Genomic DNA, 125,404 nt, shown 5'->3' with positions numbered 1-125,404 from the left:
AAAAGGAACCTATTAATTTGGCTTATTCTTCATGTAAAGTATTCTGTTACTTGACATTTTTACCCAATTTGATGATGAATCTTTCTAAATTTAGTAGAAAAAACACCTACTTCATTTTTCTGGAGAATCTTAACAAAAACCAATAAGTGAAGGTGGAAAATTATGCGGCTTAGCATGTTTAATTTGAAGAGCACATATAGAAAACATATCCATATTTAATATATATTATTATATACATTGCGACCAACAATATATTGCGAAATAAAAATTATTATAAAAATTTCAATGAAGAAAAGCTTATAAGCAAAATATTATGTATTTATAATTCTGTAAATATTTACAATACTGCCAACTGCTAAGGTATTGAATTTAAGTTTTTCGAACCAGCTAATGCCTGACTTGCGTTGCAATGCTTATTTTTGTTTTCATAAATAATTGATAACTCTGGCGCGCCACCTATTATTGTTGATTGAAAACAGAACGTTTTTGTAAGAAAACGTCACGTATGTTTCAACAACTTGTGTACAATAATAATAGTCTAAATTGAATCAAATAAATAGTATTTGAATGAACCTTGAAAAACTACACGAACCTTGTATACAGACCGTGATATAGACTAGCAACACTGGATTGTTATCGCCATGGTGACATTGGGCTGTAGAAGATGACGCGCTGCAACGCCATCATATTCAAGTCTCGCTTTGGGCCACAAGGAACTAGACACCACAAGTCACCTTGTCGGTGAGGACCAGCCCGGGTAAAGGGGGCAACCCCGAGGGCCGTACCCAGACAGGCCTAGGCCAATCAGGAGGAACCAACTCTCTCTCGCTGTGCCAAGTTTTATGGTGATCATTCAAATAATATCAAAGCCTATTAATCTCTACCAAATACACCAATATCCATTCTCTATAAAAGATTTCCGTTCAAGTTTTTGACTTATTATTAGGTATATTTACTTATCGTACATCGTAAATCTTACTCGTGCAAGGCTGTTTGTCACACCATTATGTCTAACGACTGGAGGTGTATCAATAAATTGCAGGTATAAACATTTGGAAATAATTAGAATAGATCATGAAATACGATAGTGTATTAATATTTAAATAGTGGTGGCAAGGGGGGTTCTCTCCCCCTACCGCATACAATTCCACTCCACTCTCACTCTCCACTTCCATTACAAGTTAATACATCTTGAAAAAATAATTAAAACAAATCCCATAGAGGTAAACTCAAAATAAGTACATTATAATATTCATTTTGGATTGCAACTGCTCCGGCGCTGCGACGGTTGCATCGAACAAAGACCCGTCGATTGCTCAAGTGCGAATTATTAAACTGTACGGACATATAATTCTCAATGAAAGCTCTTTGAAACGCTTAATGGTATACGGAAGAGTAGAAGGTCAATGTTCTCGTAGCCGAGCATACACAAGATGGACACACCATTAAGTCATCTACAAAGTGTCCCCTCACTGAGTATACACGTGCCACGAATAGAAAGAGATGGAGTAGATTCGCAAAGCTGCAACCAACCAACCAGATCAATGACCTCTACCATTCCGCCAGGAGTGTAGGTACGATTCAGCAGGTCTCTGAGCATATTCTATGTGGTTGCAGTTCGAATTCGGATTTGAACCACCGAATTTGTGTTCATAATTTATCTGCAGACTTTAAGAGAAGAGGAATGACAATATGAATTGAATTACTGGGTATGTACCACGAATTTATCAGATATTGCTAACAGCAATACTTAGAATTGGTGCGTTCCGGTCTGAAGGGTGTACTGGCTCACAGACTCAAGGGAGATATCTTAGTATCCAAGATTGGTGACGCATTGGCGATGTAAGGAGTAATTAATATTTCTTACATCGCCAATATCCATGGGCGGTGCTGACCTCTGTGAATCAGGTGGCCCATTTGCTTGTCCGCCTATAACATAAAAAATTAAACAATTTTATAGACATCATTTGACTTTTATTTGACATTACAAGCAATAATGATTTGATGGCTGTACCAGGATTTGTTCGTACTAGGACTGTTATAATATTTTGTTATTCGGAAGCTTTAACTGTACAGAGTGCAATATAATCATCACCCGTCACGTAGCCGGGCTCATTACGTGGGCAACCGATACGGCAGCTTTTATTGCTAACTTGTTCATACAATACTTCCTTTTGACCTTAAATCAATGCGTTTTTGTTTCATTCAAATGTAAGTAAACTGTGGTAGGTGCGGTTAAAAAAGGCCTGTCGGTTAAGAAGGCCTAAATAACAAAAATGATTTTTAAAATTATCTTATTCGTTCGATCTTACTTATGTTTGAGAGGGAACGTAAAATACTTGCAATACGCATTATCTTGCAATTAAAAACATTTTATCGATCCTTTTAATTTAGACAAACTAGCTTGTTAAATAATTAGTATAATCACTAATTACTATGTTTTTATAATAATTAGTTTTTTTTGTTCAGATATCGAAACTATCTGACAATGTTTTAATTAACGCTAAAATATTTTACACGATATCTAGGCATTTAAAAAGGCGGCCTCGCAAATAAAAATGATTATTTATTAAAAGATTAAGATTAAGGATAGACTGGGTACAAAACAAGACCAATAAAATAAAAACAAGTGTAGTCATTACTCATTTGACTGAAATTAATATCTGTTCTAATCAAAATAAGTTTCCGGGATTCCCCTTATAAGTCATATGTTTTTCACATATAAATCACATAAACTACATAACACATTCCTAGGGCTGTAACCATAGACAATTTAGTACTTTTTAATGATTTGACATATTCTTATAAGATTATTTCTTATACTTTAGCTTAGCAAATATTTAAACAAAAAAAAAATCATATACAAGGCACATATAATAAATAACAACCGAGCTTCAAGATCAAATATACAAGGCTTTCTAACTCGCTGTGATGATTTAATGAATTTACAATTGACAGTCCCACTCGTTCATCATGAGTCAACAGTCGTAGGAAGAAGACAGGTGTACCATCACGTACGTGGAAATATGCGCCCACGACGAGCATGAGGTTAAGGTTGAAACAGTATTATCAAGTAGAAACCTAATATTGTTTTAAAGACGTAGGCAGAATTATATTTACAGTTATAATGCAATAACATTATATTTAAGACTAGATTGTCGGTATTTTTTACACGACTCTACCTATAAAAAACGTTGTAAAAACCATTAAATTCAAATTACCCATACAATATATTTAATTTCCACCCAAGTGAGTAAAGAGAAATTTAATAGTAAACTCAGTATCGATAATAAATAATCAGCCAAATTATTTTTTTATTATTTAAAAGTCGAGATGGTCTAGTGGTTAGGACGCGTGAATCTTAACTGATAGTCGTGGGTTCAAACCCGGGCAAGCACCAATGAATTTTTCATGTGCTTAATTTGTATTTATAATTCATCTTGCTTGACGGCGAAGGAAAAACATCTTGAGGAAACCTGTATGTGTCTAATTTCACTGAAATTCTGGCACATGTGTATTCCACCAACCTGCATTGGAACAGTGTGGTGGAATAAGCTTCAAAACTTGTGCTCAAAAAGAGGAGAAGAGGTCTTACCCCAACAGTGGGACATTCACAGGTTGTTACTTACTTATTTTGAAAAGCACATTTGAGAAGTCGCATAGGCAGCGAGTAGGTATAAGAAATACCACATTTCGTTCTGTTGATATCTTAATTGATAAATGCCGAATTTAGGTCAGCCGGTGTTTAAAATATTTGAATAATCATAGAAGTTTAAGTAAATTGAACTTATCCCCTGTTTCAGCAACAGGATATAAGTAGTTTGCTTGAATTACTTGCCTTTGGTACGCCATTCTAACTAGAAATCCTTGAAACACGACAAAAATAATGTATGTTTAAATTCGGTTCTCATAATAAACACTCTTAAACAAAGGAAGTGATTGACGTTTTCTTAAAAACATTACCATTTTTGACCTCAAGGTACTGTTGGGGCGTTCTTGGCAATACAATTGTAATACCTTCGCACTTAGTGTAATGCTATCTTATTCTAACGATCACATACATTTTTCTATTCTAAAATGAATCTTAAACCGGGTGAATAAGGGTGTAAAAAAGGTAAAATATGACGTAACGCAATAGAGGGAGTAGAAAAATGACATTGTTTCGTGAGAAACTAATGATTCATTAATAGTTGTGGATGCGGCGAAGGAAAATGTTATTCCAACCTTCAAGCTAAACATGAAGACACTGATAAATGCGTAATAAGATGAGAATCGTCAGATAGTGAGCATTTAAATGAATAACGAAAAACAAATATAATGTAATATAAACAGCGTCTAGAATATTCTATGAAAAATAAATAAGAATATAAAATAAAAATAATATAATAATCAAAGCGGATTTTTTTTTAAATATAGATGCTTGTTAAAAGATATAATACAAATAGTGGCAGGCTCGATCATAATCAAAGATTTAATTAGCAAACACGTCAAATGTCATGTTACAGTAACTTATGCAATTAAGCTTTTTTTTATCATATGGTAACTAAGAGAAGAATCCGTAGCCGCAAAAAAAGAGTATGATCCGCGTCCAAACGCGACGCCTCAACTTTATTCCTTCACAATCCAATTTACTATATGCATATTTAAGTTATTTCAAAAAATAAATAAAGTCCTTTAATTTTTTTTTACTTTGCAAATTGACAACATTGAATAATGTTCAAGAAAATGAGCAAATTTTATGCGACTTAATGTTTCATACAAAAAAAAAGAATATTTGTGTAAACAGTTACATCATGTTTTCCAAAGGTCACAATATCCGATGCATAACCTCCATTACGTTACGCATTTTTCTAGTATTTGTTTTTTTAATATACCTACTTACCTACCTATGAGATGTGAGATATGAGAATAAATGTAAAAGACTAACCTAAGTTTTATAATCTGTGAAATTAATTTGTATATATAAACATTTTTTAAAAAAGCCGAGATGGCCCAATGGTAAGAACGCGTGAATCTTAACCGATGATCGTGGATTCAAAACCGGGCAAGCACCACTGAATTTTCATGTGCTTAATTTGTGATTATAATTCATCTCGTGCTATACGGTGAAGGGAAACATCGTGATGAAACCTGCATGTGTTTAATTTCACTGAAATTCTGCCACATGTGTATTCCACCAACCCGCATTGGAGCAGCGTGGTGGAATAAGCTCCATACCTTCTCGTCAAAAATGGAGAGGAGGCCTTAGCCCATCAGTGGGACATTCACAGGCTATTACATTACATTTTTTACATAAACATTTGAAAGTAAGTTTATTATTTTATATTCAAATGTAGTAAATGAAGTCCAAATAGAAAAGTGTAGACAATAAAGAGACAAAAGTTGTATGAACAACTGCTTAATATTCCAGCCAGTGAGTCAACTCACGACCAGCGCGTGCGTTTCGTTTGCTTTAAAAATACAACCTTATGGTATGAATTGTTTAAGCTAAAATACGTCTTATTATAATCTAGTAAATACCCGTATGGTAGAAACGAATAATAAATTTATCATAATACTGTTTTGCTAGCTGTTACGTAGTAATGCTTTCAATACCACTTGGAGTTGGGCCCTAGTTTCAGTTACACAAAATTTAAATACGTTTCAAGTGAAATCTACTGACTCAAATTGATGTAACACTAACCGATATTCTTGTTATATACTTTAATATAAGCATTAAAATTTCCATGTTATTTACATTGAAAACAGTTGGATTTGTTCTATATGTGTAAATAAAAAATATATTGAATAACAATATTCAATAAAAAAAAGCTAATACTCTAATATTGCACAATCCAAATATTTGCATACAGGCCACAAAAACCCGTTCGGAAAACATTGACATGTGCATTCCCGCGCTTTAATATTACCAATCACAGGCCAGTATCGCGCTGAGAGTTCACGTAAGCGCGCGCGTTCTTTTTTTCAAGTTTAGTGATCAAATGTGAAAACGACTATATTACTTGTTTTTAAGTTTTGAAAGGGATATTTATATTTCATCTTCATTTTATTGTGTTTTGTGTTTTAGTGTGTAGATATCTTGTTTCGTGCGGAAGGTCTGTGTTTCTTTGTGAGGTAATAAAGGAAAATACTCATAATTTTGCGAAATTTGATTTAAATATACGATTTACCGAAAAAGTGTACCTATATAAATAAAAAAAGTTATGATCTTTTTTTTTAATAATTAATGAAGGCTTAATCATGTGCCACATAAGAATAAAAAATATTATTTTTAATTAATGTTATTATTTATGAAATTATATAGAACAATAGGCATATAAGAATAAATAAAAGACTTTAAATTCTTATTTTATATGTTGTTTGGCAAAAATATCTGATATAGTCGTAAATTTATTACGCCTTTTATCATAAAATAAAAAAATTAGTTTGATAATAATATATATTTGATACGAAGCTAACAAAGGCTAAATTTAGTTAACATTTTACACTTACTACAACAATTATATTCAAGTACTTAACCATTACGTTAATGTTAGAAGTTATGCAACTTAATAATCGAATCCAGTACACAATGCTATAACAATTTATAATTAATTAATCATTCACGCAAACATAATATACAGAAGTAACGGCGAGTGACATTCTATTATAAATTACTTATTTGTTTGTGAATACTAATATCGTACAATATATATAAATATTATAAATGCAAAATATTATGTAATGGACGAGTGATCCAGTCTGAGTTTACAGGGAAACTAAGTGATAAGCATTAAATTTTATTTAAAATGGTAGGCAGACTGGAAAGTGCTACCTGATGATAAGTGGTCCCCACCGTGCACAGAAATTGGCATTTAATATTAATATGTAAAATCAGTAAATACTAGTAAATGATCTATATGATAATCTCATGTGTCTTTGGTTAGTTATATTATATATTACTAGTTTCCCGCGGCTTACCCTATACATCGTTAATGTTATAAGGGCATCCGAAACAGACCCTACTCACGTAAAGTCCTCTGGATTATCTTAGTATCATAGATACTAAATAATCTCATAGACAATTATAAACGATATATACTCAACACTAAGTTAACAATCTTGGGGCCAATTCTTCTAACAGATTGTCACTTTATCACAATCGAATCGAAGCGTGATCGTTGCCATTTTTCCGTTTTCCTATTCTTTAATTTAATTGTCGAGTATTAATATAAAAGCTAACAATTATGTTTGATTTTGACATAACGGTATATGCTGACTGCCTCGTTGATCTAGTGGCTTGATGTAAGGCCACAGACCCGGAGGTCCTGGGTTCAATTCCCAGCTCGGGCCAATAAAAAGTTATTGGGTTTTGTCAGAAAATCCTCAGCCCGGAGTCTGGAAGATGGAAGTGTGTGCACTCCCGTGCCTCGGAAAGCACGTAAAGCCGTTGGTCCTGCGTCTGAACTCTTTCTGGTCGTGTCGGATAGCCGTCCCATTGGATTATGAGAGTTAGGGCATAGAGAGTGTACCTGTGTTTGCGAACACACTTGTGCATATAATATCTCCTGCGTAGTTGGCTCTCTTGAGATTGGCCGCCGTGGCCGAAATCGGTGTGGAGGACATTATTAACGGTATATGTTAACACATTATCGGTTCCGTTCCGATTCGAATAAATACAGATGATTCAAAGTTCGGAATTGAATCGGGAACGTATCGTAATCGTTATATATTAGTAGAACTCGGCCCCTGATTTGTAACTTATTTTATCACACTACGTGTTGGTGAATACATTATTTGAGATAGAATATATCCAACGCGTGCAAGTTTCCTCACGACTTACCCCTGCCATTACCGAATTATAAACACAAATGCACTTGACAGCTTAGTGGTGTCTGTATTTAAAAGTCAATCATTTTATTAAAGATTTTACTTTTAATTTCTAGTTGCTGTTAGTGGTTCAAGTAAACTCTTTCAACTATGTGCTATCTTTCATATGTGTATAAAATATATACATATATATTTATATAAATATGATATATCGTGTATATATTTTTAATGTCATATTCATAGTACATAACAAGTAATAACTTGATAGTTTGCCCTCATAATTGAGTTTGTTGTCTCTCAAAGCTCCTTCGAGTCTTCTGCATCCTACATCACTTTGGCGAAATAATGGTTTACTAAACAACTAAGTGAAAATTTAGTAGAAATGGAACTAACGAAAATATTTCTTATATCATACAGATTGAATACACTAAAAAAGCCTTCATATGATATAGTTCTACTTCGACATAAGATAAATCAGAAAAAAAAATGTTTAGCTGGTATCAAGGTTAGGCCGAGAGTTAATATATAATACAAATAAATCAGTTTTACACTGACTTAAGACAAATCTTCGTCGCAAATAACGTTTCGTAATTGACAAATAATTGATTGTTTATATATTATAAATATGTATCATAGGTGACATTGAGCAGAAAAATGTACTAATAACTGTAGTATAACTGAACGGTCAACACAGCGCTCATAAAAAAACGTCGGTAATCGTCGTTACGTCATAATTTTCATCTATTGGTTATCCGTCCCGTCTTTCCACGTATAGAATAAAGGTCTACGGGTGTAAGGGTAAAACGCTTATATCTTAAATCCTATAATTATCGGTAAACGCGGCGCACGCCAGTAAAGTTCCAAGTCAGCAAGACTTTTCCGACATCTTCAACAATCATCATCATATATCAGCCAATTCACACAAAACCGTAATGAATTATACACCTAATTCTTCCTCATTATTCACTCCATCCATTGGTGAAAACTGTATTAAGATAGAAGTTTTTGCATGTGTCTAATTTCATTGAAATTCTGCCACATGTGTATTCCACCAACCCGCATTGGAGCAGCTTGGTGGAATAAGCTCCAAACCTTTTCCTCAAAAGGGAGAGGAGGCCTTAGCCCAGCAGTGGGACATTAACAGGCTGTCACCGTACTGTTCTGTACTGTTTAAAATAATAAAAGTACTTATTACATTCGGATGAAAACGTGTAAAACATAATATTTACTATCATGACTTTAATCGGTTCTACATATTTAAGATCTCGTGTGAGATGAAGGCGATCGTGACTCGGATGCTGTAGTCCCGTAATGCAATAAAACTCATGTTATGTCATCTTTACAATATTACAATGAAACCATAACGGAATGTTGTGCTCGCAGACATAGTTTTAAAATTATTAAATCAAATTGTATTTATAGGCGTCTTGAAAATACCAAAAAGAGCAGGTCTTGCTTTTCGTGAAATTATTTATAAAATTGTTATAGGTGAATAAGGAAATATATATATGTATAGTGTCCATACATCATAGGTTTCACGGAAAAATAAAGTAAAAAAAACATTGTTACGTAATTTAAAGCATAGTTTTATTAGAGTACATAACCAAGTAATAGTTTGCTAAAATTAAAATACTCGCAAGCTGTGCATGGATACAATTCTGCACAAGTGTAAGCACAAACACTTGCGTACCTACTCTCTATTCCTAACAAAATAATATCATATATGCTGGCAGCATTTTCATTTCATTTTCATTTCATTTATTGACTATTATGTTCCTAATTAACTTTAGAAAAACTTAACTTTAACGTTAAAAGTGAATATTTAGTACGCGCTTTTTTATTGTCGTGTGTGTGATTGCTTAATATATTTCATTTAATTTCTTTGATTATACGAAATTTTAATTGACTGCTACTCAGCTATTAAATTATCGTTAAACTATTTATTAAATGCTCGAGATGGCCAAGTGGTTAGAACGTGTGAATTTTAACCGATGATCATGGATTCAAACCGGGAAAGCACCACTGAATTTTTATGTGCTAATTTGTGTTTATAATTCATCTCGTGCTTGACGATTTTTTTTTTTTTTTTTTATATCGCCGGGAGGGCAAATGACTCTACTCCACCTGATGGTAAGTGGTAGTAGAGTCCAAACGCGACGACGGCCAGTACAGACGGGAAAAACGTTCTGCACTAGCCGCCTTCGCCTTGCCGGCCCGCAAGATGCCTCTTCACGCCTCGTTTGAAGGAACCCGGGTTGTAAGAGGAGGGGAATACGTGAGCTGGTAAGGAATTCCATTTTTTGGAAGTGCGACAAAGAAAGGAGTTGCCAAATTTCTTTGTTCGCGATGGAATTGATGTCACAGTTAGGCGGTGACATCGAGAACCAGCCCGCGTGGACTTAAGAAGGAAGGGGGAAGCAGGAATTAGAGAGAATAATTCCTCAGAGCACTCGCCGTGATACAGTCGATAGAAAGCGCTCAGTGCTGCTATCTCACGACGCAATTGTAAAGGTTCAAGGGTGTTTGTGACCTTTACGTCGCCAATAATGCGTACGGCACGTCGCTGCAACCGGTCCAAGGCCTCAAGTAGGTACTTAGCGGAGCCATCCCAAAGGTGCGAGCAATATTCCACGCAAGACCGTACCTGTGTTTTGTACAGCAGGCACAGTTGTTGTGGCGTGAAAAAGCGCCGCACCTTGTTCAGAACTCCGAGTTTCCGTGAAGCTGTTTTTATAACAGCCTCGATGTAATCCCTTGGACTAAGGTCGCAGCGAACGTCAATCCCCAGCATGGCGATTTTGCTTTGCATCACCAGCGGAGTACCACAGAGGGAGGGAAGAGGGGAAAATGTTGACTTTTTCGCCGTGAGAGCGCATACCTGTGTTTTCTTGGCATTAAACTCAACAAGATTATCAGAGCCCCATTTGGCGATGAGATCTAACGTCCTATCGAGTTCAATGACAAGATTCTCCCGCCTCTCCTCAGTTTCCGCCCGCCCAGCCACTGCGCGTCCGTGGTATCCACCATGCACTGTACTATCATCTGCATAGCAATGTATGTTCCCAAGGGAGAGCATATCATTGATATGCAAAAGAAAGAGTGTGGGAGATAGCACAGATCCCTGGGGGACCCCAGCATTCACTACATAGAATTGTGAAGCGCAACCATCTACTAAAACACGAAGGCTACGCTTGTGTAGGAAGCTGGCAATCCAGGTGCATAGCTGAGCAGGCAGACCATATGCCGGTAGCTTGGAGAGAAGACTTCTGTGCCAGACCCTGTCGAAAGCCTTGGAGATATCGAGGCTGACAGCCAACGATTCTCCATGCTTGTCGATAGCTTCACCCCAGAGGTGTGTTACGTACGCTAGAAGATCACCTGTGGACCGTTTTGGTCGAAAACCGTACTGACGATCATTAATTAGACAGTGATCTTCTAGGTAATGGATCAGTTGGTTGTTTAAAATCCGTTCCATCACCTTACAAAGTACTGAGGTGATAGCTATTGGCCGATAATTTGCCGGGTCAGACCGATCCCCTTTTTTGGGAACCGCTTGCACATTAGCTCTTCTCCAAGCCTCCGGCACACTTCCCGAAGAGAGAGAAAGTTGGAACAGGCGCGTTAACACAGGAGACAGCTCCGCTGCGCACTTCTTCAGCACTATGGCTGGTATTCCATCGGGACCGCTAGCTTTCCGTACATCAAGTGATTGCAGCTCCGCACGCACATCACGTTGCCTGATTTTAATGTCAGGCATCGTATGGCCACATGCAGGTATTGTAGGTGGCAGTGCACTACAATCATCGATGACGGAATTGTCGGCAAAGAGTTTAGCCAGGAGATCAGCTTGCTCTTGCGGACTGTGAGCTAGCGATCCGTCCGGATTTCTGAGCGGTGGCAGCGAAGGTTGGCAGAAATTGTTTTGCACAGACTTGGTCAGACGCCAGAAGCTACGGGAGCCCCTAGGATGCGAAACAAGGTCATGACCAATCTGTACAATGCGCTGTGCATCCGCTCTCGTGTATGCCTTTCTACAGGACTTGGAATTTTTATTATAGTTTGCTTTCAGTGAGTCAATGTTAGATGCCCCGCTAATGCAGCCGTTGATCCACTTGCGATATGCCGCCTGCTTAGCTGATACAGCATCGGCACATTCACGAGTGAACCAACGGTTACGCGTACTCCTACTGACGAGATCTGAGCTAGGAATGTAGTATTCCATTCCCAGCATGATCTCGCCAGCAACAGCAGCGGCACTAGCTGTCGGGTCATTCCCACTGAAGCAACGTTCCTTCCAAGGGACCGACGCATAGTAATCGCGCATACCGTCCCAATCCGCCGACTTATAGTGCCAAACGCGACGTTTGCATACCGCTAGTGGCGGCAGCTTGGCCTGTGGCACTCTGGTAGAAATAAGGCTGTGATCCGAAGAGCCAAGAGGAGCCTGAACCACAACCTGATATTCCACCGGATGAGAAGTCAGCAGAAGGTCCAGTAGAGAAGGTGCTTGCCCATCAATGTCTGGGATCCTGGTGGGCTGATCAACCAGTTGGGTCAAGTCATGTGTGAGAGCAAAAGCATGAGCAGTCCTTCCAGCATGGTCAGTTTTGAGGGATTTCAACCAGGATTCGTGGTGAGCATTAAAGTCCCCCAAAAACACCAATTCCGCGTTAGGAAATTGCTCTTGCGCAGCATCTGCCACCCGACTAAGATGGTCAAATAGTCGGCTTGTCTCCAAGTCACCATTGTGGGATCTGTAGAGGCACACGTAGACTCGGCTCTGACGAACCAGGTCCACACGTACCACCAACATGGAGAAGGAGGGGTCCTCCAAGCAGCGCAGTCGGTGACAGCAAACATCCGTCCTGACGAACAAGCATACTCCGGCTTTCGCTTTGAAGGATTCTTCAAGCGTGTAGCCGGGATAATTAAGGTAGCTGGTATCGGCAGGACGGAGTATTTGTGTCTCCGTGAGAAACAAGATGAAAGAAAACATCGTGTAGAAACGAGCATGTGTCTAATTTTACTGAAATTCTGCCACATGTGTATTACACCAAACCGCATTGGAGCAGCGTGGAATAAGCTCCAAAACTTTCTCCTAAAAAAATGAGAGGAGGCCTTAGCCCAGCAGTGGGACATTCGTAGACTGTTAATACTACTTATCATGATTTGTTTGTTTTCTATGCAAGTATTGATAAATAGTACTGGCTAATAGAACGAACCTAAACGAGTTTCGGAAAACGCAATAAAAAAATAATTGTTGTCCCCAGACCCCAAGGTCAATAAAATTAATCGATTTCCTTCCAATAAACTAACATTACATTTCAATGACGTTATTTTGAATCAAACAAGACGTTAAATTAAATAAGTATTATAAAATATCAAAATTGTTTACTGCTATACAAAAAATATCAAAGTTATCAAAAAATATTATGTTTAAGCAACACTTACATTTGTTAATGGCGCTGTGATTTTATTATGTAAGTACATACGTCTGAGAACCGAAGCTTTGTCTCGTATCTAACTTGACCTGAGAATATTTGACGTGATTGAGTAAAACTTAAATGAGGGTAATGCGCCTAAGAAAAGGAGGTCGAGTGAGCTATGTGAGATTTTTTAAGCTGTTAGTAACGAACACGGCTTAGAATAGATTTGCGAGTAAAGCAATTAAGAAAGCAAGTTGTTGCTTTATTAGGATGACATATATTATTATTTTAAAACAGTATCTTTGTTTTAGATTAGATGTCGTACACAAATTGTAACATGTAGTACATAGAACAGCATTTTATTTTGCTTGTGCTTCGATTATTTCGACTGGCTGACCGAATGGACTCAATTTATTAATTTAAATTAAAAAAAAATGTATTTTTATTAATCTCACTAAGATCATTAACCATCTTATATAAATAATATTAAAAAAAATATAGTAATTCAAGTGGCAACAATATCATATCGTGACTTTAATAGTTCCATTGTTGTTGTCTGATGGTTTGATGATTCATGGTATTGATAATTATTTTTTATTATGACTCGACGTAATTGTTGAATTTAAAACGATTGCTTATGGCGTACAATATGTCCACATGGATTGGTACTGTTTTTATTGTTAGTAAATAAAAAAAAATCGTTCGAAAGACTGTAGACAAATGCAAAGCGATTGTCAATTTCGTTTATAATTCGATTTATCACGTATAAATCGAAACGTAATAATGATAACGATACACAATAACGAGTGACGTTTTGTATTGAATAATTTAGGGGAAGACCTGTGTCAAGCAGACCTTTAAAGTATATATGGATGGAAAATACCAATACAAGACGAAACTACGCAAAGCTCGAAGGCACTAGTATCGTATGAACGATTAGTTAATCCTCACACTACTAACGCATATCAAACTATGGAATATATTTTGGGGTCATGTGAGTTGTACCTAATTACAATGGGTCAATGACCTTACTAAAACTTAAATTAAACAATTTTAAGTGTTAACATTGTTAGGTAAAATGCTACCATGTACTGGATACTGTTGTATCCAGCTCTGCTATCAGTAAAAAATAAAAATGCTGTAAAAGATGTATTCCAGGCCTCCTAGATGTATATTTAGATTAATTTAATATATCGCCAGTGCGCTGCAAATTTTGAAGTGATGGTTTTATATTTAATGTACCACGTTAAGGAAAACCTTCAGTATAATTTTAAAGAAACTCACTTTTTGTGACGTATCCAAATAAAAAAAATACATTAAAGGTTGTTAATACTCTTAACAGTGTAATTTTCAGCAAGTGAGAATTGTAAATCTAAGCGAACAAAGTCGTAGATACAGTTAGGATATGTATTCATTTAATTCTTATAATATCTATAAAATAAATGAAATGAAAGCAGGTGTAACTATATTCATTGCAGAAGTATGTGGCTTAATGTCCTAGTTGACATTGAACGTACAAGGCTTTCGAAGAAAACTACAGTTGAACTAAATGTTGTGTATTGTAATGCCACTTGAACAACGACTTCATCAGTTCCACATTCTTAAATTCGTCGACATCATATTCGATCTAAGAATAAAACATTATAAATCTTTATACATTTTATTAAGGTCAGGTCGATTAAGAAATCGTCAGGTTGAGAAATATAAGTATTTAATTCAGATTAAATTTCAAATGAAACTAATTTAAACTTCGTCAGCACATTTCAACGTTCAAAGACGTCTAGAAGTGTAGAACCTTTGCTCAGAGCCATAGAAAATATAATTAATAGCGGTTGGAAATACTAACGGACTTTATATGCGTCTAGAAACACTACAAAGATGCCTAGCAAACAAAGAAAACACATTTTAAATTTAATTACAGAATAATAAATATTTTATTAAAGATAAATTGTTAAAAAGTAATTTGTCACTTTTACTACTTAATCATATTTTATAAATGTTCCGGTGCAATGGTTATTTGTTTATTATAATATAACCGCAGGGGTCTGTAGTAACTGTAACTGCAATCATTTAAATGAAATTATAATATTTTATAGTTTATGGCTACTAGCGTCTTGTAGTTTTTGGCTTATACTACAAGATTTGATAAAATGTAAGCACTTAATAAAAAATATATCTTCGAGCCAAATGATAATGTTGGACTTATTATTTATTAAATTAAATCAAAGTATATCATGCTTGAGTTATTACAATACCTTAGTTACTATTCATTTGCATAGTATTATTTTGAGAGCATGCTAGTATTTAAAATACCCACTTGTTATTATAAAGTTCATTTTGTTAGAAATATCTTATACAAACAATCAAATTTCGATTGTGTCAAATTCTCAGCTAATATTTCCACGAATATAACCCCGTACAGTATGATTTGAAAAATAATGTCGAGCGAATCCCGTCAATGTTGGTCAAATTCGTTCTATTTTGTTTAGAAGAGCCGAGATGGCTCAGTGGTAAGAACGCGTGAATCATATATAATATATACATTATAATATCTTATTAAATATATATGAGGGTTGCATTGGAGCAGGGTGGGTTGCCTTAGCCCAGCAGTGAGACATTCACAGGCTGTTACTGATTTACTAGTTAAGTTTAGAAGAAGGATTGATAATCATTTCTATAGTTATCTAGTTTAGCCAGTGCAGGCAGTACATTTAACCCCGACGCATATTATGTACATAACATTTGTCAAAGTCAAAATGCGATGCTGCTACTATAATGATATATACATCATCCGACTAAATAATAACTACGTATCATCTGGGGAAACCAGAGCTCGATTCGTAAGAAAAATTGACTTCAAAAACTTGTCTTATAAAAAAAAAACAAAAGAAATCAAAGGTAGGTAAAAAAGCCGGATAGCCGGTTTTCTTCTAAATCGGTACGTGTATGTGTTGTTTCTATAAATATTCATTCACAATCGACGGCAATGTGGCCACAAAACAGTTTTGTAATGCAAATTGAGCTGAGTCAATCGATCACAATGTTTAGAAGTAACTGTTCGCTGTTCTAATAAAATCTGTGCTTAGCTTGAGGCCGATCAGCGATTAAAATTCTACCCATATCTTATTTTATTATATGCCTATTATTTTGCTGTAACCTACTCCAAATTCAAATATTCTTATAGACAAAAAAAAAATAAACTGTAGCTCTCGCTATTACATAGATATTCACATCTATAGTTTAAAAAAAAGCCAAAATGGCTCAGTGGTAAGAACGCGTGAATCTTAACCGATGATTGTGGGTTCAAACCCGGGCAAGCACCACTGAATTTTCACGTGCTTAATTTGTGATTATAATTCATCTCGTGCTTGACGGTGTAGGAAAACATTGTGAGGAAACCTGCATGTGTCTAATTTTCCTGAAATTCTGCCACATGTGTATTCCACTAACCCGCTTTGGAGCAGCGTGGTGGAATAAGCTCCAAAACCTTCTCCTTAAAAACTGTTACTGTATTACTTTATTTATATAATATTTATTAATTCTATAGTTATAGAATTTTAAGATAGTAATCTAGTTTCAAAAATAGTTCCTGGATTTAAAAGTGATATTGTGTGCGTTATTTGAGTTCGCCTGTTTTGCCCATTAATTTTAAGAGAGCAAGAGACAGCTTTTTGTTTTTTTTTTTTTTTTTATATATTCGCCGGGAGGGCAAATGACTCTACTCCACCTGATGGTAAGTGGTAGTAGAGTCCAAACGCGACGACGGCCAGTACAGACGGGAAAAACGTTCTGCACTAGCCGCCTTCGCCTTGCCGGCCCGCAAGATGCCTCTTCACGCCTCGTTTGTATATCGAAATCACTTATTTCTTGCTGTCGTAAAACAATTTATCTACTACTATTTACTACAGTACTTATTCAAATTAGAAAAAGATTCAAATAAAATGTTGTTGTTGTTAAATAAATACTCCTAAGCTATCTCTTACCTCTACCAAATTTATTTTTCTGTAAGATCACTTTGCATTAAAATACTAATGTCCAATATTTTATTTTTGTAATGACATAAATACACTTTTTTAGAAACGATCCCCTCAGAATATGGTTTTGAAACAATTCAATCAAGATTTATAAAATTTATGATCAGAATTATAGAAGCCAATATTCCAAAACTACATTTCAGTTACAAATGTAGACATTCATTTATTCTCTTCGATCTTATCCACTTGAATGGTCACATCAGTTGTTACACAGCCTTCACTTTAAACATTGGGCAAGCCCATATTTTCTTTTGCTCTGCCGACCTTGAGTTCACCGATGTTAAGTTTCTATATGCGTTCCTTGCCTACTGTGTTTGATATAACAATTCCAGTTTTTTTTTTAATTCCTTTTTTTGTTTATAGTTCCAAGAAAATATAACCAATATTTTGTCTATGGCTTTTATGGAATCAGCTCTTTTTTATGATCCTTATTTTTAGCCAGATTTAGTGAAATACTTTAAGCTTAAACTGAAGTCGTAAAGTAATATTTTTTTTTTGCATCCGCATCTATATTTAGGCTTAAAGACTAAGTACCTATACCTTCCAAAGTATTCCATTATCAGTATGTACGAGTACGCGCAAAAAAAATTTACGTGTAGTTTTTATGAGTTCGTTGACATAGAGTAACACTTATCAGAGGCGACTGCTTCATGTGGGTTGAATTTAGTAACTGCATATGGAAATAACGTTATTATTATAAGGACATATAATGCGGTGAAATGAATGTCATAGCTTTTTTTATATATGTAATATGTAGCCAGACGGGGAAATGGAAACCTGATGGTATGTGGTCACCATCGCCGATAGACATTGGCGATGTAAGAAATATTAAACATTCCTTATATCGCGCACGCGCCTTCGACCTTGGGAACTAACATGTTATGTCCCTGGTGCCAGTAGTTGCACTGACTTATCACTTTTTCAACCAGAACGCAACGAAACTAAGTGTCGTTGATTAGTGATTGATAGTGATTGAATACCTGATGATTGGGTGGTACCTACCCAGACGGGCTTGCACAAAGTCTTACCACCTATTATTACCACTTATTATATTAGAAGAGGTTTCCAAGGATAGCGTTGTCGTCACATAACCAACATTAGCAAAAATACGTTTTCAAATTAAAGCATCTTAAGATTAAACAATCAAACTGACTCTTCAGCATATAATATAATAAATAATATAATTATATATGAGACCTTTGTATTGACGCCCGGTCATCAATTCGTTGCAAACTGTTTTCTGGCTAGAAGAGCGGTTGTTAAATGACTTGCACAACACATAACGTCTTCTATTTCTGTTCTTAAGAAAAAAATAATGATGTTCTTAAGAATAGTAAAAAAAAAAACAAATTCATGGATATCAGGAAGCCGGTACTTTCGCGTAATTAGTTGACACATGGATCAAGATGGAGAAATTGCTACAAATACCAATAACTTGATGAAAAAATTATTGTATCGACATTACAGATAGAACCAGGTACCTAGTGAGCTTACTATGTAGATACCTAATAATTTATTGAAAAACATAATTCATCATACAAGTGTAACATACGGAAGGATAGAATATTGCGTTAAGTAACTTTGATTGAATGTTGCGTTTAGTTGAGACGTTGTTACGTATGAGCACGATATACATATAATACTTTTACTGGATATTAAAGATATTTAAGAAAAAAAAAACATCATTAACAGACCATAACAGCAGTTACACTACACACTTATATACATTATATTACATAAATGTAATGAATAAATTAAAATATAACAAACGAATTAATTGAATCAATTAAATACTACAGATAAAACATTTAATTGACCACCAAACAGGTTTATTTATTTAGGATTTTAAACAGTTAAATGCATTTATACATCAGCAGCCAATGCAATTGTAATTGCCAATTAGGCAAGGGCATAATACCTTAGTGCCACAAATACGCCATTCGTCATACTACGAGTACATTACAAGTGTAAATAGTGATAATATTGACGCTAAACTTGAGGATCTTTATGCATCATTTTATGACCACATTCGTCTTGCATTAATATACCTATAAGAGAATACAACATTTTTGTCATTTTACATGATAAATTAAATGTAAATTTGCAAGCGTTTCGGTATGCATACTATATTCCAATATAGAGGATGAAAAATAAACAAACTTTAGATTCACATATTCCAAGGGATTTGCTGAAAGCTCTGCTAGATTATGCGGTACAAACAGTTCTTGAATAAAAGGCACATCTTTATTTATAATACTAATAACTAATAACAACTTTGCCGGCATTAAAAATGTATTTTTAATCTATAATAATTAATACCATTAATTATTTTATACCACTAATTACGTTATGTCAGTCTATTATTATTTATGTATATAGATACACAAATAAAATTGAGTTGAAGTGTCTGTCTGTGAATTAAAAGAATTTTTAAGTTAATATGGCGGGCTATTTGCGAGGTACCAAAAACAAATAATTTTTGTATTTAAGATAACCGCTGCCTACTACCACCGCAAAATTTAAATATTTTAAATGTATAATTCAAACAGGCAAGGCATACATGAGAGCGGATGCACAGCGCATTGTACAGATTGGTCATGATCTTGTTTCGCATCCTAGGGGCTCCCGTAGCTTCTGGCGTCTGACCAAGTCTGTGCAAAACAATTTCTGCCAACCTTCGCTGCCACCGCTCAGAAATCCGGACGGATCGCTAGCTCACAGTCCGCAAGAGCAAGCTGATCTCCTGGCTAAACTCTTTGCCGATAATTCCGTCATCGATAATTGTAGTGCGTTGCCACCTACAATACCTTCATGTGGCCATACGATGCCTGACATCAAAATCAGGCAACGTGATGTGCGTGCGGAGCTGCAATCACTTGATGTACGAAAAGCTAGCGGTCCCGATGGAATACCAGCCATAGTGCTGAAGAAGTGCGCAGCGGAGCTGTGTCCTGTGTTAACGCGCCTGTTCCAACTTTCTCTCTCTTCGGGATGTGTGCCGGAGTCTTGGAGAAGAGCTAATGTGCAAGCGGTTCCCAAAAAAGGGGATCGGTCTGACCCGGCAAATTATCGGCCAATAGCTATCACCTCAGTACTTTGTAAGGTGATGGAACGGATTTTAAACAACCAACTGATCCATTACCTAGAAGATCACTGTCTAATTATTGATCGTCAGTACGGGTTACGACCAAAACGGTCCACAGGTGATCTTCTAGCGTACCTAACACACCTCTGGGGTGAAGCTATCGACAAGCATGGAGAATCGTTGGATGTCAGCCTCGATATCTCCAAGGCTTTCGACAGGGTCTGGCACAGAAGTCTTCTCTCCAAGCTGCCGGCATATGGTCTGCCTGCTCAGCTATGCACCTGGATTGCCAGCTTCCTACACAAGCGTAGCCTTCGTGTTTTAGTAGATGGTTGCGCTTCACAATTCTATGTAGTGAATGCTGGGGTCTCCCAGGGATCTGTGCTATCTCCCACACTTTCTTTTGCATATCAATGATATGCTCTCTCTTGGGAACATACATTGCTATGCAGACGATAGTACAGTGCATGGTGGATACCACGGACGCGCAGTGGCTGGGCGAGCGGAAATTGAGGAGAGGCGGAAGGATCTTGTCATTGAACTCGATAGGACGTTAGAGCTCATCGCCAAATGGGGCTCTGACAATCTTGTTAAGTTTAATGCCCAGAAAACACAGGTATGCGCTCTCACAGCGAAAAAGTCAGCATTTTCCCCTCTTCCCTCCCTCTGTGGTACTCCGCTGGTGATACAAAGCAAAATCGCCATGCTGGGGATTGACGTTCGCTGCGACTTTAGTCCAAGGGATTACATCGAGGCTGTTATAAAAACAGCTTCACGGAAACTCGGAGTTCTGAACAAGGTGCGGCGTTTTTTCACGCCACAACAACTGTGCCTGCTGTACAAAACACAGGTACGGTCTTGCGTTGAATATTGCTCGCACCTTTGGGATGGCTCCGCTAAGTACCTACTGGATGCCTTGAACCGGTTGCAGCGACGTGCCGTACGCATTATTGGCGACGTAAAGGTCACAAACACCCTTGAACCTTTACAATTGCGTCGTGAGATAGCAGCACTGAGCGCTTTCTATCGACTGTATCACGGCGAGTGCTCTGAGGAATTATTCTCTCTAATTCCTGCTTCCCCCTTCCTTCTTAAGTCCACGCGAGCTGGTTCTCGATGTCACCGCCTAACTGTGACATCAATTCCATCGCGCACAAAGAAATTTGGCAACTCCTTTCTTTGTCGCACTTCCAAAAAATGGAATTCCTTACCAGCTCACGTGTTCCCCTCCTCTTACAACCCGGGTTCCTTCAAACGAGGCGTGAAGAGGCATCTTGCGGGCCGGCAAGGCGAAGGCGGCTAGTGCAGAACGTTTTTCCCGTCTGTACTGGCCGTCGTCGCGTTTGGACTCTACTACCACTTACCATCAGGTGGAGTAGAGTCATTTGCCCTCCCGGCAAATATAATATAAAAAGTTTACTAGTTATTTAATAAAATTAGTATGTATATTTACTTTCAGCAATGTCGTCCAGGCAAAGAAGTTCTTTTAAGAAAATGCTGATTTGTTTAATTTAAACTAAGGTTAAACATATTCAGATTAATTTGAAATCATTAACGCGCGAAATGATCACGAGATGTTAACAGCATATTTTGAAGTCTGTTTTTAATAAAGCTGTTCGTAAAAACTTTTCTTTTTAAAACTGGAAAAAAAAAACATTCCGTAAGAATGATAATAGTGAATCGATTATTTAATTCTAATCACGGCTAGAGTTCCTCAGACATTACAATGAATCCAAATCACGTCAGCCATTCGTATCACGTCGTCTCCTACCATATTATTGAAGAAAGGAAGTAGTCTAACTGTAAAATTGATGTTTTTGTAAAATGGACCCAGTTGTTTTCATATTTAGGCTGATTATTGAGGTTAGTAGAAAGTGGTCGACAGACGGTGTGACAGTTCACAACTCACAGTTATATCACAGGATATTGTATTCACAAGTGTTAATAGATTAATACTCCTGGGACCGTCCAAACAAATTCTATTACATAAAGGCATCAAATTTGTAACTTATACGGCAAATTTTTCTACACTTGTTTGTATGTTAGTCTAGTTATTTTCTACAAGATATCCTTGAAATAATCGCTATGGATGAGTAAGAACGTGATCGTGAACGAATTTGCATTATTTTATGAGTAACTACTACCTACTACCAACCTTCTAGTACAGTACGATCATACACTGCTTACATTTCATTTTAAGGTTAAATTATTCATAACCAAGATTAATAAAATATGAATGATTATTTTAAAGAAATAATTTATATACGTTTTGAAATTTTTTTTAATGGTCGATGAGTGAATATTTCAAGGTCGAATTAATAGGACTATTCTGTAAGAACAAACTCGAAACTCACCGCAGAAAACTTTCGTGAAATATCAGAAATTGATATGCGACATTAACCATAGTAATGATAACATTTCAAGAATACACGCATCAAAATAATGTCCTCCAGATCGATTTCGGCCACGGCGGCCAATCTCAAGAGAGATTAGCCAACTACGCAGAAGATATTATAGTGCACAAGTGTGTGCGCAAACACAGGTGCACTCTGTATTCCCTAACTCTCATAATCCGATGGGACGGCAATCCGAATATCACTGCTGGTCAAATTTAATCGTTTCTTATATTTGTATGTCAAGGATGGTTAATCTCTCTTGAAAATAGCTGATATGTTTTTTTAGGATTTCATTTGTGCGTAATGTTTTTCTATGCCAAGAAACTTTACAACGTTCTCTCGTCTGGATATACACGCGTATTAATTTTTTTTAAAAGACAAAATTGTTCAGGACTTTTATCACAAGTGCGAGATTGGCTGGTTCTATCTAGAAATACTTTACTATTTTTGTTACTGTAGAATAATAACAAATACAGCTTTTACAACTTCATTCAAGTAAAAAAAAATATCGATTTACTACAAAAAAATGGGCTTTATTTAATCGTCATATTTTAATTCAATAATATTTTTTTAACATATGTAGCTACATTTTAGCTAAGTATACCGTGATTCCGAATATATGTGCCTAAATGATTTAGCCCTCCAGTATATAAAAACGGGCAGTAATGGGTTAAATATGTTAAGCTCAAATTTGGAAAAACAACAAATATTTTATTGATAATAAGAATTAAAAAAAAATGGCGCATTCTCTTGTTGAGCATCGTCTTTTGTAATTATTATGAAATACTATCTTGTTTCGAGAATGAAATTAGTTTTTATTCTTTTTAAGTAAATTGTATTTTAATGTATTTTCCGAGTTTACAAAGCGGGTTTAGAATAATTAGGAACTATCATTAGTTCAGTGTTTTAGTGCGCGCTTTCTCGTTACAAGTAATCGAGTAAAAAAGAAAGTGTATACATTAACTTGTATTTTCTGTCCCTTTTCACTTTTAGAAAAAAAATAGTTTACAACAGGCGTACTTTTTAATGTATATATAATTATATGATAAAAAAATAAAGGCAATTGACAAATCAATCATATTATTGTTGCATGGACTTTAATATAAATACTAATATCATGTTTTGTCATATAATTATTAGCTGTATTATTATGTCATGTGTTTACCTTAAATAATTATATGTTCACCTGGTTTTGCTATTCTCAATCGCTATTCTTACAATATTACATCGATTTTCTTACAATTTTATTTATATAATTCAAGTTATATATATAAAAAGTTTAAGTATATCAATAAACATTATGCTATTGTGTACATATTCGTGTTTTTGCTAGTATTTTGCGCTATAAGAACTGAGAAGAAGGTTTGAAGCTTTTTCCACCACGCTGCAACAATGCAGGTTGGTGAATACACAAGTAGAATTTCAATGAAATTATATACATGCAGGTTTTTCTTTACCGCTGAGCACAGGAGGAATTATAAACACAAATTAAGCATAAGAAAAACATTGGGCTTGCCTGCCGTTTCAACCTGAACTCATCGGTTTAGATTTACGCGTTCTAACCACTGCTCCATCTAATTTTTCTAAATAAATTTAAATGATTACTCAAACATTAATATCAGTGCTTTACTTCATATTTATTTATTAGTTTTCACGTCTGCAGGACGTTTTTTATGGTACTTGTGTCTGTGAACGAAGGAGACAACTGACCATCTGATTACGATACGTTCCCGATCCAATTCCAATCAAACTTTGATTATTCTATATTTATTCGAATCGGAAACGAACCGATTTTATATTAACATATACCGTTATGTCCAAACCATAATGAATTGTTAACTTTTATGCAACGGAATAATACGGATAACATGGATAAACGGAAACGATTCCTGCTTCAATTCGATTGCGATAAAGTGACAATTTGTTAGTAGAATTTTCCCCATGCCTACTGCAATTATCCTAGATTTAATTAGAAAGGCGTTAAAGTTATAGAATTAGACTTATCGTTGCAAAGCTAATTTATATATCAATGCATATATTTTATTCATACGATTTCAATACTTGTTGCAAAAGATCAGATATAAAGTTTTTGTTTACTTATTATATAGTATATTTATCCTTGAAATAACAGTAATTGCAATTAAGCGATGGTCTTCAACAGTTCGTTTTCACACATAAATTTTAAATAAACAAAAGTTTTATGTTAATTAATTGTAAACAAGAACAAAAATTTTTCAATTGAGACGTTTTACTACGTAATTTTTTATTAATTACGATAAAGCGTTTTATGTTTCCCATACATTGAAAACGGGTTCACATAGTTAGTTATTCAGCGTCAAAGACCTTAAGATTCCCAGCTAGTCAATGTTACGACAAAACCCGGAAAAAACGATAGAATTCATTATTATTAAACAAATAATACTACGATGTTATTATATTCTCAGCGGTTATTAAGTATCACACTATATACGATGTGTAATATTTGTTTTTACACTTACTATGGTTCACTGAATAAATTTATTTAAATAATTACTCAATTATCAAGCATTCTTATCATTCCCCGCTTTCGTGAATTGTATCTACTTTGTTATTATTATTGTTTTAATCTCAATTTAGATGTTTAATTATTTATGTATTTTCCTATAAATAAAACACTGCCTCGTGGGTTTACTAGCTAGATAAAAATCCCCAGAAACCAAGGTCCTGGTATCAAACTCTAGGTCAGGCCGGTAAAAAGTTGCTGAGTTTTCTGTCGAAGAATCTCAGTAGCAGCCTGGAGTCTGGAAGTTGGCTGTGTATAAACTCCTGTGCCTCGGGAACCACGTAAAGCCATAGGGCCTGCGTCTGAATTCTTTTCGTTCGTGTCGGATTACAGTCCCATTGGATTATGAGGATGCACTTCTGTTAATCTAATCTAATCTCTCTTGAGATTGGTCACCGTGGCCGAAATCGGTCAGAAGGACATTAAGCATCTATCAATAATAAATAAATTAAATAAAGAAAAAAAACACAATACACTTAAAAGATGTAAACAGGTATTCTACTACTATTACTAAATATTCAAAAACGCTTCCGGAAAATTTAAAATATTCAAATATTAAATTTTTGAACAACATTTGATTACAAGACAATTGTTTTATTTTACAGGATAATGAAGAATCATACGTGGAAAACGAAAATAGAAACTGCCTTTTCGATAATGATTGAATAGATGTCAGTTTCAAATTCGTACAATCTTTATATGCTTATAAAGATTACCTCAAGAATTATTGCTGCAGAACAAGCATCAATCAAATTTCGAAAAAGCCAATGAAAACATCAATCGAACGTCTTACCAGTCCAAACATTTTGAACATATCATGCAGTTGAACAATCTTGTAACTTTCGTTTGAAGAATAATGTGTTAAAATTCAGAATAAGATTTGGCGTTGCCGTCCATGTTAAATCGATTTTAGGTTCTGGTATATTTGTTATATATGAAGGTGGATAATATAAACACAATGTCAGTCAGTAATGACCTGAGCGACACAGACTCGTCTCCAAAATTACGGATGAAGCCAGCTATCAGCAGGATATTCTGCTGCAGCGTGACAGCAGCCTCGGGCTTTGTTGCCGCTTATGCCCTGGTAAGTGAAACCAATAAATATATTTGCTTATTATTACTACTTCTATATTATATCTAATATTTTATTCTCCAACCTTCAAGGAGTTATCCTTGGGGAAAAGTCAGTAGTCATCAAGTTTCGACGTATATGAAAATATGTACAAACGTACATACAGGAAAAATATAGGAAATTATAACATCTTTAGACTTCGAGACGTGGGGATGTTTTTCGGTGCTTCGGAAAGCACGTGAAAAACCGTAGGTCATGCACCTGATCACTTACCGTTCTTGTTGCCGTCCTATCGGGCTATGAGAGTTAGAGAATAAAAGTGCGCGACAGTTAGCTCATATAATTTTGTACATAATTGGCTACTCTTGAATATAAAGTTTATTGTCTGTCATTTTGAATACGAAGTAATATTAATAACATCTCAAAAGTTCATACTATAAATAAAATAGTTTCAATGTCTTAAGTTAAATAAGGCAAATGAAACGTGTTAGGGTTTCGCATTTATCATATTTCTTTGAGCAGGTATTAAGACGTTTAATTTACCTTTGTAGTATTTGTAAATGGTAACCCTATTAACCAGAGTATTGAAATTGCATAAATTGAGCTGCCAATGTTTTTGAACGTTGATTCGAGGGAATCTAGGCTACCTCAGTAATTGTACAACATTGTTTCATATCAAATAGAAGGGGCTACCAGTTCTAAGGCCAAGTTATCTCACGAGATGTCGAAATGGCGAGCGCGGATAGCGGAATGCGTAATAAGCTTCGCCGACTTCCAGATAACAGATTATATATTGTGATTACTAACCGGATCGTAATATTATTAATTTATGCTATGGAAGAGATTATGTTGTCATTTTGAATGCAATATTGTGTAATATAACGGGCGGCGCGAAGTAATTCGGTTGGAACTATTTCAACTCATGTCTATTTGTATAATTAATGCATTAAATTGCCTAATTATATGCCAATAAATTTATTTTTACATGACTATATTGAAGAATATTTTTATTTATAACTAGAACTAACATAAAGCATGCAATGCAATGCCTCTTCAAATGTTGTTGGTAAAAATTATGTCTTTATGTACGTTGATGGTCCTTGATTACCATCAAGTGTCCAACACAATTGTAGAAGTTTTAATTCAATCGGATATATGGTAGATGGAGGCACAAGGAACAAAAAAAAAACATATAGATTTTAATGTATTGAAAATGACTTAGATTATTTAATGAGAACATTATTTATAATTGAAATCCCTAGTTCTAAATTGGCTTATAATTCTCTCTTTGGCTTATATGTTTAAACGGTTTTATTAAGCTTGCCCTGTTTGTTAGTTTTTTTTGATTCGAAACCAAAATAAAAAGTAGATTTTTTTTATAATGATTTTTTTTTCATTTTTATTTTAAAACAAATCTCTGTTAAGTAAACAATACAATTTTTATAACGTTCTCTTGGCCGATTGCGGCCGCGGCGGCTATTCTCAAGGGAGACCAGCCTGCAACTGCGCAGGACATATAATAGTGCACAATTGTGTGCACAAACGAAGCTGTTTATCTATTTACTCATTCTCATAAATCCGATGGAACGGCAAATTAGATACGACCGGAAAGAGTTCGGGCGCAAGAACATCGGCATGCATTCCGAGGCAAGGTAGTAAAAAACTGCCAACATACTAAGACCTGGTTTTAAAAAAAAATCATGACAGAAAAACTTAATTACGGTTCACCTGGAGTTCGAATTCGTGACCGCTGTACAATTACACGGCTGCACAATCTAGCCACTAGACAAACAAGGCATACACGGCACAATATATAAATAAATAAGCAAAGACAACAGAGTTCATTTTCCAACTTTCTCTCCTCTGTTTGTCAACCGATTTTCTTTATAATTTTCTGTTTGGTAATTATATCACTAATACATAATTAGTGTTATCAATTTTTTTTCTAAGCCTGCAAATTTGTTTAATATGATCGAGTTTTATGGCGAACGAACAAACTATGTATTAATATTTAATTAACTAAAGCAGTAATATTTATATTTCCAGGTTGCATACGCGATAGCTTTAATCTACGAGATAGTATGGGTGGTGGAGTCGCAGAGCGGATTGCCGATACCATCCGTTTTATTGATGATCTGCTATTGCATCATTATTACAGCCACTGTCACCTTGGTCCATGGCCTTATATCGGTAAGAATATTTTAAAACTAATAAATATGTATGTTTTTTCATAATTAATCAGGCTATACTTACGTTTACTATCATTATAATAATTATAACATTAATAAATCACTTTTAATGACACCAATTTGATACAAAGAAGTTCTTATAGAATAGCACTGCAGGCACGAAATCAAAAAGCAAACACAACGTATTGTTTTTTTTTTTCGGAAACTAAAATGAATAGCAAGACCAAAGAAGCCGAAGGCTGATTTAAAAAATAACGCTAATAAATTCTGCGCTAATATTTTGAAACTTGGTGCTCTTAATTATTTCAGAAAAAAAGTTTTGGAAGTAATTTCAAATGGCAAACTAAAGAATTGCTTTTTTTAACAAATCGATTGTCAAAAAACCGGTACTTTTTTGTCAGTATTTAGATTTTAATAACGTTCAAAAAAACTTGTAATGTTTGGTCTTAAGCGACTGGTAAGTATAATTATTAAACTATTAACAATTAATTTTAAATAATTGCGTAAATTAGACGATTAATTGAGTTACATTATAATACCTATTTCTAATGTAATTTAAATATTTATTTATTATTGAGCATATTTAATTATGCGACAATTTTTAAATCAATTCCTTACGAACGCCAGTTTTTTTTAAATATAATTAGAAGCAGAGGTATATGTACCGCTGTTCCAACACGAGTTGGTGAGCACACATTTAGAAGATTTTTATTCAACATATATCCAGTTTTCTTCCTTCACCGCCGAACAAGATTTAATCCTTACTAAAATTATAAATGCAGAAGTGAGTAAGTTTGTGTGTTACCCTTTCACGTCTTAACTAATCAACCCACATCATCCGCGTGTGATAGTAGTTTTAGTTACTCTATATCCTTTAGGTACTCCATATCCTTTAGGTACTCCATATCCTTTAGGTACTCTATATCCTTTTCTGTGTCCATGGCAACGCGTATGAGAAATTTAATAATCATCGGTTGAGTAGTTAAGGTGTGAAAGCGTTACAAACAAACAAACTGTCGCATTTATACTATTAGTAAGGATTTCGTGCCCAGCGGTAAGATTAACATCGTAAGTAGGTTTACTGCTTGTCTTGGATATCTGTCGCATGTGTGACCAACCCGAATTAGAGCAACGTGGTGGAATAAACTCTGAAACTTCTCCTCAAAAAAACAAGCGGAGGTCTTAAATCAGCATTGTTGCATCTACATACTGTAAATAAATATACAATAAAAATGAATTTTAAGGCTTACGGATAAGTTCACAAAAATATGGTTGATCTCCTCCTACGCTGATAGGAAACTCTATTTAAGTTGTGTGTAAGTTGTATGGTTTTTTTTTTCAGAAAAACAACACGTACCTACTCGCGTGGCTGATCTCAGTCATACTGGTGCTGATACCGGAATGTGCTCTGGTCTTCTATATGTCTATCAGTCATTGGGTAATTTATTTATTTATTTGGGAAACATACAGCATAATATAATAAATAAACATTTGGTAACAAAATAAGTCTAACTGGAGTGAACCTAACAATAACAAGTTATTTAACGATTAATTAAAATATATAAAGTCGAGTATTTAAAATGTAATTTAAAAAGCAGAACAAATATAAAGGAATATTAAAGACAAATACAGTTTTTTAAGGCTTAAATAAATTTTCCTTAAATATATCTATATTAGAGTAGCGTTTATTATAATTATCACAGTCTCGTAGCAAAATTTTTAGCATAGTTTATTTAACCTTCAGTATTCATTGCCATTCAATTGTCCTTTTCATATTTGGGGTTTGCGGTCGGAGAAAATATATGGCAGACTTTTGCGGCCAATCAACGGCCAAATGTTATAGTTATGATCAATGTTGCATATCACATTCTGACTTATGATGAGCGTTTTCTGCGGTGATTTTCGAATTTGTTCTTACAGATTAGCCCTACTGCTCAGTTTGTATAGGTGCTTTAAAAGTGATTTTATTTTCAATAATAAAAGCTTATACCCGCGCCTTCGTTCCATCGATTGGGTGGTAATTTTGTTATCTTTTACTAATTCAAATAAATAAAACAAGTGAAACTATAGCGACACGTTTGCTGATAATTTATCTTTAGACAGTTTCACGACCAAATTGTACGGGTTTAAAAATTATTTAAAGCATTTTTTTACTAAATACTAAAGAATATAGTTTTATTTTTGTTTTTTGAATTACAAGTGCGTAACAAATTCTCTGGTATGTCTACTTACTGTCTGAACGTGTTGTGAAATATTGTAGTCTTTATTTTTGTATAATAATGTATGAATTTTACTGACCGCATAGAAAGTGAAATTTCAAGTGCTGTGTAATAATAATAAAATATTATTATAACAACATACATAATGGCTACATAATACAGATTCTTAACATTCGAAACAAATATTAAATCGGCGATATTTACTTATAATCGTTATTTTATTCTTTTACCAACTATAAAGTGATAGTTTAATGGTTTCGTATGGTATTAAGGAAGTCTTATAAATTGGAAATGTTGTTAAAATTTGTATAAATTATAATAAGTATATTCTTTTTAATTTAATAGACAATAAAACCTGTTTTTATATGAAGTTGGAATGGCAAATGACCACTTGGCAGTAAGTGGTTATCAAGAATTGGCGGTAGGGCTTTGTGCACGACCGTTTTGTTAGGTACCTTCCACTAAGTGAGTTATTGTAACGACAGGCAATCCGAGGCTCGAAACAGAATCCTATCGGATCGAATTATAAGAAATATTAAATACAGCTTACACCATCAAAATACATATCATACGAAATAATATGTTCTCTGTGCTCTTTATTACACTGGCTCACTGACAGAATATGCATAGTAGTAGTATTATGTAGAACAAACGATAAATGATTACCCATTTATACAGACAGATATTTATACAGACGAGTAAGTCAGACCAGTAATCATACTATGTGTGTCGCTGATTGTTGTTGTCGGGCAGGGGCTGCAGGGCGTGTACGGCGGCGCCGAACTGGCGTGTTACGTGGCGCGCCTGCCCGCCGTCGTGTGCGGCGTTGTGCTCGTGCAGTCCGCCTATGCGCTGCGAGAGGCGAGGTACCACCACCTCACTCTAACTTCACACATAAACACTTATTGCACATTTACACGAAATTATAAATTATATGATAGTTCTAAAGTCCTAATTATATATAATTCATTTACATTATTTTTTTCGTTAAAACAAAATGTATCTGCTATAATTTTCAATACTATATAATAAGTGTTAAAAGAAACTTATTAGCATTCGTTATTTTTCATGCACAATTTTACGCTATATAATTTATGTACGTAATATAAAAAATCAAAAATAGTATCTAACTAATGAATTTCTTGTCGTTCATCTCGTAAAAATAAAATTTAACTAATTACGAACCGATGCTAGTAAAGATTGATTTTTTGTTGTAAACTGATTGTAAGAGCCAACTCGCAAAAGATTAGTTTAATTTTTTTATTAAAAAAAGGAATAATGGCAATAAATACAACCACCATTTGACATTTGAAAACATTGTAATATCAGCTTACATACTCACATTTTTTTTTAAATTAAATTATATCTGCGTAATAACTTTACAATATAATATTGTCTTAATTAATTTGTCTAATGCTGTATTAAATGTATTCATTGAACTTTCCAGAAAAAGTGAATATGGCAACACAGTACCGGTGAGCGGCAGTGAGTTCGACGCCAGCCACTTCGTGCCAGACACACCCGGTGCTTTTACCAATGATGGGTTCTTGGCTGATAACGGTAACATTGCTAATTTGAATATTATACTTAGCCTTCTTTAGATCGTTTTTGTAGTGTATCTCGCTCTCTATTTTAATGGATAAACACCATTAATAAGTATATTACGAAGGCCCAATATAGTTAATAGACGAAAATGTAATAAAATACTTGCACCAATATTTTTCCAAGCTACTTATCGTTTCATTCGGGCTTATTTAATTATTGATTGTACTTCGAATAATAAATTACGAAAGGAACGAAATATTGTCCAAAACGCACGGAGTAAATAAATAGTCTATTAATTTAAAAAATTTAGTATCAGGACATTGCTTAGGTTATTGACACAAAATATAGGTAAAAAAGCAGTGCGTAGAGATTTTTGTTGTCATGGTGTGATTTTTCTTTTTACAGGTAAATCAGGCTCGATGCCAGATCTTCGTCGTCACTTAGCATCCCGACAATCGATGAACATGGGCTACCCGCCGATGATGCTGCCCCAGCCCCCGCCAGCGTATTGGCAACACCTCGCAGACCGGCAATACGCCGCTAGCCTACGAGGATACCCGAAATCCTTCCCCCCGCCACAAACCTACGGCACTTGGGTCGGCCCTAGAACCGGACCCTTCGATAATCCCTACAAGAGAAGACATTCGGTCGTAGGCGCCTTTAATACCGATGAATACCCCGCCAAGGGGTACGAGTTCGAAGACAGAATGGACTGCAAGAGTGAAATGGCCTATCCCTACAGACAATATATGTACGACCCTCGAATGTTTCCTCCAGATTATGACCCCAGGTTCTTCCAGGACTTCAAAAGGGAGGATCCGTATGGAATGCGACACGATCCTTACCATTTCAGTGGCTCCAGGGAGCGGGTGTACTACGGCATGAGAAATAGCCACAATTCGGTTGGGAATGAATCCGATGACTTGACGAAGTATAAAGATGTCGCGCTGTAGAAAAATCATTAGACTAAATTTTTGTTAATTAAATCGAAGGAAATAATTTGTAAACTAGGGATTTTACGATCGTTCGCATTCGTATATGTGAATAATTCGTATACTACACAAAGTCTAATATTGACATTGTATATGTAGCTATAAGAATTAGCTGCACGTTACTTGAACTGCTCGCTAAATTCGGTTTCGTCTGTTATCTAATACCTACATCTTCGATATCGAAATGCTTGCATTTGCTTCATAAGTATGACATTTGTAAAATTCCTGATTTATATTTCAAAATGGCAACAGAGAATGACCTTACACTCAACTATGTAGCGTTACGCGGAAGTACACGCTCTGATGCGACCGTGGCGCCGTCTATAGTGAATAGAATTTGGAAATCTTAATTTACATCGAACTTTCTAGAACATTCCATCGATTTAATGTTAGCTTATTTGGTGCTTATTACATACGATAATTTTGTAATTAAGATATTCATTTAGTGCTATATTTTGATAGTTAATTTGGATGTAAAATTACGTTTTATATTATGTATTCGAATTCCTACCTATCTAGGATATAAGTTCTCACTACGAATAAGTATTAATAGTGTTAGTTTGTTACCCAATAACCAAAGGATTATAATTGCTCTAATAAAATATAAAGGAAAATTTCAGTCACTATTTTGTATAAGAAATAACGAAGTAAAAAAATTTCAACTGATCACTTTGTTTTATTTTTGATTTTTTTTAAAAAATATATCAGAAAAAAAAACAAAAAAGCCATCTATTTTCTTTGTCAATCGTACGTAATAAACAGTAACTATTGTTTCTGACTACACATGAAACCACAATTAGCGTCACTATTTTATTCTAATTATTTCAAAGATGATATGATAACGTCCAGCCTTTAAACTGATAATTAATGTCCAATGCTATTATTTTTATTTTTCATTTTCATTGTATTTTTGAATTATCTAAGCTTGAATTCGTTTAGGATAGGTAAGACTGAGACTGATTGTATGTGTGTGTGCCGCACACACTTGTACACTTGACAATTCCTAGTCCGTACACAGTTGGCAAGTCTCCTTTGAGAAACAAATCAACATCATATTTTTTAATAAATGAATTGCTACTGGAATACTTTTTGTTTTAACTTTTTAATCGCCTTCAAAATGTAACATATATTTCTATGTATAAAAGTTACAAATAAACCACCACTATAATTTGTGGTAGGACTATGTGCAAGTCTACCTTTTAAAGTATCACCCACTCGTCAGATATTCTACCACTAAAAATCAGTACTTAGTATTATTGTGTTCCGACTTGAACGACTTATAGAAGGACCCATGGACCCACAGAAGGTTGACCCATAGAACTACAGGCACAAGGGCATAAAATCTTAGTACCCAAGGTTTCTGGCCATTGACGATGTAAGGAATGGTTAATATTTCTTACGGTGCCAATGTCTATGTATCTACCTACCTACCTTCTACCCTGAGGCCTATTTGCCTCGCCTAACTATATTATTAAAAAAAAAGTTTCAAGTAGATTATAATTTAAATAAATTCACTAAAATATACTTTTTAGTAGAGAAAGTTAAGAAAATAAATAAATTCTGAAAATTTAGTGTAAATTTGAATAATTAATAAATCTGATTTTAAAAAATGTATTAGTTATAACTTGCTTTGAATTGAAAGTATTTTGTTGCCATATAAAAAAACACACGCACCATACGAAATAATTACAGTTTATTGTTATAAAATAATATTCGCACACGGTAAAATAAAATAAAATTAAACGTCTATTATAAATAAAAAAAAAATAAACTTGATATTTCAGTAAATAAACTTTAAGTAACTATTAATTCGACAAAATATATCCTGTGTCAAATGAAGTGTAAGCAAATCTACATCATATCACAAATGTTTTAAAGTTTCATTTTGCTTAGTATAAGCGATTTAGCTTGGTCCGACTATCGGCATTCTTAAAACTTGTCGTTGTCAGTGAGAAATTTAGAACTGAAGTCGTCGACATTTGTTAAAAGATTAAAACTTTTTTAAACTATCGAAGTAACTTTTTTTGCGGTGTAAAAAGTTTTAATAACATTAACATCATGGTAGAACCTAAATAAACTGTTAAAAATTAAGTTTATGTAAAGTTTTTTGTGATGTTTCAACTTGTATAACTGTTTATTGTTTTGTGTAGGTGGCTATCTATGTGGATCGGTTTGTCCCATTGTGAAAGTGTATTTTCGCATAAAATTTAGATCCCATTGTTCAAATCATTCCGGGTAACTGCTGAGAAAATGCCAAGTTTGTGTCTTGCGTAAAATATAAGAAGTAAATTGTTTGAGTGTAGTGTATTGATGGTGTGATATATGAGTTTTCAACTTTGTAAAAACATGTAAGTTGTAAATATTTTTGTTTTTTTTTTTTTTATAACATGACCACAAAGTTTGTATTTTAGATCCTAATACTATGTTTTAGTTGTTAACAGTTACTTCATAAAATACAAGTTATCTTCAAAAGGTAGATAGTGGTATAAGCTGCATTATCTATTAAATTATTCTGAGCATTCCATACATTTTTTTATACATTGTTTTCATTAATCTAAAATTAGCTTACACAATTTATTATTATTAATAAGATGATAAAATGTATTTATTTATTAAATTAATATATTGAAATAAAATATTTGTGACCGATTAATCAAGATTTATAATATAAACATTATAAACTATTTTTTCGATCACAGCACTTAGTCAAATTATTATTTAAATAGTGATTACCAATATGAATATTTAAGCAATAATAAAAACAAAACTTAAACAAGTATAATTAAGGAACACAGCTTAAAAAGGGGAAAATAGATAAATATATGGGCCACCTGATGGTAAGTGGTCACCAATACCTACACACATTGGCTTACAATAAGAAATGTTAACCAATGCTTACATTGCCAATGCACCATCCACCTTGGGAACTAAGATGTTAGGTCCCTTGTGTCTGTAATTACACTGGCTCACTCACCCTTCAAACCGGAACACAACAATACCAAGTACTGCTGTTTTGCGGTAGAAAATCTGATGAGTGGGTGGTACCTACCCGGACGAGCTTGCTCAAAGTCCTACCACCAGTATTTTGCTTGATAAACTCGAAATGAAACAACATATAATATTAAGTTTACATTAATAATATGTTACATTCTGTTAATATTAATAAAACTATTATCATAATTCTTAAATATAAGAGTTATTAGCTAATTATGCTTAACTTTTTCAATTTTAATTTCTTTATTTTCAGCTCCGGTGTAAATACAAAATGAATATACAATCGCAAGATAATATCAGAATTATATCTTCAGGTAAATATATTCTTTAATAATTTAATAAATAAATAAGCATGTAGATATGAAAATTAAGCGTTTGAACCAATAAATAACAACTATTAACAGAAAAACATTGTTTGGTAATATATTTATATGTGTACATATAATTGAATGCTATATAATTGTTCAATTTATAAAAAAGCTTTAGAATTACAGCTCTTAAACAAAAATTACATATTCCGTTGCTCTTTAAACTTTTCTTTTTAAATATAGGTTCTTAATAATCTACCAATTTTTTGGTAGATTATTAAGAAATTTGTTAGTAGTTGGAGATTATAATTTATGTCACAATTATTTAAAAAAAAAATCCCCAAACTGATAAAGCCAAGATGGTGTATTAGATAGAAAGTATCGATCGTAACACTTGGGGTGATCTTTGATGAAAATGTGATCAAGCAACTTGCACTAGTACAGTGTCGTAAAAGCTCTCAAACTGTTTTCTTAAGGAGACGAAGTTTTTGAACAGCAGTGGGACATGTAGGTTTCTTTCCTTTGTTTACACTTAAAAAAGAAATTTACTAACCAGCAATAAATTACTTTTTTTAAGTTCTATACCAAATGAGTATATCAAAGTCAATATTGTGTACTGACTGCAAAAGCTTTTTAATAACAAAATATAACTCACAATTATTAATGGTAATAGTCATAAATTATTTATTAATTAACATAATTTACACTACTCACTAATGAAAAGCCGAGATGGCCCTGTGGTAAGAACGCGTGAATCTTAATCGATGATCGTGGGTTCAAACCCGGGCAAGCACCACTGAATTTTCATGTGCTTAATTTGTGATTATAATTCATCTCGTGCTTTACGGTGAAGGAAAACATCGTGAGGAAACCTGCATGTGTCTAATTTCACTGAAATTCTGCCACATGTGAATTCTACCAACCCGCATTGGAGCAGCGTGGTGGAATAAGCTCCAAACCTTCTCCTCAAAAAAAGAGGAGAGGAGGCCTTTAGCCCAGCAGTGGGACATTCACAGGCTGTTACGGTTACACTACTCACTATAAAGACACTAGCACATTTTTTATATAGAGATTTTTTCTTACAATTAATCAGGAAAAATCACACCTTTATGGATTTGTATTTTTTTTATAGTACAGGTAATCAAAAAAAAGAGCTGAAAAACTGTGTACCATAACATGTATTATACACTTGACATGTGTTCTAAAGCCTTTAAAGTATATACTATAAAAACCTACATCGTACCTATAATGAAACCTTTCAACTTTGTTACGATAGACTAAAACCTGATATTGTGCACAGCATCTTCACTACATCATCATGTTATTTTAATTATCATATAAGTATACATATGTAATGGGATGTACCCTGATCAAAGTCAAATGGCTGGAACAATTTCCCACCAATAAAACTGGCTCCGAGTATATTATTATTTAAGTCATTTGGTAACTATAGAAACTTTTATGTGTATCATAGAAATCCTTTGCTTATGTATTAATCTCTGTGAATAACACATACAATTATTTTTTGAAAATAATTCATTGCAACAAACAAATGCTATAAAATTACTTAATATCTACATTCTTGTCCAATAAAAGTTATAAGTATACTAAAAGACACTTACAGTTTTTTTTATTTATATATAATTGAAATATAATTATATAAATAAAAATCAATATAAAAGTATCCTTGATTCAATTTAAAAACCATTTGGCATTTATAACAGATTTTATTAGTCTGTGGGGTTACACAGACTAAATAAATTGCTCTAAGGTCAATTGACTAATATCAAAACACAAATTTTCACATTTATAATAGATGAGATGAGAATATTTTATCAGGTAAAATGAAATGTGATCTACAAAGGTACATTCTTCCATATATTATTAACATATCTATGATCTAAATAAATTACATATTTGTAGAGTTTGAATTGTTGCCATAAGCAAAAAATATGAATATCTGTTTAAAATTTTATATTATATATTCTATACTAGCTGTGCATTGCGGTTTTGCTCGCTTTTGTATTATACTCTAAAAGGGAGAGGAGGCCTTAGCCCACCAGTGGGACATTCACAGGGTGTTACTTACTACGTATAGGTTATAGTTATTTTTACCTACCTAAACACTTACGATTAGTTCGGTTTTAATCAAAATTATCATTTAATGTATTTACGCAGCAGATAACGGTTGTCAATAAAGATGGAAAAAAATAAATAAACATAAAACAAAAAAATATTTTATATTTCCTAGTATATTACCTTTCAGTCCTTGCAACTATTTATATATTTTTTTTTTTTATAGAATAGGAAGGTGGACGAGCATATGGGCCACCTGATGGTAAGTGGTCACCAAACGCTCTTAGACATTGGCATTGTAAGAAATGTCAACCATCGCTTATAGTCAATGCGCCACCAACCTTGGGAACTAAGATTTTATGTCTCTTGTGCCTGTAATTACACTGGCTCACTCACCCTTCAAACCGGAACACAACAATATCAAGTATTGCTGTTTTGCGGTAGAATATCTGATGAGTGGGTGGTACCTACCCAGACGAGCTTGCACAAAGCGATACCACCAGTAAGAACGTTGATTTGTGTTAGTAATTCATTTCGTGTTCGTCGATTAAGGAAAACATCGTGAAAAAACTGTATGTGTTAGATGAAATTCTGCTACGTTTTTCTATCAGTCGTGATTGGAGATGCGTACGTTTTTTGCTGCATCTTATTAGTACTGTGACTCGAGGAACTATTCGCGATTTCTTTAAACCGAACTTTCCTAAATATATTATATAATCAAAAACGATTAACTAAAAGAAGAGAGAAATACTATAGTTTTAGTAAACAAATTAAAAATAATACTGTATATCAAATCTGTTTTTTTTTTTTTAATTTTGATATTGTTTCCGTAGTGTAGCGGTTATCACGTGTGCTCCACACCAGGCCCCCGGTTTGACCCCGGGCGGAAAGAGTTAATTAATTTTTTACTTTAAAAACCTGGCGGATATTTTACAAAACCTCGTTAGATTTCAATTATCTCATAAACGTTTCTGCTTACAAGTAAAATATATTTTTCATTTTGGTTTCTTAAGTTATTCATGAAAACATAAGATGAAGCAATTTGCTACAAGGTAAAATTACATTCTAACGGCGAATGATGCTTTGTCTTGTAAATTTTTCATTATTTAGGCGAGTTCGTCAAAATTACTTCAAGGAATAACGTCGGTATTAAGTTTATTTCATAATTAGAAATGGTTAAATTGTAATGTTTTTACGCTCTATCAAGCGAGACATAATTGTTTATTTTTTAAGTTATTGTTATAACTGTATGCAATTAATATTCTTAAAAAAATTTTTTTTGAATGCTACGAACTGTGAAATATATACTTATATTTACTTCTGCATACATCGAAAGTCAATACTTTTTTAGAGGCAATTACCAATGTCGTTCTTAAAATGTTTATCGCCTATTGTAAGCTACCTTGTATGTTACACATATATGAAGTTTTCATACGATAGTACGGTGGAATTTCAATTTAAGTAAGTATCCCGAACAAATCTCTGGGGTGACTGAGACTGTTGAATAGTTCAGCCTTCGTCGTGCTTGGTGGATCGATTTTACGCATGCGCAAATTACCTAGCCCGTACAAAGGCTAGGTAGCTGCCCGAGCAGCGACTGTCAAAATAATATTATATTTTAGCGATTTTCACACGCGAAACATTCCATTTTTAAATATTGTTGCTAAAGAACAAATTCTACATTCGATTTTTGACTGTTCTATATATAAATTTAAAATTTCGGGACTTGTTGATGTATTTCTTTCAACAATGAGTGTTTGGTTTTAAATAAAAATATGTGTCTTTTTGTGGTCAAGACTTAATTAAATTAGTGTTCCACTTTCGAAAATGTAGTGCGATTGTATTTGGTATGTATTACCTTACTTGTTAAGTTGTTCCATACGATTACTTGTTGCGCCTTTGTGCTTAGTTACGTAATGTGACATTTTAAAATGGATTAACGATTATTTTGATTTTAAAATGGTCCACTTAAACAGTAACTTGTCAGAAAAAAAAATTAATATAGTTCTATTTAATTAAAAAAAAAAACATTATGACATAGCTTAGCACAAATTTATATAATGTATAAAAGTATATATCAAAATTATTTTAAAATTTTGTTGTTTGTGATTTATAATTAGATACAAAATTTATATTTTGATTAATGGATTTAATTTTAGTATTACATTTCGATTTATTTCTAAAAATTAAAAATTATTTAGATAAAGAAGCGATAAAAATAATGATTAGTATTATTGCCATTCAATTAATTAATCAACGTACTTGTATGTCACCGTTGTCAATATGAATAATTTCTGTACATGATTACATTATTGTAAACATATCTATTGCACAGATAAAAATATTAATGTTCACCGACGTTTATTTACGTGTCTGTATTTTTATTATACTGTTATAATTTTCTAAAAATTAAAAAAATATTACCTTTAATTTTTATTTTCATTATTTATAACACGGAATTCAAATTTAGAAGCACTTCGCTTCTGACGTTGAAATTTTTTTTTTTAAAAAGGCTCTTTAGTTTTTGTATTATTTTCTTATTAAATAATTATAATCCTTAAATTACAATTTATCATTGGCATTTTTTTTAAATTATTTATTCAAATCTTTATCACACCTGTTCACATGTTTCTCTGGTAAATCAATATTTATTTTACAACAAGTTTCATTAATATCATGAAATTGCACAACAAGATCGCCGAAACAATTAAAATAAATAAACAATTAAAAAAAAAATTAAAAAAAATCGAAAAGTTACATTGTTCCATATTCGTTGCAACCGTTTTAAATAATCCAATTTCAAATAGAAATAGTATCCAATTTCATAGCAGCTCCATTTCCGACACATGACCTTGTTTCTTTCGGGGCGGAAACCGCCCCAGGAAGACACGTGCAGTTTCCGCACCGCTGTTAATTTCCTATTAATGTGTATTGATTACTTGTTCATCTATAATTAATGTTAATGCAATTTCAACGCATTTTAATTTATAGTAATATTACTTTCCGTTCCGACTTACGGGTAAAGTTCATACAAACGTAGCCCTTAAATTTCCCCCTTAAAGTTGAAATTTACAAAAATCCTTTCTCTGTGGTTATATACGTTATAAAAAAAACCTATGTTACAAATTTCCATTTTCTAGGCTCAGTAGTTTAGGCGGTGCGTTGATAGTCAGTCTGGACAAATAATTTTATAAGTATGGAAAGCAGATGAGCTTATGGGCTGTCTGGTGAATAGGTTGTCGCCACTAACTGAAATATAAATCATAATTATAGTGTCAATGCGCTGCCACTCACAAACCTATAATAATTATATATATTCCTGCTCTTACAAACTTTCATCCTTCAGCTATTTAACGCCAAAAAAAAGTTTTGCTGCTTTGCGGTAGTTCTGATGACGTACCTTCTGTTTATGAAATTCTACGGTCCTTAGATTTTCATTCACCATTGTTAGAATTATCGTAAATTAAATATTTTATTAGCTGCTTGCGAATCATTTGAATGTCTTGATAATGTTTTACAGTCTAAAAAGTAGTTGAAGATGGGGCTCATTTATTAGGATAATATATAGTGCACGTGCACGATAATATATATATACGGCTAGTGTCCGAGAAGAATGGCCGCCGTGGCCGGAATAGGTCAGGAGGACATCATAAGGCCGACGGTCGAAAAATGTAATCACGACCAGACAGATGTTTGCAATGATAAATGTCCTCAAGCGAAATGACCCAGTTTATACAAAGCGTGCATATTAGTTAACTTCGGGCAAGCACCAAAGAGATTTGTGCTCAGCGATGAAGGTAAAAATTATGTCGATTTAAATGGGATGCCTTTTTCCGGCTGTGGAAATCAAAAATATACTATCTTCAATTTAATAATAATAATACCCTGGGACATTTTTCACACACGGCCATCTGATCCCAAATTAAGCTTGTACAGAGCTTTTACTATGGAAACCAGACAACTGATATACTGCATATACTATTTTTCTTTTGTAAATATATACTTAAATAGATAATTGCACCCAGACTCAAGACAAACAGACATGTTCATGCACACAAATATCTGTCCTGGGTGGGAATCGAACCCACAACATTCGGCGTGAAAGGCAAGCGTCCACCAACCACGCCATCCGGCTCGTCAATTTGTAAGATAATGATTCGTTAGGTTTGTTTACACAATACATTTTGTAGTGTTATATTTTATATCAGTAGTAAACGACCATTAGGGTATGGTAGCGACCACGGCTCACCTCTGAATAACACTATTCCTATGTATTAAATTAAAATGTATGTGCAAGTTGTTAGCATAGATAATATACTAATATTATAGATGCGAAAGTCATTCTGTGTGTCTGTCTGCTTACACTTTCACGGTTAAGCTACTGAGCCGATTTTGATGACAATTGATATGAATCAAGCTTAAACCCCAAAGAAAGACGCGGGCCACTTTTTTATACCGAACGCTTGCCCCCCATAACACGGGGTTGAAGTCGCGGACGAGAACTCGTTAGATGATAAATATTGATATTAAGAATTTCGGACAAGTAAATTTTCTTGTTTCGTACGTTTCAAAACCCCGTTTTTCTTTAGCAGTTGATGTTGTTTTTAATTTATTTTTTTATTTTCACATCGTTGTATTTCATCACGCGGCGTGCAGTGCGGAATTTGATTTTACACTACATCATAATCACGGCTTAAAGTAATCGAATAGCCGTGTGTCAATTTATTTATTTATTTATTTAGTGTACAGGAAACAAACAGTGAAATAATTACAATAAAATAAAAAATATAAAACAATTCATAAACCAAAACAGTTTCCATTTATAAATTAATCATAAGTAATTACAAAACAAGACATTTTTTATATTTAATAGGTGCATGAAATTATATAATTCATTTATATAATTTAATTTAATATAAATTTAATTTTTAAATCAAGAAAACATAATTTAATAATAAATAATCAATTTATAATTAATTAATTAAAAATGCATGAGTAAATTAAGGCTCTTGAGAGTATAATATTTCTTTTACTTGCAGTTTGAATTTTTTAAGGGAGAGATGAAATATATCACATTCAATAAATGTTTTATTGTACTGTTTAGATGATCTATTAATAAATGCAAGCAATATCATATCGTAGTATTGTCGAATATTTGTTTATACATATGTACAGACGATTTTAATGACATTATTTATGTATTTGTGATTACTTTGTTGTTCTATCTCACAAGCATTAAATTTACAGTATGTTTATTAGTGGAAGTTTTTGTAGTCGACTAATTTAATAGGATAATGACTAGCTTATAGTGCGTTAGTTTTGTAGGTTGACTAATAGTAGCTTAGTGATTAACTTATACTGCTTAAGATCGGAGAGAAAAGCCGATATGGCCTAGTGGTTAGAACGCGTGAATCTTAACCGACGATCGTGGGTTCAAACCCGGGCAAGCACCACTGAATTTTCATGTGCTTAATTTGTGATTATAATTCGTCTCGTGCTTGACGGTGAAGGAAAACATCGTGAGGAAATATGCATGTGTCTAATTTCATTGAAATTATGCCACATGTGTATTCTACCAACCCGCATTGGAGCAGCGTGGTGGAATAAGCTCCAAAACCTTCTCCTCAAAAGGGAGAGGAGGCCTTAGCCCAGCAGTGTTACATTAACAGGCTGTTACTGTACAGTGCTTAAGATCCCGAGTTATTGAGTTGAAATCCCGGATCGGGCCAATGAAACGTGTATAGATTTTTCTGGCAATAATTTCTCAATAGCAGTCCGGATTGTGGAGCCGACAATGATTACAACTTTGTTATTGAAAGCACGTAGCTTAGCGTAGGTTGCTGCCCAATCAGATTATGAAAGAGAAATAAGGTAGGTAGATACGATAGTACTCAAGTATTTACGCAAATACATACTATTTGCGTAAATACTTGAGTACTATTGTATCTCCAAGTACACGACAAATACAAGACTCAATCAAAACAATAGATTCACTAAAGGCACGAATAAAACTGTAGAGAATTGTGAGTTTAAAGAGTTGGCTGAACTCCTCACTCACGCTGAGATGGTGGTATACAGATGTGGCAGAATTTCAGTCAATTCTCGATGTTTGCTTTACCATCAAGCACAAGTGAATTATAAATAACACAAGTTAAGCATATGAAAATTAAGGGTTTGAACCCACGATGATCGGTTAAGATTACGCGATCTAAACAGTGAACCATCTCGGCTCATTGGCGCAATATGGTGAAATTATATCCAAACATTGTCCTCAAAAGGAAGCCTTAGCCCAACAGTGGGATGCTTACATACTTTTGACTTAAATATGATCCTGTGTAGGATGTTTAGACATCTCATACGTTTCACAAAATCATTTACTATCTACGAACTGTCACAAATTGTACTAATTGGGTTGAACTGGTCGACATATATAGTTAGTCATTAATGACTTTTATAATCTCGCGTAGTTGAGATTATTTCTCCATCACGCTCAAACGATTTCGATCGTAACGTTACACCACGGATCGTGTTGCATGATATTCCCATACGTTCCCATAAGAAAACTAGAATTATCGCGGCAACAATCGACCTGAAAATACTTCATTGTTGGTTTTTTATCGCATTCAATGTTTGTTATCTTTCGACCGTCGAACGCGTTGAGAACATAGAACGATCTATTTGCTTGCTAGACTTTATCGAAACGTGTTGTACATTTGTTAACTGGATTATATATGTAAAGGAAGTAGTTTGTCAAGTGATGAAGATGTTTGATGGGTGGTTATCCCATTATTTTGAATTTTTTGATATACGTGAATATTCAGAGTTGGTTTATATTTATTAGTAAACATATTGTAAATGAGTTGAAATAAAATACCACATTCCATCGATGCTTACTAAAAAAAAATCGTTAAAAATTAAATCGTTCGTATTTCAAAAACACACAATTTGTATTAATTTTCCATTGGGAAGTTATAATTTTTTGAAAATCTAAATTTTATCTCATCACCTTTCCATGATGCAAATTCAATCTTGTTTCTTTGAGGTCGTGACTCTTTTGTTTTATATAACTAAGAAGCGACAAGTGAATATAGACATGTAACACAAATTTGTTACTTTTACTGTTTTCTTATGCAATTTAAGCAAATATAATGAATTATGTTCACTCACTTATCATATTGTCGTATTCAGAGAATTGATACAAATACGGTAGCAAGCTACGTCAAGTGAATTGTCCCCATTCACAGTACAGTAACAGCCTGTGAATGTCCCACTGCTGGGCTAAGGCCTGCTCTCCCTTTTTGAGGAGAAGGTTTTGGAGCTTATTCCACCACACTGCTCCAATGTGGGTTGGTGGAATACACATGTGGCTGAATTTCAGTGAAATTAGACACATGCAGGTTGATTTCCTCACTGTTTTCTTTCACCGTCAACCACGAGATGAATTATAATCACAAATTAAGCACATGAAAAATCAGTGCTGCTTGCCCGGGTTCGAACCCACGATCATCGCTTAAGATTCACGCGCTCTTACCTGGACCATCTCGGCTTTTTTTTTGTTCCCATTCGCCATAAGATATTTTTCAGATGTTTGTTCGTGTAATCGTCCTTCGTCTAACTTATGCTACGAATCAAGTATAACATTATTTATAAGCTTTTATCTCTCTATATTTTATATTACAATAATTACATATAAAATTTTATTTTAATTTTTTTTTGTAGGACAATATACTTTATATTGCCATTTTCTTGATATTTAATTGGACTAATTCTAATGGAAAATATTCTGTCTAATGTGCTTATAATTTGGATTAAGTCGATTTATTTTTTATTGTACTTTATTTAATGTTCATATTTATTGAACTGTATGTTGCATTTTAATCTTAATAAAATATATTTTTTTAAACAATATATAAAGCGTACTTTTAAATATGACGTTCAAAAAGTTAATTACCCCATAAAAAGAACAAAAGGTCTTCAAGCAAAGCATCTTTCATCTATGTTTACATTATATTAAAGCTTTTTGAGAAAGACAAACGTTATCAAGTGTCCAATCTAGAAGGTCTCTCAATGTTTACAACCTTTGTGCGGATGTTATCCCTCACGAGGGTTCAAACGAACTGGTTTTAATTCGTTCAACAAATAAAACCTTGACAGCGAGAAGTAGGTCACTGGTTCAACATCATTCGTATTATGTATTGTTACATCTTTTCCGAATAATTAGTAAGCGTACTGCGGGTGTATTTAATTTAATTTTTTAATAGAAACTTGCGCTTGTTATCTTTATTTAAATACTAATATTTTAATTACGAAAGTGACTTTGTCTGTACGTCTGTCTGCTGCGCTTTGAAGGCTAAATCACTGAATTTCTTCAAATTTGGTAGGAAGCAAGCTTTGACACGGAGAACACGTTGTGTTTACCCCCAATGTACGTACCTATTCTCAAAAATGATGAAAATTGGGTCAAAACATTTTGTTAAAACGCCGTTTCAATAAAATTAAACAAAATTATTATCAGTCTTTAGTAGACGGACGAGCATATGGGCCACCATGGTAAGTGGTCACCAACGCCCATAGACATTAATTGTAAGAAATGTTAACACAAAATTGTAAGAAATGTTAACCATCGCTTAAATCACCAATGCGCCACAAACCTCGGGAACTAAGGTGTTATGTCCCTCGTGCTTATAATTACACTGGCTCACTCAACCTTCAAACCGGAACACAACAATACCAGTGCTGTTTTGAGGTAGAATATCTGATGAGTGGGAATATCTGATACCTATTCAGACGAATTTGCACAAAGCCCTACCACCAGTTAAAATATTCAGCGCCATGTTTTCTTAAAGGCATTACATGCCAAAACTATATTCAATAAGTCGTTTAGTTGTCACTTATTCGTGTATAATATAAATGTACGTTATGTAAATGCGTACAATCCAAGTTCATAATCGTTATCGTTTCAAGTTTAATAAACTTACGTAACGTAAAATACGATTCAAAAGTGCTTGTAAGAGTCCACTTTAATGTATACTAATATTAGATTATATCATACGAGAGCCGGTTGGCGTGGTTGGTAGATACTTGCCTTTCACGCCGAAGGTTGTGGTTTCGATTCCTACCCAGGACAGACATTTCTGTGCATGAACATGTCTGTTTGTCCTAAGTCTGGGTGTAATTATCTATATAAGTATGTATTTATAAAAGAAAAGTAGTATATGCAGTATATCAGTTGTCTGGTTTCCATAGCACAAGCTTTGTACAAGCTTAATTTGGGATCAGATGGGCGTGTGTGAAAAATGTCCTAGGATATTATTTATATATATATATATATATATATATATATATATATATATATATGCGAAAATAACTATGTCTGTCTGTTACGCTTTCACGTCTAAACCATCTCAAAGATTTTAATAAATTTTGGCATGAGGAATGCTTGATCCCCGAGGATGGACGTAAGTTACTTTTTTATACCTAACACATTTCATACTAACATGCTGACGAAATCTCTTTGTAAAGATTCTCCCGTGATTGGATTGTAATAGTAGCTCTTCGCCACATGCGATTTTGACCTCGGCGGAGAGCTGTATCACAAGATGCACAAGTATATTAGTGTTCAGAAACCTAGCCTTTTAATCGTTAGCACACCTTTCCCTATTTCTTTTGCCTTTAATTTGGAGTAATGTATTTAATGATGAGGATTTATGGATTATAGATTAGGTAAAGATTACAAGGTCGTGATTGACGTACAAGTTTCGAACCTGCGCTGTAAAAGGTACGGATTAGTATTTAGTTCTCTGTGGTATTATACTAAAGTTTCTGAAAATCAGCCATGATTGGAAATATTAAGTGTGAAATAAACGTTGCACGAGTTGTGAATTGAAGCAATTTGTATTTCTTATTATATTCAGACAACCGTTACGGTATTGTTCGTGGCTTTTTAGTATTCATCACAGTAGCGGCTACATTTCGTTATGTACAGTTTAAATTGAGTTAAAATTGTAATAGTTTGAAAATATTGTTTTTTTATATATGTATATTATTCTATAAATAAGTTAAAAATGCTTTAATAACCGTATTTTTTAATTATAATAAATTACCCTAACAATAAACACCAAAAATAACGTATAAATGACGTACATAGTATTTACTCTCATCGTATTTCATACCAATTAGAAAACAATATCCGGTATAAAATATTTTACATCATATAATTTCATGTTAATTATAAACTTTGAGGAACGAGAACGAAGAGATAAAAGAGTTGGGTGATTAGAATTCGCAAACTCTCTGTAATTAAACCTCTCGAAGATCGGGTTCCTTATTCGAGCATCAGATTAAAACTGTTCTACTGTATATAAAAAAATCTTAAAGTTACAGCTGCTCAAACAAAAACCATTATATGTAGAATGTTGCCGCTATAATAAAAATGTACGAGGTTATTTAGTTGCAATAAAACCTTTTTTGTAAAGATTTTATTTTGATAATTCGACAGTTACTAACCTAAACAAAAATTTTATGGTTGTTATTTAACGAAATTCCATGATATGAAATTGTAATAAGTGTCTTAGTCTTAAAAAAATAATACTAACAAATCGCTTTTATAGCAAACAAAATACATAAGTTGACATAAAATGAAAACATAAGTTTGTAAGCATGTTTTTAAACATAAGTTTTTATGTCTCCTCATGAAACCGATTAATATTTAGATACCCGTCCCGGCTTCGCAAGGGTAGAATAAGCGTCCACATAATACGTTTAAACCGTAATACCGTAATATTCTAAATCTTTGATTTACGCTACGACCCCCAGTAATACTCTCAGTGGGCATGACTTTTCCCGACATCTTTAACGATTATCGTCATATTTCAGCCAATTTGCTGAAAACCATAATGAATACACCTAAACCCTTGCCATGAAACACTTCGTTCATTCGTTCATTCACTGGTGGTAGGGCTTTGTGCAAGCGCGTCTGGGTAGGTACCACCAACTCATCAGATATTCTACCGCAAAACAGCAGTACTTGTTATTGTTGTGTTCCGGTTTGAAGGGTGAGTGAGCCAGTGTAATTACAGGCACAAGGAACATAAAATCTTAGTTCCCACGGTTAGTGGCGCATTGGCTATGTAAGTGATGGTTGTCATTTCTTACAATACCAATGTCTAAGGGCGTTTGGTGACCACTTACCGTCAGGTGGCCCATATGCTCGTCCGCCTTCAGACTAGACAGTTCGGTAGACGGCGAGTGGACGTATTATATTTTGTAGTGATAGTGTTCGTATTGTCACCGGCGCTAAAACTGTGCAATTTAACTTCAATCGGTTAAGTGGAATAAGCTCCAAACCTTCTCCTCAAAAAGGGAGAGGAGGTCTTAGCTCAGCAGTGAGACATATACAGGCTGTTACTGTACTGTTACTGGTTAAGTGGAACTGGTTTAAAATACAGTTGCAAGATTTGACCCTTAACCGATATCAAGGAATGAGGTGTCAACATATTTGTCTCTATTTCTATATTTTTTATGTATGTTCGGCTGTAAATTTTATGTTTTCGAACCGATCTAGATAATTATTTTATTTTTATTATTTTATAGATGTAAGGTTAAAAAAATCCCGTCCTTAGGGCTTAAATATGCTTCATACCAGACTTCATCAAATTCATTTCAGCTTTTTAGCCGTGAAAGCCTAACAGACAGAGTTACTATCGCATTTATAATATTAATATGGATATCAGTAAGACGTATACACATAGGGCTTGTAAAAATGTGTACACTGTACCCTACCACCGCCATTAAACACTCGCTTCACGTATGACCACATAACCGGATCATCCTCAGGAAATAGAGTCTACAACGAACGTTACTAAAATACTAACTCGTGGATTATAGTAAAATAATTAATTTCCTAGAAAACCTTTTAGGATTATATAAATCTAATAATTAATATTGTAGCTAAACTCGGCTCATTTGTGACCCACATTAGTTAATTTATTTCTAAGAATTAAAAACTTGGGTAATAAATATTTATAGCTTTTTCCAATCACAGGAAGAGTAAAGACAAATAAGAACTAGAACATTGAATTCAAGTGATATCATATATATTCATTATGGGTTCAAGAAAATATGGTGTTCTGAATATCGGCGAAGTTGCTATCGGAACTTTGTAAGTGTTTTACATAGTGTTTATTATAAATAGAAATATATGAATCAACAACTTTTTGTAGCGTATAATAAAGTAGAATTATTAGCAAATGGAGTATGTAAATCTAAGGATTGTTTATCTTTACTCCTTCGATTGGAATAGAGTATACATTCAATTATTACCTTCGTGGTCTCTCACCTGGCTCTCACAGCACGGACGGCTGGAGCGGCTAATGAGAGTGCAGCAGCGAGAAAGCGGGAGAAATATGACCCCTTGTGTAAATTTTTTTTATTTGTGTCACTAGCGTTCTAGGCGTTGGGATGTTGGGGGTCGGATGCCCTTACTTTAATCAGGGAGATTGGCTGTCGCCTTAGAGAGAGGGGATTTGACAATCGCTCCGGGTCCTACTTGGCACAGAGGTTGTCCATTGCCGTACAGCGTGGAAATGCGGCCTGCATTATGGCTAGCTTTGAGTCGGATGGGAATCGGGGGGGACTATTTTAAATTTGATTAAAAAAAATGTCATAGTTATCTTTTGTAATAATAATGATTATTAATTTAATGCCATTCAAGCGTTAATTGCTATGTTCTTATATATTTAGCTGGTGTCGTTGTAACTTAGAAAAAAGGGCAACCAGTTGTTGTTCAATAGTCACTTATTATTTGGACAATTAACGCATTCATATCATGTGAGGCATTTATTTTTAAATTATAGACAGACGCTTCAATTTTTTTCATTTATATAGATTTATTTCTTCTTTATCAAACTGAAATTAAAACTATGTATAGTATAATATATGTATATGGAAATTAAATATAATTACTAACAAACGGAAATATTTGCTTCATCTGGAAATAGGTCGACTAATTGTCGGTTTTTAGTAACATCAAAGAAATCAAGCTCGGTAAATGTTTGTATTCTATCCACACTTAATTTGCTTAGTAGTATTGCTGTTGCGACATTTTCGTATGTTGGCAATATTTGAGAATACTTCTTTCCAATAATAATGATTGCATCATGTAACGGGGTTGCTTCTATTATCACAAGACAGTACAATAACAATACTTTCTTACTTTTATACGTCAATGAAACTTTAATATCTATAAACATGACGCGAATAAAACTTATTATGAATTGTTATCGATAGTAACATTAAAAAAAAACTGAAACAGTTTTAAAACTTTGTTCTATAACTTATCAATCAATTCAGGCACCAAGTTTGTGTATACTTTTATATATTAATATTTTGTGTTACATAGAATAAAGCTTTAACCGACCCGCATTGGAGCAGCGTGGTGGAATAAACTCCTAACCTTCTCAAAAAGGGAGAGGCCTTAGTCCAGCAGTGTGACATTCACAGGCTGTTACTGAGTTTACTACTAGAATAAAGCGGAGTTTTCGATTTCTAATATAATTATGATTGTTTATCTATAAAATTTCCATTTTTAATTGTTTTGGAATACATCATGCGTGAAAAGGAAAGGCTAAGGCCTACTCTCCTTTTTTGAGGAGAGGGGTTGGAGCTTATTCCACCACGCTCCTCCATCTTGCTCCGTCCTTGCATCAACGTTGCGACTCCTTCGAATCTAAACATTTTAAAAAGTTACAGCCTGTGAATATCCCACTGCTGGTATAAAGGCCTCCTCTCCATTTTTTTTGAAGAGAAGGTTTGGAGCTTATTCCACCCTGCTGCTCCAGTGCGGGTACGTGGAATACACATGTGGCAGAGTTTAAGTGAAATTAGATACACGCAGGTTTCCTCACAATGTTTTCTTTCAATGTCAAGTACGAGGTAAATTATAAACACAAATTAAGCACATGAAAATTCAATGGTGCTTGCCCGAGTTTGAATCCACGATTATCGGTTAAGATTCACGCGTTCTAACAACTGGGCCATCTCGGGTTTCCATGTTATTGTAATATCATTGAATTCACAGAAAACTGAACAGAAAAGAACTGATGATTTTCATACAACTGTACTGGTTTTAATCATAGCTAAGAACGCTCTCGATCAAGTCACCTTAAAAACTAAAATACGATAAAATCGGTTCATCCACTCAGTACAATGCCATAGACAGACACACAGATACACATGTAAAACTTATAACTTATGTTTTCATAGGGTTAACAAAGATAACTGGGTCATATTTGACCTCCATTTGCTATTAATCCCGATAGAAACACCAGTATGGGAAAGTCAATATCCGTTTCATGGGCTTTTCCGGACGATAGCGACGGATAACTTCCAACATTAAACGCGATATGAAATACAGATTGATTTATGGAGCGAACTGATTTCCGATTTTTTCCCTATCATATAAATTACCCTTCGTGAACCTTAAAGAATGTGTGTACATGTAAGAGCGAGCTTTCATTCGATTTATTGTTATCCTCTAGCCTCCAGCTTACAACTTTATTACATAAATTGTATTATTATAGTAAATAAATGTTAATAAAAAATCATTATTAATTACCATCTATTATATACATCATTTTGTATATACGCTGTTGACGTTTTGATTGATTTCGAAGGAGTTCCTTCCTCTAGATTTAATTGTAGGTTTAAAATCAGACCATGCTCATCATGAAAATGCAATGTCTTCGAAATTTAAATCTACATTTAAATTAAATAATATTTGTAAGTTCGTTAACTTACAGATTCGATTTCCGTTAGCGTTTTATATTCAGAATTTTCACTTGTAATATTTTCAATGTAAATAAATTATAAGTTTTCAGAGCGATGATAATCATTTCTAACCCGATTTAATGCATGGTGTATTTATTTGTCATGTTATGTGTTGTTACAGACGAAGGCGGCGGCAGTTCTGACTCCAGGTCGGACAGCAGCGAGGACGAGGTGACGGAACACGTAACCCCAACTCCAACGATGGCCGCCGCCAGGGCACAGGTACCAATACAAGTAAAGATCAATTTATATACATTTTTATTATATAAGATTGTTATTATATTATTACGCATTAGATGTTAGAGATCGATATTTATTGCTCAGGTCAAGTAAATATACAACTAATAAGCGTATTTCGAATTTATCATTATAACTGGTTCATTAGTGTCAGAAAATCTGATCCATTTGTTGTTTAGAGGATCGGAATTGCGATTTAACAGAGAAATGCTGCTAGCATTCTCGCAAGCATTCCACGCGGTTAAGCGGAAATTATTAAGGTTGATCTGTTGATTTAGTTGAACCTTGTATCATATTATATTAGAAAATATAATATTTCAAATTTCTCGAAAATAACCCAAAATTTATGATAAAATAAGGGAAATTATTATATTCAATCTTAGAGATTTACTTTAGAATAATATCCAAGTTCATATTATACTTATACCAAAACAATGCTTAAATATATAAGCTGTATTATGTATTCCTAACTGATATGATAAAACATTTTAGAAGTAGGTCAGATGTAATTAAATAAAATGTGCCAATATTTTACCATATTTAAATATAAATCAATTAATTTTATGACATAAACAATTTACATCGATCATATATAATAAATTATATATTGTACACGGACTAATTTATTGACTTTATTTACTCTAAGATATCAGTAGAGGAAAAATAGTGCGTATGGTGCTCTGGTCTGGCAGGAACTAGAGCCAAGACGGCAAGATTGTTTTTCTCACTTTTTGTGATAATGCTGTTGCCCTACTGACCTTTATAGCGTCACCGGACGTAAGGGCGAGTGCTAGACCTCGCCTGCGAATGACGTACATCCTGAGGGTGCATACTATGAGATCGCACCTCGGCTCAGGGTGTAGTTCTTTTCATACTACTATGAATTTACGTCACGTCCGTTTGCGTGACGCCACTAGCCGGGATTCCCGTTTCCGCCGGCGGAAATGTTGAATGCGTGAACTATGTAAGGTTTCCCTTCGAAAGGAAGCGTTCGCGATGTTTATATTAACGTTATTCTCTTGCAGGACCTGTACAGGTGAATACTGTACACCTTTTATATTTCTTGAAAAATATGTTACGAATTGGAAATTTAATCAATTTAATGTTGTTTTTAAACAATAAATTTAATATAATATTTACAAAATATTTAATACTAGGTACGAAAACGCCGACGTCGTCATACACTCTCAAGCTATTTAAATATTTGTATGTATCAGGTGCCCACGATAAGCGTGACGCCGCACAGTCCAGGCGTGCTCGACGACAGCCTCCAACAACTGCGACGGTTGCATGCTGCGGTGCAACGCATGCGAGCGGCGCCGTTGCCACTTCTGGTACACAACACAAACTATTAACAAAAATAATTACTGCGTTTCTTGCCGGTTCTTCCCCGTAGAATTTAAATTCTAAATCGGTGGTTACATTAATATAATCTTGTAAAATCACGTTTTAAAAATGCTTGTTGAAGACTGCTTGAATGAAAATACTTTAATCAATTACAATAGAGATTCCTAACACATATTAATAAAGTAAATAATGATTCTCTTAATATTAGTTCTTCTTTTTGTTTTTTAAATTTATATTAGATAGATAATTGTTCATCTATAATAATATTATAAATGCTAAAGTAACTTTGTTCGTCTGTTACGCTTTCGCGGCTAAACCACTGAACCGAATTTGATGAAATTTGGTACGCTGCAAGCTGGAACCCAAGAACAGATATAGGTTACTAACACCAGTCCCCTTTTAAAGGCAGGCTAAGCCGCGGGCGGAAACTAGTTTTTTTTTTTACAAAAATAAATAGTACTATCAATATATTTAGTGTATGTAAAAACACTGCTGAACAAATGCAACACACATTATTAAATGATGGTTTTCTTCTACACAGATAACGTTATTGAGAGTAAATATTAAACAAGTAAGAATGTCTATAACTGCTCGCTGAAAGTGATACCGCGATATTTATTGATGTTAAAACTATTTATATTCTCATAGTAAAGATTAAGTAAGCTCCTTAAAAAGGCCATAGCCTAGCAGTGGGATATTCACAGGCTGTTACTATACTTAAAAAATTAAATAAAAAAACATGATCACATTACCAATGTTTGAAACGGATTGTTCAAAGCGATAATAATGTATTTTACTCCAGAAACTAGTTCCTAATGTATATTTTTCTCTTTCCAGGCAACAGGTACCAGTCGCTTAAGCACTTCATGTCCATCACTTTGCAAAGATGGCGTCGTGGAGCCGGAGTGCTCATCGCCCACACACTTGGATTTTTACCCGCAAAGTAGAAAAGGCAGTTGTGAGTATTCGACTATTTAAAAAAGACTTTTGTGAATGGCAAATTGCTACTTATACGAGCATTCTGAGAACGAGTATTTAAAAGTTTGTGTTTCACTCAAATATTATTTGAGACCCGATCCGGTTTCACACTTGTAAGTAGATAGGCGTATAGTCTCGCGGACCTTAGAATCCTTTTAAGGAATACTACCCCATATTAGTATCCCATTATATTCATATAACTTTATCAATTTACACAGCACACGCTATAGAAGCTTTATAGCAATGAAAACTATCGGTTCGGTAAACAGTGATTACTGCTTTTATTTCATTTAAAAAGCTGCAAAGCGACCTTTATTTGTCACACATATATAATAAATTACATACTTTGTATTACCTTCCTCGTGATTCAGTTCGTTTCCTGGTGAAAATAAAATAAAATTCCACACATCTTTAGATTATTTATTTATAACAATTTTCTTCTTCAAATATCTGCAAGTACCGCTGCATTCTGTCTGCTTTATTTGTGTCTATTATATTCATCTCGTATTTAAGACACAATGAGGCAAAACCTCTTGATAAAACCAGTGTACGACGCCTTAAATTTAGCCATATGAGAGTGTATACCCATTAACTCGCAGTGACGCAAAGCGGAGAGAAAGAAATGTGATCTTCAAGCCATATTCGTTTACTGTTTGTTACCGTTCTATGTTTAAATTATAACGATCCTTTTGCTTTTGCCGTATTCGGCCAAAAATAACTCAAAACAAAATATACACGTGGATATTTTTGTAATCGCAAAAATCGAACCTATTATAACTTTATTATTATGCAATACTCGAATGATTTATGACATTATACTATTAATGTGCTTTCCGTACAAAATGATGATAAATACTATAGGATTTATTATCTTACACGTATTTCGAGGAAATTTTAAACATAAATTTGTCACCCCCATAAATTTCCGTCTAGAATATGAGCTGTTATCTTTAAAGAAACCTTCAATATTAATGTTTATGGGGTGGAGATGTACTTCTACCAATTGCCCATAGGTACGAGTCTGATACCTCATGGTTTTTTTTACATTTAAATTTATTAAAACATGATTGTTAGGTGAATCCCGTCAATGGGGTATATGGGAGCGACGTGATGAAGGTCGCAGAAGCTCGTGGGCGGCGCTGGAGCCCGGGGCCAGGTTACATGACACTCAAAGACAGCGCAGGTAAGTGAACAATTTTTATGTTTATGAATTTCATTTACCAAAATAATTAATAGACCAAATAGGTCTATTCCATATTTTGGTAAATGAAATTGTATCCGATCTCCGACTAGTATATGACAATATTAATTTATATATGTATGCATACTAAAATAAACCTGGCAGATGTTTTCGTTCGTGTGTATCGCTTGAACGGTATAAAAGTTGAAGTGCTGAAGCGCAATCTAGCAATGAGTTACAACAAAGTGGACTTCATTAAAATCTTCTTCATGAAAAAATACATATATGTAATGTTCGGCCCATCTTTGTCGAAATCTATTAATAAACAAATAAAAAAAACATTATTTTATATACTGTGGATTATCTTTCATTTAGCCGCTAACTACTTCCCTACCAGGATTGACTATGCTAATAAAACTGTGTATTTCAGTACTCTCAATGGACACAGCGCTTCGCTATCTTCCATGGAGTCGGAGAGCGAAGTTCCACGACCAGTGCGACACTCGACACACTCGCTGAATGACAATGATCTCGCTGTTAGTATGCTTTTGAACTGGTAAAATGCGTGCTCTCGCCTTTAAACACTACTATTGTTAGTTGAAGGAGTCATAAGGAGTCAAACTGAATTGTCACCATCGGCAGAACACACTGGCACTGACAGAAATATGACCTCTTACATTTTCAATGTACCGCCATCCATTGGATTTACTCGGCGGGAGGGCTTCACGCGGCGGTCGGGGGAGGAGCTATTGCAACTCCGGCACGAGAGACATAACATCTTAGTTCCCGAGGTTGGGGGCGCATGGAGTGGGGGGGGGGAAGGTTAATATCTCTCGCAGCGCCACGACCAGGCCCGCTAGGTGGTGTGGCGGGCGTTTGTCTGAGTGCGCTGGTCGGTCCCGCAGAAGGAGTTCGAGAAGGTGACGGCGGCGCTGCGCGCGGCGGCCGGCTCGCCCGCGCCCGCCGCCCGCCTGGCGCCGCGCCTGCCGCTGCAGAAGTCCGTGTCCACGCCCAGCATCGTGGCCGCCGTGCACCCCGCGCAGCCGCCGCCGCCGCCCAACGCGTGAGTACACAGCGCTCATGTACATCGATATCTCATTATACTCAGTCTTCCCCCCTTCTCTCTCTCTCCCTCTCTCCATTTTTTCTCACTCGTTTTTGAATCTAAACAGTCGAGAATGGCTAGTAAATATATTTCGTTATGATTGTAAACAAAATTATGATACGAATTCGAAGCATACATCTCAACCATTGTCGCAGCTAACTCGTCCCTTTTATTCCACCACGCTGCTCCAATGCGGGTTGGTAGAATACACATGTGACAAAATTTCAATGAAATTAGACACATGCAGATTTCCTCACGATGTTCTCCTTCTCCGTCAAGCACGAGATGAATTATAAACATAAATAAAGCACATGAGAATTCAGTGGTACTTGCCCGGGTTTGAACCCACGATCATCGGTTAAGATTCATGCGTTCTTACCACTGGACCATCTCGGCTTAATACATATCTATTTTATATAAATTTTATAAATATTTACTATTATGGTACGTTTAAATAAACTAGGTAGAAGTCGTAAATAAGAAAATATTAATATAAATTCGTTGATTATTTATATATGTAATAAAAAATATTTTTTACGCGAATATTTTATTTTCATCTCGCCGTAAAGGTCAACTGTTTAGTGATTTGTAATATTATATAATAATATTCAATTAAAGGTTTATAAGGTATTTTTACTGTGCATGGTTTTACATAATTATTTATTAAATTATTATTATAATCTGTGCATGTTAAAAGTCGATGTTTTTTTTTTCATTGTTTGCACTGTTTCGCTTTGCTGAAATGGAAAGCACTATTACCAGTTAACTACGGATACTGGCATAAGATTTTTTCGTCATTAACGTATTTACTTTGCTTTTTTGAAACGAACTAAAAAAAATAATAGTTTTTATTTAAATGGTCGTCTTCGATATTATATTATTATAAATAAAATACGTCAAAAGTCTTCACAAAAGTAAAGTAATAATGGCTAAAAGTATGACATCAAAGGTGCTTAAGAAACTTTGTCGTTATTACACGTACGACCGGTTTCTCAAAGGCTGTTTTTGCCCAACCATTGATAAAATCGTAATTTCTTTCTAATACACTTATACCCAACTTTGATTGCTTATTCAAACAAATAAATCGCCAAAAATGTTTGTTAATTCTATAGAAAGTTTTGTATTATTAATCACTGCTAATCGAACTGTAGATTAAAAAAAATTAAGAAAACTAAGCTTTAAAAGTGCTTATATTATCAGCTGTTAGGACTTTTTTTGGATCGGAATTACGCCGCAATGATTACGATCAGTGAATTTGAGTAAAAAGTATTTTTTTGTATTAAAATGAGATCCAAAAAGTGCCTGTATAGATGTCAAGCATCTATACAGGCACTTTTTGGATCTCATCTATCAACAATGAGCATAAGTTATATAAAACAAACATTTCTAAGGTTAAGAAATTTTTGTTTAATATACTTTATTCGTATATAACGAAGACTCCATGGGTATACTAAAAATATTAATATATATAATTCGTCTACGTAAATATTATTTTTTTTAAAAAATTCTTTTACTTTTGTGTTTTATAGAGTCCATATTTTGATTAAAAATAATGCAACGGTGTCCTTTGCCGTAATATCTTGATGTACATATATATCAGTTTTAATGGAGTTGTAATCGTCGAGCCTTTCTCGTCCACTGCTGGACATAGTCAATCCAATGCCACGCCACTTAGCTGAGCCGATTTTAATGGAGTGCAATAATAAATAATAAAAAAGATTATGCTGTGCAGTAATGTAGTCTACAGCTCTATGAGATACAAATGTTGACAAACTTCAAAAATAATGTTAGGTTAGGTTATAGCCTTTGAGAAACGGGTCGGTAGTAGTATACAATCTCGATGGTACCAGTATTGTATACGCCTACGTGTATTGTACGTCTCGCTCGGTGTTAGCCTGTCGGCCGGTGGTGCGAGCGAGACGGAAAGCGACGAAGACGCCTCCGCGGCGACCGTCGGTGCCACCGCACAATTACCCGGCAGAAGGAACAATACCCACCAAGAACATCTCGGATTGCATCGGTTGGCCTTCTTGGAACAGTGAGTGAACTTTAATACGATAGGAATAGGGTACGATTTGCAATGAAGGTGACACGACTGGGTATACAATATGTTATTTGGACTCTAAATTGTAAGGAATAGAGGTTAGTTTCGTTCGACTGTAATGCTTCTATTATTTACAAAATTGAATTATAGGCAATTTTGTTTAGGGAGTTTTGTTATATTTTAAAAAACAGGTAAGATTTAGTCTGTTTTATAAAACATGTTTTTTTTTTTTAAATATTCAATTACGATTTTTAATAATTATTTGTTTATGCATGATTTTAAAGCACAGTGCTTCGCTTAACGTGTTTGTTTAGTATTTTCGAGATACGGGTTTGCATGGAGAGAATGAGAAAAAAACAGTTCATTTTTTTTAAATAAAGTTTTGCTTTCCTTCAAATAGGGCGGCGTACGACCACCACGCCGAGAAGCGACGGAAACGAGGCAGCTTGTTCTTCAGAAAGAAGAAGGTTCGTTTGGAATTATATCTAATCGTAGACATTTCGGGAATCACCTAAATTTTTTTTTTATCTAACAAAAAAAGTGGTGTCAGTGTCAATGCACTCACAAGAATTGATGTATAAACATGTGATGTGAGCGCATGGACGGTTTCACGCATACAATAATGAATTTTACGCTGACGTCATCTGACGCACGAAATGTTATGCTTACTCGTAAGATGAGTCGCTCGAAGCCTCAGTTGGCCCCTTCCGCGCACCGAGCGCTAAGACGTCAGTCGGTATTACTGAAAGACATAAAATAAATAGTCAACAAACATCCCGCAGGACAAGTCGCGCAAGGCGGCGCACGCGTGGCAGGCGGCGCCGCCCGCCGGCCACTGCGACTGGTGCGCGCGCGCGCTGGCCGACGCGCCCGCGCTCTACTGCGACCGTGCGTGCACTCCCACACCTCACTCCGCATACCTCACTCGTTACACACTTTTATTTACAATTAGCATTCGCCCGCGTGTTAGGGGGGAGAGGGGTGCTTACTAGGTGAAAAACGTGGCCTCCATCCGTCCTTGGGATTCAAGCTTGCTTCATATTAAATTTTATCAAAATCGGTTCAGTGATTTAGCCTTGAAATCGTAACAGAGAGAAAATTTAGCATTTATATTTTTATATATACCGGGAAAGCAAATGACGCCACTCCACCTGATGGTAAGTGGTAGTGGAGCCCAAACGCGACGACGGCTAGTACAGTCGTGTAGAATGTTCTGCACTAGCCGCCCCCGCCTTGCCGGCCCGCAAGATGCCTCTTCACGCCTCGTTTGAAGGAACTCAGGTTGTAAGAGGAGGGGAACACGTGTGCTGGTAAATAATTCCATTTTTTAGTGGTGCGACAAAGAAAAGAGTTACCAAATTTCTTCGTGTTTGATAAATGAGCAATGGAATTGATGTCACAGTAGGGCGGTGACATCGAGAGTATTATATTAGTATAGATTGGGTAACGAAATAAACATTATGGGTATTCTATTTACGCACGATGTTAGTCACAGGTTATTGCCTAGGTGATAAGGTTGCAGATTCTGTGGTCTAAGTACAAACCCCTGGTCGGGATTATAAAAAGTTATTGGGTCTGTCATTATATTTTAACAAAGCAATGTATTTTTTTAATTGATTCTCTCTCACACACACACACTCATATCCTAATTTCCTTAATCTAAGAATGATTTAGTAATTGTCTCTCATAATGTTTCAGATTGTACCATGACAGTACATCAGAATGTATGCAAAGATTACATCGTGGAATGCAATAAACCTAAATCTTCGAAGGTTTGTATTTCACAATTTTGAATGAATTAATTTTATTAACACAATTTATTTTTTATGCTTTCTTTACATTCAAAAGGAACAAGACTTTAAAAATTTTATTCAATTTATCATTCGCAGACTTCAGTCGGTAAATCTCTAACAGCCAGCAGCGGGAAGAGCAGCAAGCGTAGTTCTGTGTCTGGTCAATCGCAAAACTCAAATAGGTAAGTGAAACCTCTTTTTAAACGAAAAAGTCGTAAAAATTGATACGTGTAAATATAACAGATAAAAAATAACAAAATAAGTAACGTAAATACGGAGTTAATTATAATTTGTAAGGCATATGTTTTGCTGCTTTATTTTTTCATTGCAAGGATCCTGTGGCAAATGGAAGATGTTATCCAGCCATGAAGACGCCATTTTATATAATGCATTTAATGTTTATTTGCGTGCGGTAATGTGTGATTGTATTTATTTGGACACGCAGCTCGTGCAGTTCATACAGGGAATATTTTAACTACGTTCAATTTTATATAATAATGAACATTAATTTGATTATAAGAGGATACACAAGTATGAGACACCGATGTTTTTGTTTTATTATTGTCACTCTCCTGTCGTTCTTCTCTGCTACTGTAACTTGCTTCGTAATATTGCTAGACTTTCTTTTATGTGTTGTTTTCTAGCAGTCTTATTAGTCATTTTTCGGTTTGGTTATCTATCTTCTGTTTTTGTTTGTTTGTTTTTTGTTTATTCGGACGAACGGGATGTCTTCTTATAACGAATTTGGGTGTGTGGATTGATTGAGGTGTTGTCACTTTTTTTTAAAATAGGATACAAGTATTTAATTGTTTGATTTGATACGGTTAAATATTTACAATTTGGACGCATTAAATTGTTAAAAATTAGCCGTTACGTAATTTTTTCATTTTGCCCGTAGACGATGTTAATGATAATTTTGATTTCACAGAGCGTTGAGGATGTTAGGTTGATTATTGAAAGATTATTAGGGAAGCCTGATTGAAAATGATTATTTTATAAATAGGTCCTTTTTAACAGAATCACCTGATTACTTTTGGTTCGAAAATAATAATAATATCCTAGGACATTTTTCACACATGACCATCTGATCCCAAATTAAGCTTGTACAAAGCTTGTGCTATTTTATTTATTTATTTATTTATTTATTTATTTATTAGGGAAACATACAGCATATCGTATATTACAACTTAATATAATAATCATATTTTAACACTTATGCCAGTTAAGTTTCCACTACTGTTTTAACAGGGAAGTGGACTAATTTTGATGTTACATAAAATATAACTATTTATGACAAAGTAAAATTTTAACGTAAATATGGTTATGGTTAATTACTAATAAGTATTTTTCACAAGATTATAAAATTTACTTAAACTATTTTTAAACAGATCAATGTGGTTGTATTTTCTATTATGACTATTACAAGATCTTAGAATAAAAGAATTAAAGAATTAAAGAATATGGAAACCAGACAACTGATTTACTACATATACTACTTTTCTTTTGGAAATACATACTTATATAGATAATTACACCCAGACTCAAGACAAACAGACATGTTCATGCACACAAATATCGGTCCTGGGTGGGAATCGAACCCACAACCTTTGGCGTGAAAGGCAAGTATCTACCAACCACGCCAAACGGCTCGTCAAAAAAAAAATATATAGTCCGGTCATTGGGTAGGATCATACTAACAACTATCAAAGTGATACTGATCTAGCAAATTTCAACCCTGTTTGTAACTTAATACGATTTAAAATGGTTAAATGGTAATTGGTAATGAGGATACACGAACAGATCGGTGATTAGACGTTTACTCCATATTAGATTAATTCTTGGAACCGTAAACGCTGACACAGCTCAATGTAATGTGTACAAAAGCATTATAAAGTTTCTCTACACGAGGACTTCTATCGTTGAGATTTTTTGATTATTTTTGAAATATAAGTTCCGGTTTCCCCACGATGTTGACCTTCATTTACATATTTTTAGGCAGGATTTAATACATTTAAATAGATCTTCGATAAGTCAATAGAAAGTTTTGACTGTTGACAGACGTAAATAATAAAACATTTACAATTTATATTGGCATTATTATAATGGTATGAGATCAACTGTCTATGTATTATAGGATTTAGAATATAATAAATAATAACGATGACAGTTACGCTATTATAAAAGTATATTGTTTTAATAACAATTTCAACAATGTACCAAAAAGGTTTTATTCGGTAAAATTTTACAGTTAGGCAGTTACTATTAATAAAAACGATAAATCTAAAGCTGAATAAGTATTTTTAGACAAAAACTTGCGTAACAAATATAAAAATGCTTGCGTATAACGAAATCGATATATTTAACTACATTTGTTCAATCATTGGAGTTTAGTGAGGTAGGGGAATTTATTTTATTTTATGGAATGCAAGTGTAGTACTCAACCAGTAAGTTAGTTATTCTAGGAGACGAAATACATGTCCTTGGAAAGTATGTATAAGATTAATAATCAAAACACGATGGAGCATCTCAATCGGTCCACTGTCATCGCGTAAACAAATCCTGTAAATATATTGGTGTTGGTAGCAAGAAGCAGTCGACGGGGTGCTACTCGCCGTGGCGCCGTGTCGCGACCAAGCTCGGCGTGCAGTAAGTGCGCTATCATACGATCAGGTCCACGTCATTAACGTTTTGACGTATTTTCATCGTGGTTGTGATTTTTCTTAAATATACAAATTGAAGACACTGAGATTCTATTTGTATCAAATCTTTAAGTGGATATTTTAGGTTAAACCTGATCATTGTACATTACGTACATTGTTATTTATAATGAATGATAAGTATATAAAGTGGCTGTAAAATGTTTTGAGGGGTCGATCACATATCCGCGATAAAAATTCGTTAAAATATCGTTATTACTTTCCGACTGTCCCATCGCACGTACCATCGTCTCGTTCTAATTCTTCGTCATTTCGACTCGCCGTTGTTTCTGATAGGTTGAGATATTTGTTTTTGTTTATTATTTCTGTTTAGTTTCGTCGAAAAGGTTGATTTGATTTCGGGGTACTTTTAATTGTAACGAGCGTTTATGAAAGTTTTAACAATGACATTTTAATTCTAGACATGTAAATATTTTAATTGGTGACAACCTTGTGCAAGCCCTTCCGGTTAAATACTATTGACTCCTTACATATTCTACCGCCAAACAGCAATAGTTAGTATTGTTGTGTTCCAGTTTGAAGAATGAGTACCGTACCGTAACCGTAACAGCCTGTGAATGTCCCACTGCTGGGCTAAAGGCCTCCTCTCCTCTTTTTGAGGAGAAGGTTTGGAGCTTATTCCACCACGCTGCTCCAATGCGGGTTGGTAGAATTCACATGTGGCAGAACTTCAGTGAAATTAGACACATGCAGGTTTCCTCACGATGTTTTCCTTCACCGTAAAGCACGAGATGAATTATAATCACAAATTAAGCACATGAAAATTCTTCTTTGACCAAGAAGAATGAGTAAGCGAGTATAACTAGCGTATAAGGGACTTATTTCCCAACATTGGTCGCCAGGTGGTTATAAGTACCAATGTTTTTAGGCGGTAGTGACTTATTATTTAAATATTTGGCAAGAAATAATTCAATTTATAGCTAATCTATTTATTATATGAACCAGGTAGATAATTCATTCCATAATATGAATGGAATATCACTTCCATAACGAAAAAGAGACTCGTTTAATCGTAAAATGCTTTGTTTGTGGTTTACGTTTCTAGATATAACATGTCATTGATCTTAAAGCTGATTTATATGATTATGATTAATTATTATTTATACTGTGTTTACAAGTATGTATTGAATCTTGACAAACATTAGAAGTGCCCTCTAATCAATAAGTAACATAGCAGTACGTCGTTTGTCATCACACATATATACTTCTAGAACGTTCTCGAATCATCCGCAACGCCTTACTTGTGTATCTTTCTGTCTATTTTGGAGGTAGTTTGAACTTTCTCTTGGCGATATTGTTGTTGTAGTCTCGAACGAGTTCTGATGATTTTTTTTTTATTATTTTTTTATTTTTTTATCTAGATTTGGTTGTTAATTATTTAATATATAGTGTATAATAGGAACGGAAGATTAACGGTAGCAAATGTAATGTTATATGTATTTTGTAACACAAACCTATTTTGTAAGTGGCTTCCTCTTCAGATAAGAAACACTTTATCTATTCAACTGGATAGAGTCGAACGATATTTCTTGTAATGTTAACGGATAGTGATCTGTTCCAAATCTGTTCCAAATGCTGTTGAGATAGGACCTTTTGAAACTGTATTATAAGTAGTGTCAGAAAAATAATTTTATGAATTAAATATAACAACAGCAATAGAATTAGCAATATTAATACTACGTTAGGAATGAAAACAAGGTACGAATAGGTTTATAAAAGATCTTTTAAATTTTAAAGATACATATACAATTAAAGTGAATAGGGCAAATATATAAAACTGGTAAATGAGAATTATAAAAAAACAACATGAGGTTTTTCTATTATGAGTCTCTTTCTTTTTCAAAATATGAATATAGTCATATGATTTCTCTGACCTGCAGCGACTTATCTGTTTTATTTTAATCAAAATTTACCATAATTTAATACGATGCAAAAAAACAACGTGGTTTGTTTTGTGTTTTGTTAACCCTACTGACGAATTCAGTTGGCATCATATAACGTTCTTTTCCAAAAAAATATTTATAAACGAAGCATTAATATCAGGCTCAAGGTCCTGAATTATTATGTCTTATAATAATAGGAGTGAAACATTATTTAGAAAAATGTTGCTAGAGTAATTAATTAATTAACAATGTTAGTAGGTTTTTAGTTAATTTAATTTTGTAATTGTATGGTAAATTGTTTTTTTATAACGGTATTTCAAAATTTGCATGTCATTTTCTTAATTGTGAGCGTATCGTCTCTGTCAGTGCTTATTTTTATTATTTAGGCTTCGCTGATATTAATTTATAATAATGTATTTAAAACATATTTGATGAATGATGTACTTTTATATATTCTTAATTAATTGGTAATATATATTGTTTTTTAATATGATGTCTCGTCGGATGAAAATTGACCCTGTCTTGAATGTTAATTATTTTTTTATACGGCAACACGGAATAATAATTTACTTATTAAATTAATATTGTTATTATATTCTCTACGTTCATATATTATTCCGTGTTTAAAAATACATATATTCGTTTATATGTTATTATAATACGTTTGTATTTTATCTAACTGTGTTAATTTTAGCACGAGCCACATTTATAATGACGAGAAGGATGGATCCGATCACAAGCATGATCAGAGCAAGTATGTTGAATCATTTGTATGTTAAATTACTTAATTATATATTTATTTACTTTGTTATTATATCTTATCGAGAGTCTTAATATAAAAACTTTTGTTAAAAAGTAATTAAAAATATGATAATAAAATAAGACATGTATTATAATGCAATACCAATGGCAGGCGGTTTATAAATAAACAAACCTTAAATTTACATGGTCCATGCGATTTGCTTATAAAACTGCTATATAATGAACTACAAACAGTTCTCGACTTGTACTTGATTAATATATCTTTATCCACTTATCTTCTTATATGAATGGTTTAATAATTTATTTCTCAAAAAAAAAGAATACAATTCGCTTTAAAGATTTGAGAAAATAAGATTAACATACATAAATATTATATACACAACACTGTGTTCACAAAAAAATAAAGAACAACAAATTAAACGCTTTACTTAAAATAATGTGAGTAAGGCAAGTAAGGCAAAACTAAGATGCACGTATTACGTATCGTCTGTGTTATAAGGAATTGGATAGCAATTAATCCTATTCTCTTTAGCTAATTTACAAATTATAATTTGTTAGAAAAATACAATAATCAAATATAAACTAACTTCAATTTTACTTCCAACATTCCAATAGCAACTTCGCCAATATTTAAGATGAAGTTTTTTCCGAATCGATAATAACAATTGATGTCATATCATTTCGAAGTCAATTACTATTCGTGCCATTGAAATATTCTATAGTCAAACATATGATGACGAGAATACCAATTTTTCCTTACATATTCTATGTTTTTAGTGCATCCGATGACGCTGGTGCCACAGAATGGCCAGAGGTTTATATAACTCCCGATCAACTCGGCGAGGAGGCTATCCTGCTTGGATTAGGGGCTTCCGAACCCGATACCTGGGCAGCGGGCGCGCCTAAGGGACTTGCTAAGTGAGTGTCGATGTTATGTTTATGATTAAAACACAACGAACTCACGCTACTCAATACTTTTGACAGAAGAAAACATTTTTGTGATATGTGACCTTGGAATTTTAGTTTTATCGCTCATAAGCAAGTTGGACTTCAAAAATATTTTATATATATATTTATTTATTTTACACTTTTTGCACAACATATACATAAAATGAGAGAAGTAGGAAACAATCAAAGAAAAAGAAAATAAAAAATGGTGCGCAAAGGCGGTCTTATTGCTTATAGCAATCTCTAACAGACAACCTTTGGTGAAAGAATTTTGTAAGAGAACAGGTAAGTGCATTTACATATAAAAAGGAGATACTAAATATTTAATAGACTACACATATCTACATCCCACTAACCACATATACATACATACATACACACACACACATACACATATACATTCATACAAATATATATATATATATATATATATATATATATATATATACATACACATATATAATTATTACTAATATAATAAAAATATTTTATATATATATATATAAAATATTGACTTGTATTTAACAATTCTTTGCACAGATCGATTGGCGACAGAGAGACAAAGCGGCAGGAGCACATATACGAATTAATATTGACGGAAAAACATCATTGTCTCACAATACGACTCATGCAAAAGGTAAGTGTAATAAAATTGTTTGTTTTTTTTTTTTAATGTTTAGCTACAGTATTTTTAATATACGTATAAAAAAGATTATATTATTTTATAGAAAAAAATGGTAGGTCGGGCGTCCACTATGTATGTATGTCTGTAGATGTTCGCGGAGGGCATGTCGCGGCTGGGCGGCGTGTCGGAGGCGCAGGTGGCGCGCATGTTCCCGCGGCTGGACGAGCTGTGGGCGCTGCACGCCGCGCTGCTGGCCCGCCTGCGCGCCCGCCAGCGCGCCGCGCCGCGCGTGGCGTCCGTGGCCGACATCCTCGCCGACACCTTCGCGCCGCCCGCGCACCACCGCCTCAAGGCCGCCTACGGTACGCCGCCTCGCCCCCCCCCTCGCCGCACCCCCCGCACGCCCCGCCCGACGCCGATATAACACGCTCGCTCCCCCCGCAGGCGAGTTCTGCGCCCGTCACCGCGACGCAGTGGAGGTGTTCAAGGAGTGCTGCGCGCGCGAGCCGCGAGTCGCGAGGTTCATACGCAAGTGTCAGCAGAACCCGCTGCTCAGGAAGAAGGTCGGTCACGCGCACGGGCAAACATTCACGCACGCAGTGGAGTAGTAGAAGAAAAATACTTTACCCGTTTGAATTCAAATGTTGTATAAAATTTTGCAGGGTGTACCTGAATGTGTGTTATTCGTAGCACAGCGACTCACGAAATATCCCTTGTTGCTTGAGCCACTGTTGAAAACGGCCGGCGATGACGTCACTGAAAGAGAATTGTTACAAAAAGCCCTATGCGGAGTTAAGGTATCGAAACGAATAAATTAGAAATATCTGAGCGCCACATTAAAAGCACATTCAATTACAAAATAATTAAAATTTGTAAAAACACCTTACTTTTTAGGAAATCTTGGTGGATGTAGATAACCAAGTCGCAGCTAAGGAAAGAGAGGACAGGAAGCTGGAGATATACCACCGTATCGACGCGAAGTCTTTCTCCAACTTTCGCGGTAGGAAGTTCAAGAAGAGTGACATACTTCAAGGCAATAGAAGTCTTAAGTAAGTGAAAATATGTCTTCAATTTTTTAAGCATTCTGTTAAATATTATTTATTTATTATAGAATACAGGTGATTTTCGCTGTTTAATCTTGAATTTGGAAATATTTGACGGGCCAGTTGGCGTGGTTGGTAGACACTTGCCTTTCACGCCGAAGGATGTGGGATCGATTCCCACCCAGGACAGACATTTGTATGTATGAACATGTCTGTCCTGAGTCTGGGTGTAATTATCTTTATAAGTATCTATTTACCAAAGAAAAGCAGTATATGTAGTATATCAGTTGTCTGGTTTCCATAGTACGAGCTCAGCTTAGTTTGGGATCAGATGGCCGCGTGTGAATAATGTCCCAGGATATTATTATCACTATTGTAAGTTCTGATTACAAATATGTTTAGTTATGTGAACCATATCCTAGTCATATCTGACTCCAGATCAAATGGTTCCGTATTCGCAACGCGTGCATCTACGAACCGAGCGTAACAATGATTAACTGACTGGCCGCTACGACAAGCTTGTCATAGAGTAATAAAACACATGTGTACATACTTACCACCCAATCACCATGTATTCTACCGCTAAACAGTAATATCTAATACTGTTGTAGTGAACGGTTAATATTTCTTACAGCACCAATGTCTATGGGCGGCGGTTTGCTCGTCCGCCTACATATTTTATTTTAAAAAAAAACCGAAAAATACTAGATCGTGTGTTTGCATTATGTAAGCTGAAGGATTAAATAAATAAAATACCAAATACATTTTCCGCAATCTAAAAATTTCACGAACGAACGAACTTTTCGACATTATCGGATATATATAGAACTTCCTATTTAGCAATTATATCAAAATACTATTATTTGTAGCGTAACATGTTAGAGCGCGATAGAGTCAAAGTAAATGTTCGAAATTGGTCTACGTTGTCATGCGTTGCTTCATCGTTGTATATTGAAACGTTTGCGTTACACAATGAAACGTGACGTTTCAAAAAGGCGTTACACTTCTGTCACGTGTACTAAGTTATACAATCTTTTTTTTATTTTCTCATTACACTAAACTTTTGAGTTAGCAAATTAAGTTGGTAAGAATGCGTGAATCTTAACCGATGATCGTGGGTTCAAACCCGGACAAGCACCACTGAATTTTCATGTGCTTAATTTGTGATTATAATTCATCTCGTGCTATACGGTGAAGGAAAACATCGTGAGGAAACCTGCATGTGTCTAATTTCACTGCAATTCTGCCACATGTGTATTCCACCAACCAGCACTGGAGCAGCGTGGTGGAATAAGCTTCAAACCTTCTCTTCAAAAAAAAAAAATGGAGAGGAGGCCTTTAGACCAGCAGTGGGATATTCACAGGCTGTAACCTTTTAAAATGTTTAGATTCGAAGGAGTCGCAACGTTGATGCAAGGACGGAGCAAGATGCAGACACTGCTCGTGATTGTTTTGACGGACGTGCTGTTCTTCTTGCACGATAACAACAATAAATATACGTTCTTCACGCCGGACAATAAAGTAAGTTAACAGTTCTAGTTCTAGAATTTTAAAAAGGACACGCCAAAGGTTAATTTATGATCATTAAAAATCACAGCGTTTCAAAATCTTTACGAACTTTCTAGACAATCTATTTTGCAATTGATATTATAATAATGTTATCGGTAAGCCCCTCTCGATTCCTTTAATAATTATTAATATACGTTGCATTCTGGTACAAAAAATGCTCTTACTATATATACATGATTATAAATCAAATCAAAATACAATTTTCTTGATGATTGTCAAATAAAAAAATATAACCGGTTCGGAAAAGAAAATATCAGGGTATTATGATAGAATCGGTGAAAGAAATTCAGCGGATTTTTTGTCAGATTTTGTAATTAAATAATTAAACAACGAAACATAGACAAGGTATTTCAAAATAACACAAATCAAAGGCAATTTCCAAATTGTTGTGAAGTTAAACTTTAAAATCTTAGATGATTACTTTTAATACAACAATTAATGTTTTTATTTTAGATTTGAATTGAATTGGTCTCGATTAAAATTTCAAAATTTTGATAGCTGTTATTTTTTTAATCAATTTCAATAAGTATGCGCCATTTTTATTTAATTAAGCGAACGTTTTTATTTTACGACGTTTGACTACATACTTAAAAATGAAATAACTGTATTTATTAATTGATGCCGCTTCATTTTAAGGAAAAGAGACGAATATTGTAAATCGTTTATAAAAGTCGGCAATATAAGTGTGGTGGGTGCAGACGGGCGTGGTGTCGCTGTGGAAGCTGCTGGTGCGCGAGAAGGCGGGGGCGGAGGGGCGCGGCCTGTACCTCATCTGCAACGGTCCTCCCGAGCCGGAGATGTTCGAGCTGCGCGTGCACCGCCCCAAGGACATCGCGCACTGGATACACGCCGTCAGGTGCGTGGGGATAATAACGTGCCACTGAGGGTTCTTTCGGATAATAAGATGAACTTTAAATACAAATTAAGCACGTCAAAAACTCTTGTTTATTCTTGGATTCGAACCGCGATATTGTTTAAAGTTTTGTATTTAGTGACGACTCGAGTAATCATATTATTACCATGGGGAATCATCATCATCATCAACTTCATCATCAATCAATCATGAATCAGCGGCCAAGGTTGCTACAGATTAACAAGCACCATATATTCTTATAGGAAGAATTATTGTCTAATAATTGCAATATATAACTGCAATTTCTTTTCTCTATCCTAAGATCATACGTGCGATCAATTCATTTATTGAATTTCAATAGAGCCGCAGTACAAAGCTGCCCAGAAGAAGTTGAAGAATCGGAAGCGGGTGTGACGGCGACATCTGCTGAAGAGAGACAAAGACAGCTAGAAGCGAGGCACGAGAATATAAGACTGATAACTGGTATGTACTGTACTAATATTCCCTAACTACAAAGCAACGTAAACACATTATTAGATATGCTGAAATATCTTTACAAAGTCATACTTAGTACTAATTTAATCATATTAAGATATAATACATATTACTGGTGATAGGGCTTTGTGCAAACTCGCCTGGATAAGTACCATCCATTCATCAGATATTTTACCGCAAAACAGCAGTACTTGATATTGTTGTGATCCGGTTTGAAGGGTGAGTGACCCAGTGTAATTACAGGCACAAGGGACATAAAATCTTAGTTTCCCAAGGTTGGCGGTGCATTAGCAATGTAAGCGATGGTTGACATTTCTTACAATTCCAATGTCTAAGGGCGTTGGTGACCACTTACCACCAGGTGGCCCATATGCTCGTCCGCCTTCCTATTCTATAATAAAAAAGGGTATAACAAAACTTCAATAGCTCAACGATATACTGGCCGCCTTGCGACACAAAACCGATTATTCCATCCTATAATTATCTCCGAGTCCACTCTTACTACCATAAACTTCACGCTTAACTGAATTGTTAATATATAAATTATAGTATTCCTTCGAAAATAAACATGATTCAATTAAACGAAAAACAAACTATATGAGATACGAATTGATTATAAATGTTTAATAATAATATACTAAAACAAATTAAGTCAAAAAGATTTCATACTAGGATTTTTTATTAAAGTAATAAAAATCTGACCTTTGCTTCTTCATTTATAATGTGAGATTATGTATATATTTTTTATAATTATCGAACAGATGAAACCGCTTGGTGGCATATCGAAGGTGAATTTCTCATAAGTAAACTTTACTCCATATGCATGGTTTTCAATCCACTATTTCAAAACCATCCTTTAAAATATACATTTCGTCTTATCTTGTTTATTTAATTAAATCTTTGTTGCTAAATATACATCGGAATATTCAAAATATATTTTTTACTAATTTCAGGGTACCCACGTATTTTAAATATGTAACAAGTAAAGTAATATAAATATTAAACGCTTTTTTATCACGTAATGTGATAAAAAAAAGCGTTTAATATTTATTTTATGATTTCTGCTATAAAAACTCACGCAATATGGATATTTCTCACGTTTATTCTCAAAGAATTGTGTATGCATTTTATTTGAATGATCGTTATTTATTGAAGCTAATATTTTGCATGCTAATATTTTAACCTATCTTCTCCGTTCATTTAAACTCCAATATAAATGTTTACTTATTACTATAAATATATTAGAAGTAACTTCGAATAAATAAACTCGATTAAAGCTAAATAGTACAAATATTTTAAGTTTGCCGCTCTGATGTTACTCCTTCTAAAATACGACTCGAATTCGAAATGTCGACAAATTAAAAATTATAATAACTATATACTTTATTAAAACCAGATTATTTATTCCTCAATACTTTAATTATATTTTGTAAGTTTTTGGAATAACATTTATCGCTCATTATCGTTTTGTTTGCATCATCAGAGGCTTTGAGAGCTAAAGACAGAGAGCACGCTCAACTTCTCGAAGAAAAAATGGCGTTACACATGAAGATGGTCGGTCACACCGGATCTTCCACGTTGGATGTACCACATACAGGTTAACTTTTCTCTATAAGCGTATGTCATTCGAAAATGTATTCAAACAGCAAGTGATAACATTATGTATGTGTATACATTATACATACAGAAAAAATGAGTAAATGGTTATAATATTTTTTTCTTCGGAAACTGTTTAAGAATATTTAAGACTGAATTTATTTTTGTTAATGTAAAAAAGTACAGTCAGCAAGAAAGGAAGAGGTGGGCGAGTAGTTTTTAAATTTTTCTATCAAGAAAGTCAGTAGTATACGCGTAACGCTGCACGCGCACGTTCCGCAGGCACGTCGTCCGCGTTCCCCGGCGGGCTCGTGTTCCCCGACTACGTGCGCCTGGCCGCGCCCTCGCCCGACACGCACGCGCTGTGGCAGGAGGTCTGCAAGGTCGTCAAGGTACACGCGACGCTTACACTTACGGAAACAATCCAGAATTCTCTTTAAAAGGGATTCTAACGAATGACTTGAAAGCATTCGGTCATATTTCAAATTAGAAAGCTTCAATGGTACCAGATTATGATGTTATATATCCACAAAAATGATAAAAAGTAACGAAAAAGGTTGCTTAAGTTTCAGGTGTTCTAATGTACGTACGCGGAAAAAGGCTTTGTTCAGTTTTTAAAAACTACACTTAATTATACACGAAACTCCTTCATACATAGAGTTTGTAAGGAATATAATGCTAAATTTTCTGGTAACGATTTATTCACGGAATCAATCGCAAACTTTAGGAAGTCTTTGTCGGAGCTATAAATCCTATTTCTTTAATTTAAATTTCCACTTCTCTCACGTTTTTTGTTTTATTATTATTAGTTTGTTCTGCTCTAATTATGTTTTAGTTATAAGTGGAAAAGTGAAATAAAAAAGCCGAGATGGCCCGGTGGTAAGAACGCGTGAATCTTAACCGATGATCGTGGGTTCAAACCCGGGCAAGCACCACTGAATTTTCATGTGCTTAATTTGTGATTATAATTCATCTCGTGCTTTACGGTGAAGGAAAACATCGTGAGGAAACCTGCATGTGTCTAATTTCACTGAAATTCTGCCACATGTGAATTCTATCAACCCGCATTGGAGCAGCGTGGTGGAATAAGCTCCAAACCTTCTCCTCAAAAAGAGGAAAGGAGGCCTTTAGCCCAACAGTGGGACATTCACAGGCTGTTACGGTTACGGTATAAGTGGAAAGTTTACTTGTATGTGTTCTAACATTAATATCATAGTTTTAAGTATGAATGTACTGTTTGTTAACCAAATACACAATAATAATAATAAAAACAATTAATTGTTTACACACGAAGTAATCGCGAGTGGGCCAAATGATGAACGAAATAAGAACTATATTTCACTGCTCACGAAACTAATAAATTTGATCAAATCATGTCACGTTGAATACTACTATTTATAAAAAATAAGACATGCAATAAGAAGCGTTTTAGTCTTAATATTAATAAAAGATGTGCTAGAGCATTGTTAAACGATCGGAGCAGTCCCCGTAACGGTCGGTGTGGCGCAGGAGGCGCTGGAGGCGTCGTCCGCGGGCTGGTCGCTGTGGGCGGGCGGCGGCGCGCTGGGCCGCAGCACGAGCTCGGCGGGCGAGCGCCACTCCGCGCACTACACCAGCCCCGCGCTGCCGCGCCGCGCCGACACCTTCGCCGGCTTCGACGCCGCGCAGCACCGCGGTCAGTGCACACAATGATGCCGATCGTTCTTTTCTATTTCTACCTAGCTGGAACGGCATACGCTGCATATGTACATACCGTGATATATCGCTATTTAATGTCCGTCTTTGAGCAATGTCATTGTATAATTGATATGTCATTGATATAGGATTAAAGAGCTCTATATATGTATATATATATATATATTTTTTTTTAAATTTATTTATTCATCGACTCCTTTATCGTTTGTAAATTTAAAAGTGTTTAGTAATGGAATTTCGAGTTTTAGTTATTTACGAATCTTTGTTTATTTTATTGAATTAAATGTGAAGCAAGAGACATTTATTTTATTAAAGGGTTAATTAATAAAAATCTTTTAACAAAAAGTATACACTCATAGGAGTTCAGATGTCAGTCCGAATGTCAGCATCGGACACGCCCACCGCAGAGGGGGGTGAGGGGGAGGCCGAGGGGAAGAATTGTCGCGACGAGGCCGACGTGGCGCTTAAGTTGCAGCACGCGATATACACGCTCGCCTGTATCGTGTGGCAGCAACTGACGACTATACACAGGTATTTCCCGCCAATAGTGTCCCATTACTGTCAATACAAAAGGCTTTTTGTGGTGACAGTAAATGGGTACTCAAACAAATTTAATTCAGATTACAGAAGTAATTTAAAAGCGTATATTCTAAGCCAGTAGTTCTCAATCAACGGTTCCCGAGTAAAATTAACAATACGTGCTAACTTTGCAAATAAATAATAATACAGTAATACCAGTTTCTCTCGATAAGAGCGTCTTCGTCACTTTACAAATGACACTCTAAATCGATACGAGGGGGGTCCTCGGATCTTTTTTGTCACTGCGCGAACGAACTAAGAAAATTTGACGACTTGCTTCGAAATATCAAGTTCATAAAGATCGAGCACCCCGAGTGGCGTGTGTAGCGAGAGGTAGTGAGCGAGGCGGTGTTGCAGCCTGGAGGCGCAGGTGTGCGCGTGGCGCGCGGGCGCGGGCTCGGGGCTGGCGCGCGCGCACGACGCGCAGCTGGAGGAGCTGCGCCACGCGCAGGCGCGCCTCACCGCCGAGCGCGCCGCCTGGGAGGCGCAGCGCGCGCTCGACAACGACGCGCTCGACCGCGGTACGTCCGCCCGCTTGTGCGCTGCTCGCCGACTGCGCCTCGATGCTCACTCGCCGACTCGTGTTTCAGAACGGAGGCAGCTGCAGGCGGCGAGGAAGGAGTTGGAGGAGCAGCAAAAGGACGTCGAGCAGCAGAGGGAGCGACTTTACCGACGCCTGGAGCGACTGCAGCAGCACGGTAGTAGTATAAAGGATTGTTTCGAGTACAGTATTTAGTATTTTTACATTATAGTAATGTATTGATGTTAAAAATTGAATAACTGATGAGCGGGTGTTACCGTTGGGGCGACTCTTGAAAACCCGATATGTAAATAATACGTCCAGTACAGTATATAAATAATAATAAAAATATATTAAAAAATATATATATCCATCTCAGGTGGTTCGCAAGAAGAAATCGCAAGTGTCGGGACCCTGTCACCCGATTCCAGCGTCAGCGATACGAACAGACGGAAAGAGCCAAAATGGAGAAGTATGCATTTTGACATTATTCTGAAAGATAATATATTTTTTTAATAAGTACCCACTCGCGAATGCTATGCTATCAATTTAGTCCACATTCGCAGACGAGTGTACACTGAGATTTTATAGACGAATAAATAATGAATGTCGTGCCCCGCAGCCAGCCGCGGCTCGTCGTCGTCGGAGGGCGCGTGCGCGCCGCCGCCGCAGCTGCTGTCGGCGCACAACGAGACGCGCGCCACCGTGCGGGCGCCCGCGCAGGTACCGCACGCACACGCACGCACGCACGCACACGCACACGCTACGCTTTTACACACGTAGACACGTTCAGTGCCCGTCGCTGTGATTAATGCTAATATTATCGTTGTCAGCAAGTGGTTAAGCAGCAGCTCCCGCTGAAGCTGGCGAGCAGTAAGAGCCAGCAGGCGCCACCCGGCTACCATCGCCTGCACGAGTCGCCGAGCGAGGTGAGCCATCTTGAATTCTATGCTGTTGCAGTGGAGTTTATTTTATTGTGACGAGAGCTTTCGGTGTATCTGTTGAGACAGGTATTTTTAATAATGTAAAAAATATGTATAACTAAGATAATTTATGTTTTAGAGTAAATGTGTTTGTTTACTTTAAATGCCTAGCACACTCAATGATCGAAAATAAATATCACATACGTCATGACATCCTTAAATAATATAACATTAATCGTGTTATAGCTAAAAAAGCTCAAACTTCGCTACTTCTAGAAATGCGTTGACAAATGCAGTACATCGATTGTTTAAGAATTTAGCGCATTTTACAACGCGTTGTAAAATATTTTTTCGTTTACTAAGCGTTATTTAAAATATTCTGTAAAAAACCCTTTTTGTTGTTAAAATATTAATTTAGAAATTATTATAATTTCAATAAAAGGTTTGAATCAGATGAAATGGTTGTTTTACAGGACGCGGAGTATCCAAATGTATTTTAACATGAAAAAATATATTTTTATGTAAGTAAAAAGAAATTGGTGTCTAGTAGATCTTTGCATTAAATTTATTTCATAATATCAATAGGCTAAGATGGCGATTTAGTAATTAAGAGGTGGAAAACAAAAACAAAGGTTTTTTTACTCATATTTTTTTAAAATCATTTAAAAACGTTTGCAAAATTCCGGCTTTATATGGATATAACATTTGCAAGTATATCTTTTTTAACTACAGAATTTATTATAGTTTGTTCAAGTAAGGACCGATTTTTATGTTTTACTAAATTAGTTTAACGATTTTGTGTATTTATCAAAACGTATATATATGTATATTTCTAAACGATACGTTTGACCAGTTTACTGGTGGTAGAGCTTTGTGCAAGCTCGTCTGGGTAGGTACCACCCACTCATCAGATATTCTACCGCAAAACAGCAGTACTTGGTATTGTTGTGTTCCGGTTTAAAGGGTGAGTAAGCCAGTGCATTTACAAGCACAAGGGACATAACATCTTAGTTCCCAAGGTTGGTGGCGCATTGGTGATGCGATGGTTAATATTTCTTACAATGCCAATGTCTATGGGCATTGGTGACCACTTACCATCAGGTGGCCCATATGCTCGTCCGCCTTCCTAGTCTAGAAAAAAAAAGCGAATGGTCTCTATTTAAAATTACGAAAAGTGATATTTTTTATACTGAAACACATAGTATGTATGTAAAAAAGTATAAACTGTAAAGATACATCACATGTTTGAAAATTTTAATCATTGCCAATTTGACGAAGTATCGAATAAAGTAAAATGACTTGACATATGAATATTGTTTAACTGGTATAATAAAATAATAATAAAATCATTTATTTCGACCAAACAGTGATCATAAATACAAGTAAATAGTAAAAAGACAAAAAATTAAAATAATAATATTTTACAGATTTTACATTAGATTAAGTTGATTCGATTTAAAATATAATACCATATTAAAGTTGATTCAATTAATTTAGATTTTTGATTTAAATAATTTTATTTAAATCAAATCAATATTAATTAAATCAAAATAAAATTTGAATTAAATCAAATCAATATAAATTCACACTTATCAAAAGAATCAATTCAAGTGTAGGTTTTGAATTTGGTGTTTTATCGTGTGAAATTGAACGTCGAATGGAAAAGGGAAGAGTGGATTATCACAGTCATAATACATCCCGAAAGATAATCTCAAATATTTTATTTTATTGTATTTTAAATGTGTTAGTTTTTTATTATATAATATTGACGAGCCGGTTGGCGTGGTTGGTTTCACGCCGAAGGTTGTGGGTTCGATTCCCACCCAGGACTGACATTTCTGTGCATGAAAATGTCTGTTTGTCCTGAATCTGGGTGTAATTATCTTATATAAATATGTATTTACAAAAGAAAAGTAGTATATGTATATCAGTTGTCTGGTTTCCATAGCACAAGCTTTGTACAAGCTTAATTTGGGATCAGATGGCCGTGTGTGAAAAATGTCCCAGGATATTATTACTATTTGTTAAATGTATATTCCACAATTCCTCCTTCGTTGGAGACAAAACTGACGCAGTCGTAAGATATGTAGTTTTAGCTTTTAATTTACATTTTTCCTAACGCCATTTTAGCTTATTGGTCGTAGTATTAGTAGACAAATAACTATTGCTTTGTACGGTAACTCTTCTCTTCGATATTGTGAATAATATTTCGTATTTCTACAACCATTTTATCTGTTCAGCTTTTTTTTGTTGTAGCATGAATGTTGTGGTAGGGTTGTGGTAGATTATTTCTTATTGCATTACAATTGCCGATTTACATTGATTACATTCAATTAAGATTAAAAGTAACCGTTAATTTTGATTACAATAAACAAAATTATAAATGTGTTTACACGCCTATGCTTCAGAATGCAAAAGCAAGGTTGGTCCTTGGTCAGTATCAGCCTGTTAATGTCCACCTGCTGGGCTAAGACCTCCTCTCCTTTTTTGCGGAGAAGGTTTGGAGCTTATTCCACCACTCTGCTCCAATGCGGGTTGGTAGAATACACATGTGGCAGAATTTAATGAAATTAGACACATACAGGTTTTCTCACGATGTTTTCCTTCACCGTCAAGCACGCGATAAATTATAATCACAATTTAGCACATGAAAATTCAGTGGTGCTAGCTCGGGTTCGAACCCACGTTCAATCGATCATCGTTTAAAATTCACGCGTTGTAACCACTAGGCCATCTCGGCTATTTGGTCCTTGGTCAGCACTCTTGAAATTGAAATTAGCGTGAGAGAATAGAGAGAGCACCTGTGTTTGCTCAAGCATACACTTGCACACTATCATGTCTCCTATTTGGGAATGGCCACTGTGGTCGAGATCGGCCAGCGCGACACCTTAATAATCAAAGCTGTGCTTTAGATGAAAAGAAACAGTGTGGTGTAGCCTTCAAATAAACAAAGTGTACAATATATCGGAGGTGGAGTTGAACGGTGATTGTGCCAGTTTAACAAGCACAAGGGACGTATCGTCTTAGTTCCCAAGGTTGGTGCCGCATTGGTGATTTAAGTAATGCTTAATAATTCTTACAGTGCCAATGTCTATAGGCGGTAGTGACTTACTGCCAGGTGGACCATTTTCGAGTCTACCTACCTATATTAAATTAAAAAATATATATTTATGGCAAATAACGAGCGATCACTAACATATCGAGTATATGTTAATTTGGATATTTGTGTATTCACGTCGATGTATATATGTCTTTATTCTGCCTTAATTCAGAAATGTAACGTTCCTAACGTTACGTTATTTGGCACGTTGATAATAAAACTGCTGTAGATTCAAAACTATATCTGGTCAATTACAGGTAAGTCAGGGCCTTGTGATCCATCACACTCGCACAGGCAGCTCCCCCGCACCGCTACCCTCTCAGCAGCAGCAGCAGCTCAACAACAAGGCGACCAGGTTAGTTGTCATAGATAATATAAAATAGAACATCCATAGACTATTCCAACAAAAGCAGAAATAAAGACAAACAGCTTAGACATTCATTTCACGCGACATCATTGGTCGAGATCTTGAATAATCTATTACATTCGTTATAGAGTCGCGATTTAATGGCTTTTGTATGTCGGTGAAGTTGTTGGAAGTAAAATTAAAGTGGATATAAGTAGTTAAGTAATTAGTGTCGTGTTAAAAATAAAGCTCCATTAATCAATAACTGTTTGTATCGTGTAATATAGCTTGGCTCTTAAACAATTAAATAAAATATGTAAGTCTAAGGTTTGTTTATATCTACTCCTCCGATTGGAATGGGCTATATCGACCTTTACCGACAGTTTCTACATTGTAAAGTTAATTTGACCAAACAAATATTTCGAGATAATATACTTTTTTTTTTAAATAAACTATCGCTATCACCAATGTTATAAATTGAATATACAAAACATACTATATATATTTAAGCTAGTCTTAATTACAAGATGGTCGATGTTGTTATATTAGCTTGTTAACGTGTTTTTATGAAATTTCGATATTAATAATACGATATTCGATATTTTATTTAATCTTTGACTTAGTAGTTTAATAAATTAAATATTTATCGTAATGATGTATGCAGACTTAGTTATTGCTTACTTCCGCAGAACAAATACGTACCCCAAGCTGCCGGATAAGTTCCGCGTGCGCGCGCCGGACTCGTCTGCGCACGCGCACGCGCCGTCCCCCGCCGCGCCCGAGGAGGAGGTCATCTACTTCTGACACGACGCTCCCGCTTCCTGAGATTGCCTCATCTCCTGAGTCCTTCCACCCTATCCACACCTTCCTTGACCACCCTATCTCCTCTCTTCTCCCTCTCGTCACCTCCCCACTCCTCTCTTCTTCCTACCACCTACCTCTTCCTTCCCGGCCCCGACTAGATACATTAGTATCCACTTGGTTCATAATAGAATACTCTCTAGTTTAGTAGCTATGTTGATGTTTGTGTATTAGTTGAGTAGAAAAAGAAATAAAATTAAATAACTTACTTTGAAATCAATTATAATATACTTTATATTTATTATAAAGTATATATAGTATTATTATTTGAAATTATATTATATATAAGAATAACAAAATATTTTGCAGTTAAAATTATACGTCGATGGAAACGGAAATATCATTTAGCGTTTTGGAATGTAAACTAATAACGAAGCTAAACCAACATTGTATTTAATGAGGTTAGTAAAGCAATTGAGATTTAATCGAGTATATACATTAACAACAATTATATGTAACATAGAAAAGTTGATAGAACCAAAAATAACCAATTAGCTCTTGAAAAAACATTTGAAATAAATCAGTGGTTCTTATAATAATAAATGTTGTTGATAATGGTGTTACTATCTCAAAAAAAAAAACTAGGGAATTAATTACCTATTATTGCTATCTCTTTCTCGCGAGTGAGATTAAAAGGGATAACAAATGTCTTGTCTTAACAGGTAACAGTATAATAAAAATATCTAAATGTATATCAAATAAGTAGAGTTGTCTGATGTTTAATATTTATCTCCTAAAACTTCGCGGTTCCTATACGTATTGAGCAGCTAAACGGTATCTATTTTTAAAGATAATTATTATTAAATCTTCTAAACTTTACTAATAATAAATAAACAAAATAATCCTAGTCAAAACCGTAAAGTATAAACGTTTGAAGCATATTTTCTCGCGATAAAAATATTCTACTCGAAAAGAGACCTTAATTACATTATATAAGATTAGAAATGGGTTAACACAGGTCGAATTTTGAAAATATATTAATCTATTTAGAAATTGTTACAATATAGCGTGTAAATATCTTGTTGAGGATTGAAATTTAGCGTAGAGTAGAGAACATTTTAAAATAGAGGTATATATGGCGCTAAAAGAACTTTAAAAAATCTAATTCTAATGGCAACTATTCGTTAATTAATCTGTGGGATATATATCAGATATTATATATATTATAAAGAGTTTCGTCAATCTTTTACCTAAAATTTAACCGAATTTAATCTAATATTAATATTTGGGAAGTTATTCTATAAATATATATTTTAAGTGAAATATAAATTAAATCTATTCTAAATCAATAAAAAAATTAACAGTTTTAACAAAAGATATATTTTATCAAAACAGTAAATGTCCAATATGTTTAGAATGAAAATAATGTATATTAATTGTTTTCTCAGTATTTTTAATCAATGGGGATGTATAAGCAATATTGCAGATCTTGTAAATGTATCCCAATGTGTGTTGAAAATTAAATAAATAAATATATAAAAACACTTGTTACTATTAAAAGTTTGTAACATAGTAAAATTCTTGCACGCAGTTTTAATCTAAATATAACAATTATATGTCTACAAATAAAGCTTTATATTTTTAAAATTACTACATATTTAATAATTATATATAAAATAACACTATTTTCTTTTATCTTTACACTTTGAAAGAAATTAAATTTTTAAATTCGTATTTAATAAGAGCAAGTCACATATGAGCTTATTTTGACTCTTATCGTGACGGAATAAAGTCTAGAATAAATCATTGTCGACTATATAATAAAATTAGCACAATCAGATAACAAATATATATTTGCAAAGTTATTGTTCTAATGAAACTACAAAATGCAGTAAATGCTATCTAATTGTACTGATTCTCTGAATTATACTGTTCGTTGTAAATATGTTGAAAATTATTACTATTTGTAATACAATGTTATATTCGATAATAAAAGTATTTTACTCTTACTGAGGGTGGCAATTGAATGTTTTCGCGTAAATTGTTCGTATTTTTTTAATGCTATGAAGTAAATCGTCCTTATTTATGCACATTTATTTGTGCTATTACAAAAGATATTGTTTGTGGTCATGGCGGGAAAAGTTAAAGATTGGAAGAATGGTTAAATGAGTTCCATTCATGAATGATTAGATTGAATGACATACAATTGCTAGTCTTACGCATTTAATCTAAGATTGTTTGCGGATATTCTGCGTTGAGACGAGAGTCAAGAAGTAGTAAGAGAAATATTTTAACTTAAATTCAAGATTTATTTAAATATTAGTTGGAATATCTGCAAGCAAGTTGTTAGCTCACATAGTATATCGTTGTTACAAGAACTCAAGACTATGTAACTATTTTTCGTGAATTTACTGTAATCCTTTTTAATGTTTAATCTTTGAGAATGGTGATATTTTAAACTATTGTCTCGTTTAGGACACCTTTCGTACTGTAAATATGTTGACGTTGATGTTTGAATATATTATGTAAGATATGTCTTGAATATTATATAATATAAAAAAAACTTAATCGGTTATAGTAAATTGAAATTCTTGCATTTTTTAAATTGTGATTCATTGCTCTTCGTTAGTAAAGCAAAAAAAAAAAAACGTATCGTGCGTCGTCAGAAAATCTGACAACAAACATCATGACAATAAGTAAATATTCTATTTTACCGATTGGTGGAGAAAATGTTCTCATCTCTATATATTTTATGCGTATTATTAAAAAAGAAAAGAAACATAATTAGGCTAATACTTGAATCAGATGAGGGCTTCGTTTAGTTTAATTTCTCTTCAGGCATCAAAACGGCCAAATGTAATGCATTTATATTAATCGTTCCTTATATAACATTCTACTCGATGGGTATTTTTTTTCTATTAGAAGTGTAAGCATAATATTGCATTTAGTTTAATATGATATGTGTAACACGTAATTGGTTACAATAAATAAGAGGGTAGTTGTACAAACGATATCGTGCCAACTATATCCGTGTTTTTTATTTGTACGTACGTAATAAAATGGAGGCCCTAAAATTCGAATATTTGGCGAAGCGAATGATTATCTATGTTAAATGTATCCTTTCAATTCACGATTAAATATTAAACAAATGTTCTTTATAAATACATGAACTTTAGACTTTTTACTCACAATTAATTCACAAAGTCTTAAGAATAGTCAGTAAAAATTTTGCAAGCGTATCACAGTATTCTTTGTCGCCGACAAATTAATGTAGATTTACTTTAGTGAGATAAAATAATGTTTAAATTAGACCTTAAGTGTATAAGTTTCGCGGCAATATTTAAGTGTTATGTTAGCTTTAAATTATATTTATAATATTTCCTTAATGATTATTTAGAATCCCTCCAATTTTCTTTATTGTGGCAACGACAATACTTTTATGTATTGCTCAATTATGCTCATTTTTACCCTTATATTTAATTGATATTAATCATTCTATTGTATGTTTGTAAGTTTTAATGATTCCAGGCTAGCTTCTTTTAATTTTTATTTCTTTGTCGACATGATCTGTGTCAGTTTGCAGAATCTGCCTGATGTACTTAGAATAGATGAATGAAATAAACATTTACCTAGAATAATTATGCTTTTAATTTTTCCCTGTATATAAATGCACCGAAATCTTATATGCATGTACATCTCAATATTGGCTAAAACTATACGGCAATCAATATACGTTATCGGTTCGTAAAACGCAAATAAGTCTAGTGTAGGTCTGTATAAAAGTTTTGAACAACATAATTCAACAATTTCTAATAATATTCGTTTCTAATTTATATTTATAAGGAGAATTATTAATTTTTTTATACATTCAATTTATTATAGTTGGATTCGCTATTATTAGCTGCTTTACAACCGAACTCCTTGCATCTCTGCGGTATCTCGAACATCCAACAATAAATATCGAGTTTGCGTTTCCATCTTACTTATAAATAAATTATTTATATAACTGCTTTACAAACTACCCCCCGCACTTCTGCGGCACTGAAATGTTATATAATGCTGCGTACATAAGGGTGTAATTTTTATCATTTTATTGATAGATATCGAAATAGGAACAACATTACACATGTAAATAATGATATCACGCGTATTCATTTAGAATTGTGAGTTTCTGATTTCATGTTTATTTCAAAATCACGGGTGTGGCCATTCAGGCAGGAGTTGGGATGTATACTGCACTGAGTAACTCCATTTATTTGATTTCGCGAGTGTCATCAATAATAAAGTAGTAATTAACAAAAAATATACTAAAACAATAAACAAAGTCAGCACACTCTACGGTTTTAAGTAACATGAGCATTACGTAATATGATTACGTGATGGTTGTTAAGGGGTTAATTTATTTTTGTGTGAATAATGTGTGAATATATATTTTTTAATATGTAACAAAGTAGTTGAATGTATAGTAAATAGAGGTACTATAAATAATAAATAAATAATTTAAATACGTATTTATTATCCTCAGAAATATTTTACAAAAGTTGCGATTATTTAAGTCGCTGCAGCAGGGTGGTGTTGAGCAACTTGCCGTCTGCCAACGTGAGCGCGCGGTCGGAGAGCTCTGCGCTGGGGAAGGTGGTCAGGAGGGCGAAGGCCTGCAGCTGGTAGGCGGGCTCCGCACGGGACACGTACTGCATGAGATCGCCCACCGTATGCGTGTGGTTGAACCGACCCGTCAGCCGACTACCGTCTGCTAGGCGGAACTGCGGAGTTACATAGTTAAAAATAATTATAGATAAATAGATCGAAATTCATGATTTGTGTTTGTCGAGTAACGGGGAAATAGCGTGTACATTTATATTTATATTTAACATTTCTATTAGCGTTCTAGCGCGGTTAGTTGGTCGGTCGTAAGTGTCCCTGTATGTGTGTGTGTGTACCTGCACAGTGGTGACGGGCCCGCTCTCGTCGAGCTGCACGGCGTCCTGCGCGGCGCGCTGGTTGGCGGCGCGGTCGTCGCTGGTGGCGGCCACCGGCACTGTGGCGCCCACTGTCGCCGGAGTGGGACTGCGATGGATAGATAATATTATTATAAAAATAAAAACTTAATAAAATATATGGCTTATTTAATACTGTTTTTGATTGAGCAATAATCCCGTGCCACAAAAAACTCGTCAAGCCGTGTATACATATGTAATTACTTGTTACTCATGCGCCTGATCTCTCCGTGAGTGTCACAATACATTGGGTTGTAAAAGTGAAACATTACATCTGGGCACAATCTTACCTGCACTATATAATATCGACTATCCTTCACAGTTGGCTAGTCCTCCAGATTTTTCAAAATTCGTTTAAGAGGAATATATAATATTTATATATTACAGCTACATATGTGAGTTGTGACGTCTCACCTCCCCAGCAGATGCCCCTTCCCCGAGAAGGGCGCTGCCGCCGTGCGCGTGCGCGGACACTCCTCGTGGCGCCGGTCCTCCAGGCTGAGCCGCACTTCCCCCCCCGGCCCGCCCGGCCCGGCACCGGACAGCTCCGACGGGATCTCTCTGGCGACATTGAAAACATCGTTCGAATCATTTATGTATTTATTTGCTCATTTGTATTTTATACCAGTCCACAATGATGCATCAGCCAGCAAAAGCAGATAGCGCGATTGGTTACTACTTAATTATTCTATTTTATTTAGCACCTATTTGGGTGAAATAAAAAAAATCATAAGTTAAATTTAAAGTACGAAAAATACTTTTTATGGAAATTAGAAACAAACATTTAAATATATTCAACATATGTTTTATAAAAACAATAAAATATGAGCTTACCCTCGACGTATACAGCTGAGAAATTCAGCATTTTCAGGATCCGTGTAATGTCTCAGCGGACCTCCGTCCACCGAGAAACCTTCACGGTATAGCCTCAAACGCACCGAACGAGGTTGGGTGCCCTGTAAATACAAATAAGATTAAACAAAACAAAGGTAACTCTTGAATTCATACAACGACCCCAACTTAATAGTTGATTTTTTTATTCAAAAATAAAACTAGTGTATGTCAAAAGTTGGTGGCATTTACTTTAATAATATACTATAATGTGTTCTGAAAGCTATTATTGGTTAAGATAACTGAATATTAAACTCACTGATTGTTGTGTGTTTCCTGGCGTTACTTGTTCGTGGTCATCTGCTGTCTGACCTGTATATATGGTAGGTATTTGAGAAAAATTCAATTATCACTTATCTGAAATTAGACACTTTGATTTTATACATTAATCTGAAATGTTTTAATATGAATTATATTTTTCTCTGTTAAGCTATTCATAGCATTATTCCAAATATATTATTTTTTATTTTCAAAGGTTTTGTTGTCAGGCTGCCTTAATATATAATAATATTTCTTGAATAAAATTAATGGAGTGCCGCTGGGTTTGCGCATTCACTTGTGCATATGCACTATAATATGTTTCCTGGAGTTGACTAGAATCTCTTAAATCGCTCGGAAGGTATCACATGTTCAAATACCTAGTCTGTATCCAACTCCGCCGAACACGCCCCCGCGGCCTCGGCTCGTCGACGAGGGCTCGTCGTCGAACACAACTGCGCCGCGTCTGCGGGAATTAGATTATACTATACAAACATAGTACACTACAACATTACAATTCAAACAAATTTAAAAAGGCATTAATAGACGTTGCACACAATTTTGCACCTAATTCTTCGAACTCTTATTTGTTCACATGGAGGGCACAATACCTTTTGAATAATATAACTTTAATTTCCCACATTAATAAATGTTAAAAAAAATAATAATAATATCCTAGGACATTTTTCACACACGGCCATCTGATCCCAAATTAAGCTTGTCGTGTACTGAGTTTGTGTTATGGAAACCAGACAACTGATATACTACATATACTTTTGTAAATACATATTTATATAGACAATTACACCCAGACTCAAGACAAACAGACATGTTCATGCACAGAAATGTCTGTCATGGGTGGGAATCAAACCCACAACCTTCGGCGTGAAAGGCAAGTATCTACCAACCACGCCAACCGGTTCGTCAAATATACGATACGATAAAGATTTTTATGCAAAATATTTCATGATTAAGTTATCATACATACTGTATGGTAACTTAATCATATTGCATGCGATTTTCTAATTGTTCTGTTATATTACGCACTATAAACGGTGCTTGATTAATTTATCTTTATAATATTATTGAGATGTATTTTATATAAAGGTAACTAGTTATAACCACATTAATTTAACTTTCGAAATTAAATAATCCATAGTGAATATCAGATTATTCAAGATCTCGTCCAATGACATCGCGTCAATTGATGTAAGTGTCCAAATTTGTTTATTTGGGTTAACTCCTCTTGTGATTGGAATAGGCTATAAAAGGGTAAAAATCTATAAGTTTTATATAAAGTCATATGTCGCCTGGCGGACAAGTAAAAGGGCCACCTGACGGTAAGTGATTACCAACGCCCGTAGACATTGCCAATGTAAGAAATGTTAACTATAGCTTACGTTGCCAATGCGCCAACAACCTTGGGAATTAAGATGTTACGTCTCTTGTGCCTGTAATTACACTGGCTCACTCACCGTTCAAACCGAACAAAACAGTACCAAGTACTGCTGTATTGGGGGTAGAATGTCTGACGAGTGGTCAGTACCTACCCAAACGCGCTTGCACAAATCCCTACCACCAGTAAAAATATAAAAACTTGATATTTTATAAACAAAATTACATCAAGTTGTTAGGATTGTATAGCTTACACCTTTATATTGTTTGTGTTGCCTACCTAATTTTAATTAGGTAAAAATTTCATACACAAAGGATAATAAATATAATATGCACTTACTCTCTAACACTCTTAAACATTTCTGTGACAATATCCTTGCGTCCTTTCCCTGGACCGATAATCTGTTGTCCTGACCTTTCTGAACCTCCGGCATAGAAAGCTTGGCCTGTAACAAAAAAAAAAAATGTGCAATGTGAAAAACTTGGGAGGTGAATGAGCAAATGGGCCACTTGATGGTAAGAGGTCTACATAGTCAATAGACATTGTTAGTGCATGAAATATTAACTACCTTTTAAGGTTTTTTTCAGTTATATCTATGCAGCAAAATTTTACAGTATTCATTATATAATATAGCTAAATATAGCCATCGTCATCAAATAGCTGACCTGAATCATAGTTCATATTTTTTAGCTGTGCTATTGCTTGCTTTAACTCTACATTTTCTTTTGTTAATCTAACTATTTCATTCTTCAATTTCTCTATTTCTTCTTCAGTCTCATTTAATTCTTTATTATTCTCTACATTACTAGAAATTTCTCTTGCATTTTTAGAATATGAAGGTGGATAATAGATGGGCTCTTGAATTTCTTCTCTTTTATTTATCCGTGCAATGTATGATACTACAAGTGGTTATTTATTTATTTACAGTGGTGTTCATATTAATTAAGAATGCTTATTTAAATGAAAGATTTTTCTAAACTAACAAGTATAATTAATTTTATGTAACCTTACATTACCAATGCACCACCAATATTGGAAACTAAGACGTTATTTCCCTTGTGCCTGTACATAAACTGGATCAATCACCCCTCAAACTATATATCTTATATAAACATTAAGTCTGTGTGTATTTTAAAATCATAGTAAGTGTATATATTTAAATAATTTTCTTTAATTATATATTGGAAAGAATGATCATTTGTGGGATTTTATTTCCAATTTTTTTTTAGTGTCATTGTGTTTATGTAAAAACTTTACAATTATTTTGTATATGTATTATGTATGTAAATTGAATGAATAATAATGTAGAAAGTCTAATTCACAGTTGAATATTTACTAAAACACATTACTGGTGGTAGAGCTTTGTGCAAGCTCGTCTGGGTAGGTACCACCCACTCATCAGATGTTCTACCGCTAAACAGCAGTACTTGGTATTGTTGTCTTCTGGTTTGAAGGGTGAATGAGCCAGTGTAATTACAGGCACAAAGGACATAACATCTTGGTTGCCGAGGTTGGTGGCGCATTGGTGATGTAAGCGATGGTTAACATTTCTTACAACGCCATTGTCTATGGGCGTTGGTGACCACTTATCCACTGATCCACTTACCATCAGGTGGCCCATATGCTCGTCCGCCTTCCTGTTTTATAAAAAAAACATGTAATTATTAATAAAATACAAACCTTCCTCTTCATCGCTGGAACTTTCCTGTTGCAATGAATCTAATGTAGCAAAGTGCTGATTCCCTTTCTTTTTATCTTTCTTTTGTGGCCGGGCTGGCGATCGAGGTGGAGACTCCATGTCGCTATCTGACATTGGAGGTAGGGAGGCCACAGCTGGGGCAGCACTTGGAGCCTCATCTACATTGCCTCCATGCTCATAAAAACTCGATAATGCCACCTAAAACATATTTAATTACAATTGTTATGTATTATAATTAGACCATAATTCGAGCAACGTTTATTACCACTGTTTTTAAAACAAACAACAATATATGCGATTTTATTTCCAGCTCTATTTATTAAATATCATGAATGGTCATTGTCAATTAAGGTAACAACCTAATTATTTTTATTGTATAGTATGTTACCAACGTATTACATTTGAATCAGATTATATAAAAATAAATTGAAAAAAACAATCAATTTTAAATTAAAATAGGATGATTTCTTCATATGAAAATCCTTGTTTCTTATAGCAATAAAGGTCGTTTAATATGTAGCAAAAATAATAAATATATATAACATGTGCGAGACGTGCGTTTAAACCTCTTATTCTTATCTTAAGCTATTTTTCAAAGCAAAACATAGTAACCTCTAGCTGCCAATTCGAAGATTCTAAAAAGAATCTACTTCGGTTTTCATCGGCGCCGGTAACATCACAAAATTGCCGCATCGTGTCTTCCTTATTTACCGACATTTTGATTAATTAACACTGTAATACACTAGACAATACCACTAAAATAATTAAGTCGTTTACATTAACTTATTTTGTCATTTATTTTATGAAATGAAATCAAAACTAAGCAAGTCATCGGGTTTTCAGACACTCATAGATAATAGTGCACAGCAACACAGTGCTTTCTTTTATTAAATAAAACGAGGTGTCTATGAATATGAGATGTGTTTTAGAACAAAATACTAGGGTAATAAATGAAATATGATTGCTTAATTGTTTGAGTGAAAGTATAATTAATAATTGTGAAGATTTAGAAAGTGATAATAGTGGTATTGTATAAATGGTGGTCAGATAGACCTACACAAATAAGGTTTGTATGACATTTAACATAATTATCTATCTTATGTCTATGTCAAATTTCATGTGACAAATGACAATTGACATTTGACATTGACATTCACGATACTAGTGCATTGCAGTATGCAGTTAATTGTTGCTAATACAATTTTTATTTCAATTTTCAACAGTAGATAGATATAATCCAATAAAAGCTTATTATAGTTAATAGTTAATTCACATGTTGATTTACATAAATGAAGACTCCGCGTAAGCCTCCTGGCAGCATAATGAGAAAATATTATCAGCTGATTCTTGTTGTTGTATGTTTTATAAGTATTATAACTCTTTTAATATATCGCCACGAATACTATCGGCTTCGATATGTCTTGGAAGTGCTTAACTTTTTCGGGAAACCAGGATTGTCTGAAATCGAGTTTTGCGGTCCCGGCTTTAATGCGACCATGCTGTCTGAAATACTTCGCAACTCTTCAATGGAGGTGCGTGAGACTCCACCTTTATTCCAAGAAATCGATGAAAACTTTTACTCATATTCGTCTTTCTTACGATCTTACAATAAATACGATAAGCTTTCGCCGACACATGCTCATGTTATAGACACGATCGTGATAGGCAAGGCTGATGTGACGCCAAAATACCGATGCAATATTTGGCTTGAAAATAATCCCAAGCCTAAAGCAGGCCGATTTAATTACAAATTAGTGTCTGACACTATCAATAATTATCGTTTATACATATTTGAATGCACATTGAACAAAAATTTAGGAAAACCAAGAGGCATAAGTTTTTATGTAAATGATTACAATATAAACCCTATGCATGCTCCAATCAATAAAATGATCCAAGTTAATACAAAAAGGAAGCCCAGAGAGCGAAGCAATATAAAATTTGTCAATAATATTGAGCCTGCAATATGTATTATACCTAATCGTATACCAATAGTGTCAAGGGATGAATTCATCGAATTCCTAGTATTTCATCATTTAATTGGAGTTGATTATTTCACTATATACGACAGTATGATATCAGAGGATGTTATAAGAAGACTGAATTTGTTTCCCTCAGATATTACTCAGTGGGAAATACAATTTTATCCATTAAATTATCCATTCTTATTTTCAAAATCATATGAAATTGTAAGGAATGCGATTGAACTGGACTGTTTGTTCAGACACTTTAGATATGATAAAGAGGAAACAAACAAAATAAGTCACATTGCTGTACTTTCTTGGGATGAATATTTAGTACCGAGAGTTCATAATAACTTTAAAGATGTTTTAGATGATTTTGATCCGACAAGATCGCTACGAACCTATGTAGTCCAACCTTTAATGTTTTGCTTGAACCAAAATGATGATGATAATGCTGAAATAGGATATCCAGATATAACAAAGAAAACTCATTATTACACAATGCCTCAAGACAAAACTCCAATAAAAATAAGAAATTTTGACACCATGTCTTCATTTGACGATCTATTTAATCTAACATCCAGCATTAAGGATATACCCTTAGAATTACTAGGATCACATAAGTATAGTGTATGTAGAGATAGCAAAAAATTCCACCCAGAAGGCTACAATGAAACAGAAATGCAAGTGTTCCCGCACAAGTTTGAAGGGGCAATGCTTAAATTCGGTCAACCTTTAGTAAGCAATAAAATATATAGATTGTATAGATCAGGCCAAATTTGGGATAAATCTTATAATGATAATATCAGAGATATGTTATAATTAGGTTGATAGAGATTTTGATTATATTTATTGGTTGATTATTCATATAATATATATACATATGTGTTTTTAGGACATTGTAATCCTAATCTTATGCTAAATATAACATCAACTAATCAATTCGCTATTTTGTCCTGTGCATAAAAAAAATGTCACAATGTTATAATAAGTAAATAGAATTTATAGAAACTAGTACTGTATACAAATTAACATTTATTATAGTGTGTTAAATGTATTATGCATTTGTTTGTTAGTTTGTTATATCATAATGATTTTTTTTTCTAGGGACTGTTGCTTAGAAACAAAAAGAATGTGTGCCTTTTTAAAAGATGAGGGTAGTTAGCTAGTTTTAATCCAGTTTGTATGTTTTAAATTCAGTAAAATTTATTAGTATAGGGACCATTAACTCACCGGACATACTGCCAAGATATAATATAATGTAATTTTTTGAGCTTTGTTCTCATTACTGTATAAAAGCGGACAAAGACAAATAAGTTTGTAAACTCTGTAAGTAGTACCTTCATTCATAGACAATAATATTATGAGTTGTAACATATTGAAATGTCAATATTTTGCCATGGGATTATTTTTACATTCACAATTAATCACAGTACTGGTACCAGTACTGGTATATAATGAAGGGATTTGGCATTTAAGTACTAAACTCTGATATCCATTACCATCATAAGAGAGATTGATTGGAACAGGAGTTATTCAAATTTAATACATTCAATATATGGCTGAACTGATGCCCATAGATAATTTCATTTGAAAAAATGATACAATATATAAAGTTGATATTTTTTTTTTGAATATTGTATTAAAATTAAAAATGATCTTGCTTTAAACACAGACTGCTTCATTATACAGATTTTAATTATAATGTAGTAAGTAGAGAATTCAATTAATCTAGTCCAAGTGGTGTATGATTGAAGGTATGTTTCTTTCTAATGTTCGCTAATGTTTTTCATACTATGAACCAATAAAGGTTGTTGTATTATTGAAATTAGTTTTATTGATTTTTATTATTGTTGTTTTGTTTATATTTTACTTTAACTTCCTTACTAAATGTTATGTCATATGAAAAAGATGTTCTGACAGGTTTTGACTTTGGTGACCAGTTTCAAGAGAGATCCTACTAGATCCATATACAGCATGCAATAAAACGATAATTTCTTTGGTTGTAAATAATTAAATTATTTGTATACCGTAATTTTTTAGGAGTGTAATTCAATAGCCCTGTCATTAACTTTGACGTCTTGACCGATTTCGGCCACAGCGGCCGATCTTAGGAGAGCCAACTGCGTGGGATATATTATAGTTCAGGTCGATCAATCATCGATGCCCTGGACGCCCTGAAGACACGGACTATGGAGGCGGTGGACCGAGGGGACGTGGACCTGGCGGTATCGCTGGACGCAGCGAACGCTGCGAGCACCTGCCTGGTATGGTCGTGTTATGCAACACGGATGACACGCTCGTCACAGCCGCGGGGCGGAATTTTCATGAGGCTCATAATCCGATGGAACGGCAATCCAACACGTTCTGGCCTTGGACCTTGGGATTTTCACCCTTATATTTAGTAAGACAACTTCAAAAGTAAGTAAGTTAAAGTACATAAAAAGAGTATTTCAGTAACTAGGGTGTTGTTCTCAAGCTATAAAAAATTTAAATGATACAAAAATAAAAATGTATAGAATAAACTTTATTAAAAAAAACCTAACGATAAACGAATACCTATGTTTATACAAATTCTAATAAATACTTTTTTATAGGACAAGTACAGTAAACGATTTCCTAAAGTTATAAAGTCTTCATAAGCATTGAAATCAAAAATTAAATATTCGGTAAAAATTTAAGTAGGTTTAACAAGTAAAAAGCTTTATACGTTTCGTAACAATACGCCATGTTGATTTTACGTTTAAATTTAGAATTCAAAGTCACATTGTACGTGGTTATGTTAACTGCAGCATTCAGCTTTGGGGAAATTGCAAGCACAAGGATCTGTTGCTATACATTGGGACGGGCAGACACAATTGCAAGCTGAAATGTAAATGATGAAATATAAAATTTATCTTTATAACATGAAACTGATTAGAAAATGTGATGTCTTCTTCTTTCGAATGTTAAATTAATAATGACAGAAAGAAAGATCAGTGTTTAACTAAACACCGTTTCTAAAGTGAAAAATGATTTTATACTACCTATATGAAATTATGATTTAATACAAGGTTCATGTATTGATTAAATAAAAAAAAATCAAAACCGGTTTTTCTTTGCTCTAAGATTGTACTATCGTTGACATGGTACTAACGTTTACAGTCTCCATACGAGCAAGGATCCATATATTCAGAACAATCTTCGCCCGGGGGTAGGAACGATGACCGATACACAGTTGTGCCCTCCAACTAGATGTAGAATAATGATTAAAATTTAGGTCTACTTTGCAATCACCATTCAAATATGATAACTATGCAAAATTGGATTAAATGATTAATTGGATTAAATGTTGCCAGTTTTTGTACAGAAAAATTGTGGAAACGTTAGTATGATTAATAATAACTAAGTATATGTAAAACCTTTTGACAAGGCTTCTGATATTGTCCTTTGCAGGCCCAGGGTGGTCGCTGTGGCGACGGGGCACAAACCGGCTGGTACGACATTTTCTGAATCGTGTCGCTTTCCATTTTTGCTTAAACATGAAAAAAGTTTTTATGACAATTTTGTAACTCAAATATAAAGAAAAATTGAGCAATTATAAAAATAATTGTTGAAAAAGTCTTTAAATTTCTTTCAATATACATTACGATTTAAAAAAAGTATATAAATTATATAAATAGCTGGCTATAATATTAAATATAGCTCAGTTCTTTGAGTGTCTGGGAGTGGTTAACATACACAATCGATGCATCAGGACACTACACGATATTTTCAAATGCCCAGGTTGAGGTACTCTATGCCGCCTGGACATAAGACTACAAATCAAGCATCGAATACATTCTGCTATTGGTTATGCTGTTAATTCCGTAGCTTTTACAATTATTTAAGTTTCTTTTGAAATACGGATATAATATACAATTAATAAAATATTATTAATTATTATAATTTCAGTTAGTAGATTAAAATATACCAGCGGGTTTTTCGTAACATCTGGTAGGCGCGAAGGATTCTGGCATGGGCACACGTCCTGGGTTCAAGTATGACATTCTATTCACGGTACGATCTATTTGAATAAAATATATATCATGGTTAAAACAAGAAATCATAGGTATTTTTAGTGAAAACTTCTATAGGCGCATTGCGCTGGTTTATCGTAGGGGATAGAAACGTGACTTCGTGTCACCGACATGCTTATGTTAATATAATGAAATCTTTGAAAGTACAAATAATTTAACTTATGATTGAAATTTATGTAAATACTAAAAGTTTATACAAATATATATATATATATATATATACAAATAACAACAAATAACAGTATATATAAATAATAAGTGTATTTTAACTAATATTTATTTAAAAAAAGCTGTATTCATATTTTGTACTGTGTATTTTGACGAATAAAAAGATAATTTAGGGACAACGAGATAGAATTTTTACTTGGAGTGAAAAACAGTTCATAGGGAATGACTGCCTGTTTTATATTTATTTATACTCTTTCAAATTATATCGTGTGATATAATTTGCTTTCATGACAAACTACATGGGATTTGTATAAGTTTTTAACGTAACCTTTTGGGTTATTATGAGTAGAATATAGTAGGTACTAATATGTATATAATATGTATAAGCCGAGATGGCCCTGTGGTAAGAACGCGTAAATCTTAACCGATGATCGTGGGTTCAAACCCGGGCAAGCACCACTGAATTTTCATGTGCTTAATTTGTGATTATAATTCATCTCGTGCTTTACGGTGAAGGAAAACATCGTGAGGAAACCTGCATGTGTCTATTTTCACTGAAGTTCTGCCACATGTGAATTCTACCAACCCGCATTGAAGCAGCGTGGTGGAATAAGCTCCAAACCTTCTCCTCAAAAAGAGGAGAGGAGGCCTTTAGCCCAGCAGAGGGACATTCACAGGCTGTTACGGTTACGGTTACTAATATGTACTCACTTTCGAAGGGTTGTTCAACTGAGTGATATTTATGGGATGGCTTGAAAGATTCTCGCAATGCGGCCGGCTTCGGTACGTAGTCGTGACGCTGTGTCGTGATGTTCTGCATCGGTCCCTGGCCCCACATGTCGTGGTGACACGGCCGGATCGCTTGCGTTATGCACACCGGGTTCGGTAGAAACGATAACTGAAATTTAAATTTACACAATAAATTAAGCACCATAAAACAATTTATAAATATCCTACAAGTAGTCTGAATAAATATTATCCAATATAAAATTAAAAAATCGCAGTAGCAGCTTGTGTGACGGCGGTGTCTGGTAACAATAATCGGAATTCCATACAAATCACGATTAACGTCAACGCTATCAAATAAAAAAAAAAACGCACTACGTACTGTTATGAGAAATGAAACTAGTTTTACACATTCTAGTACTATCGAGTACATTTGTATTAGAAGTTATGTGAAAAGTTTGCCAAAAGTCTACATTTAGGCAAACTCGCAGAGTATCTCAGACTGAAATTCGTATTATTATTGACCTCATTCTTATTCTACAAACTAATGCAGAATTGTTGTGCAATTATTTTACGCTCATGTTTCTTTTATATGATATATTACCTCGTTATTTTACTAATAAGACAATCTTGTATCAAAAAAACACAATAAGCAACGAAATAGAAATCAACTCAAAAGACTAGGCCCTATAAAAAATTGTGAAATGGATGTTGGTATAAGTTAGCACTTATTTTTATGAAGAAGATGTTTATGCTATCAATTTTGTTGTAATTTACCCCCGCCCGGATATAATAAATAAGGGTCTATTTAAAACGTTTATATTGAAGGACAAATATACAAAAAAAAAAACTTGTTTTATTTGGACCAGAAACCACGCAGAACAACTCATTTATCAAAATTTTATAATAATCACGATAATCGATTACGAGGATTGCCATAACAAATTATATACCTTGTATCATATAATAAACCCAAGCCGAACAACGCCAATGTGTATGGACGGTGGTGACCATTTACTATCAGATGACTACTCGCCCGACCGCCTACCTATTTTATACAACAAATCAGCTCTTGTTACTCTATCCACTGTAAATAGCGACTTAAGTCGTAATAACTATATTTTATCAAAAAATTACTATGAAGCAGGGAAACAATATAACTTAGCCTAGCCTAGCTTGTTACTTGTATACAATTTTATTACCTTTTGAACGGTATCTCCTTCCATTAAAGCGGTGGAGGGTACGAGATTAGGTAAGGGCTTCACTGGTTGCGGAATCGGGGCTGATGCGGGGAGATAGCTGAAAGCGAAAGATTCGAAACAAAATCAAGTTAAATGTATCGTTCTCTTTTCAAAAATTAATATTCAAAGTATTTAGAAGAGCTTAAAGAAAAACGGTATACATAATAATATTTACCTGTTTTTGTAAATCGTCTGAGTTTCAAATCTTTTTGAGGCTGTGACGGGGTTAGTACAGCTTTCAGGAATTATTGCTCTTCGTCGACAATCGTTCTTTGAGTCCAAGAAACTAGAATGTTTCAAAATAAAAATCTTGTTTAACTTAATAAAAAAGAACAGCCTATTTCTGTTTCAATTGTTCAGGGGACGGTCTCTTCTTTTGTTGAGTAGAATTTAAAAATGTATTATCTCATTCGCCAAATGTTTGTTTCTTTAAAACTTAAAAACGTAAGAATTCAATGGTGCTTGCTAAGATAAGGTCTCTTTAAAAAGATTTTTTTGATTCCAATAAATCATAAGATTTATCGAATAAAAACTACAACTATTTGGGAGATAGCGAAAATATAAATATTTTTTCTGATATTAAAATCCAATTCTAAATTCTGCTAATATCAATCGTCATAGTAGCGGCTAACCGGTCATTATTATATTATAAATTAACATTTTGCTAGAAATATTAACCTCATTGTGTACGTCGTATTTGCTTCCAACTTCTGACACGGTTTTTGATATTGTCCTTTACAAGCCCACGGCAACGGTTCTTTTGGTAATATCTTGAAAAACAGTTTATTTAGTGATCGATAAGTACAGGCAATTGGACCACCTGATGGTAAGTGGTGAACTGTACCAAATCACTATAATACAGTAAGAAGTGTATACCATTCATTAAAACATCAACGCAGTGCACTATGAGGTCTAAGCTGTTGTGAGACGGTCGTATCGTCGTTGTATCGTAATATAATGTTCTCGCATTCTAGCTATCAGCATTGTATAGTTTGACCAAAATAGCAATTAATCGTAGAACATCGTTTAGCTAGTTTTATTAGGAGTATTTTTTATTATGATATTTTCATCTTTTATACATCTATAGAGACTTATACATTCGTTTGCTGCAGTTTCATTGCATTTTGTATCAAATTTTGTTTGTGCTAAAGTGGAAGGGATAAGAAGTATTTTACAAGTTAATGGACTTAAGAAACTAATCGTAAGTTCAAGGATCAGTCGATATATCGGAAATGATGAAGATGTAGCTGTAGATAGCTGTTGATCTTTGGCTCAGTTCACGTGACCATGTTTCATCACGCCAATCATTTATCCCTTGGATCCAAGCAAACGTCACATAGAACTTATAATAAAGCTATATTAATAATGAAAATATGAATATGTACACACAAAAAGCAGGATTTTTATTTTAAAACTAGCTTTTACGCTATTTTTAAAGAAAATGTTTTTCAAAATCGTTACTATAAAAGTAGACAAAAATGACAGTAAAGGAATTAGTAAATGTATTTGAAATTCCGTTTGTTCATTTTAGAATAAAGAGATTTTGTGACTGCTTTTGTTTAATATTCATAGCTTGGGCGTTTCAAGCATCAAAGGATAATTTTAAAACTCGTTACTAACTCTATGCAAGGAAAGGTCGTTTAAATCTCGTCACCGACTTCCATTTATAAGGAGGTTAAAGGCGACTTAAGGTGGAAAACACCCTTATAATATAGGCTCGACTTGATATTACCTGATTATGCATATAGCTCAATTTATGTGTAGTGCTGTCATCCATTTTAGCCGCGGGGCGTTCGTAACAACGTTCAGGTGCAAACGATTTCACATGCTCTATCCTTTCGGGTGGCAAATAGGACAGTTTGTTGACTGTACGATCTGAAGGCAATTAGGAGTAGTGTATACTCTGCATTTGTCATACATTCCTGAGGTATATTTCGTTTCAAATTTAGAGGTACTATTTTGAAATCAAAATTTAAATGTTATTTATTTAAGTAGGTTATTACAAACACTTTTTCGTCATCGTCAACACTGCGTGAAGCGTCACTGTATAAGATTATTTAAAAGGTCACTTATACATACCTCTTCGGAACGTAGATTCTATTGAAAAAGCCACAGAGATGCCTTCTAGATGCTCTTTTATATGGATTAGTTATTTACAAGTTAAGGGAATGACAAAAGGCCTTATAAGAGTCGACTTGATTAAAGTTTATTTTGATGTACATAAAAACTCAAATCTCATTAATCTCTCAATCTATATTACAGCAGATACATACATACATAGAACAGCTTAAAATAAATCCATATACAATTTAATCGTAACAGTAAACTATGTACGTAAAGACTTATGACTTACTCTCAAACTTTTGTTCAACGGAATGAAATTTTGCAGGTGGTTTGCAACTCTCTCGGAGCACACATGGCTTGGCCACGTAATCATGTCGCTGAGTTGTGATGTTCTGCATCGGACCCTGACCCCACATGTCATGGTGACAAGGCCGAATAGACTGCGTCACACATACCGGATTTGGCAGGAAAGACATCTAGAATTAATACATAAAGAATTATAATTAAAATAAAAACTGTATTGAGGATGAAACTGATAGTGGTTTTGCTGATGAAAAGATCATGAAACATATTTTCTTAAGATTAATTTAGAGCTAAAATTCTAAACCTTTATTTTAGAAGTTTATTTACCTATCTAGTGTAAATAAAGAGCGTTCAAAATAGCATTTATAGAGATATTGTCTCATACAATACTACATTATTAATTTCCCCGGCAAATAATTATCCTTTGTTTTTCTACTTGCCTAGATGGTCTAGAAGCCGAGATGGCCTAGTGGTAAGAACGCGTGAATCTTAACCGATGATCGTGGGTTCAAACCCGGGCAAGCACCACTGAATTTTCATGTGCTTAATTTGTGTTTATAATTCATCTCGTGCTTAACGGTGAAGGAAAACATCGTGAGGAAACTTGCATGTGTCTAATTTCATTGAAATTCTGCCACATGTGTATTCTACCAACCCGCATTGGAGCAGCGTGGTGGAATAAGCTCCAAACCTTCTCCTCAAAAGGGAGAGGAGGCCTTAGCCCAGCAGTGGGACATTAACAGGCTGTTACTGTACTGTTTCTACTTGTACCTCGCTCCTCTAGGTCACGCGACAAGAGCGGGGTCTAGTGTGCGTTCAATTAATAACCAGACTCCAATATAATTGCAAGAACACTTTCTTTTAATTTGTTTTATTGTTCAGTGTTAAAAAAATCATATTGTTTAAACTCTGATAGTGTTCACATCGCGTGAATCTTAACCGATGTTCGCGTCCGGGCAAGCACCACTGAATTTTCATGTGCTTAATTTGTGTTTATAATTCATCCCGTTCTTGATAGTGAAGGAAAACATCGCGATGAAACCTGCCCATGCCTAATTTCGATGAAATTCTGCCACATGTGTATTCCAACAACCCGCATTGGAGTACTGTGGTGGAATAAGCTTCAAACCTTCTCCTCAAAAAAGAGGAGGCCTTAGCCCAGCAGTGGGACATTTAAAGGCTGTTGCTGTTACTGTTAGTGATCTGATAGCTTTTACTTTTTGGACTGTGCAAGATTCCATTGGTTCACAACTCGGCACCAAGTTCACTGGCGGCTTCTTTGCTTCTCCTCTAAGATTTTTGCAACCTTCTACAGGAAGGTAGGATAACTTGTAAGTTGTGCAAGATTCGACACGAGCGGTTGGTTTCATGTAACACCGGCGTGGAGCATACGATTCAGGTATCTTTGGCTGCTTGTAACACTGAAATATATTATCGAAAAACACTTTAATAATTATATACTTAATCTAACACTTTACCACAAATATGAAGTTGACTATAAGTATTTTTTAAATTTTATGTAGGTATATAAAAGTCATATATTAATACTTGGGCATAATGAGGAATTGATCCAAGATTGCTTGGAACAACTCTTCGTTAAATGCATTTCCGATTATTTCAGCAAAGTGCATCAAAATCCGCTGTGAGCAGTAAAGATTATTGATATACTATAATATGATTATAATCTTGGGTGTATTTATATAAAATGTGTAACTAAACTGGTTTGACAAGTGGCGGTTTTCCGCAACAGCAAGTCCTACAAAGGCATGGATGCTCCTGTTGACCGTCCATAGGTTTTCCATCTTTGAGACCGCATTTAATACCTGCTGAAGGTGCGCAGGATGCTGCAGCACAGGGTACACACCTAAAATCAAGAAATACGTTCTTTTTAAAAAATCGTTTGTCTCTATTAAGTATCACTTTGACTTCTGAATTCACTTTAAGAGACACGAGTTTCGCGAAATATTATAATAATTTTATACCTTTTTCGATATTTAAAACACTTTTCTTACGATTTATTTATAACGTTATGAGGGTATATAAGGTTCAGTTTTTATTGAGATATCGATTTTTTGAAAAATATATATTATTTAATTAAGTAGTTCTCAAATGTTTATATCTTATTGAATAAAAACTGACTTTTGCTAATTTTGTAAAATTTTAATTTGTAACAATAATAACTAAAATTTTTTGAGACAACGCGATTCCTACACAGGTTTCAGACGCTCCTTGAAAGGCGAAGAGCAAACGGTTTATACGTCGCTCTTTTAACGGTAGAAAATTGTCGTACTTATTTGTGAAAATTGTTTTTATTTTTAGTATGCTTAAGAAAACTTAGCGATTAACGTCAAATGATCGTGACACACCAACAAATCATACTCCACCCTATATTTTCCTTATATTAATTCTAGAAAAGAAATAACTTCACTTACTCTGGCATGATTTATATCTAAAATTCTTATAGAGTAAAAACACTGTAATAAAAATATATAAAAATAAATCTAAAACTAAATAGTTAAGGAACTGAAAATAATTTTACAAAAACATCTCTATCGAAAAAGTAGTTTATAAAAACTGACATTTATGTGAAGTGTTCTTTTAACTGACATTATTTTAAATTTCGCTTTTATTTTTTTTGAAATACAAAATCTAACTGGTCATTATTATAGCTGTAGTACTAATTCCATTCTCTTTCATAACCCTGATTTTATCATATCATATTGTTGTAATAATTTTGATTTCTCATATTCTTCTAGTAATAATCATTATCTGATAAAATGTATTGCCTGATAAAAATAATCTTAATCTTAACTAAAAGAACCACATAACATAAACATCGGTCTCTAATAGACCGATATAGTTCTGTGGAACTAATCTAAAGGCCAAAGTTAGTCATAGCGGATGAAGCTATGGCTTATGGCCATAAGTTTTTCAGTTAAATGTCTTAGTTTTGTTAAGGAATATAAAACATAATATAATATATATGTTTATTAAAATAATTGGTCAAATAACATTTTCGTTTTTTTTTAAATCTAATTCGAAATTAATATTAATTAACATATTTATTTATCGTTATTGTTATGTTTATGCAATTATTATGTAGTAAATATAAATATTAGTAACGCCTTTAAAAAATACATTTTTTAAATTAGCTTTAGAGAATCCCATTAGCTGGCCTTTGTATGTTCACTAATAAGTAACAAATTGAGTTACCAACTATATTGTTTTCTACATAGTATAAAGTCCACGGGATATGCGCGGCGTCGTGCCACAGCACGGTGCCGTGTAAGGTGTACCGCGTGTTAGTTTATGTATGCTCAACAGGTTTTCTGAACACGTATTACTTTTGTATACGAGGTACTATCATAGTTAGGAGTTCTTCATAACTTGATATGGACATTCTAAAATATTCGTAAAAATTATCCGTGCTGCGGCACGACGCCGTGCCGTCTCCCGGTAGCAGCGCCGTGCCGTTACAGGGTGGCCGGTGCATTGTAGACATGTGTCCACAGCCTTAAACTCTAGGTTAGCATATAATATGTTTTGAATACTAATTACTTATGTTTTCATTTGGTATATGCGTCTGTACTGGCCGTCGTCGCGTTTGGACTCTACTACCACTTACCATTTGCCCACCCGGCGAATATAAAAAAAAAATAAAAATAAATAAATATATATATATCAAAAGCTTAATTAATGTGTCTCAACCGTCCAATGGTGAAAACTTATATTATAATTGTGTTCAGACAGACAGAAACGGCGAGAGAATTTTGCTTTAAAATAATATGTAGTGATTTCATTAAGAACAATAAACATAAATAAATAAATGGTAACATTTTTTTAGTAGTACGGTAGTTAGTTAGTGGCAAGTATTACTGTGTGACAATTAAATAATGTTATTATGTGCCATATAAAATACAAATATGGGATTGACGTGTTGCACTAGCAGGACAAAATTCCCTAAATTAAATAAGAAAAAAAAAATCAAATAAAAATACTTTCTTTTTAAAAAAAAAAATCTTCTTAGGTGTAATAAATAGTGTTTTTTGTTCTCTTACTGACTTTCTCACTATAAGTTTGTTCTATTATGTGAAATAATTTGTCTGCCTTTGTGTTTTTTTAGTTAATAATAATATAATTAATCAAAAAGCATTATTTTTTTCTTTTATATCATTCATTAATGTGCTCGAAATTGCGTTTTCTTTGTGTAATGTATGGGGTAGTTTTAGAATATTACTTTATAACTGTGGGTAATTGTAAACCCATATATGGTGGTCTCTCGCTATTAAACGCTCAACCGAATGGACGTCTTTTATTGCGCTCAGTAATTATCCTTAAATAATTAATAATAATATTATATATTATTCACATATTCAACAGTGGCGACGAGTAGTAAAGAAACTACGTGTGTGACGCATCGTTTTATTACTATGTCGGTGGGAAAACTGGAACAATTCGACCTTGGCAAGGACGATTGGAATTTGTATGTGGATCGGTTGGAACAGTATTTTATTGTTAACGATGTGAAACCGGCGATACGAGTAGCGACACTGATAACGGTGATCGGAAGTGACGCGTACGAACTGATGGTGAATGTATGTACACCAGTCAAACCATCTGCGAAAAGCTATGAAGAGCTGGTGGATGTTATGCGACGTCATCTTCAACCTAAACCGAGTGTATTGGCGGAGCGGTTCAAATTCAGACAAAGAGTGCAACGTCATAATGAGTCCGTGGCGGAATATGCGGCGGCATTAAAGAAATTGACGAAACATTGCGGTTTTTGTTCGGAAACATTATTGGATAATTTGAGGGATCAATTTGTATGTGGTATTAACAGTGACTGTATCCGTCAAAGAATGTTTGCGGAGGATAATATAACGTTCGATTCGGCGTTTAAACTCGCGGTGACAATGGAAGCTGCAGAGGCGGATGCAGCCTTGGTAGAAGGTCGTACCAGGAGATTAGGTGACGGCGTATCAGAGGCGGAGGAATCTATAAACCAGATTACGTCCAGGAAAAGAAGCACAGGGAAACATCTACAAAAATATATGAACGTAGGAACGCGAGAACCGGTTTTAAGCAGTGGTACAAGCCTCACAAGCGGAGCGATAATTAGCAGGCGGAGCGATAATAATATGAATGACTTCACACGACAAAAGAAGGGAACGACTTTTAAACAAGTGTGTGACGTTTGTGGTGCAAATCATCAAGTAAATCGGTGTAAATTTAGACTTTATATATGTCGAGTTTGCAACGAACAAGGTCATTTAAAAAAGGTTTGTCCAGTACTACAAAGGCAGGTGTCATTAAACATCGTAAAAAATGATAGTTCCGTATGCACAGAAAACGAAGGCTCGGGCAGTGAGGAGGTAAACAATTTTTCTATAAGTAGTTATTTAAAAAAATTTGCACCATACACAATTAGTATCAATATTGATAACTGTGTTCTTTGTATGGAAATAGACACGGGCAGTGCGATATCATGCATTAGTTATAATTGCTATAAGAAATATCTGTCACATAATTTAATTCGAAAGTGTGATTTAAATTTACGCTATTATACTGGAGAAATTGTAAAACCCGTTGGTAAAATAAGTCCTATAGTTAATTACAAAAATAAAAGAAAATCGTTGGATTTATTTATTATAAAAGATGCAAAAACGAATCTGTTAGGCAGGCATTGGATTAGCGAGTTACAGATCGAGATTCCTATTATGAATTGTAATAGTATTGATTTTAATTCCAAGCTGTTTAATTTTAATGAATTCAGTTCCAGATATTGTGAAGTGTTTTCGGACGGGCTGAGACGATTCAATGGTGGAACGGTTGGTTTTCGGCTGCGACCCGACGCGAAGCCGGTGTTCATGCGCGCACGACCGCTCGCTTACGCACTTCGCGAGCCTGTGGAGCGGGCGCTGGATCAGCTGGTACGGAATGGAGTGATCACGCCGGTTACTACATCTGACTGGGCTACACCGATCGTACCGGTAATGAAAAAGGACGGCACAATACGCGTATGTGGTGATTTTAAATTAACATTAAATAAGTGCTTGGAGGTGGATCGTTTTCCTTTACCGAGAGTCGAGGATCTGTTAGTTAAATTACACGGGGGTATCAAATTTACTAAGTTAGATCTGTCTCAAGCCTATGCACAACTTGAACTTGATGAATCAAAAAAATACACTGTAATAAACACTCACAAGGGCTTATTTAGGTATAATAGACTGATTTATGGTTTGGCTTCGAGTCCAGGTATTTTTCAAAGATTGTTAGAACAACTATTTTCGGATATGCCTCGAGTGGGTGTTTTCCTAGATGATGTGATAATTACCGGGGAGGACGACCAATCACATTTAAAAACACTTCACGAGGTATTTAATCGATTACAAAAATATGGTTTAAAAATTAAAAAAGATAAGTGTGCGTTCTTTGCCGACTCTGTTAAATATTTAGGCTTTGTAATTAGTAAAGAAGGGGTTCATACATGCCCAAATAAGATTGAAGCAATTCAGAAGGTTCGCATACCGAATAATGTATCCGAATTGCGCTCATTTTTAGGATTAGTTATGTATTACGCTAGATTTGTTCCAAACATTAGTACAATTTTAGCACCATTGTATGTTTTATTAAAAAAGGAAAAAAAATATGAATGGAATACAGAAAGTAATATAGCTTTTAATAAGGTTAAGCAATTGTTAACATCTAGTGAAATTTTAGCACATTATTCACCTGACTTACCCTTAATTCTAACAACTGACGCTAGTAGTTATGGAGTAGGGGCTGTAATTTCACATATAACCGCTAAAGGGGAGCGACCTATAGCTTATGCGTCTCGGGTACTTAATGCTGCTGAGAAATCGTATGCTCAAATAGAAAAGGAAGCTTTAGCTATTATTTATGGCATTAAAAAATTTCACACGTACTTATACGGAAGGAAATTTACGTTACGCACGGATCATAAACCGTTGGTAGCTATTTTCGGTGATAAACATGGTATCCCTACAATGGCGGCTAGCAGAATGCAACGGTGGGCCGTTATTTTAGCTGGTTATAATTATAATATTGAATACGTTCAAAGTAATAAGAACGCGGCCGATGCTTTATCTAGATTTCCAACGGGAGAAGGGAAACTACAAGTAGAGGAGAAAACTTACGTTAATTTCATACAAATTTTTTTACCTATAACACGGAAGACAGTAGTAGAACATCAGAATAAGGATAACATACTTAAGAAAGTAATTTTATACTTACAATCCGGGTGGTCCAAGGCGTGCGACGATGAAGATCTTAAGCCATATTTTGTACGTCGTAATGAATTGTATTTAGATGCGGGGTGTATAATTTGGGGATACCGCTTAGTAATACCTAAATCATTAACATCTGAGTTGCTAAAGGAAATACACGTTGGTCATTTAGGTATAGTAAAGATGAAGAGCATTGCACGTAGTTACGTTTGGTGGCCCGGTATCGACGCCGACATTGAACGCACTTGTAATGAGTGTGTTACGTGTGCGATGGAAAACGCAGCACCAGCGAAAGCTCCGATCAAGCCATGGCCTTTTATTCCGGAGCCATGGTCAAGAATACACATTGACTTCTTAGGACCGCTTAACGGTAAAACATTTTTAGTTTTAATAGACTCCACATCGAAATGGTTAGAAATTTTTAACATGCCAAATACGACCGCGGCTGCTGTTATTAAAGTTTTACGGGAAACTTTCGCTAGGTTCGGTTTGCCTAAAGAAATTGTTTCGGATAATGGGCCGCCTTTCTCGAGCAAAGAATATGCCAATTTTATGAGGAACAACGGTATTAAGGTTACATTCTCCCCCGTGTATCATCCGTCTAGTAATGGAGCAGCGGAAGGCGCTGTTAAGTTGTGCAAACGGGCAATAAAAAAGTCGTTAAGGGATAGTTGCGATATCGATGCCGCATTGCAAACCTATTTATTAGCATACAGGAACGTCGATCAAAGTACCACGGGTCTTTCACCTGCCATGATTTTACAACGTAGGCGTATAAGATCAAGACTAGACTTATTGCATAGGGATTGGGCGATGGAAGATAGAGTACGGGAGGTGCAAAATAAGCAAATAGAAAGAGGAAAAGGAGTTATAAGGCAATTTAAACAAGGGGATAATGTCTGGGTAAGGAATTATGGGGAAGGAAAGAAATGGATAAAAGGTAAAATAGATGGTAATTTTGGGTCTCGTAATTACCTCATAGGTAGGGATGACGGTCCACCTATCAAAAGACACGTTAATCAGATAAAAAAACGTTGGGTAAGCTTTGATTTATCTACGTCAAAATCGCCACCACAAAACCAAAACATGCCGAGTGATCACCCCATATCTGAGCCACAGCTAGAAATACCGACGACTGAGTCGGCTGAATCATCCAACACGGAACTTAGTATTCCACCATCGATATCCCCTGAGACTCAGGTAGATGTTCCACCATCGATTCGTTCCCAGCGCGTTAGGAAACCAGTTGAACGATTTCGATTCGAATTTGATTAGGCAACTAATATTATATAATTTATTTTTAAGTTAGGTTAAGTTAATTCTAAGTAATGTATAAGTAATTAAGGGTGAGGGTGTAATGTATGGGGTAGTTTTAGAATATTACTTTATAACTGTGGGTAATTGTAAACCCATATATGGTGGTCTCTCGCTATTAAACGCTCAACCGAATGGACGTCTTTTATTGCGCTCAGTAATTATCCTTAAATAATTAATAATAATATTATATATTATTCACATATTCAACACTTTGTTTATTTTTGAAGTTCAAATTATGTTTTATTCATGTCAGTCACAATTCATTAAAACTCCACCATGTCAATCCAGAATATAAATTGTCAATAAATCAATATGTTTTATTCCTATGTACTGGTGGTACAGCTTTGTGCAAGCTCGTCTGGGTAGGTATCACCCACTCATCAGATATTCTAACAGCAGTACTTGGTATTGTTGTGTTCCGGTTTGAAGGGTGAGTGAGCCAGTGTAATTACAAGCACAAGGGACATAACATCTTAGTTCCCAAGGTTGGTGGCGCATTGGTGATGTAAGCGATGGTTAACATTTCTTACAATGCCAATGTCTATGGGCGTTGGTGATCATTTACCATCAGGTGGCCCATATGCACGTCCGCCTTTCTATTCTATAAAAAAAAATCGCCAAAATCCAAGCAGTTCTTGTTGCAGAATAAATAAACATAGACAAAATAATTACACGCAGAATCCATAATGATAACATTTTCGTTTTTAAAAAAATAAATAAAAATATATAACACTCATCTATCTTAAACAATTTTATAAATAATATTATCTCTATTCATTTTATTTGTATTTTTAGTTACTAGCTGTTCTTCGCGACTTCATCTACGGTATATCCAGGTCACAAGTTACCGCAGGCGCAGACAGTTTTATTAAGAGCGGTTCAGTGGTTTAGTGGTAACAAGCATACATATTCATTCGCATTTATAATACATTACACATATATAGATTTTCGATACACGATATGTATCTATCGCGATATGATCAGACCGAAAATAAAAGTAAAGTTACTAGTACACAATGATGAGTATACTGAGAAGAAACGGCAATAAACTCGGTTACTCTTTTCTTACCTACATCTTTACCTTTAAATTTAATAAGGATTAATGCTGTGTGACCAACATATTGAACTAAATTTATCGTTTTATTAGCAAACAATGCAATCTTTTGTGGACTATTCCATACATGTAGGCATTTCCAAGATCTACAAATCTTATCTACAATGATTTCGTTTATCTTTTATAGTTTGGCAGCGATTGTCACGAAAAAACCAGTATCGACAATTTTATCTCCAATTACGTTGACATACATATTGAATAATATTATAATATAAGTAAACTAATGTATATATCATCATCATCCTTTTCTCGTCCACTGCTGGACATAGGTCTCTCCAATGGCACGCCACTGAGCTCGATCTTCAGCTCTCAATTGCCAACTGCTGCCTTGCGTATATCGTCACTCCACCTAGCTGGAGGTCGTCCATGTTTGCCTAATACTGCATACTATTTGCCTAATTTGACTCGAAATTTGAGCCTAATTTGAGCCGAAAATGTTTTACTGTCACGAATTCTGATGATTCCCATAGACGTGCCAATTGAATTCAAACGCGTTCAATTTCCTATTAGATTGGTATACGCAAAGACAATCAATAAGTCGCAAGGCCAAACGATGTCCGTTTGTCGCTTAGATTTGGGCACACCATGTTTTTCACACGGACAATTATATGTTGCATGTTCTCGGGTGGGTAAGCCATCGAGCTTATTTGTGTTGGCTAAAGATGAACTGACAAAAAATATTGTACACTCAATTGCTCTTGGAAATTAATGAACTGCTTCAGAATAAAAATATGTTACTTTTTTCACTTTACATTTAACTTTTAATCAAATAATGAATATGTCCATTACATTAATTAAATACATTAAATTGAGAAAATAAAGGGTCGGTGTTCTTTTGTTTTTATCGGCGGTCATCAGGCAGAACGATTGCCGGGTCAGTTAATACATATATAAATAAATACTAGCTGACCCGGCAATCGTTCTGCGTATATATATTACATTGGGCGAATTTTTTGCACTCAACTAGCGTAGATATACATAAAAGAAATAAACAAAGATACACTAAAGAAAAAATAAAAAATACAGATTATATATTATGTCCTTAAGCTATACACTATTATATTGACTACCTCGTTGGTCTAGTGGTTAGATGTAGGACCGCAGACCCGAACGTCCTAGGCTCAAATCCCAGGTCGGACCACTAAAAAAGTTTTTCTGTCGAAAATTCTTAGTAGCAGCCCAGACTCTGTAAGTTGGAAGCGTGTACACTCCCGCGCCTCGAAACGCACGTAAAGCCGTTGGTCCTGCATCTGACCTCTTTCCGGTCGTGTCGGACTGCCATCCCATCGGATTTTGAGAGTTAGGTAATAGAGAGTGCACCTGTGTTTGCGCACACACTTGTGACCAATAATATGTCCCGCGCTGTTAGCTAATCTGTGTTCAAATTGGCCGCCGTGGCCGAAATCGGTATTTATGCAGTTTTATCATTAAAATATACATTTGTACATACAAATGATACATACAGATAAATATATATATATATAGGACACCTAATAAATAAATAATGCAGTACGTGATAAAGCGCCGCACGGTTATAACGTATCTATTGTCATTTTATAAAAGAATTCTGTTTCACGTGAGTGAGTTTAAATTTATTTTTAAGAAATATTAATAAGGAATCTTTGGACAATTCGTAAGTATTTTTTCAAAATATTTTTAAATAATACAGATTATAAAATATATATATATTTTTTTTAATTTTCACTAAACTTATGTTAACATAATATTTATCAAGTTTTTTTTAAATCAGGAACAACGCAACTGATATCTTCGTAATGATACTCGTAAACTAATGAGATGTTTAATTACTTGTATTTATAATTAAAACAATTTCTATGTAGCTTTTTTATTTGTTGTTTTCTAATTGTTTTAGAAATAAGTATACATATTAAAGAAGTGTTTTAAATTTTTTTGTACAACTTCAAGTGAGTACAGATTACAAAGGATTTTAAAAATCATGATATGATTTGTTTATATTTTAAATTCCACATTAAATGTGAAATACATTATAATGTATTTAAGCTAATATTTGCATTGCTAATGCGTTTGCAATAATTAAACCCTTATTACGTAATGTCCTTGCGTCATTACAAACGCATACCATTCACACCGAGAAACAACGAACTCGATCATCAAAATAATTGGTGATTACCATCTATAGCCTATTTCAATGGCAAGTGGAGTAAAGAACAATAAACAACTTTGACATTTAATGGACGTGATATCATTGGTCGAGATCTTGAATAATTAATCTATGGTATTCATTATGGATTTGCGAAAAACTAGCGTTTTGAATGTCAGCGAAATTGTTTTCGAACTTTGGAAGTAAAAATTAAAGTGGATATTTGTAGTTAAGTGGAATAATTATATTACGTAAGTAGATATATTAATCGAGAGCTGTTTGTATTTCATGCGATATGCATAATAGCTCTGCTATATATGTCAATTTTATGTTTGTTAATCTTTACTTTTGCTATTGGAATAGTTCTTACCTCAGACGATTTAGCGAAGACTATATTAGATAATCGCAATCGCGCTGAGCGATCGGTCCCCCGTACTTGGTAATAAAACGTCAACGTTCAACTACTAGTCTCATATGGACTGTAAATCCAGCTAAAGCTAGAATTTATTCCTATTTTTATATAAACACATACATACACATTATAAGTTATTGTGAGTTATCTATAAACATGGTGGTCAGATTTTTCGATTCCCAAGGTCAGTAGCGCATTGATGATTTAAAGGATGCTTAAAATTTCTTAGTGTCAACATCTATGCGCTATGTGGAGACTTAAAAACAGGCCGATTTGCCAGTCTGCTTACCAAGTATTCGCTTATATATTTCATAATATTAATAGGGAAGCAGAGAGGAAGTAACATTATCATTTTCAAACAAAGACCTACTGATATAAGTCGTTGAGTTATCATCAATTGTTTTATTATTTTATTGATTAAATTTATATATAATAATAAAGAGTAATGTTTGTTGTTATGCAAATTATATTGTATCATCGTTTTCAAGTATAATGTGTACACAACAACACGTGTACATAGAAAATTATTTCAATTCTGAATATCGGAATAGTAATTTAACAGTACAGTACAGTAACAGCCTGTAAATGTCCCACTGCTGGGCTAAGGCCTCCTTTCCCTTTTTTTGAGGAGAAGGTTTGGAGCTTATTCCACCACGCTGCTCCAGTGCGGGTTGGTGGAATACACATGTGGTAAAATTTCGATGAAATTAGACACATGCAGGTTTCCTCACGATGTTTTCCTTCACCGAAAAGCACGAGATGGATTATAAACAGAATTCTGTTTATAATAGTAATTTATCTTTTTATAAAGATAAACATTATAAATTGATTGTTGAAAGGCAAGGGACAAAGAGGTCACAGCTTAATGAATGACGTAATGCCAGTAAACTGATTTTGATAATGTTTGATCTTGGAAATACCCTTGCGAAGGATATCGCTATTTTTATAATGATAATTGGAATGAAAAATTGTATTTTTTTTTATAAAGGTCTATTTCGACTATTACCTATCTCGGGCCGTGGTTTAAAGAGAGTTCTTACACTGTTGCATAATTGCGTAAAAAGCCACACACACTTTTCCAGTATATTATCTTCTTCGCAGCTGTTGGTTAGTCTCTACAATTGTTTTTTAATACTATCTATGTATGTAAATGTTGCCTAATGTTTGAATGAAATTGTGCATATTGAACACATAAATGAACCCCTTCTGGAACAAATGGAAAAAATAATATGGCTTTCAAAGCGCGTTAGGTAGATGTGAAATTTCGAAATGGAAACATTTTATAGTTAAAAAAATTAATTAATTAAATGTGAAATAAATTAAAAACATAGTTTCGTTAATAAAATAAATATATTTTTATACCAATATAAAGAAACAAAGTACATAGTATACGCGTTATGGACACACAAAGGGATAGAGCGTCGGCGGAGGGGGGGGGCATGACGTCATAAGGGAGCGTCATGTCGTTTTTCCTCTGAAACGTATATGTTTTACATGTTTAGATGTTTAACATCAATAAAACGATTTCAGCTTAAAATATAATACTATGCATATCATTACGCTTTCGATAATGAACGAGTAACTTTATTTGAAAAAATTTCTTAGTGTCAACATCTATGCGCTATGTGGAGACTTAAAAACAGGCCGATTTGCCAGTCTGCTTACCAAGTATTCGCTTATATATTTCATAATATTAATAGGGAAGCAGATAGGAAGTAACATTATCATTTTCAAACAAAGACCTACTGATATAAGTCGTTGAGTTATCATCAATTGTTTTATTATTTTATTGATTAAATTTATATATAATAATAAAGAGTAATGTTTGTTGTTATGCAAATTATATTGTATCATCGTTTTCAAGTATAATGTGTACACAACAACACGTGTACATAGAAAATTATTTCAATTCTGAATATCGGAATAGTAATTTAACAGTACAGTACAGTAACAGCCTGTAAATGTCCCACTGCTGGGCTAAGGCCTCCTTTCCCTTTTTTTGAGGAGAAGGTTTGGAGCTTATTCCACCACGCTGCTCCAGTGCGGGTTGGTGGAATACACATGTGGTAAAATTTCGATGAAATTAGACACATGCAGGTTTCCTCACGATGTTTTCCTTCACCGAAAAGCACGAGATGGATTATAAACAGAATTCTGTTTATAATAGTAATTTATCTTTTTATAAAGATAAACATTATAAATTGATTGTTGAAAGGCAAAGGGACAAAGAGGTCACAGCTTAATGAATGACGTAATGCCAGTAAACTGATTTTGATAATGTTTGATCTTGGAAATACCCTTGCGAAGGATATCGCTATTTTTATAATGATAATTGGAATGAAAAATTGTATTTTTTTTATAAAGGTCTATTTCGACTATTACCTATCTCGGGCCGTGGTTTAAAGAGAGTTCTTACACTGTTGCATAATTGCGTAAAAAGCCACACACACTTTTCCAGTATATTATCTTCTTCGCAGCTGTTGGTTAGTCTCTACAATTGTTTTTTAATACTATCTATGTATGTAAATGTTGCCTAATGTTTGAATGAAATTGTGCATATTGAACACATAAATGAAACCCTTCTGGAACAAATGGAAAAAATAATACGGCTTTCAAAGCGCGTTAGGTAGATGTGAAATTTCGAAATGGAAACATTTTATAGTTAAAAAAATTAATTAATTAAATGTGAAATAAATTAAAAACATAGTTTCGTTAATAAAATAAATATATTTTTATACCAATATAAAGAAACAAAGTACATAGTAAACGCGTTATGGACAAACAAAAAGGGATAGAGCGTCGACGGAGGGGGGGGGGGGGCATGACGTCATAAGGGAGCGTCATGTCGTTTTTCCTCTGAAACGTATATGTTTTACATGTTTAGATGTTTAACATCAATAAAACGATTTCAGCTTAAAATATAATACTATGCATATCATTACGCTTTCGATAATGAACGAGTAACTTTATTTGAATATTTAGAATATTATTCTATTATATTGTTATTCTTTTATAAATAAGAAGTTACAATAATGATAATTTTCTAGGTGGTAGGGCTTTATGCAAGCCCATCTGGGTCCTACCCAGATGGGCTTGCATAAAGAGAATATCTGATGAGTGGGTGGTACCTATACCACCCACTCATCAGATATTCTATCGCTAAACAGCAATACTTAGTTTTGTGCGTTCCGGTTTGAAGAGTGAGTGAGCCAGTGTAATTGTACCTGTAACAAGAGACATAACATCGCCGTACATAAGGTTGATGGCGCATTGCTGATGGTTAATATTTCTTACATCGCCAATGTCTAAAGTTCGACCTTTACCTACTAATTTTTTTTTTTAAAGTAATCTGTGTATAAAAACTTTTAATTTCAACAGGAATTATGTTGCATGCAAGTGAAATAACTTCTACACCAGAATGCGACTGTGATTATATTCTGTCAGTAGAAGGACTGGAGCCCCATTACCAAAATTGTAGCACAGTATTGCGTCAACGCTATGGATCAACTTCTCCTAAGTAAGTATTAAGGTTATGGTGGCTCGTTTTATGTATAGTTTATTTATAAACTAAGGTGCTGCAGTCCCCTTGTATGTTTGGTGGCATATTAGGGAGGTAAATACTTCTTACATCGATGTCTATATATTGACGATGGTGGTGGTGACCACTTAACATCAGGTGGCCCATTGGCCCGTCCACCTACCTATAAATTTGATATATAAATAGAATGTTGTATAAGGGATGAATAGTTACACTCTATTTTTTTTCTTTCTGTCACCAGCAATTACAGATTCATAAAAAGGAGACAAAGCTTTGTTTAACCATACAACTTCTATACAACCTTTCTTAATAAGAAGTTTAACATATTACTTTTGTATTTTCATAGAAATCCAGATGGAACGTTTCGATTGAGGAATGAACATCTTTCTAAGCTGAATCAAGACGTTTTGTACCATTTGGGGTTAGACAATGAAAATTATGATCTGCCCAAAATGTTTGGAGACGTTAAGGTGAGACTAGAACATTATCTCGAATATTTTATATATTATTATAACATATCTATAGTATTTTTTTATAGAATAGGAAGGCGGACGAGCATATGGGCCACCTCATGGTAAGTTGTCACCAACACCCTTAGACATTGGCATTGTAAGAAATGTCAACTATCGCTTACATAACTAATGCGCCACCAACCTTGGGATTTTATGTCCCTTGTGCCTGTAATTACACTGGCTCACTCTAATGTTACTTCTCTTGAGAATTCATCAGGACAAAGAAACTATTTTTAATCGATTTCCTATTAAATTTAAATGTTTTCGTAAATAAGTGATTAAAATTATCAATTTTGTAAATATTTTTACACATTGATTATTTTATTATTTAATTAGCATCGTCTGTTTTTTATTAAAGACACTAATAATTAAATGATAATCATGATCTTTTTCCTTTCGCTGTGGTTGAAGATTATTATTTTTTCAGTTTGTATGCATGGGCGGTACGAAATACAGAATGAAGGAATTCGCTAAATATGTCGCTAAAGCTTTGGATATACCTTGTGAAGTTTTTGTAAATTTGACTAAACATTCGCATAGATACGCCATGTATAAAGTAGGACCCGTGCTCTCTGTTAATGTAAGTTAAATTTTTAATATAAATAGAGTTCACTCACTCAACAGTTGAGATAGAAATTAAAGTATGAGAAACGTTTTGAGTCTTATATATTTTTGTAAGTGGTCCCCATCCTCAATAGACATTTTTTTTATATGCGCCGGGATGGCAAATGACTCTACTCCACCATTGGATTATATATATTACATACTCTACTCATACATTGGCTCTGCAAGAAATATTAACCAACCCTTACACTGTCAATCCACCACCAATTTTTGGGAACTATCATGTTATGACCCTTGTGCCTGTTTTATTTGCACACTGACTCCTCAAGCCGGTATACAACAATACTAAATGTTACACCTGTATATGTATATTTAACTATTAAGTAAATTGTTATTATAAATATTATCATTTTATTATATTTCCAGCATGGAATCGGAATTCCATCAATGACGATTCTACTTCAAGAAGTAATAAAACTATTGAGTTATGCGAAAGCAAAAGATCCTATAATTTTTAGAATAGGTACGAGTGGTGGCTTAAATATTCCACCTGGATCAGTGGTGATCTCGTCGTGGGGTCTAAACGGGACATTGGAGAAATCATATGATATCGTACGTAGCTTTTTGTAATTTAAAAGTGGCGTGACGTTTTGTTTTCAATTGTCTTCTGACACCTAGATATTATTTGGTTTTTAAAGTGGCAGACATTAGAATTAAAAAAATAATCTTAATTTTCCTTAACAAGGAATCTTATATCATGTAACCAATAAAAAAGCATTGGGTTTTCTTGTCAAGAAATTTTCTCTAGCGTGTCAGTGTGTATATCAACTGTTGCATATTTTTCAGCCAGTATTGGGTAAAATAAGAAAAATTCCTTCGTACTTCGACAAACGTTTGAGCGAAGAGTTACTTTGTGTTGCATCCGAAGAAAAAGAATTTTCTACCTTTTTGGGTGGAACGATGGCGGCTGATGATTTCTATAGAGGTTTTTATAAATAATTACTTTCATACTAAATTAAAATATGGTGATCGGAATAAGAATCGATTATGATAGTAACTAAATAATTAAGTTATATTTTTGATTAGTTTAGGATCACGCTATAATTATAACGGTATAAAAGTATGATGATTCTCATAAAATATACATAAATTTAAATGTATATAATTATCATATGTATTTGATTGATTACAATAAATGTCTACTAAGTCTTGTCTTGAGTTCTTGTCGGGTCTTTTTTTATTGTTTATTTTTTTAAAGTAACTACAATAGTATAATACTGTGTCGTAGCTACTAACGCCCTCCAATTACACAGCACATTTATTTATTATTTGTTCAAACATAACAATCAAATATAATTTAATTTAATAAAATATAATATATACAAATATACATCTAAATATATATACTAAAAATATTTGTAAAGTGTATTATAATAAGGAAGGGATGGAGTAGGAAGCAAAAATAAGTTAGGTCGATGTTATATTAATCGTTTTAGTAATGATCCAGTCTCATCGTAGCCCAAATTGAGAAGCCAGTTGGTCACTTGCATTTTACACTGGTAAGTCGTTAGTGAGAAAATATTGATCTTCTTATGGGAAGAATTTACATTCCGAACCGGTGGTAGCTTTGCGTTAAAAAAGTAACAGCTAATATAGTTTAGTATTTAAAACTCGAAAGAAATAAATAAAATCAAATTCGCATATATATATTATTGGTTAAGATTCAATGTACCATAAATCCCTTTAAATATTTTGAAAGGTCAAGCTCGCCTGGACGGACCATTCTGCGATTACTCGGAGGAAGACAAAATGGCATTTATCAATACTCTAGTGGACTTGGGAGTTAAGAATATAGAAATGGAGGCAACCGCCTTTGCTGCTATGACGAGAGAAGCTGGCTTGAGATCAGCTGATGTCTGCGTTACTTTAGTCAATAGATTGGAAGAAGATCAGGTATTAATTGTTTTTTGGAGTTATTTGGAACTAATTTTTAACTTAAGATAGGTTCATATCTCCGACAATAAATTGTTATTTAATTTATATTATTATATTAAAGATTTCTTTAAAATATGTCATTTTATTTTTCAGGTTACGCCATCTAAATCCCAGTTACTAGAGTGGCAAGAAAGACCCATGTTAGTGATTGCGAAATATATCTCCAAATACGTCAAAAAAATATAAAAACGACAAGAAGAAATATAATTCTCGGAAATATGACTCGCCTTCTTAGATTTATTAATGTTATTAGTATTATTAAAATGATAGCTACTGTTGCACGTAGTCTACATTTTTTTTTACTGTATCTTAATAAGCTGTTCCAGTTTCGAAGATACATTCCTGTTATAGACATACAGATATACGACGTACGCTTATATATATTATGTATTTAATTTAAGCGATGATTGAATGTTATGACTTTTTCAATTTATACAAATGTACTCTAAATAATACAAAATAAATATTTATATAAAGAATGTTCGCCTGAAATTTTAGCAATATTGAATCCTCTCGCTCTCACCGTTGAAGTTTTTGTTACGCTTCACGCTACGGCTCAAAGTCCTGTAATGTAATTGCTTATAAGCGATCATTAAAAAATATTTTTTTCACTATTTTATTTTGTTTAATTTTTAAATTAATCCCTTGTGCCTGTAATTACACTGGCTCACTTACGCTTGAAACCGGAACACAACAGTACCAAATACTGCTGCTTTGCAGTAGAATATTTGATGAGTATGTATGTAGTAAGAGTAATCTATATATAAATAAAAGTGCACTGTGTTTGGTTTTTAATATATTGGCAGATTGGGAAATGGACCACTTGATTGTAAATGATCACCACCGGCCATAGAATCGTTAAAATGCCATCGATCTTGTGCATTAAGATGTCCCTTGTCCTTGTTGTTACACTGGCTCACTCGCCCTTCAAACGGGAACACAATGATACTAAATATCGCTTGCATCAAAGAACTGGTATTTAGTTCTGATTAATTTGATCTTATTTGTCTTGAGGGGAAAACAATGCAAAATATTTTCTTATTTATGGAAATTTGGTGAAGAGAAAGCGGACCTATATAAAGACGTAGAATTTATTAATCACCTTTTTCTTTAGTCAGTTTTGTGGAGTAAATAAAAAAAGAAAAAAAATATTTAAATATTAATCAAAGACTGATATGATTTTAATATTCTGTTAAGTGTATCCAAAAAAGAGTCAGTATTTTCGAAAATAGTAAAACATGCACTTTTTACAGTTTTATCCATAATTTATTAGCCGCTAAATTAATGGTGGTTCCTAAATCTGGTGTGAGCAATGTGTAAGCATTGTAAAGGTCGGTTCACGTGCAGAACGTTTCGTGTCTACAGGAGGCGCAAAAATACAAACATTATACTCGTGGGTATTCACACCCCCAGCTTTCGTGCGCAAGCGGTATAAACTGCGAGTTATGTCATTTTGTTTACTCTTTAGGTATAAAAATTGTAGCGAAAAAGTAAACACATTCAAATATGTATAAAGTAATACTTGTTTTATGAGAATACTTCATAAAACTATTTTGTAGGTTAATTATTGTATGTTGCCCAATTTGGTTATTTATATTATATATTATACTATTTTCCGCCCGCGGCTTCGCTCGCGTGATAGGAGGGGGAGGGGAGGGGCGTCGTTGTTAGTATCTGGTTTAAGTCGGGGTCTATGTCGGTTCTTAGAGTCCAAGCTTACTTTCTACTAATTCATCGTAGCAGACCGATTTACTTTGCAATTATAATATTAATATAGATTTTTAAAATAATGCAGGAAACACCGGATTATATACTAATCGTTACAAGAAATAATCTGTGTTTAGTAAAAAAAACTCATTAGATTACGATTTATATATATAAACTAGATTTGCAACGACTTTATTATAAAATTCGATTTCAAAAAGTTTGAAATTTTTAAGTTTTGTTCTCAACTATTTGTACAGCAACAAATATTATGTTTGCCAATAAAACTCGTTCGACTCGCTTAAATCCGATATTAGACAATATATTGGAATAAGATCTGTGTGCCTAGTGCGAGGTTTTTTACTTATTCGATAGCGTTGTCGTTGTAAGGAATAAAAACAGCACCATCTAGTGATAATAATAGGGATTTCCATACAAATCGCAGTTAACGTCAAGCTATTAAATAAGTAAAAAAAAAACGCACTAGACATACAGCGTCTCACTAGCATCTTCCAATTGTGATGATTTATTTAAAGAACTTCTCTTTTTGAATTATTGTACGTTTCAAAAACAAATATTCAGCTTTTGTTCTTTGCATTTTTATATAACCGTGTGTCAATAACATTCGCTAAAGTAACTGTATAAAAATTAACAATGTAGCAATGTGACACTATGTATACTGCAGTGTGACTAAGTGCTAATAAAATTTACAAGGCGCTCAGTTCAAAATGTCGAGCGCGAAATTGAGTTTGTATCGACAATATATATAATATAATATATACTGCCTCGTTGGTCTAGTGGCTTGATGTAAAGCCGCAGTCCCGGAGGTCCTGGGTTTAATTCCGAGGTTGGGCCACTAAAAAGTTATTGGTTTTTTTTTTAGAAAATTCTCAGTAGCAGTCCGGAGTCTGGAAGTTGGAAGTGTATATACTCCCATGCCTCGGAAAGCACGTAAAACCGTTGGTCCTGCACCTGAACTTTTTACGGTCGTGCGGATTGCCGTCCCATCGGATAATGAGAGTGAGGGAAGAGAGAGTGCACCTGTGTTTGCGCACAAACTTGTGCACTATAATATCTCCTGCGTAGTTGGCTAATTTCTTTTGAGATTGGCCGCCGTGGCCGAAATCGGTCTGAAGGACATTATTTTTATTATTTTATGCTTGTAAAATCGTTTATCCTGATTGAACTATTACGTCGATCTTAATTCATCTCCGATTCGTGAATGGATTACCGTGGACATATGACCAATTACTGTGTCAATGTCGAGGATAAGTGTAGTCTATAAGCGTATATCACTATTCACTCCTCATGTTACCCTATATTCGATGATCTTATTATAAATAAGTAAGTAACAGATTGTGAATCTCCCACAGCTGGGCTAAGGCCTCCTCTCTCTCGACACGGAGTTGTCGTCGTCCGACGCAAATGCTGGGCGTAAACGCCCACTTGTGGGCCTCGCGCTCTTTGATTCCGGTTCGGATACGGAGACCGAAATCAGATCGGCGGTGAAACGTAGCAGTGCTAACCGTGGGAAGCTCACTTCCAAGGGACTCGGAACTGGCCTCGCTCGCACCAAAGCCGAGCTTAAGGCAAAGGCCGCCGAGGCTAGGGAGGAGGCGTTTGAGCGCTCCTTGAGAAGTCGGGCTTTCCGTAAGGAGACGGCTGTGATCGCGCTTGACTCTGAGGAATCCTCTACCTCGGAGGATCCACTAAAATTGGGTGCAGAGGAGCTGCGTGCGGAGGCTGGTCGCAATGCAGCACTTATTCTGGAGATTGCCCAGAAATCCAGCAACCTGAAGGGTGGCTTCATCAAGAAGTTCAAAGAATCTGCATCTTCGCTCCAGTCCATCGTAGATGCTCTGGCATCAAGGACCGAAGCGGAAGAGACGCGCAGGGTTCGCGCTGATAATGGCCGCCTGCGCAAGGAGGTGGACAGCCTCAAGGCTGAATTAAAAGCCCACCGCCGTGAGTTTGCGGAAATGCGGACCACGTTGGCAGTGGCAAATGAGGCATCCACCAGCACTATGCGGGACACACAGGCTTTGGAGGAATTTAAGGCCTCTATAATGTCGTCGGTGGGCTTTATGATTAAAGCTCAAATGGAAGGAATTCAGGACCGTCTCCTTCCAGCGTAAGTGCTCCGTCCCCCTCTGGCCGCGGACAAGATACAGGCTGTAGTGCAGAAAACTGCACCTACATACGCGCAAGTAGTCCATCCGACTCCACCACCGAAACCCGCACAGGCACCGAAACTGGTGCCTGCAGTCGAGTCAGTCCTGCTGGCACCGACTACGTGCCCATCAGCCACTCCTACCACGTCGGAGTCCCAACCACGGGAGGCCCAGGAGACATCATGGTCCACCGTGGTTAAAAAGGGGAGAAAGGAGAAAAAGGCTTCTCCCTAGGCCGCAGCGTTCGCCACAGTACCATCAACAGTGGCGAAGGCTCCGCCGGTGGCCAAA

At 34.5% G+C, this 125,404-nt stretch overlaps 7 protein-coding genes across 12 annotated transcripts; 5 read left to right on the top strand and 2 right to left on the bottom strand.

Annotated features, from left to right (window-relative positions):
• Positions 1-5,936: 5,936 nt before the first annotated feature.
• Positions 5,937-33,963, top strand: LOC126777675 (uncharacterized). Its single transcript, XM_050500800.1, has 7 exons — positions 5,937-6,114; positions 25,898-26,376; positions 28,411-28,554; positions 29,896-29,991; positions 31,526-31,638; positions 32,220-32,332; positions 32,723-33,963. The coding sequence occupies exons 2-7, from the start codon at positions 26,227-26,229 to the stop codon at positions 33,268-33,270; spliced, it is 1,164 nt and encodes a 387-aa protein (XP_050356757.1). The 5' UTR covers positions 5,937-6,114; positions 25,898-26,226; the 3' UTR covers positions 33,271-33,963.
• A 1,309-nt stretch (positions 33,964-35,272) lies between these two features.
• On the top strand, positions 35,273-86,290 carry LOC126777615 (A-kinase anchor protein 13). 3 transcript variants are annotated; one of them, XM_050500696.1, is made up of 35 exons: positions 35,273-35,657; positions 36,557-36,617; positions 53,635-53,735; positions 54,968-55,084; positions 55,935-56,055; positions 57,150-57,258; positions 57,686-57,791; positions 58,161-58,318; positions 60,255-60,398; positions 60,805-60,871; positions 61,187-61,292; positions 62,103-62,176; positions 62,294-62,379; positions 67,492-67,551; positions 68,337-68,477; positions 69,048-69,144; positions 69,281-69,494; positions 69,577-69,695; positions 69,795-69,929; positions 70,027-70,181; positions 71,564-71,696; positions 72,443-72,600; positions 72,959-73,080; positions 73,854-73,880; positions 74,576-74,689; positions 74,971-75,080; positions 76,198-76,363; positions 76,743-76,914; positions 77,320-77,483; positions 77,553-77,660; positions 77,862-77,954; positions 78,105-78,205; positions 78,316-78,411; positions 81,763-81,860; positions 82,541-86,290. In XM_050500696.1, exons 2-35 carry the CDS (start codon positions 36,575-36,577, stop codon positions 82,653-82,655), a joined length of 3,930 nt encoding a protein of 1,309 aa, XP_050356653.1. In that variant the 5' UTR covers positions 35,273-35,657; positions 36,557-36,574; the 3' UTR covers positions 82,656-86,290. The 3 variants fall into 3 exon arrangements, with proteins under 3 accessions (XP_050356653.1, XP_050356655.1, XP_050356654.1); XM_050500698.1 differs by lacking the exon at positions 73,854-73,880; XM_050500697.1 differs by lacking the exon at positions 73,854-73,880 and having other exon boundaries at positions 53,635-53,747.
• Positions 86,291-87,148: 858 nt separating this feature from the next.
• LOC126777674 (NSFL1 cofactor p47) lies at positions 87,149-92,780 on the bottom strand. The gene is made up of 9 exons (XM_050500799.1): positions 92,506-92,780; positions 91,875-92,091; positions 90,534-90,639; positions 89,179-89,264; positions 88,800-88,852; positions 88,484-88,605; positions 88,064-88,210; positions 87,593-87,719; positions 87,149-87,415 (listed from the first exon to the last, which is right to left on the bottom strand). Exons 1-9 carry the CDS (start codon positions 92,608-92,610, stop codon positions 87,200-87,202), a joined length of 1,179 nt encoding a protein of 392 aa, XP_050356756.1. The 5' UTR covers positions 92,611-92,780; the 3' UTR covers positions 87,149-87,199.
• Positions 92,781-93,060: 280 nt separating this feature from the next.
• Positions 93,061-95,675, top strand: LOC126777652 (uncharacterized). Its single transcript, XM_050500768.1, has one exon. The coding sequence runs from the start codon at positions 93,183-93,185 to the stop codon at positions 94,677-94,679; it is 1,497 nt and encodes a 498-aa protein (XP_050356725.1). The 5' UTR covers positions 93,061-93,182; the 3' UTR covers positions 94,680-95,675.
• A 696-nt stretch (positions 95,676-96,371) lies between these two features.
• Positions 96,372-104,962, bottom strand: LOC126777647 (stabilizer of axonemal microtubules 2). Its single transcript, XM_050500761.1, has 13 exons — positions 104,850-104,962; positions 104,137-104,281; positions 103,635-103,838; positions 102,404-102,590; positions 101,783-101,925; positions 100,729-100,820; positions 100,226-100,336; positions 100,012-100,108; positions 98,795-98,981; positions 97,810-97,902; positions 97,259-97,371; positions 96,994-97,087; positions 96,372-96,722 (listed from the first exon to the last, which is right to left on the bottom strand). The coding sequence occupies exons 1-13, from the start codon at positions 104,855-104,857 to the stop codon at positions 96,640-96,642; spliced, it is 1,557 nt and encodes a 518-aa protein (XP_050356718.1). The 5' UTR covers positions 104,858-104,962; the 3' UTR covers positions 96,372-96,639.
• Positions 104,963-107,062: 2,100 nt separating this feature from the next.
• On the top strand, positions 107,063-108,347 carry LOC126777696 (uncharacterized). The gene is made up of 2 exons (XM_050500836.1): positions 107,063-107,789; positions 108,191-108,347. Exons 1-2 carry the CDS (start codon positions 107,067-107,069, stop codon positions 108,203-108,205), a joined length of 738 nt encoding a protein of 245 aa, XP_050356793.1. The 5' UTR covers positions 107,063-107,066; the 3' UTR covers positions 108,206-108,347.
• Positions 108,348-113,606: 5,259 nt separating this feature from the next.
• LOC126777682 (uridine phosphorylase 1-like) lies at positions 113,607-121,836 on the top strand. 4 transcript variants are annotated; one of them, XM_050500816.1, is made up of 8 exons: positions 113,607-113,728; positions 118,008-118,146; positions 118,514-118,637; positions 119,107-119,259; positions 119,670-119,855; positions 120,090-120,228; positions 121,003-121,196; positions 121,332-121,835. In XM_050500816.1, the coding sequence occupies exons 2-8, from the start codon at positions 118,013-118,015 to the stop codon at positions 121,422-121,424; spliced, it is 1,023 nt and encodes a 340-aa protein (XP_050356773.1). In that variant the 5' UTR covers positions 113,607-113,728; positions 118,008-118,012; the 3' UTR covers positions 121,425-121,835. The 4 variants fall into 4 exon arrangements, with proteins under 4 accessions (XP_050356773.1, XP_050356775.1, XP_050356771.1 ...); XM_050500818.1 differs by lacking the exon at positions 113,607-113,728 and adding an exon at positions 114,002-114,020 and having other exon boundaries at positions 121,332-121,836; XM_050500814.1 differs by lacking the exon at positions 113,607-113,728 and adding an exon at positions 115,636-115,736 and having other exon boundaries at positions 121,332-121,836.
• The last annotated feature ends 3,568 nt before the right edge of the window (positions 121,837-125,404 follow it).

The sequence above is a fragment of the Nymphalis io genome, chromosome 23 (genome assembly GCF_905147045.1).
Source record: "Nymphalis io chromosome 23, ilAglIoxx1.1, whole genome shotgun sequence".
NCBI classification, from domain to species: Eukaryota; Metazoa; Arthropoda; class Insecta; order Lepidoptera; family Nymphalidae; genus Nymphalis; species Nymphalis io.
Note: the sequence above shows the minus strand (reverse complement) of the source record. Positions and strands in the feature narration are given on the sequence as shown.

Excerpts from the sequence above, each read along its gene's own strand:
- LOC126777696 (XM_050500836.1), top strand. The coding sequence starts at position 107,067 with ATGCGACGTCATCTTCAACCTAAACCGAGTGTATTGGCGGAGCGGTTC.
- LOC126777675 (XM_050500800.1), top strand. The coding sequence starts at position 26,227 with ATGAAGGTGGATAATATAAACACAATGTCAGTCAGTAATGACCTGAGC. Across the intron at positions 26,377-28,410 it reads TTGTTGCCGCTTATGCCCTG|GTTGCATACGCGATAGCTTT; the intron begins GTAAGTGAAACC and ends TTATATTTCCAG. Across the intron at positions 29,992-31,525 it reads ATATGTCTATCAGTCATTGG|GGGCTGCAGGGCGTGTACGG; the intron begins GTAATTTATTTA and ends GTTGTCGGGCAG.
- LOC126777652 (XM_050500768.1), top strand. The coding sequence starts at position 93,183 with ATGAAGACTCCGCGTAAGCCTCCTGGCAGCATAATGAGAAAATATTAT.
- LOC126777615 (XM_050500696.1), top strand. The coding sequence starts at position 36,575 with ATGAATATACAATCGCAAGATAATATCAGAATTATATCTTCAG. Across the intron at positions 36,618-53,634 it reads TATCAGAATTATATCTTCAG|ACGAAGGCGGCGGCAGTTCT; the intron begins GTAAATATATTC and ends GTGTTGTTACAG. Across the intron at positions 73,881-74,575 it reads CGCTTGGTGGCATATCGAAG|AGGCTTTGAGAGCTAAAGAC; the intron begins GTGAATTTCTCA and ends TTGCATCATCAG.
- LOC126777674 (XM_050500799.1), bottom strand. The coding sequence starts at position 92,610 with ATGTCGGTAAATAAGGAAGACACGATGCGGCAATTTTGTGATGTTACC. Across the intron at positions 89,265-90,533 it reads ATGTTTAAGAGTGTTAGAGA|ACGCGGCGCAGTTGTGTTCG; the intron begins GTAAGTGCATAT and ends TAATTCCCGCAG. Across the intron at positions 87,416-87,592 it reads GGCCCGTCACCACTGTGCAG|TTCCGCCTAGCAGACGGTAG; the intron begins GTACACACACAC and ends GTAACTCCGCAG.
- LOC126777682 (XM_050500818.1), top strand. The coding sequence starts at position 118,013 with ATGTTGCATGCAAGTGAAATAACTTCTACACCAGAATGCGACTGTGAT. Across the intron at positions 119,260-119,669 it reads GACCCGTGCTCTCTGTTAAT|CATGGAATCGGAATTCCATC; the intron begins GTAAGTTAAATT and ends TTATATTTCCAG. Across the intron at positions 120,229-121,002 it reads GGCTGATGATTTCTATAGAG|GTCAAGCTCGCCTGGACGGA; the intron begins GTTTTTATAAAT and ends ATATTTTGAAAG.
- LOC126777647 (XM_050500761.1), bottom strand. Across the intron at positions 102,591-103,634 it reads AATCTTGCACAGTCCAAAAA|ATGTCTTTCCTGCCAAATCC; the intron begins GTAAAAGCTATC and ends TATTAATTCTAG. Across the intron at positions 98,982-100,011 it reads AAGGAGATACCGTTCAAAAG|TTATCGTTTCTACCGAACCC; the intron begins GTAATAAAATTG and ends TTTAAATTTCAG.